Source organism: Cricetulus griseus, chromosome 3, assembly GCF_003668045.3.
Source record: "Cricetulus griseus strain 17A/GY chromosome 3, alternate assembly CriGri-PICRH-1.0, whole genome shotgun sequence".
In the NCBI taxonomy this organism is placed as follows: Eukaryota; Metazoa; Chordata; class Mammalia; order Rodentia; family Cricetidae; genus Cricetulus; species Cricetulus griseus.
The window spans coordinates 35682063-35823745 of record NC_048596.1 but is presented as its reverse complement, the minus strand read 5'-3'; the positions used below and the strand labels follow the sequence as shown (position 1 = coordinate 35823745).

At 44.8% G+C, this 141683-nt stretch overlaps 2 protein-coding genes across 2 annotated transcripts in view; both read left to right on the top strand.

Annotated features, from left to right (window-relative positions):
• Positions 1–20073: 20073 nt before the first annotated feature.
• Positions 20074–123811, top strand: Dmrt1 (doublesex and mab-3 related transcription factor 1). The gene is made up of 5 exons (XM_027406484.1): positions 20074–20421; positions 24126–24309; positions 60348–60631; positions 77033–77177; positions 122785–123811. Exons 1-5 carry the CDS (start codon positions 20074–20076, stop codon positions 122946–122948), a joined length of 1125 nt encoding a protein of 374 aa, XP_027262285.1. The 3' UTR covers positions 122949–123811.
• Positions 123812–130269: 6458 nt separating this feature from the next.
• LOC113834768 (doublesex- and mab-3-related transcription factor 3) overlaps positions 130270–141683 on the top strand; it is a 12782-nt gene continuing 1368 nt past the window's right edge. The window contains exon 1 of the mRNA XM_027406769.2: positions 130270–130732. Within this exon, the coding sequence (XP_027262570.1) occupies positions 130270–130732 (463 nt within the window). The remainder of the gene's footprint in view (positions 130733–141683) is intronic.

The following is a 141683-nucleotide window of genomic DNA, read 5'->3' as shown; positions in this document are numbered from 1 at the left end:
AGCTAGTTCCAACTAGGGCTGTTACACAGAGAAACCCTGCCTCGAATACCTCCCCCCCCCAAAAGTGTTTTTGTTTTGTTGTTTTCTTCCATGCTTATAATCTCAGCACTCAGGGGGCTGCATCAGATTGACTGCCTCAAGTGTGAGCCAGTCTATGCTATATAGTGAGTTAACAGGCTAGCCTTGGCTACAGAGTGAGAGAAACAGTCTCACAACACCACCACAAACAAAGTTTACTAAATTTCCCCTGGAATTTCTTCCTTTCTTCTCCTAGGAGCCTACATTGTAAATCCTCAGAACTAGCAGATTTCCCTCTGAACAAGGAGACTGTCTCCTTAGAGACCCCTGCCTTCCCTTCTGCCTTGGCCATTGTCCTTTGTTAGAATCTGGGTTGTGTACCCAGTTCTTCCTGTGTCTCCATTCTTGACTATTTCCTGCATGCTCTAGGGGGACCATGGTGAAAAAAAAAAACACCTAGAAACGCATGAGCTGTCCAAAGACTTCACATGAGTGTTAAAAACACACAGTACCCATTTGCAGGTAGAGAAGTTAGAGTTGGAAAAGAAGAAGACAGACGGTTGGGGTTGGGGGAGGGGAGAACGGAGGAAGAGAAGGAGGATAGGAAGGAGGGAGGGAGGAAGAGAGGGTAGAACACTTGGTGTGGAAATTTTTTGCATTTTTATTTGGTTTTGATTTCTTTTGGGTTTCTGGACAGAATCGTGTAATTACTCCCTGTCTCTGTGACTAAAGCTACTCTTCTGTTTTTTTACCTCTTCAAGTTTGTGGCAGGGTTGCCTCTGGCAGCCTTTCACTGGCCCCTTTCTTGTTTGATAAGCTGTATTCTGTTCCTATAATTTCTCTTTACCTCCTAGCACTTCAGACTTAAATATTGAAAATACTAATAAATCAAGCAAATACCAAGCATTTTTAGTTTCCTTGTTTTCATCTTCTCAGAACAAGAAACTGGGCCAGTGTCATTTTGAATCTGGCTACAAAGCAAGCAAACCTCCTGAAGTCACTGACAGGGTCCAGGTGTGGATGTCTTGCTCAACAAATCTCTAGGCAGGGAGTAAGTAGCATGTGTCACCTTTGATCTGTTGAGCAGAAGCCTTGGCTGTCACCAGTGTCCCATCTGTGCTGAGACTTTTGAGCACTGTCCAGTGATAACGTTTCAATGTGTGATGTGGCCCTGGGGTGTAGGACAAGGGGATTCTATTGACTGGAAGACAGCAAATCTTCTGGAGAGCGTGGTGTTCCTGTCCCTGCACTGTGCCTTCCTGCCCAAGTCCATGGGGACTTAAGCCTGTGGGGATGAAACATTGAGATACTAACCACGCAAACTGCAAAAGCACCTAAGTCTCCTGCAAAAACCAAACCAAACCAAAACTACCATGCTCTGTTCTTTGTTTTATCCCACCTCCGAAGCAAAGGCTTACATTTAACAAAAGCAGATAGCTAAAATAAAATTGATGAGAAGGGCAGGGGAGATGCAGGGAGCAGTTACAGGGAACATGCAAATGTAAGAGGCCATGGAGAGGAACATTTGGGATTCTGCACTTCTTATGTGCTCTGTCTCACTAAGAATAGACAGGCATGGCAGTGACAGTTGTACAACCATGTTACTAGATTAAGGTCACTGCACGGTTCACTTAAAATGGCAAAGATTAAAAAAGAAAAACAGGCATGCTTTACCACAATAAAAAATTAAACTACGTGTAGTTGAGTACAGCTTACTACCACATATTAACAGATGCTATGGAACCCTTATGAGGGAATGCTCTCTTTATCAGTAGGTAATAGAAAATAATAGAAAAAAAACCTCCATGCCTGGAGAGTACACTGTGAGTCTCCCCTCAGTTTTTCAAGCTGCTTCCTTTCCAAGGTCTGCCAATTAATGGAAGTGGACTAACACTTGACAGTCTGGGTCTCCTCATGACCCTGACCTTGTTCAAGCCTCACAGGCTGTCCTGCAAGAATGGACTTCCAGGTTGATGGAAGCTGAACAAAGACCTAGAGGTCAAGGGGAGGGCAGGATGCAGAGCAGGGCAAACGGGAGGGGAAAGGCCTAGCAAATATCTGCTGGCTGCCTATCTCTGGCTTTCCTCTGCTCCTCCCTCCTCCAGCCTAGTCAGGAGGCAAACTGTAGACTTAAGTCACCAGGAGGTACATCCCTGCTCACTTCATTTCTTTCTTTCTTTTCTAATACAACAAGGCAAAGAAAGCACACAGAGGTGAGGGGGTTTTCCCAAGGTCACAGCCTGCTGAAGGCTGAGCCAGGACAAAGATGAAGCCCTCCGAAGTCCGGTGCTGGGCCAGGCCTGCAGTTTGTGCACAGCCTTGCCCCTGCTGCTCTGGGTTTTTCTAGTCCTTCCTCCTCCTCCTGACCTTCCCACCAAAGCGTTCGATGCCCCACTTTCCCGAGGTTTAATTCACAGCCTCAGCTTCACACACTCAAAGTCTGCAGTTCAGTTAGTTTCAGCACATTGAGGGGTAAGCCACCGCATCCGTTTTAAATCTTTTCATTAGTTTTTTCTTTTTTAACTTTTAAAAATTCACTGGAGGCTGGAGAGATGGCTCAGCAGTTCAGAGTGCTTGCTGTTGTTGCAGAGGGTATGGGTTAATTCTCAACACTCACAGGGCAACTCACAACCACCTGCAACTCCAGCTCCAGATTTGACGCCTTCTTCTGGCCTGTGGGGGCATCAGACGCGTATGTGGTACACATACATGCATGCATGCATGCATACATACATACATGTAGACAAACACTCATATGTATAAGATAAAAATAATCTTTAAAAACATTGTGTGTACATGTATGTACATGTGTGGGCACATGCGTCACAAGCACATGTATAGAGGTTAGAGGACAACTTTTGGGAGTTGGTTCTCTCCTTCCACAAGGTAGGTCCTGAGAATAGAACTCTGGCTGTTGTGAGGCTGGCCTTGTTTTAAACCATTTCAGAGAGAGCCCTGTCCCTATCAGCAGTCACTGAGCCCCCTCTTCCGCCACAAAGGGACAAATGAGAAAGAACTCTGAGGGTCACAGCATGACACCGCCACCAGGTAAAACAAGGACAATTCTCTCTTGTGTTCTGCGTATTTCTGCAGTCTATGTGTATTCACTATCTCATTTAACTTAATCTCCATAGCCCAGGACAACTACTGCTCCAGTAGAGATGCCCAAGGAGTCTGCGGCTCTCCAAAGGAACGCACATGTTGTAATTTAAGAAAAGCAGCACTCCAGAGAAAGACACCATGAGACAGGTTCAAGCAGAAGGGATTTTTTAATTATGGAAAGGGATCAGAAAAAGGGGAAAGGGAAGGGGGGAGACCAACAGGAGCAGCAGGAGAGAGGAGAGAGAGGGAGAGAGGGAAGAGATGTAGAGAGAGAGGAGAGAGGGGAGAGAGAGAGGGAGGAGATGGAAAGAGGAAGGGGAGGGAAGGAAGGAGATGGGGAGGGTGGGACAGAGGTGGGGGATGGGAGGTGGGCAGGGCCCTTTTAAAAGGGAACACAGTGAATATGCACAGGTGGTGCTCTTAGTGGCTGCAGCTGAGGGCATATCCTGTCAGAGCCCCAAGGACAGGCCAGTATAGCTGCCTAAATACTAACAGCAGATATTGCTAAAATTCCTTCTCATGGAAAGACATAAACAGCAACTGCCCCTTCTCCTAAGGTCCTGACTGAGGCAGGATTCTGCCCAAATTCCTTCTGGGGAACCAATGCGTTCTTTGGGCTTCCTTACAGAGCATAGGTGAGGGCTCACTTACCGGTGTGTGGACGCTCCTCCCACAGAAGCTGCACCTGAAAACCCTTTACTCAGAAAGAATAAGGGCTTGCCAGCAGTAGTTTAGATGGAGCGCCCCTCCTGTATGCAGTCTTGCCAAGCCTTTATACTCTAGTCCCTCCCTGAGGCCAGATGCAATTAAGGCAGAAACGAACACAATAGGTGGTAGGGAGTGGCTGGGTACTCAAGCCTTGTGTCCCTCCCCAGCCCTCCAAGACAGGGTGTAAACAGTCAACAAGTCGAGCTGGGATGATCCTTTTGAAAGAGGGCACCCCTGAACTCACCTAGGTCAGAGGACTGTCACTCACAACAGTGGGTTATAAGGAACAGAATGCAAGTTTGTTGACCCCAAAGTGCAGTATCTCTCACTGGACTGGGTCACCTCTGGCAAAGGTTGTCTCAATGCACACTTGGTGGGGACATCTCTCTAATGTGAAAAAGGTAGCATCACCCATCACCATGCTTTTCTGGCCTTTTGCTTCCCTAGCCTAGATCCTCCTCACTCAGCTCCTATGTATCACACATTGTAATCCTATTTCTGGCAGCAGATGAAGAGCTCAGCCACAGGAACAAGGCTGGAAAGTGAAGAAGGTGACAGACACATCACACAGTGGATACAGCTGTGTGATGCCAGCTTCGGGTCGCAGTGACAAAATACCTGAGAAAAACAATTTTAAGAAAAGAAATGTTTCGGCTCGTTGTTTCTGAGGCTTCAGTCCAAGGTCAACTGGCTCCCTTGCTTTTTTGCCTGAGTCAAGGCAGAACTGTATGGCGGTGGATGAGCAAGAGAGGAGAAGTCAGACACACCCTTCCAGGGCATGCCTGTGAAGTGGTCCACATCCTCCCAGCAGTGCACACAGTTATGAACCCATCAATGGATTAGTCTGCTTATGAGATGAGAACCTGTAACACGAATAATATAAACCCAGACAGAGATATTGGCGTTCAAGCTGAAGATCAGAGAAGCAAAGCAGTTGGCCACTAGCTCTTACCTCTACCTCAGACCAAAATGGGTGATCCTGTCTCCAGGAATCCTCAGAGAACGATGCTTTCCACCAAACTTCAGACTGCAATCCTCACAGTTTCGGTCTCCTCCCACCTTATACTCCTCTCTCTGCCCAGCCATGTCACCCCTGTCTCCACTTTCCTAGTGCTGGGATTAAAGGCCTGTGATCCCAAGTACTGAGATTCACCTTTGTGTGAGCTGTTTCTTTTCTAGACTGGATCAATTTCATGTAGTTCAGTGTGGCCTTGAACTAACAGAGATCCATCTGCCTATGTCTCCTGAGTCCTGGGATTAAAGGTGTGTGTCACTACTGCCTGGACTCTAGGGCTGTGGCTTGATTCACATTCTGATATCCAGTGGCTTTATTAAATCATAAACAATATACCACCACAAAGACCCTCCCAATACAATCATTCCTCCAAAGCCCCGCTTCTGAACAATGCTTCTATAAGGGGCCAAGTGTTCAGTACAGGAACCTCTGCAGAGTGCCACCAAATGCAAACCAGAACAGACATTAGTAAGAGGAAGATCCTTAGAAACTGTTAGGGGGAAATCTCTCTTTATACAGTAAACACTGCACACACGCTATGTCGTAACTCATCTTAAATTGTATTTGTGGCGGTAGAGTTAAGATTTGACATACATCGGGAGGCAGAGGGAGGTGGATCTCTGTGAGTTTGAGGCCAGCCAGGTCTCCAGAGAGAGTGCCAGGATAGGCTCCAAAGCTACACAGAGAAACCCTGTCTCGAAAAAAAAAAAATTGACATACATTATGCATCTGCTCATATATGCTCATAATAACTGTGAAGAAAAAAAAAAACTCAAAAAAAAAAAAAGGTGAAACTGGCCTGAATCTAAAGAGAAGAGCTTGGTGACCAAGGACAGTGACAAGAATTTCACTCCAGCATTTTAAATCACGTTAATTTTTGAATAGTGCAAATGTATTACCTGTTTAAAGACATATATATATATATATACACATATATATATCATATGATATATATGATATATATTAGATTTGATCATGTTATGTGTGTTTTTCATGCATCTGTAACTTCTTGATGCTTGCAGAGGTCAGAGAAAGGCATGGTATCCCTGTGTCTTAGTCACTGTTCTACTGTTGTGAAGAGACACCATAATCAAGCTAACTACTATAAAAGAAGGCATTTAATTGGGGGCTTGCTTACAGTTTCAGAGTTATTCCATGGCCATCATGGTGAGGTGCATGAAGGTACACACGAAGACATGGTGCTGGAGAAGTAGCTAAGAGTTCCACATCCTGGTTCATAGGCAGCAGGGAGAGAGCCTTAGCCTGGCACGAGCTTCTGAAACCTCAAACCCACCCGCCTCAGGGGCATACTTCCTCTAACAAGGCCACACCTTCTAATCCTTCTCAAATAGTGCCATTCCCTAATATATGAGCCTATGGGGGTCATTCTTATTTAAACCACCACACCCTGGAATGGAGTTACGGTTGGCTGCAAACCACCTTGTGGCTGCTGGAACCCAGGTCCTCTACAACAGCAATAAATGCTCTTAACTATTGAGCCTTTTCTCCAGGCCCCCAAACGTGCACATATATTTAAAACCCTCCTGTACATTCAACAAATATTAATAAGATCTTGGGTATACAGGGTCCTGATTTTGATGTTGGGGGTATAGTTAGGATTAAACCAAGCAGAGGAGGTTTGTAAGATTTTTGTAGACTTTATAATTCCTGTTCCCATCACCAAAGACTGGCTTGAAGGCCAGAAGCCCCGTGACAGCAGCATCTGACCCCTGTGAGCCAGAATGTCCCTCTCCTCCCTTCTCTAATTGCTGTGGAATTTATAGTCTGCACTATACAGAACACTTAATTGCCTGCCCCGTTGTTTTGTCTGGTGTGGCTTCAAGAGTCCTCCGTGTCAAGTGTCCTAACGAAGTCCTCACCATTCTTCCTCCAGTTGTCAGATAGTCCCAGGACCCGAGACATAGCTCACTTCTCTATTTCTACTCCTTGTCTTCTGTTGCCACCATTTTTCTTGTTTGTCTTTTGAGACAGGGCTTGTTCTATAGCTGGGATGACCTACATTCATGATCCTCTTGATTCAGCCTCCAGAATGATGGGATTATAGGTCAGTGCCACTGCCTCCCGGCTTCTGCTGCCAGTGAGGGACAACAGATGAGAAATGGCATCTTTCTTGGATATGGTTAAGGATGTGAGCCTGGATCTAGCTACTATGGCTCCTCTTCTTTCAGGTTGGGAAGTCACAGAACTTTGGAGCATCCCAGATTCCCCATTTATAAAGTGGAGTAATGAATGACAGGACCTACCTAGTTATGGGCTATTACAATAATGAAATGAATCAACCTAGAAAGCATGTGTGCTGGCTCGTGGAAAGCTGGGAACTGTGTTAATTAGTCCTATTACCTCCAGTCAATCTCCAGGCCCCACACTGGCTATGCTCTGCCACTCATGCTTGGCCACATGCATTTTGTTTTCCTTTCTGGATATATATATATATATATATTATATATATTATATATATATCATCTGTATCTGTGCCCTTATATCCTCCTGCTAGGCTGAAATAGGAGTTCTTGCCTTCCAGGTCTGCCTATGAAGCTGGGCTGTATATCCCTTCCTGGCAACATTAACAGTTTCCTCCTCAGAATGCCCTTGCCCCTAACCCTTTTTCTAGAACACTGCCAGCAAGCCCATCTCCCTTGGTAATCTGATGCTTAAACCAGGGGGGTCCTGAGAGGCTGTCTGGAAGGCAGACAGGGATGTCATTTTAGAACAAATCTGTCTTCTAGAAAACACATGGTACTTAGTTCTAAAAGTGTTACCACCCTTCAATATATTTTTATTTTAATATTTCAGATTGTGAGTCTCAAAAAAGTGTGGGTAGAAGGGATTCTATAGCCGGTGTCACACACTTTTTAGGTAAAATCATTCAATATTTAAGATTTCTGGTCCCTATGGTATCTGCTTTTGTGTCTGCAAAGTAGTTATACAAGTGGTTAGTAAAGAATAGGACCTGGAGCCGGTCTTGGTGGCCCACACCTTTAATCCCAGGGTGTAGTGTTACAAGCCTTTGATCCCAGCACTCAGGAGGCAGAGGTAGGTGGATCTCCATGAGTACTAGGACAGCCTGGTCTACAAAGCAAGTTTCGGGGCTTCCAGGACTCTGTTACACAGAGAAACCCTGTCTCAAAAAAACCAAAAAGAAAAGAAACAAAAAAACCACTGGAGTCTGTGTTCCGATAGATTTGTGGGCCCTGAAATTTGAATTTCGTATCATTTTCTCGTGGCCCCAGTCTGTCTTTGATTTTTCTCTTAACCATGTAAACATGAGAAACTAGTCCTTAGCTCTCAGGCCACACCACACAGGGTCAGTGGGCTTTAGAGTAGGGGGCAGAAGACTTTTACTCCCTAGTGGTGCTGGGAACATGGCACTTCCAGAGGCTCCCCAGGTAGGGTCCACAGGGTTTCATTTTGTTTCTGTTTCATTTTGTTGTGTTTTGGAGACAGAGTCTCACTATGTAGCTTTTCCTGGCTTAGAACCCACTGTGTAAACCAAGCTGCCCAGGAACTCACAAGAGATCTACCTGCCTCTGCCTCCCAAGTGCTGGGTTTAAAGCTTCTTGAATAATCCAGTTTTCTTTGTTAATCCAAATTACTGCTCTCCTGAAGGCCTGACTCTTCAGGAAGCCTCCAGAGGATGAGCTGGCCCTTACTGCCACTTTGACCTGGCCCTGAATCCTGCCACAGCTACCCCCCCAAAACTGAAATGTTCCTGAATGTTCCCATAGTCAAGTAGTTTACCTTTCGTCTTTTGGCTTGCTTTCCCAGTGCCCAGAACATCTATCATATTGGTTTGGTTTTAATATTTTGACTCTTAAGTTCCAGCAACTAACAACAGTGACATTGCCAACCCAAGCAGGTTTTTTTGTTTGTTTTGTTTTTGTTTGTTTAAAACTATGTAAGTGAATACTAATTTTTCTTTTTTTTTGGACTAGGGTCTCATGTAGCCCAGGCTAGCCTCAGCCTGATATGATGTAGACTAGAGGATAACTTTGAAGTCTGATCCTCCTGCCTCCACCTCCCAAGTGCTGGGATTGAAGGCCTGAGCCATTATATCTGGCTAGATGAACAGACTGATTTTTTTATTATTATTTTATAGCTGCAGGTGACTTCTGAGTAGTGTGTCAAAACTGTCATAACCATTGATCTATTTCTCGGCATCAAACACCACTTCCGCCATCACATCACTGCTACTTGGCTCTTTATTCATCATTCTTTCTCACATAGGCAGAACTTGTGTTTTCATAACATATCTCTAAAATTCAGCACAGGTGTTTCTTCATGAGTTGGTACAGTAGAAACCCGATAAGGCTTTCTCGGACGAAAAAAGAAAAAAAGCTTGGTAAAATACATAATATTGGGTATCTATGTGAAAATATTCATTTTACTGTGCCCAATTCTCTACCCCATGACAGTGGAGTATGGTTAAAACAAGACAAAAATACAAAGCAAGCCAGCAAACAAACAAGCAAACAAACAAACAAAAAAACCCACAGGCATGCTTACTGTATTATTTACCCTGGCAGAATTAGCTTTGCTAACCTGTCTTGTTTCTATGTCCTTAGTGTTAACTTCTAAACCGGGACAAAAGGCTGAGGTGCCTATTTAACATATCAAAGTGGACCTGTCCTCCAGGTTCTCCCAGCATCCCTCAGTCCTTACCTGTTACTGGGTAAGGCTGGCATACTCCTCCCCCTCCCCTGGATTCTCCAGCCCAGAGGCTGGGCTGCCCTTCCCCCAAAGGCTCTTCCCTGTATAATTCAGACGTTTTGGTTACCTGCTCCTTTTGTTCCTTTGGTCTCCTGGCTCTCTCTCCCCACCCCACACGGCCCAGCTCAACCTGGTCGACCACTTTGGACTCTCCCAGATGTCCCCGTCCACGCCTCTACCTACGCTCTCCACGCCTCTACCTATGCTCTCCCTTTTATCTACAATAAACTTTCTCCTCCACCGTACCTAGGAGCAGTCATGTCCTTTCCTGGTGTTTCTTTTTTCATTCAGTTAGCAGGCAGAGAAGTCAGTAGTTTAGTTGAACGCAAAGTGTATGCACCTAAGCACTTCAGCTGACCTGCATCTTACCTCCAGGTTATTTTGAAAGTCATTTCTTTTTTAAAGATTTATTTATTTAATGTACGTGGGTACTTTGCATGTCCGTCTGCACACCAGAAGAGGGCATTGGATCCCATTATGGTCATGTGCTGCCACGTGGGTGCTGGGAATTGAACTCAGGAACCCTTGGAAGAATAGTCAGTGCTCTTCACTGCTGAGCCATCTCTTCAGCTCCTCATTTGGAAAATCTTTTTTGTTGTTGTTGTTGTTTGTTTAGATAAACATATTTTCATATACATTATTGGCACATGGTCAGATTAATTCTTTTATAAATATGTTATAAAAATATTTTTTATTCTTTAATTACTACTCGTATTTACATTTCCACACCCCCCATTTGGAAAATCTTAAACGATAAATTACTTTTCATTTTAAGACAGGGTCTCACTGAGTTACCTAGGCTGGCCTTGAACTTACGTTGACCTGGCTGTTGTAGTATTCCTACCTAGGTTTTTCTGGTAGCGTGTTTGAGCCACCACCAGGACCAGCTTAAAAATCAAGACCTTTTTTTTTTTTTTCTTTTTCAGTTTCAAACAGTTGGTGCTATGAGAAAACACAGTAGCCAAGCCTTTCTCTTTCCTTGGGCTAATGGGAATTGGTATGTCCATCATTAAAACATGATAGCCAGTCCTTTCTCTTTCCTTAGGCTATGCCAACTGTTTCAAAACAGCCCTTAATGTTAAAAAGTCACCAATAGTTAGTGCTGTAGTTTCCATTCTGTTGCTGTCACAAAACACTTTGACCAAAAGCAGTTTATGGTAGGAAAAGGTTTATTTTAGCTTACAACTCCAGGTCTCGGTCCATCACCGAGGGGAGTCAAGGCTGGAACTCAAAGCCAGGCCGGATTGCTATTTTACACAGCATTACCCCCAACCAAGGAACTCATTTCACAACCACAGAAGTTAAGCAGGGACCTTGCTAGCTAGTTAGGACAGCTAATATTCAACTAGCTTTTTGTACAGTTACCTGCCTGGGAATGGTACCACCTTCAATGTGCTGAGCCTTCCTGTACCAGTTAAAAGCCAAGATAATCCCCCATCAACATGTCATAGGACAATCTGATGTAGTCAGTTTCTCAACTGAAACTCTCCAATGACTCGAGGCTGGGTCAAGATGACAGTTAAAGCCAACCAGGACAATTATCTTTCAAAATAATAATAAAAAATACTACATTTATTTGTGTGTCATGCCTGCCAAGGTGCATGTGTGAAGGTCAGAGGACACCTTTCATGATCTGGTTTTCTCCTTCCACCTCGTGGTCTCAGGTATCAAACTCAGTTAGGGTTGGCGGCAAGTGCCTTTAACTACTATGTCATCTCCCTAATCTTATAATTATCTTTAAAATGCAATCCTTAATTTGCCTGGTGTGGACTATGATTACATTTTCCATGGATTGGTTTATTTAACCTGAGTTTTCTAGATGACAACCTTTTCTGATACATACCCAAAAACTTACCTCTTAATTTTCATTAGAAAAAGAAACCCAAGACTACTACTACTGTATTCCCTTTTTTAATTTTTGGTGTTTTAGAGACAGGCTCTTTCTATGTTGCCCTGGTTGTCCTAGAACTCATTATGCAGACCAGGCTGGCCTGGAACTCACAAAGACCTACCTGCCTTTACCTCCCAACAGATGGGATTAAAGGTGTTCACCACCATGCTTAGTAAGACCTCAGTACTCTTCTTCTCTCTCTCTCTCTCTCTCTCTCTCTCTCTCTTTCTTTCTTTCTTTCTTTCTTTCTCTGTGTTATGTATATCTGACTGTCCTAGAACTCACTTTGTAGACCAGGCTGGCCTCAAACTCACTCACAGAGATCCACCTGTCTCTGCCTCCCAAGTGCTGGGATTAAAGGTGTGTGCCACCACCACTTAGGTGATCACTACTCTTAAATGGAGAAAAACAGACTTAATTGGGTGATGGCTCCTAGGCACTGCTTATGAAGCATTCTTATGAAATAATGATGGCCTCTGCTGATCAGTGCCCAGGGCTTCCCTCCTTTTGCGGTTCTGCTGCCTCCTCCTGGAACCCTCACCCCACTGGCCAGCCAGTGTACTGCATTTGATAGGTGGGTCCCCCTTTTTGAACTCACTGTCCTCTTAAGGGCCTTAGATTGGCCTTGGATGCTCCAGTCATGTAAGGATAGTAAGCTACCTGGTCTAGAAACTTTGCCATTTGCTTCCAGGCCTTTAGCAGGCTTCCTATTTTTGATCTTCTTGGTAAAAACTGCTTGGGAAGAAGTAATAAACATGTCAGATCCTCCGGCCTACCTCCTAGCTCACCATTCTAAGCTTCAAAATCCCCTGTGGAATACAAAAACACCTCCTCTTATGCTCCTGCCCACATCCTGGTAGATGGTGCTGTTAGTGCTCAGGCATCAGCAGTTGCATCTTCACAGTGATTCCCAAGTGTTTCCAGTCTCCAGATGAGGGAAAGGAGGGTGTGTGACTATCCTGGAGACACCTAGCTAGAAAGTGGCAAAGCTGAGTGAGCATCTAACACAGTCCACGTGTGACTGCGGAACCTGTGCTCTTACTGTTATGACACTGACGCTCCGACTGCCTGTTCTCCACCTGTGCAGACACCTGTAGGAATTCAAATGTGTGGAGAAAGCGGCTGGTCACTCTGACTTGTTCCTGCTACCCCAGGCACAATCATCTTCCTGAATACGAAGGGTCACTGCCAGCGGTATCCACTTTCAAATTCCTACTGCTCCTCCATTCTGACCACAACCAGCACCAGTTAACCACAGTGATCAAACATTTCTTAGTGGCAGGCATCTTTCTCGGCATTTTACAAACATCTCTAATTCCTATGATATTATTGTCCCCACTTAAGGCCAGAAAACTCAAATACACTGAATGGTTTGTTCAAATCACACAGTGATTAGCAGAACTCACTTTCATCTCTCCAACGACTCAAGGACAAAAGCCTCCATCATCCTCCATTCGCCTAGAGGATAGACGCCAACAGGCCCACTGGCAGGCTAGGTGCCATGCTATCGGCCCAAGCTTATCTCTTGCTAGGCTTCAGCACTCCTCTGTTCCAGACTGGCATGTCTGTGCCCTCTCCCCCAACCCTTGGGCTTGCTCCCAACCCACACTTCCATCCATTGTTCCTGTGACCTAGAATGTCCTGTTTTCTCTCTATGCCTCCTCAGATCCCCTGACACTATGGGATACCTCTACCATCTCATACCAAGTGCTCACTAAATGCCTAGCCTTCCCTGGCCTATTTCTGCCTTCAGTTCGGTTGCTCACCCTACTCATGGGGCATGGCTCACACTTTCTGTGCTCAGCTCACTGGACTCAGCGGCACATTCGACACGGTGAGTTGATGGAGTATTTTCACTCATATAGTATCTCAGTTGGTATATATGGTAGAGCCAACCCTGGAGAATTTTCCCTTGACCTGTTACACCATGACCTGGAGAAAACCCAGTTCGTTTTGGACAAAATGGAAAGTAGGTAAATTTGCCATCGGTGCCTTCAAATACAGCACCTCTTCACACAGTTTCTTCCCACATGTATGGGAAGAAAGTATGTACACACATTCTGTGTTCTTTCTTTGTTTCTTTCAATGGAAATAACAACAGGTATATTACCATATATCAGATATTTTTTTCTAAATATGCCACAAAAATTGGCTACCTTAGTCTTCCTTACAGGCATCTGAAGTTGTCATTATCTCCTTGTCCTTTTCACAGTGATTGAATCACACATCAACTAGGTAGCTTGCTTAGGTCACTATATACTGCCTTGCCAGTAAACTGATGCACATTTTCCTTAGAGTAAAAGTAAATTCTTCCTGTTTAAAAAAATTGGAAGGATGAGGGGCTGGGGAGATGACTCAGCAGTTAAGAGCATCGACTGCTGTTGCAGAGGACCTAGGTTTGATTTTCAGCATCAGAATGGTGACTCACAACCATCAGTAGCTCCAGTCCCGGAGGACCCAGTGCCCTCTTCTGGTCTCTTTGGGCACTGCAGGCTCATCTTGCACAGCTATATATACAAGCAAAACAGCCAAACATAAAAATAAATAAAAAATTTAAAAAGGAATAAGAAAAGATCAGAGAACTTTAGGTTCATCTTAATGATTAGCATGTACTCAACATGCAGGAAGCCTGGTGTGTCATCCTTGGAATAACTCCACAACAAACCAACCAACCAGATGTTAAAATAGGAGACCTATCCAGGATCCTGTTATTTACAGAGAAATTTTTGAAAATTAAACCATCATGTATACCACGGGTAGTTTCTTTTAATTCAAAATTTCAAATTGCCATCTTGAGGTAGAATAGAGTATACACATACCAGAAAATTTACCTGTTTTAGTTGTATTCTAATTTTAGTAAAATTGCACAGTTCTGAAACTCTGTCACTTTAGACCATTCTTTCACTTTGTAAAAGTATTTTATACACATTTACACTCACTATCAGTTCCTACCCATGATCCTTAGTTATGGCTAGTCACTTTCCTTCCTGTATTGCTTTACTGCTCTGGACATTTATTATAAATAAATGGTTTGTAAAATCTGGTCTCTTTTACTCATAATAATGTGGGGGTTTTTTTGTGCATGAGTATAAGTGTGTCCACACATGTGGATATGATGTAGAGGCCCAAGGTTGGCACTGGGGCTCTTCCTCAATCTTTCTCTAATACACACACACACACACACACACACACACACACACACACACACACACGTAGAATCTCTCAATTCACCCCAGATCACTTGTTCAGCTTGTCTAGCCAACTTGTCTCTTGGAATCCTGTCCCTCAGGAGTTATTACAGGTGAGCTGTCATGCTTGCTTGACATTTACATGGTTTTGGGGGACCAGAACTCATCCTCACACTTGCGCTGCAAGGACTTTATCCATTGAACCAGTCCCAGACTATGTTTGTTTTGCTTTGCTTTTTTATTCTTTTCTCATACAATACATGCTGGGAGCAGATTTTCCATGGATATTAAGTGAACACAGCATAACAAATTACAAGAAGATTAGGCTCAAACCCCTGTATCAGGTCTGGGCAAGGCAACCAAGTAGGAGGAAAAGGGTCCCATGAGCAGGCGAAAGAGTCAGAGATACCCCCACTCCCACTGTTAGGAGTCCCACGAAAACACTAACTTAACAACCATGACATATTTGCAGAGGACCTAGCAAAGACCCATGTAGGCTCTGTGGTTGCTGCTCCAGTTAGAGTACCGTTCTTAAGGCTCACTCGTGCTGGGACATTTATCATTATGTCACTCTTTTGATTGCTGAGTAAATTAATATTTCATGTAGATTGCAGCAAAATTTTGCCTATAGATCATTTGAATTGTTTCAAATGAATAATAATGATGCATTTTCATGTTTTTTTAAATTTTTTTTCTGGGTCATACGGTAAAAATTTCAAAGCAGCTATACTATTTTAAATTCTTGTTAGCAGTCTCTGAGAGTTCTAAACTTCTCCACATCTGCTGTTGTCTGAGGTTTATCTCTTTTGTAGTTGTTTAATTAAAGAAAAAAAATTTTTTTACACTCACTATTTACCCCAGGCTGCCCTGAGTGCTTGGGTTTACAGGTACATGTTGCTATACCTGCTTTTTGTCTGTGTTTTTATTTTCAAGTTTTTAAAATTTTATGTGTACGAGTGTTTTGTGTGTATGTATGTATATGTATTACCTGTGTGCCTGATGCCTATGCAGGTCAGAAGAGGGCATTAGGTCTCCTGAAACTGAAACTACAGGTCGTTGTGAGCCAACATGTGAGCTAACATGTGAGCGCTGGGAACCAAATCCAGGTCCTCTGTCAGAGCAGCCAGTGCTCTTAACCACTGAGTCATCTCTCCAGCCCTTCTGTGCTTTTAAATCACAGATATCCTAGTAGGCATGTGCCTATTGGCCATTTAGGGTGTGTGTGTGTGGGGTGTATGTGTGTGTGTGTGTGTGTGTGTGTGTGTGTGTGTGTGTCTGTGTGTGTGGTGTCATGTCTATGTGCAGGTCAGAGGTTGACTTCAGGTATTTTTCTTGCTTGTCCTCATCTTCCTTTTTGAGACAAGATCTCTCACTGAACTTAGAGCCTTCTGTCTCTGCTAGACTGGCTGGAAAGTGAGCTGAGCAATCGATCTGCCTCCATATTCCTCATGCTTGGGTCCTAGTTATGGGTTGTCATCCCAAGCTTTTATGTGAGAATGAGTGTTCAGAACTCAGGTCTTTGTGGTTGTACTGCAGGAACTTTGCCCACTTATCCATGTCCCCAGTATTATCTGTGATTGTTGAAATGTCGGTTCAACGCTCGTGCCCATTTTTTCAGCTGGGTTATTTTGTGCATATATGTGTGTTCATGTGTGCGTGTGTGAGTGTGCTAAGCAGACTTTATGCCGCTGAGCCCCCACCCCCACCCCATTTAAAATTATTGATTCAAAATAGTTCTTTACATATTCCTGATGCAAGTTGTTAACCAGACATGATTTCTAAATATTTTCTTTCAGTCTGTGGCTTATCGTTTCACCCTGTAAATGGTAGTGTTTGGAGCACAAAAGTTTTAAATTTTGGTGAAGCCCAATTTATCAATTATTTTGTTCTATTTTTTAATATTTCCAAAGTAAGAAGTTTTTTTTCCCTTTTAATCTCGGTTCTGTTCTAGCTACTTTTAAAGGCACATTTTAAAACTGGCCCCACTTGTCAGTGTGTTGTGGACACAGCTCTGCATCATTATGTACAGATCTGTGACATTGCTTTGGGGCTTTGGTAGTCTGGGAAAGAAAGGAGACAACAAGGCCAGGATTTTCAGAGTATTAGTAAGAGTTTGGCCTGTGGGATTCCTGTACAGGCCTACAATCCCAGGTTTGGGAAGGCTGAGGCAGGAGGGTCAAAAATTCAAGGCTTTCTTGGGCTGCAGAGAGAGTTCAAGGTCACTGTGGGCATCTTACTGAGACTGTTTGAAAATTAAAAAAAAAATACAAGAAAGGGCTGAGGAGGTAGCACAGTGGGTAGTACACTTGCCTGGTACATGCAAGGCCCTGGGTTCCACCCCCAGGGCCACAAACAGTTTTTTTTTTTTTTTTAATGCACAAATAAATAGATCAAGTAGGACTGTTCTTACTTGAGGCCTGTTTTCTGCTCTGGGAATTGAGCCCAGAGCCTCATTTGTGCTAAGCAAGCACCCTCCTACTAGGTATATCCCAAACCTCCCCTGCTTTTGTGGATTTTTCCTACATGGCCCATTCTCTGTGCTTTACAAATAAAAACTTCATTTGCTATTAGTTTCTTCACAGCCTTCTAGGTTTCAAGGCTTAGAATTTGTAGGTTTCTATGGAAGTCATGTAGAGTTAAGTCACTCTGTCAAAGATTCTTCATAATCTGGAATTTTCACAGAAGATGCGTCTTCTCCCATCTATTTCAATGTCTAAAGCTGGACAGGGCCTTGGTAGTGATTAAGCTGCAGTGTCTCATTATATAGCCCCAGATAACCTGGAACTTGCTGTGTAGAACCTATGGCCTTGAACTCTCAGAGGTTTACTTGCCTCTGACTCCACATTAAAAAAGATTCAAGGTGTGTGCCACCACACCCAGCTGTCATTTTGCTTTTTAATTTAAGACAGATCTCACTAAATTGCTCAGTTGGCTTTGAATTCATTCTGTAGCTGAGGTTAACCCTGAACTTGAAACCTTCCTGCTTCAGTCTTCAGAGAAGTTGGGATTAGAGGCCTGTGCCATCAGGCCTGGCTGTCATGTATATTTCAGTGAGAGACTTTTACAGGACTGGCTTATCCCTGAATGACAACAATGGTCATCACTTAAGAGCTTCTAAGATGGGTGAATGGTTGTATCAGGACTCCTTTCTGAGGACAAAAAAGGCATGGCCACTGGGTAACCTTGAGAAGCCAAGTAGGCTGGCTGTGCTCCTTTGGGAAAACAGCCCTTATGTGGAAGGCAAGTGTTGATACTGGTGAAACCCAAGAGGAATGGAGGGTAATATAATGACAGTCTCCTAACAGTACAAGTGCAAGCCTAGAAATGAGAAATGTAACAGACACCTGTACAGGGTCAGTGGAGAGCTCCAAGCTGGAGGGTGTTAAAGGCTAAGAAATGCAAAGAAAACCAAGGTCTTCAATTTCTGTGTGTGTGTGTTTTTTTTTTTTTCACATAGAAAACAGTACCCAGCCACTGCTAGGGCCTCGGGGTGCTGTGTGTGTGGAATACACTGGAAGATAAAGAAATAGCTCAGATGGAGGCTCCTGCATGGACTCAAGAGTTTTGGAGAAGTTCGGGGGAGGGGGCCTTGAACTCTCAGAGGTTTACTTGCCACTGAATCCACATTTAAAAAGATTCAAGGTGTGCCACCACACCCAGCTGTCATTTTGCTGGATTTTATTTTGTATATAGCTCAGGCTGGACTGGAACTCCCACTTCTCCCATCTCAGCACCTCCCCCTGCCATCCCTGTTGCTGAGGTAACAGATATTAGCCATCATGCTAGGCTAGAGATTCAGATTTAAGGTGGTGGTGTGTGAGAGGCACAAGACTGTGGAGACCTGATGAGCAGATCTTAGGGGCAGGTTTGCTGTGCAAGTGCAGACAGAAGACAGACAGCCCTGGCAGAGAACAGACAGGAAACCTGGAAAAGGCTCCAAAAATGATGGAGCTGGGAGTTTCTTGTTTTTTGGGGTGCACATTCCCATACAATAACAGATCTTAATTATGCAAGCCAGTGGTGGTGACGCATGCATGCCTTTAATCCCAGCACTCAGGAGGCAGAAGCAGGTGGATTTCTGAGGCCAGCTTGGTCTACATGACAAGTTCCAGGACAGCCAGGACTACACAGAGAAACGCTTTCGAAAAACCACACACACATACACACACACACACACACACACACACACACACACACACACACACACCCCAACCCCAAAACTAGCAGATCTAAGCATGGAATGAGTTTTTCATAATCACTTTCCCAGATTGAGTTTTCTTTCTTTTAATTTTGGGTGCAGGAATTCTTAGCCCAGGCTGATTTCAAACTTAGGGATCCTATAGCCTCTGCCAGGGTGTGGGAATTACAAATTTGGCTCACTCTATGTGGCCCCAAATTCGGTTTGTATTTTTCATTTATCTATTTTTCTTAAGACAGGATCTCTATAGCTCTAAATGTCCAGGAACTCATTATGTGGTCTAGACTGGCCTTGAGCTCATGGTGGTTTTTCTGCCTCAGCCTTCCAGGTGCTGAGATGACTGGCCTGAGCCACCATGCTGGGCCAAATTCCCTTTGGCCAAATTCCGTTTTTAAATGTCCAAGATCCCTGTGTCTGCGAAGTTCTAAACGAAGCTGCTTCAAAGGCAGAAGCTATCTCCACCTAGGGTGAGAAGCAATGAAGGTTAGAGCTAAAAGAGCTGGTGTGACATTTATCTACTGGAGCCAGGTGGTAGAAATCCTGCGAGCAAATAAACAGGGGTGTAGGAGGCAGGTGGGGGCAAAAAGCCCGGCTTTAACTTTTGGGGTGCTTGAGCCCCATACACTGAGGCTCTTTATTTGACAAAAACATAGAGCCGGCTTTTCTTGGACTTTCAGTCCCCGCGTCTCACTCTTACTGGAGGGTGGGGGTGGGGAGGGGGGAGAAAACGGCTGCGAGTCCCCCTATCCAACGGGCCTCCCTGGGGCTAGCGGTGAGCTAGTAGACCACACAGGGTGGTCTGCACCTCCTCCAGCAATGGGCTCCACTCAGCTCAACTCCTTGGAGCAAGGAGCTCAGAGGGAGCTCGTGCTGGTGCTCTGCACACGGCTATGATTTGTAGCAATTTTGCAGCGACGCTCTTGCGTACAGCTGCTGCAAGCTTGCACACAGAAGCGCAGTGGATGGAGTTGGGGGACAGTGGGCGTGGCCACGCCGAGTAGCGCCCTCTCCCGCCCACGCAATCCTCGGAAGGTTCTGAAAAGTATCCAAGAGTCCTGCGCGAGGCGCGCCAAAAGAAAAAAAAAAAAAAAGGTACAACCCCCCACCCACTTCTCGAGCTTTTCATTTGGACTGCACGTCGGTCTGCGCTGCACCCGCCTCCTGGACTCCTTCTAGGGCGCTAAGCGGCTTGTTGGGTGGATCCGCGAGCAGGAGACGAAGCTCGATGCCTAACGACGACTCTTTCAGCAAGCCCTCTACACCGACGGAGGCCCCGCACGCTCCGGGGGCTCCGCCGCAGGGCAAAGCCGGCGGCTACAGCAAAGCGGCCGGGGCGATGGCAGGAGCGGCCGGGGGCTCCGGCGCGGGGGGTAGCGGAGGCGCCTCGGGCTCCGGGCCGTCGGGCCTGGGTTCTGGAAGCAAGAAGTCCCCGAGGCTGCCCAAGTGCGCTCGCTGCAGGAACCACGGTTACGCGTCGCCGCTCAAGGGCCACAAGCGCTTCTGCATGTGGCGGGACTGCCAGTGCAAGAAGTGCAGCCTGATTGCCGAGCGACAGCGCGTGATGGCCGCGCAGGTGAGTGCGGGGTCCCGGGAACGGGGGCGCAGCGAAGTCTCGGGGGACTACCGGCGGGCGCGCGTTAGGAGAGGGCCGCGGCTTCCAGACGCCGGGGGTGGGGGATGGTGGAGGGTCGGGGACCCCGCTGACCAGGAAAAAATGGGGGGGGGGTCTCTGTTTGAATCTCGTGGACTCCCGGGGCGATGCCGGGTTCGGGCGCGCAGATACGCACGCTCGCCCTCGGGAACCGAGTGGAATTCTGCTCAGAGTTCCCCCCATCCTGAGCCCCTCTCCAGCTGAATTTCGGGGTTCGCCACGCACTTGTGCACCAGGGTTTCTAAGGGTGCTCTGTGAGCAGAGTTGCTAGGTTCCCTGACTTAGAAGACCCCGAGACCGCGCCATCCGACCAGGGATGTTGGGGCGTCGGTGCGGACTTCCTGAGATCCGGGCATGGCTAGCAGACTGGCGCGGTTTGTTCCACTGCCGGATTTGAACTCCGACTTCAAGCTGGAAGTTGAGGGGTTCGGCCCTCTGGAAGGACTCCCATAGCCCCATCCCCCCTGGGGCCCCTGGCTTGGAGTCCCCAAGAGGCTGCCCCAGTAGGCGGAAAGGGGGCGCCTGGACCAGCTTTCACCCTAGCGGCGCGGGAATGTGCTGCTCCTGGGGCTTTCTGGAAAAGTCCTTGGGGGTGAGAGCGCAGCGTGTTCGCGCCTCTGTTGGCGCACTTTCCGGGTTCGCCCGGCGGACCCAGGCAAGCGCCTCAGCCATTTTGAGCGGTCTGAAAATGCAAATTTGTAGTCCGGACCCAAGTTCGGTCAGTTCAGATTACTTTAAAAATGTTTTACTCATGCTTAAAAAATGAAAAAAAAAATTACAGGTGCAGGGGGAAGATGCCAGTTTGAAGCTCTGTAGATTTTTTTTTTTTAAATAGCTTGAACAGCAGGCTAGTAATTTACCATCATAACGGAAATAGTTAAATGTCGGTAGCCTAAAGGATTTTTAGAAGGCAATAATATACATTCTTTCCCCCCAAATGTTGTTTCATCTTAAAGCAGGTTATTTAAAATGAAAAGATACCAAAGAAATGTTTGCTAAAGAAGAACTACTTACTTTTGGTTAAGAATGTCTTTTGAAAGTGATGCAGATGAGAAGGTTGAACAGGGCTGCACAAACCTTAAAGATTACACCCCACTATGGGCATCATATCTTTAAAAATACGTCTTAAATTACATACACTTTGGCTTCACATTGTGAAGTTAAAAATATTTTTTTTAGTTTCTTAGAAGACATTTTAGCTTAGTCTGTAATGAATTAAAAGAATATGCTCCACATGACATTGAAAGGCATCACAATGAGGTTATAAAACAAATTATGCTTGTAGCTAAAACATGGGTGGATTCTGTGTTCAGTGTGAAGACTATAATTGGAAGGAGTTTCCTCCAAGGAATAAAATATTTATTCTAATTGAGACATTAATTTTGAATCACCTTGGTTAGGGGGCTAATTTTGAGGTTCTTAAAAGCTGACTTCAAAAAAGCAATTCAAAATTTCTTACAGAATGAGTGGGGTATGAGGATTTTTGACACCAGGAATAGGGTGCTGTGCAAGACAGTTCTTAAAAATTCAGATAATTATTGGGTTTTACTCACTTGTAAATAATTTGAAATAGATATTAAACATAAGTTGAAAACAATTGCATCTTTAATCAGCTGCTACCTCCTTCCCTGTCTGAATAAGCATTTCCTAACAGAAAGTTTTTGAAAAAAGATATGGGCTCATTGCATAGCTAAGCTGTGCACTTGGGGTATTCCAGGGTTTCTTGTCCAAGTCATTGCTGTTCTGTTTTTAAGCCTCTTGAATAATGTAAAAAACCAAACAACCCCACAACAAACAAGACAAGCTTATTTAAAGTCTCCCATTCAAAGTTAAAGCTTCCTTTGACTATGAGCAAAATTTCCACATTGATCAGTTAAGTTTGGATGGTAGTTTTAAAATTACGATGATTATAGTTGTGGATTGTAAAAATTGTGGCATGGGGTGCAGGTGTTGAGGGCAGAGGACAGTTTTGTGTAGTTGGGTCCTTCTTCCCTTGAACTTGGGACTGCAGATTGACTACAAGAGCATTTACCCACTGAGTCCTGCCTCTGGCCCAGTTAGGGTGGTTTTTTTTTTTTTTTTTTTCCTTCCTTAAGTTCCATACACTGAGCCTAGTACCAAATACCAGTGAACCAAGTACTACTGAGCTACACTCCCAGCCTGTGGAATTGTGCCTTTGAGTTAGCATTTTGATTTTACCTTTGCTCTTTAGGCCTCTGAGGTCTTGGTACTTTACCTTCTTTTGTTGTATGGTCAATGGTCAGTTTCCAGAGAAAGTCTTTTGTTTTTGCTACATGTGGTAAACAGAGCGCTTCATTTTCTTTAAGCCTTTTTGGGACCCAAATTTAACAAATGTTATTTAAAAGACAAGTTGAATAAGGACCACACAGAGTTCAGTAAATGCATGTTGGGTTCTTTCTCCAGTTCTAGTTCACCTTCCTGCCGGAATCTCCTACCCCAGGGACTTCAAGCACCAGATTCCAGCCTCCTTCTCCCCTAGCTTTAACTCTGCCTTGGGAAACAGGGCTCTTCTAGGGTCCCTGAGCAGTCCCTGGCTTTCCTGTCCACTCTGCTTCTTCCAGATTGTTCTGCCCTTCCCCTGGCATTTACAAACCCTGCTCACCCCTTCTTGACAGCTCTGCTAGAATCCTTGTGGGATGCTTACACTTGAAAGGCATTTTTGTTTCTTTTTGGAGGTAGGGTCTTGCTGTGTAGCCCAGACTTGCCTCAAACTCTTGATCCTCCTGCATCAACCTTCTAAATGCTGAGATTACTGGCATATGTTGGGATTACTGGCACAATACTTACCTACATTTTAAAGATATTTTAGTTGGATTTTTTTTTTCTGTAGGCTTGCTGTGTATGTCTCACGGTGTCTAGCACATTTTTGTATTGACTTTGCATGCTTGTTCGCTTCCCTCCATTTTCTCCTAAGTGGTGAGGAACGTGCGTCTAAGCTGACCTCACTGCCTCATATTCTCAGTACAGTGGCCTTTTATGTCCATGTCAAATGAAGGAGTGATCGGTCTAATTCTCCTTTCTAACCCATCAGAGCCTTTTCTTGGTATTGAGTCCATTTTTCGGTTTTTCCAGCTCAGCATATTTTAGTTACCTACTGTCTTAGTTAGGGTTTATATGGCTGCAATGAAACACCACAACCAAAAAGCAACTTGAGGAGGAAAGGGTTTATTTGGCTTACACTCTCACATTGGCATTCACCATTGAAGGAAGGCAGGACAGGAACTCAAACAGGGCAGAAACCTGGAGGCAGGAGCTGATGCAGAGGCCATGGAGGGATTCTGCTTACTGGCTTGCTCCTCAGGGCTTGCTCAGCCTGCTTTCTTACAGAACCCAGGGCTTCCTGCTCAGGAGTGGTCCCATTCACAATGGACTGGGCCTCCCACATCAATCACTAATTAAGGAAATACCCCTCGGGCTGGCCTATAGCCCAGTCTTATTGAGACATTTCCTCAGTTGGGGCTCCCTCCTTTCCATTGACTCCAGCTTGTGCCAGCACACCAAGAAGTCAGGTCAGTGGAGAAGGCAGAATGCTGAGAACCACAGTAGTTTAGCAGAAATGTGCAGCTCAGTATGCTGGAGGGTCACTCACTGCCCTGTGCTTCCAGGTGGCCCTGAGAAGACAGCAGGCCCAGGAAGAGGAACTGGGCATCAGCCACCCAATCCCACTGCCCAGTGCCGCTGAGCTGCTTGTCAAGAGAGAGAATAATGCCAGCAACCCATGCCTGATGGCTGAGACCAGCAGCTCCGCCCAGCCTCCACCGGCCACTACCCCCACCTCTGCTGCTTCAGGTAACTAGGGGCTTGGGTTTCCATGGGACTTACATAAGGGAAGAAGGAAGGCAGCAACCAAGTAAACCGTTTCAGGACCCTCCTGAGCTCCCCATCACATTGTCTGCTTCTGTACTTTGCCTTTGGCTGCTTCCCAAGATGCCCATGGCTCCTAGAAGCAAAGTGTAAGCATCTTTGACTTGGTGTCCATCAACATCAAGAGTTGTAATCACAGAACATCTGAGAGAAGTGAGACTATTTATGTATCATCTCTGCCCACTGTGGGGGTCCTCCTGGGTGGGACCTCTGAGTCCTTGTTTCCTCTAGCATGGACTACATCCCATAGGGATGAAAAGGCAAATTCTAGATTTTACAGTTGAGTAGAGAGAGGGAACACAGGAGGCATGTTCTCCTTGTGTGACCAGTGCCTTCCAGGGGCTGTGTGAGCCACTGTGAGGTAGGGATAGTAATTCTTTGTAATGCGCTTGACAGTTGAGGTAGGAGTTAGTTGACAGGGCAAATTGATTGAACTAGGAAGTCCAAATCAGTCCATGTGCCTTCAGAGTTCAGTGTTCTCACTCAACCCCAGAAAACCCAGAAAACCCCAGAAAACCCCAGAGTGAGCGCACACTATCTGCTGTGGACGCCTCCAGCCACGTGTGGTTTAAAACTGTTTAATTGAAATACAATGAGAAAACTTTGTTTCTCTAATGCACTGGCCACAATTTAAGTCCCCAGTAGCCACAGATGGCCCAGGACTACCACAAAGAATAATGTATTTCTGTCCTCCAAAGAGTTGATAGTGGGGTTTGAAGAGCACTTGCTGCTCTTCCAGAGGACTCAAGGTCAGTTCTCAGCCAGCTCACCACTACCTGTAGCCCCAGCTCTGGAAGATCCAATGTCCCTTTCTGGTGTCCATGGGCCCCTACACATATGGCATTCACACACACACACACACACACACACACACACACACACACACACACACACACACACAGACACACTTCTCACTCACTCACCTAATAAACAAAAACCAAATCATAAAAAGTCGATGGTGGTTTGGAATACAGGGATACTTAAGAAACCTGCTAGTGTTTGAGTTCTGAACTTTCTGGCAATTAAATAAGTGCCCCATATCTGTGGGGCATAGGTTTCAAAACCCAGATGAGTGCTTGGATGAAGACAGTACAGTACCGCACATACAGGCACATGTGTACACGCATACAGACAAGGCATACAAGCACATACAAATATACATACAAATACATAGACATACAAACAAACCTATAGGTACACATGTAAAGACATACATGTACGAATACACACAAATATACACATGTACACACATACAGACACAAATACATACACATATAAGCAAATAAACAATACACAATTGTATGCCATATATACAGAAAGAGACTCATATACCCATATACTCATTCATACACACGTCCAGATATACAGTACAAATACACATTCACACACACATGCAGATACACAACACATATACACACTCACACATTCAGACATACTTTGAGATACAGATACACCTACACACATGCATACACATAAACATAATCGCACAGGTGCACACACACACATATTTACACATGCTCATTCATAGACACATGCACATACATTTGCACACATAAACACACACTATGCTTTCCTGTATCTACATACCTGTGACAGAGTTAGATTTGTCAATTAGGTATAGTAGGATATTAGTATCAGCTAATAACTGGGGTAATTATAACAACATATTTATAATAAAATTATTTCAGATTCATGGGTTATTTATTTTTGCAATTTTCCACTTAATACTTTTGGACCATTCTTGATCTCAGGTAAGTGAAACCCCAGCAAAGGAAACTAGGTAAGAGAAAGCCACTGTGCATACTGAGAGTCACAGAATATCTCTAGGGTCTGCTGTGGCTCGTGAAACCAACCTTGCATTGTGTACCATCTTAATCAAGTCTTCATGAGTCACCGGGATGACATTCTCAGCCCTGTGTAAGTAGCTGTACAACTTAAGACAAGTTGCTCAGGTACTCTGGGCTTCTTGTTTCCCCCTCTCAAAAAGTGAGAGGGTTCCTGGAGGGGAGAGGCAATGTTTTCCCATGAATCTTGGCTGTAAAGGATAAGGTAAGCGTGCCTCCAAGAAGCAGGTATGTGTGACTGTATTTCTTTCATTGTAGATTGTTGAATTAACAAAGGCACACTTTACCAATGCCCCTAATGTATGGCGATGGGACTACATCCCAAGCAATGAAGGGCATAGAAGGTACACTGATACATTTATCCCCCAGCTACTGAGGCTACAGTTTAGATTGGGTGCTGACTGCGAGCTGGGAGGTGAGGCTCTGCTTCTTCTAGAGTTATGGGATAATTACCCTGCATGTAATTAGCCTAGGAGAAGACAGTCTGACATCTGATTTCTTTAGGAAGAGTATTGTTTTCTGCCAGTTTTGGCGCCAGTATTAAAAAAATAAATAAAAAGGCACAAACACAGTACTTTCTGTTTCTCGTTGGATTCGATGCTCACAGTACATACATAGAATAGTCTCCAAACTTGACTCTTCATAGGACCAGGGAAGTTCTGGCAGGGGATGTTCAAGGGGTGCTGGTAGTTACTGAAAGGAGCCACAGGTGAGCAGAAGAGGGATCAGGGTCAAGGAGGATCCCAACCCCATTTCCTGTTTTGCCCCAGGAGCTCACAAACCTCTTGGCATCTTGAAGCATAGGGAAGGGGGTGTTTGGGCCAGTCTGTGTTGTGCTTATTTACTGGGGACCAAGTGGGAGCCAGGCTTGGCCTGGAGGCTCACTCTGCCTTCCGGAGGAGACAGGTTCCCCACCAGCCAGTTCAGCTCTGCCGAGCTTCAGTGGCCTCCTTCACAGAACTGATCTGTGAGACATCTGCCCTGCAGCTGCTAACTTCTGGACCAGGTCAGGGGATGAGCATCAGGGAGATGGAGATGGGATTAGAATTAAACTACTGCATCTAGAGGGAGGAGAGACAGTAATTAGGCAGCACATGGAAGCCAAGTTCTTAGGTAGCTTGCTACTAGCAAACACATATCATATATTATAGAGATTCATGTGAAATAACACTTAGCTCAGGCAGGCAAGTGGTAGATAGTGAGTGGTCTAGTGAGATGGCTTTAATGGTTAAAATGGCTTGTCATGCAAGCCTGATGACTCGAGTCCTAGAACCCATAGTGGAAGGAGAGAATTAATACTCTCTAACTCCACACATGACTTGTATCATGCATTCGAGAGCAGGCCCATACACACACACACACACCCACACACACACACACACACACACACACACACTTAAATTGGACACAATTTAAATGCTAAATAGTTATAGAGTGTAAAGCACTCGGAGGCAGGGAGAGGGCACAGTGGGTAAAGTACTTGCTGTGTAACCATGAGGACCTGGGTTCAGATCCCCAGCACCCGTGGAAAAGTCCTATGTGTTAGTGTGTGTGTAACCCAGTGCGGTGGAGAGAGCAGAGATGGGTGGATCACTGGAGCTTCCTGGTCAAGTTCCAAGTTCAGTAAGAGACCCCCTCTCAAAAAAAAAAAAAAAGAAAAGAAAAGAAAAGAAAGGTGAAGCACAGAGGCTGGAGAGATGGCTCAGTGGTTAGGAGTACTTGCTGGTCTTACAGAAGATGAGGGTTCAGTTTCCACTACCCTCATGGTGGCTCCCAACCCTCTGTACTTCACTGCCAGAGGATGTGATACCCACTTCTGACCTCTGTAGGCACTAGAGATAACACATGGTGTACATACATACCTGTAAGGAAAACACCCATACACATAAAAACACTCAGATGGTGCACATACATACATACATACATACATACATACATACATACATACATACATGCAAAAACATGTGTAAATGTAAAAATAAATCTTGCAAAAATAAAATGGAGAATGACAAAGGAAGACACCTGACACCAGCCTCTGGTGTGCGCGCGCGTGTGTGCGTTCGCGCGCGCGCGCGCGCGCACACACACACACACACACACACACACACACACACACACGTCTTTAGTGAAAGACCTTTGTTCTTTGAGTCCAGCCTGAAGTCCCTATGCATCATTTCAGTAAAACTTGCTGCATGTAAAAGTTTCTTACCCTTATTGTATACACGAGTATAATGCTTATACACAGCCTTTTCACTTAATACAGCTTGGAATTCTTAAAGATTTGTTTTTAATTACGTATATGCATATATATACACATACATACATATACACATAATGTATACACACATATGGATGGGGGCTGCACATGAGTGCAGAAACCCATGGAGGTATGAAAGCATCAGCTCCCACCCCCTCACACACACCCTCCCTCCGCCCCCAGAGGTGGAGTCACAGGCAGTTGTGAGCTGCCTGGTGTGGGAACTAAACTCTGACCCTCCCTTTGCAAGAGCATATGTACTCTTAATCACTGAGCCATCCCTCCAGCCCAGCTTGGAATTCTTAATGGCTTAGAGTTTCTTTATACAGATATGGGAAGACAGAGTTGGAAGTGACTTAGTAACCAACAAAAGGGGTAGGCATGGTGCTGGCATAGTAAAATCTGCCAGCCTGGCTCCCTAGGGACTTGGAAGTAAACTCTCGCTGTCTTTTCATGACTTCTCACTTGGTAAAATGAAAGGGACTTTTTTTTTTTTTGTCCTTGAATCTCAGTTATCTTCTTTTGGCTCCTTAAAATGCCAAATGTGAGTAAGAGAATTATTGTCGAGACTATTAACTGAGTTGTAAAGGATACTTCAAAGGAAATTGGTTCACCAGGCTGAGCTCTGAGGAACTGAGGCCTACAGACAGGACGGGACATGCACCGGGAGATGATCTCTGCACTTAGTCAGGGACTGGCTAACACAAACCACAGGCTGGTTGGGACCGACCTCAAGTAATGGCTATGAGTGTCTTGCTATTTTGGGTGGGGATTAGCATAAAAATAGCCTTTTGAATAAATTCCCTGTTCATTATTGGTTCTTATGCCAGCAGGTACACCACAGATTAGCAAACAGCTCCTTCCCACTTTGGGGGGCACCTAGGGAAAGAACATTTTAGGGGGTGCCACAAAGGACTTAAAATAGCAGTTCCAGCAGTTTTTCCCTATTTCATCTTTTGGATTTTAGAATAAATTGAAGTTTTTCCTAAGTTTTTAGCTAGTGTTTCTCACCGGTGTCCGTGGATACTGTTTTACCAGTGCCTTTCCCTGAGGCCTGCACAGCTCTCCTTCTGTGTCCAGGAATACTGTTTACCCGTGACATTCCCTGAGGCCTGCACAGCTCTGCTCCTCTCCTTTACTGCACAGCTGTCAGATGAAGGGTTGCATTGTAGAGCACTGGGTTTTGCATGCATGGCCTTTGTGAGGACCTGAATGTTATCTCTCCTGGGCTCTCCCTTCAGGAGCACCCTGGACTTCCATCCACACACATATCCATCCTCCCCCAGATCAAGCCCCGCCCTACTGTCTGGGGCTCTCTCAGGCAACTCCTGCTTGTGTGGAGCCCAGTGGCCTGGATTCACTCCCCTTTCCCAGTTGGGTCCCCTGGGTCTGTGTCTAACTGTAGGAAGGCCCCTTCTGCACTTCTCTTCAGTAACTGGCTTGGAGAGCACACAGCAGATCTGAACTGTAGCCCTGTGAATATGAAGTGATCCGCACACTTTTTTTTTTTTTTTTTTCAGAAAGGGCTCATGATTTAGCAAGTTAGGACAACGGATTGTTTACATTTTTCTTTCTTTAGAAAAATAGGCTTTATTTCTTAAAGGGTAGATTTAGGTTTGCCCCAAAATGGAGAGGCTAGCATAGGGATCTTCATATATCTTTGGCCCTTCACAGGCGTAGGTTTCTCCATTATAGCTAAATCCCCTGTCAAAGTAGTGGGTTTGTTAATGAGCCTGTACCATGACATCCCCATCACCCAGGATCCATGGTACACGCTCAGATCCACTCATGGTGCCATGCATTCTTTGGATTCCAACAGATAGATGTGTATCCACCACTGCACCATTTTACATGGTTTATTTTCATTGTTAACCTTCTCTCCTGGGTTATAGAAATTGAAAATAACATTTCATTTTTTTTAAATCTGCAGTTTTTTTTTTTTTTTAACTTTGTAAGGAAGGAAGCATTTCATTCAGATGGCTGTAAAAGCAACTCAAACAACCTGGATAGGGAGCTCATCTGTAAAGACTGGAGATTTGGATAAGATGAGCGTAATATGATGTAGAATGGGACACGTTAAGTAGTTAAAGGCGTTCAGATAAAAACACTCTCAAATTTTACTTTCAGAGTCAAAAAGGCCGGCGTTGGTGGCACACGCCTTTAATCCCAGCACTTGGGAGGCAGAGGCAGGCGGATCTCTGTGAGTTCGAGGCCAGCATTGTCTCCAGAGTGTGCGCCAGGATAGGCTCCAAAGCTACACAGAGAAACCCTGTCTCGAAAAACAAAACAAAAGCAAACAAACAAACAGTCAAAAATGTTTTCAAACAAAAGTTAAATGAGCTCAGTGATTGGGAGGCTGAATTGGAAGAAAACACTGGGTGGTGGTGTCCATCCCATGTCCTGTTGCTGTGAACAGGCTCAGTGGCGTTTGTTTTGGGCCAGACTGCTTCTGTGTCACATCCGACAAGTGTATTGCCCGTCTGGGAATTCTCTGGGTAGTATTTTAGTGCAGTTAGAACTATAACCTACAGAGATGGTAGCCTGTCATTCTGATTTTGCCTGGAAAGGATGTTTAAACTCATGAAACAGGTAAATACAGAATTTAAGGTCACAAGTAAATTTTATGACAGCATATAAAGCACATAAGAATTTTAACTGGTTCACACCTGCCTGTGGAAAACAAAGCCTAAGGGCACGGATTGCATCGACTCATTTTATCCTTCCCTGCATGGGACAGTATCAGGCTTTATGGTCAACCATCAGTAAGCCTTTTCAGAATGAATCAGTAAGTGGTGGTGAAGTTGTTTTAAATCATGAGTGAGCATGGACTCACCTATAGGCATGAGGGTAAAAATACTGATTTCCATATTAAACTCCTTAGAAAAAATTTGTTAAATGGTTGGAAATTTAGGGCTGGTGAGATAGCTTAGCAAGTAAAGGCAGTTTGCTGCCAGGCCTAATGACATGAGTTCAATCCCCAGAACCCATATGGGTGAAAGTGTGCGATTGTGCGTGTGTGTGCATGTGTGCGTGCGTGCGAGCATGTGCACTGGCACTCAGTTCGTGCACCTATGTGTGGAGGCCAGAGGTCTACATCAGGTGTCTTCCGCAGTCACTTTCCACCTTATGCTTTGGGACAGGGTCTCTTTACTGAACTTGAAGACCTGAAGCTTACCATTTGGCTAGATTGTCTGGTGAGAGAGCCCAGGGATCTGCCTCTTCCACCTGCCCCCAGCACTGGGTTTACAGATGTGCACCGCCACGCTCATCCTCTACATGGTTGCTGATGCTGTGAACTCAGATGCTCAGGCTTTCACAACAAACACGTTACCAATTTCTAGTCTCATTTCTGTTGCAGTGATCAAAAAAAAAAAAAAAAAAAAAAGTACCCTGACAAAAAACAACTTAAGGGAGAAAGGGTTTTTGTTTTAGCTCATAATTCCAGCTGTAGCCCATTTGTGCAAGGAAGTCACAGCATCAAGAGCTTGAGACAGATGGCTGCATCAGACCCCCAGCCAAGAACAGAGGGAACAAATGTACGAGTGCTCACTTGCTTGCACTCAGCTTAATTTCCCTACTCCCTTTGCCCATCTCTCTACGCTTATGCAGTTCAGGACTCCTTGCCTAGGGAATGGCGCTGCCCACACTGGACTGGGTTATCCCACATGGGTTAACTTAAATAATACCACTGGCCATTTTAGACAATCCTTCATTGAAACTTTTCCCAGGCAGTTCTAAGTTTGTCAAGGTGACAATGGAAGCTAAATGTCACATCAGCTGAGCTATCTTTCTAGCCCCTGATATTAATTTCTTAATAGAGTAAGAAAAAAAAGTCCTGTGCTATATAATTCACCCATTTAAAGCATAAACTACATATTTTTAATAAACTAAGGGGGTTGTGAAATGAACTATCTAATTGGGTTGCTCCCCATCTCTTCCCTTCTCCAGTTTCTGGGTATCCACTAACTTGTTTTTGTCTCCACAGATTGGCTTATTTTGGACATTTCATATACTGTCATGAAATAAGAAGTGTGACTTTTTGTGTTTGTCTTTTCCCACATGTATGCCTGGTACTTACAAGGCTCATCCATGTTGCAGCATGGATTTATTCTTACTCCTCTTCCTTTAACTAGTATTTGATATCACACTGTACAGGTATTACCCACATTTTGTTTTTCTGCGTATCAGTTCATGGACATCTGGACTGCTTACACACTTTTTAACAATTAAGAGCAATGCTGCGATAAGTATTTAGGTTCACAAGTTCTGTTTAAATGTGAGTCTCATTCTCTTTGTTGTACATTAAGGAGTAGGTTGCTGAGCCTTATGGTAACTCTGTGCTTGACATTTTGAGGTCTTGCTAGGCTTTCCTGTGGAGGTGCCCTATTATTTCCCCACCAGCAATGTATGAAGAAAATTCAAACTTCAATCTTTTTTTAAATAAAGAGGTAAACTAGGTGTACTGGCATAGGCCTACAATTTTGAAGCTGTCTGATGGACTGAGGGGCTGGTGAGGGATGATCGGGTGTTCTAGGCCAGCACTGCTAATTTAGCAAACTCCTGTTTGCAGAAAGGGACTGAGGCTGTAGCTCAGTTGGGGGGGGGGCAGGTACATCTACAAGGCCTTGGGTTTGGTTTTTCAGTCTGATGAAATAATGAAAATTATAATACTAAAGCGAAGAGATACAATGACTTTCTTATGGCAGACATGGCAGGTGCTAAAACCCAGCCTGTGTCTCTGAGAACCTGAGAGTTGGTGAAATGGACAGCTGTCCTTCATGTTATCTTTGGAAGAGGTTAGATCACAAGGACCCAGGATTTCCTGTCAGTGTTGGAGAAGTTTCTTTGGATGATGACACTAGGTACTATGCTCAGGTGGTATAGTCTTGTCGTTCTTGCGACAGGAAACCTGTGCAATCCCAGAGGCTGCTCCTCTGTCATCAGTGTCCCTCCCCCGTCCCTGGAGTCTTTGGACCACATACTTATGTTAGCCCTAGCTGAAGGCTCCTGCTCGCCCTGTCAACTTGATGATTCTCTTCTGGTCTCGTGAATGCCTCTTTGTCCTGCTTTTATTAACTAACTTAAAAAAAAAACTTTCTTTTATCACAAACTACACTGCAATTTAAGCTGTGATACTGTAATTAATTTTGATTTTTGTGTGTGTATGTGCCATGAGTCATGGTTTGCATATCCTGGTGTGTGTCAGAGGACAACTTTGGGTGCTGGTTCTCATCTTCCATCGTGTTTGAGTCAGGGCTTTTTGTTTGTCCCTGTATAGGCCAGGCTAGCTGGCCCTTTGAGCTCCCAAGGACTCTTCTGCCTTCCTTCCCTGTCATACTATGGGAACACGGGGATTACACATGTTGCTGCTGTGCCCAGTTTTATGTGTGTTCTGGGGATCCGAACCCAGGTCTTCACAGTTATGCAACAAGGACTTTATCCACTGAGCTGTCTCTCCAGTCCCATATTAACTCTTTTTTTATGCATTCAGCCATCACCACCGTCCATCTTCAGGACTTCCCACACTGAAATTTTGTTCTCATTAGACAGCAGCATCTGCTCCTCTCGTCTTTGGGAAGCCCCCTGGACCAGCTCTGCTTTCTTCCCAGCATCACAGACTTTGAAACCACCTGTAAACCGTGTGTGTTAAAACACCTTTAATCCCTTCCAGCATCCATCTTTGTTTTCTTCCCAGTGTCATTGTACTGTGTCATTGCCTTTTCTTTTTTCTCTCTGGGTCTGTTCTATTTATGTATTCCTCTGGGGTAAAGGAGACTCAGATCTCTCAAGGAGCAGGTTTGTGAACTCATGCATTGAGAAATGTCATACCTTGGTCAAACGACCTGGATTCTGAGCCTAGGCATGCAGTCAGCCACACATGAAAGAAGGGGAATCTGTGGCCCTCAGTGGCTCTAATTAGTTCTTAATTAGTCTGACACTGTTTTGTGGTTTTCACAAACTAATGGCAAGGGTGTTGCTGCATCTCTGCCTCCATCTGAGCTATCTGCCCTTCACTTGACAAAAAAATTAAATTCACGGGCCGTTTTTGACTCCCTCGTGAAAATTCACATTAATATTGATCGCTGTTGCTGAACAAATTACATTGCAAACCAAGTTGACTCTGGTCTCTTACGCCTGTGGACCGACTTCATAATTGCTAATCTGGTCTTAGTTTACAAGCCCTGAACATGCCTTCCAGAACAAAATGGGAAAGTGACTTTTAAAGTAGACTGTAAATAGCTGGCTTGTTGTCAAAAGAAAATATTGATTCAGTGTTATAGTTATAGCAGATTTTCTGATGTTCTGATAGAACCCTCAAGAGTAGGAATTCTTAGCTATTGCTTTGTCCAGCCAAATGTCAGGTCAGTTCATTGTGCACTAACACGTGACTTTCGGCATTGATTTCCACACTTATTCTCTCTTTTTGTACTTTCCCTTAATTCTGAGCTCACAGTAAGTGTTGGGGCGGGGGAGGGCTATCTCAAATACACAGATGACACTTTAAGTCAGTGGCGTGACCTGTGTTCCCGAAGCACCAGTATTTGCTAATGCAAATACTTTCCTGCTGAGTCTGCCCTCTGTAGACTTCCCTCTTCTTCTTTACCTTCTTCAGGTTTCTTCGTTTTATTTATTTAACAAATGCTCATTGAGCAGGCTGTGTTCTAAGCATGTGATACATAGCTTTGCATGAAACACGTGTCTCATTTTTTTTTTTTAGGGGTAGAGATATTGGATAAATAAGTACATAATCGAGGTATTTTCATGAATGGTTGTTACGAAGAGAACGAAATGGGATGGGTGGGATGGATGGTACCCTAGCTGCTCAGATAGTGTGGTCCAGGCAGAAAAGCCTCTCCGATAAGAATGAGTTTGAGCTAGTTCACGGTGGTAATGAGTTGTTCCAGGCAGGGTCTATGGGAAAGCATTTAAGGTTGAGGGGAGAGCAGGGCGAAACTGCTTACGGCAGGCAGATGGCCAGTGTCTGCAGTGGCTTGAACAGGGTGACATTAGTGGGCCTGCATCACCCTGGGCTGTGTAGGCCAACCGGGGTGCGGTGGGATTTTATTAGATTACCATGGAAAGTTATTGAAGTGTTGAAGCGGTGAGCATGTGGCCTGATTTACTTTCGTCTAATATTTCTGCCGCTGAGTGTGGCTGATAGGGGCCAATGGGATAGGGGTTTATGGGAAGGCTCAATGGAGAGCTGTGTGGACAGGTGGTGGCAGTAGAGACAGAAAGCATGGGACAGAAGGTTGTTTTGGCGGTAAGGTTACCTGTCACTTGGGTAGCTGTGATGGGTGGCACTCCCTCCAGACAGTGGCTGCCATAGCAGCTCTGGAATTAAGCTCTCACGGGGGCTGTACCAGATTGAATGGGGAACAGTTATATTTTAGCTTGGTCAGAGGAATGAAGGGACCTTAAAGGCTGCGTGTAGTGAAACTTTTCTCTCATCCTGGCATTGGCTGCAGCAGGAAGATCCCAAACTGGAGACTAGACATTTTCTTTAAAAAAAAAAAAAAAAGGGTGGGGTAGGGTGGGGTGGGGTGGGGGAATGTATCCTGGAGGAGGGATGAGTCAGTGATGGAAAACATGGACTGTTCGTGTAGAGGGTTGGGGTTCAGTTCCCAGCACCTATGACAGGTGTCTCATCAACCCCCCTGAACACATACACACATAGTTATTTTAAAAAGGGAAACAGTGTCCCCCCTAATCTCAGTCCAGGGAGGATGTTGACTTTGAATGCCAGCAGGGACTCGGTAGACAACATTAAGCAAAGACTTTCGTATGATCCATGGTTTTCTGGGATCTGATTACATGAACCCTCAAGAGTAGAGTGCTTTGCTGGCGACCCCAGATAATGCCAAACAGAAGATGACACACTTGATGTGTGTGGTGCCAGCTTGAAAGGTATAACCACCTCCATCCACCGCTAGAGAGGCAGGAGGCAGTGGAGGCCTGGAGCACCCCCTCAGCTGACGATATGTTTTAAGTGCTATTTGCATTGTTTTTTTAGTGAACCATCCATGCCTGCCCTTTGCCCATTTCTCTTAACGTACTGGAGTTTCCTGCTGGTTATAAAAGTTGACTGTATGTGATAAGAATTGCAGTGTCTCCTACTACTTGGTGTTCTAGACCCTGAAGGCACACTAAGACTGGCCCCATAGAGAATAGAGACAAGAGGAGTCATAGAACTGAGCATTCGGGAGGGCAGGCAAAGGACCAGAAGATGCAGCTTTTTTCTGTTTTTTAAGATTTATTTGTGTGTGTGTGTGTGTGTGTGTGTGTGTGTGTGTGTGTGTGTGTATGTGTGATTTGTGCCTGCCTGCATTATATGTATGTGTGCCATGTGCATGTAGAGTCTGCTGAGGCCAGAAGAGGGTTGTTGCATAGTTGGGAACCACCATGTGGATTCTGGGAATCAAACTTGTCCTCTGCAAGAACAGACAGTGTTCTTAACCACTGAGCAATCTCTCCAGACCACCACTTTCAGTTCTCATTGGGCCATTTTGGCCAGACCAGTGAAAATGGTCCAAACAGGCTATAGCAATGTGTTCCTTTTTTTTTTTTTTAATCCAGCTTCAACTTCTAGTTCAGTTCTAGCCACAGCAGATTAAAAGTTAAAAGTGTCAATCAATGACTGAATCATTTCACAGCCATTTGTTTCTCAACCTCCTAATGTTGCAACCCTTGAATACAGTTCCTCATGTTGTGGTGACCCCAACCATAAAATTATTTTATTGCTACTTCATAACTATAATTTTGCTACTGTTATGAATTACAATGCAAATATCGAAGTTCCAGTGCTACTGTTTGGTATGTAGTAAACTATGGTTACAGCCACATTAAGGAATAAGTAGATGCACAGCTGTGTCCTATTAGCCTAGAGGATTGGATTCACATCCCCCACCCCACATAAAATTCTAGAAGGGTCAAGTCATCTTGAATATTTGTTACCTTTCTTTTGCTGTGATAAAATATACTGACAAAGCAACTTAAGAAAGGAAGGGCTTATTTTGCCTCAGGATGAGGTTGTAGTGAGTGATGGCAGAGAATCTACAACAGCAGGAGCTTTAGGCAGCTGGTCATATTGCATTCACAGTCATGAAGCAGACATCTGTTGAGTGCCTTGCTCAACTTGCTTGCTCCTCTTTATACAGTCCAGGATCCCTGCATAGGGAATAGTGCTACCCACAGTGAGCCTGTCCTCCCATTTCAATTAACCTAATCAATATAATCAGTCATAAGTATGCCCAGAGGCCCATCATCTCCCAGGCGATTCTAGAGCTCCTTGGGTGATGTTAAGATTAACCACTGGACTCTCAAGTACCTTGAATCTTCTCTAGAGAGCTCACAATAACTGATGCTATGCAAATGCTCCATAAATAGCTGTAATAATGGCCTGAGGTGTAGCTTGAGTGCTTGCCTGTTGGCTACAAGGTCTGGGTTCAACCCCAAGTCCTGCAAGAAAGGGTTATTTTTCTATATTGTTAAAGAATAATGACAATAGCCTTGTATATATATAGTCTAGAGGCAGTGATCAGGCCATACCACATAGTCAGTGAAGGAGACACGAAACAAGTAGCCGAGTGTAGGAGAGAGCTAATATCTGCAAAGTGGAGGAAGCCCGGAACACTAATGACTTCATGTGGATTCGGCCTAATTCAAGTTAGACATTTTGGAGATTTGGGTAATTCTGAAAAATAATCTATTTCAGTTGAAGTTGGTTGGCTCAATTGCAGACCCCGAGAAGGGTCTACCTAGTCAGATAAAGGTTAATAGAGACTAACTAGTCATTGAGGTATTTTGAAGTCAATTTTTCATTAATGTGGAGTGCTTGTCATTGGTGTTGCAGTACAATACCAGATACAATGCCAGGCTCCTCTCTGAGAATAGCATATGATAGAAAATGCTTGATCAAAGGCCTTGAAGATTGAAGGTACTTAGGAAAAGAATTGTCTGTTATTTTGATAAATTTTTATCATTGGAAGAATCTGAGAGATGATTCTAACGGCCTTCTTACCTCTCTGGTCGGGAAAGGCCACTTCATTGGTTTGTGTGTTCATTTTTTCACTTGCAAAGTAAATTAAATATGCTCCATGGATTTGTTAGCACACCTATATCTTTTCACGAAATACTTAGGATATGCAATTTTCATCAAATATGATAATAGCTATGAAAAAATGAGTTTTCAGACTAGAAGTATAAAAGCAAGAATTAGAACACACATTTCGGATGAGTTCTTGCTATGGGCAACTGAACAAGCATGATTGTGGTCTACCGTGCAGCCATAAACTGTTTTTTTGTAAAAATTAAGCTGCATGACGGGGCTGGAGAGATGGCTTAGTGGTTAAGGGCATTGACCACTCTTTCAGAGGACCAGGGTTCAACCTCCAGCACCTACATGGTGGCTAACAACCATCTGTAACTCTAGTTCCAAGATGTAGTGCCCTCTTCTGGCATCCACAGGCAGTGCATACCTGTACATAGAATATAAAAACAAGTAAAAAACAAAATTGAAGACATTAAACTGCTTGAGCAGTAACCATTATATTCCCAGATAAGGAATGTAAACACACTAAGTCTCTCCATACTCCATCACATTCAACTGTACTAGAACATTAGGTCCTCACGTTAAAATGTAAGTCAGTAGCTGCTCGTTGGTGGCACACGCCTTTAATCCCAGCACTCGGGAGGCAGAGGCAGGTGGATCTCTGTGAGTTTGAGGCCAGCCTGGTCTTCAGAGCGAGTGCCAGAATAGGCTCCAAAGCTACACAGAGAAACCCTGCCTCGGAAAAAAAAATATAAGTCAGCTTCTCCCTTTTCGAGGTCATGATTTTCTTTTTGTCAATTTCGCTGATAGTGTGTGTAGTATTAGCCATATCTTATCCTTTCTAAAGGTCACAAGGAGTGTTGTACAGCCACACAACTCAGGATTCTGAGGTTTGGGGTTAGCTTCAGCATATTGGGGGAGCACCTCACAACCTTGCTGGCCTCACAGCTGAGATGGAAGGCACACATTAGAACACGCACGAGAGAGTAAGCAGCAGGGCCTCCACACAGGTGTGCTGTGGGCATGGGATAGAGACACTCTCGAGAAGAAAGGAGGAGACCCTGAACTGGGCAGGTCCCAGTGTTTCCTACTGAGAAAGGGGCTGTTTACTTGACAGCCTGGCTGTGAGTTAATTTTGTATAGTGTAAGGAGTTTTCTTTTTATCACTTACAAAACCTGGGTTTGTTTGCAAATAAACAGTGTTAGCTTGTCTTTCCATTAAGGCCAAACAAAGCAAAAGAGGGTCTCATGGATGCTATTCAGCAAATGCAGGGGTACCAAATGCAGGAGGTGGCCTGGAGTTAACAAGCAGAAGTAGTGGACAGCATGCATAATTTCTCATTAGTAGGAGGGGACCTTCCCCCAGCATCCTTCCCCAGGAGCAGCTAGCTTGCAGCACCCCGTCATCCGTGTTCCTTTATCAGTCTCTCCTGAGTTATCTTAGAGATGAAATTATGAGTTATTGGAGAAAAGGAGGCAGAGGCACATCAAAGAGTGAGTGAGTGAGTGTGTGTGTGTGTGTGTGTGTGTGTGTGTGTGTGTGTGTGTGTGTGTGGCATTGGATAAGAGGTATTGGTTGGGGCTGTTAGCAGTTAGCTTTGGTGCGCTGTCTTCACCATGAAGCACCTGGGTTTGTTTTTCTCTAAAAGATGTAGATAAACTAGGGCGAATCCAGGAGAAGGGCAACAAAAATGATGTATGACTCAGAGGGAAGGAGAATAACAGTCTATAAATATTTGAAAGGTAATATAAAAGAGGGAGAAAGATTATTTACAGCAGTGGAGGGGATTTTGACAGGGAACAAAAGCTTGCATCGAGAAGCAGTAGGAAATTGAATAGGGCTGGGAGGAAAAAAAAAAAAAACAAAGCTTAAGAAGTGTGATTAAGCAAAGAAATGTCATTCTCTTACTAGTTTTTGTCACCAGGAGCCAGGATGGCAAGATGAAGTGATGTTCTCGAACCAAGGACCCATACAGTGTGAATCTCATTTTCCTTATTTTGTTGGCTTCATTCTTTCCTTCTCTGATGTGTACTTTGTTTAATTTCCAACTCCGGTATTGGTTTCCAGAGGTATTAGTAGTAATTCTAACATGACCAGCTTTCTTTTTCACTGAGTGTCTGCCTTATGGCAGAGATTGTCTTAGCTGCTTTATTATTTATTATTTTCATTTAACTGTTACAACAACTCTGTAAAATAGGAACTATTTTTTCTGCTTACGAGGAATATTGAGATTCAATGGCTTGCTGGATTACACATGTGTATTGAGTGGCAGGGTTGGAGAACACAGCACAGTCTGGAATGCAATCATGCTAGACTCCATGGCCCCGGTCACTGTGTCTACAGTAGTAGTTGGGATCCACCAGGTAATGGTTTGTATCCAAGGGCAGGGATAAGTAAAATGCTTGGTGTTCAGAACTCTGTTTTTCTAGTCTCTAACCATTTTTATTACTATCATTTTTTACTACTGATCTTACTATCTTATGTGTATGGGCGTTTGTCTGCATGTATGTCTGTGCACCACATATGTGCCAGAGCCTGCAGAGTCTGGAAAAGGACATTGAATCCCTAAAACTGGAGTTGTAGCTGTTAGGAGAGCCATGTGGGTACTGGGAATCAAACCCAGGTCCTCTGAGAGAGCAGCCAGTGCTCTTAACCACTGAATCATCTCTCCAGCCCTCTTTTCATTTTTGAGAGATATTTTCTCAGTAAGTGACATTATGAATATATTAGTTTTCTTAATCCCATAAGTATTTAGCCATCCCTATATAGTGTTCTGGACAATCTTGTTAAGGAAAAGAATTTTGTCATATCAGGCCTTATCCTGGACCTCTCATGCTGATGGGATGGGTACCTTTTGTGGTATTCTGCCTTTCTGGTCCTGCTGCTTTCAGTTAGGGTGTCCCCATAACAAAACAAATTAGGTAGAATAAGCTACTTACAGTAAAAGTGGATTGTTGTGTGTGGGGGGCTGCGCTATAGTTCAACAGTAGGGTGCATACTTAATGCCCTCCAGTCTCTAGCTGTGAAGAAAGGAAAGATCTGGATATCTGGGTTCTTCATCATTATTGCAAGGACTTACAGAGTTGGAGTCCAGTGGCCTAGACTTTAAAGCAGACTTCCGTTAGGTGCATGTGTGCCAGGCACCTTTCTGGGTTCCATCTGGCTCCCCGTACTCTCTGATTCCAGGGGTTATTGTGCATAGCCATGGACAGAACACTTGGAACTTAGATTTTTAAATTTCAGAGTGTTATAAAGGAATGACTCAACATTAGCCCAACTTTTGTTGACAGGTTTAGGTCTGGCTCCTCTTGGTAAACACTGAGGTCCTAGGTATAGTTGGCATTTTGGAGGAGGTTGTTGATATTTAAAGGGCTTTTCCCTAGTGGAACTCACTGGCTCATCTAGAGCAAAGAAGGCATTAAAATGCAGGGGGGCAGGGAAGCAGTGTGCTGAAGGAAGTAGCTTTTCAGAAAGTGGATGGGCAAGTATGACTGAAACACATTACGTACATGTATGAAAAATGGAAGGCAGCATCTGGTCACTTGTTTTGCTTTTAAGAGATGGATTCTCTTAGAAGGCTGGCTTTAGGTTTAGGGACTCAAGCTTCCCAGGTAGCTTAGACCACAGGCATGTGTCATTATACCCGGCTCAAGCATCAGATTTGTATTAGGGAACAGTGCTATTCCATTTCAAGGATATTACTGAACCAATGCCACAATACCCTTTTCCTTACCTTTAACTGTGGTGGCATTCGGTGAAGGCCATTGCCATGGTGACATAGAAATCTAACATGTGGCTGAAGATGTTGCCATTTTTCAATGGCAGTTTCCTGTGTGCCAGTCTGGTATCTTTGTCCCTTTGGGATTGTATGCCTTTAAAAAAAAAAAAAAAAAAAGCAGCCTTTTGTTTTCTGTCCCTGTGAGTTGCCTGTGGTAGCGGTTCCTAGTGAATTTCATGCTAAAGTCACCCCTGGATTACTTTAGTTGTAATGATTCTCCCTGGCCATATTTCTCCCAAGGCCTCCTATCTCAGTTACTTGTAAGGCTACTCCTCCCCTTTCTTGTTGTCTTTGATCTTTTATAATTGGCTTAAAGCTCGCCATATTTAATCTGCAGGGACTTTGTTTCTCCTCCCTAGCTCTTCTTGCTCAGTCCCTGAGAATTTAATAATCTGTTTCTTACTGTTTTTTCATCTTGTTTTTACGGTGTCGTATTTTCTGTGGCAATGGTAATCACCTTTTTTCTTCGCGTCTGCCCATTCACGTATTTTAGCTGTTAATGCAAGTGTTCATGGTGTCAGTGATAAGCAAAGTTGTGTCCAGTCTGGAGTTGGTGGACTTGCCAACTAGGCTGGACCTAGGAACACACCTGCCTGCTGGATATGTGGTCATGTGTGTCACCGGAGCTTGTCCAGACTAGTGATTCTCTCTGGAACAAACTGTGATTACTCACATGGAAGGAAGAACAGTCTGTTACCTCCTCTGAGGAAGACTTTTGTGATTGCCTTGAGATGGCATCCATAGTGATTTTCCCACTAAGCCCTACTCTTCAGCTGTGAGGGGCTTTCAGGCACAGGCCTGAGGCCTCTGACTCTGTAGTAAGGTGTGCTGGTACTTCCCTGGTCCAGGGAAGTCACAAGGCTCTAGGACCCTGAATTTCTCATATTTTCTCTTGACTCTTTAAGCCCTTCTTCTTGGGGTCTTGTGCATGGAAGGTGATGTTCTGATGCTAGGATGTGTCATAACCTCCTTTTAAAAACTGGAGTACATGGCGGGTTTCAGTTCTCCTCTGAACTTCTTTAGTTTTTCGAGACAGGATTTCTCTGGGTAGCCCTGGTGGTCCTGAAACTGGATCATAGCCAGGCTGACCTCAAACTCACAGAGATGTGTCTGCCTCTGCCTCCTGAGCAATGGGATTAAAGGCCTGTGCCACCAAGGCCCAACACCTTCTGAACTCTATTTCTCTAAGAAGATTTGCGTTGTGTTTTCATTTGATTCTTTAAGGAGTTTGTGAAGAAATGCTATAAACTCCTGCTTTATTTTAAATCAACAACTATTTCTTTAAAAAATCAATTAAACTCAATTTCTTATATTTCCTTCATATTATTTAGGGTAACTATAAAGTAATAACAGCTTTACCTAGGCGTAAAGTATATGCCATATAAAGTTCACCCCTGAAAATATGCTAACAGAGTTGCTTATCCATCATTTAATTCTCAAACATTTCATGGGGCTTTCTGCTCCCCCAAATCCATACTCAGTCATAGTACATTTGCTCCTCCAAACAGCTTCTGGCCACCACTAGTGTTTCATTCATTCTCCATAGGTTTGCCTACTCTGGACATCTCAATGTGGTAGGTGTGTGTGTGTGTGTGTGTGTGTGTGTGTGTGTGTGTGTGTGTGTGTGTGGCCTCTTTTACTCAGCACCATGTTTTTAAGGTTTTATCCATGTGTAGTAAATATCCATACTTTCATTTATTTATTTAATTTTTCTTGCATAATTGTTTAGTATCCTATTATATGAACCCACCAGGCAGTAGAGAGCGTTCATGTGCATGTACCACCAGGAGTAGAATTGATGGCTCTCAGGTGTTTCTTACTCTGAGGAACATCTGTTCTACAAAACACTTTACATCTCCACAGCAGTGCAAGTAGAGGGCTCCTATTTCTTAACACCTCGACAGAGCATAGATCTTGAGTTTGAGGCTAGTCTGGACAGCATATTAAGGCTGTCTCCAAACAAACAAACAAACAAACAATAAAACCCCCAGCATTTTATTTGTCCCTTGGGTTATGCTGCCTGAACTACATGAAACACGCCCAAATATATGTGTTTTGTGTGTATATATACACATATGTATATATGCATATATATGTGTGTGTGTGTGTGTGTGTGTGTGTGTGTGTGTGTGTGTGTGGTTCTGTTTTAATTATGTAAACATTTATTTATTTGGACTGTTTTCCTTGTTGAGATTCTATATGTTTTGTATAGGGACACCAGGATTGTTTGAGTTCTCAAAAATCATGGACCCTGTTTCTAGTTCAGACATTAAGGTTGGATCCATTTTTATATTCAGACATGATTAGATTATGTTTTGTTTCTCCTTCAGCTCATTTCTTGTAGTGCTTTTTGATGTCTTTGTATGGGGTGTGTGTACACATGAATGTGCATGTGCCATGCATGTGTGTGCGAGCGTGTGCCCAGGAGTGCGAGCGCTTAAGCGGTAGAACCTAACCCAGGGCCTCACACATCCTAGACAATCATTGTATGTATCACTGACCTTTGTCTCTGGACAAAGTCCTTTAAGTCCTTTTCAAATTATTAGCAAACTGAATGTGGAGTGTGTGTGGCTGGCTTATCCAGTTTCCAGACATTTCTGAACATACCAAATCACATGTTCCCATTGGTGACTTCATTTATTTTTATTCTATGTGCATTGTTGTTTTTGCCTGTATGTATGTCTGTTCGATGGTGTCATATCTTGGAAATTACGGACAGTTGTGAGCGGCTATGTGGGTGCTGGGAATTAAACCTGGGTCCTCTGGAAGAGCAGTCAGTGTTCTTAAACACTGAGCCATTTCTCCAGCACCCAAATTTGGTGACTTCATAAACAACCTCCATAACACCACACTCTTAAGGAGTCTGAGCAGAATCCTTCCTTTCAAGTTCTGCTGTGCTCATCTTGATTGAAAATTTTCTCATACATTCTGAACACATGAAAGGAACTTTCTGAGATGTCTCTGTCTTAACTTCCTTTTCTTTTTTTTTCCTGGGAATTTTAATAACCTTTGAAATATTTATTTCTTTGAGACAGTCTCACTTGGTAGCCCTGGCTGGTCTGGAACTTGCTATGTTGACCAAGATTCCCTCACACTCATTGGAGATCTTCCTGCCTCTGTCTTGAGAGAGCTGGGATTAAAGGTATAATGGTATAATAAAGAGTTAAAGGTACAATCTAGCTGTGGTGTTTTTATTTTGTAATTCTTACTCACAGCCAATACCATAATTTAAAGCCTTTCTTCATAGGCATATGGACTGTTTGTCCAAGTCATGACCCTTGCTTCATTGTTCATTAAGGAAAGAAACACTGTGTTCTCCTGTCTTCCAGCAAGTATTTCTTCTGCGTAGAAGAAGCCAGTGTTGTTTCTTATCCACTAGGGACTGAAGCTTCAGTCTCCCAGGACAGTTTAGGGGTTGGTTGATGATACCAAAGTGCTGCCCACGGGCTTACAAGACTATGCCACCAGATAGGTGCCCTGCCACCAGATAGGTGCCCCTTCCTGACTGTGCCTGGTGGTGTGGAACTTTACGTCCTCTTTCCACACAGGGCATGGCCACCGAGTAGCTCCTGGTACTTCTGTGACATGGAATTTCCCAAGGCATGTTAGGTTCCCGGTGATCCAGAGGTACAAAGCCTTTATAACAGATCATTAAAGGGAAAGTAAAATTCTCATATGAAGCAGGTGACTGAGTGGCCTGTGACATGGCTTTTATCATGTTACTGGTTTTGGCACCTTAGTAGTTTATTAGACAGATCCAGTATAACTCGTGATAATCTCATGCAGTTTCTAACTTGTGATAAGCAAAACCAGGGCTAGCTAGCTAGAAATAACAGAGTCCAGTGGAAGAGCATTTTCCCGAGAGTGGTGAAACCACGGCTCCATCAAAAGAAAAGGAGAGAATAAAATATTTTTATCTAGTGTGGTGACACATACTTCATTATCATAGATACTTGGGTTGAAGTAAGAGGACCATCTGAATGTAGGAATTCAAGACCAGCCTAGAAAACTGTTGTTCCCTGTCTTACAGCAAAATGTAAGGCTGGGGGCTGGGAAAATGGCTCTGCGAGTAAAGGACCCTGGTGCAGAAGCCTGCACATACACATCACACACACACACACACACACACACACACACACTAATACGGAACCCAGAGTTATATCTTCAGCGTTGGGGTGGAGGGAGGGAAAAGTCAATAGAAAAGCAAAAAATAAGCTGGCTGTGATGACATATTTATGATCTCAGCACCCAGAGCTGAGGCAGGAGATTGAGAGGTTGATGGAACCAAGGAATGTGTGTATGTGTGTGTGTATGTATACTCATATACATGTATACACACATACACCAGATTAAACACATGTGTTCTTAGTTTCTAGAGTCTGCTCTTACTCTCCCAGTTCCTGTTTTTGAATTGCTGGCAAAACAGACAGTTCTGCCATTCTTTACTAAAACCCACAGGCTGTGATGCCAGCCAGAAGAACAATGATAGTAAGGTGCCTAAGGTGCCACATCTGATTGGCTAAGCTATGTATGTCACCTGTCTCTATGGAACTTGGTGTCCTAGCCTCTAGAGTGACATTTTCACAAGTGCCCTCTATACCTCAGTGGCTGACAATTTTAAGATGGAGCAGGTAGCTGTCAAGACATTGAGAACTTGGCACCAAGTCACTGTACGCGGTTCAGGGTCACTTAGCACACTGTTTGGGAATGGCACACAGCAGCTATGCTGGCTGCAGCTGGCTGCCAGAGGTGCTAGTGCAGCATAAAGGGAGTTGCTTTAAGGATGGACCAGAAGATCCCCAACTGAAGGCTCTGGGACAGTGCCTAGCAGCCACAGGCCAAATCACGACCCTTGGCCCCTGCTTTACTCAGCCTTTCTCAGTGAAAAGATGACCTTGACTGTACCAGCCTTGTCACAGCGTCTTGAGAATGCTTGGCCTCTGTGAACCATACCTCCAGTCTGAGTTGTTTTGTTTTCAATTTTCTTTATTTTAATTAGAAACAGGATTGATTTACATGACAATCCCAGTTCCCTTCTCCCACCCGTCCTCCCCTACTGCCCCTCCAACTAAAACCCTACCTGTCACATATCCTTTCTGTTCCCCCTGGATGGTGAGGCCTTCCATAGGGTGTCATCAGAGTCTATTGTATCCTTTGGGATAGGGCCTAGGCCCACCAGTCTGAGTTCTAATAGGAGCCATTCAGTCTCTTCAGACCATAAGGACTGTAAATGACAGACTCTCTGTCACCATCAGCAGGATCCACACACCATACTCGCCATGACTCTCTTCCTTTCCTGTGTATCGTAGAGGACAAATGCCAGGTCTCCTCCTGGGGCTCACTGTCAGTTACCTGTGTGTGTCTAGATCTGCCACTTGCACTTCAAGACGGATAAAACTGCTTGTAGGGCCTTCCTTAAAGCTCAGTCTGTAACCGTCACTAAGTTTAGTTCTCTAAACTTAGTGTTTTATATGATGTCATTTGGCAAAAATGAAGGCTGAAAGAAAGGACGAGCATCTGTTTGCAGAAGCAACTCTCATTTGAGGGGAGCTTTATTCCAAAGGAGGGGAAGAAGGAAACACAGGGGGACCATAGAGAATACCAGTTGTCTTTACTCCTTAGGGCTGTTTCCCAACACTGGTAGCATAGAGGTGTATCTTCCATTAACAGGGAACACTGGGGCTTCCAGAGAAGATGCCAGTAGAGAAGAAATACCAAGGAATGGCCAAGCTTGCAACCCACCCTCTGTTCTTTCCTGGCTAATATTGAACAGTTGTGTGAATGTAAGGGGTGTGGCCCTGGATGTCAGTTTAAAAATCATTTAAATCCCCAAATCTCATTTTCATCCCTAATTTGACCATAATTCCTCTTCCTCCATCATATAAGTGGGGGAGCAAATCTGCTCCCTGAACTTCAGAGTTTCTCTTTCTATGATTTGCTCTAGTCTACCTTTTCCTAGTCATGGGATTTAAAAAGCATGATACAGTTTGTGGAACTGAAAAGATTAGAAGGATTACGAGGTGTGGCCTTGTTGCAGGAAGTGTGTCACCGAGGGGTGGGAGTGGGTGGGCTTTAGGTTTTCGGACACCCACAGCTGGTCCAGTGTCTCTTTCTTGGCCTGTGGACCAGGATGTAGCGCTCAGCTACTGCTTCAGCATCAAGTGTGCTGCCATGCTCCCTGCCATAATGAGAATGGACTGAAACTGTAAGCCAGCACTCAGTTAAATGCTTTCTTTTATGAGTTGCCTTGGTCGTGGCGTCTCTTCACAGCCATAGAACAGGGGTTAGGACGTAATTAAATACAAAATCAAGGGGAAGGGAGTAGAAAGGGCTTGAGATAATTTCCTGTTTGGGCTATCAACTCCTCCATAATGGAGAGTTGATTATGTTATATTTTCTTTTTATTTGGGGGGGTAAAACTGTGGAGGTGAGCAAAGTCCATTGGGGTGATGTTTGAAACAGTCTAGGCTGTGGCTCAGTGTGCTTGTAATGTGCACCTGGCCCCGAATGTGGGCTTAGAGTGCAACACTACAGTCCTAAAGGTCAAAAGCTTCCTTCACAAATTTGGTAAGATGAAATGGTTTGTTATACCAGCGTGCAAAGCCTGGAGGTCACAGACAATGCTAGGAGAAATAATTATGTGCTGTAATGGGCAATTACTGATAATGGCCTTCCAGGGTGGCAGAAAATACACAGCCCCGCCTTCTTGGCTGGAACGAACATTGAATAGCACATTAACTTTATAGCAAGCTGAAAGTTCGGCCCTGAAACTGCAGCCCCCACCCCCACTCCCATAGAAATAAAATCCTGTCTTTGGGAAAGTGCTGTAACAGCAGCAGCAGCAGCAGCATTAAGTCAAAAGCAGAGAGGAAGGGGTAGGGCAGGGGGGCATATGATTTTGGAAAGAGAAGGAATGGTGAGCTGTGCCCCACCTCGTTGAATCTGTCACTCAGTAGTGGTTGTCCCTGTTCCCAAGAGTGCACAGTGAGTGGTTGTTGCTCTCCTGGCACCAGATTTCTGTTTGACATTTAAAATAGCCCTGTCATGACTGCCTGTGGGAGAAGCAGATTGTTCCCGCGCTTCCTGATTATGGCTTTAGGGAGTGATATCACACTGACTGCACTCAAGGCTACCGTCTGACCTCTGGGAAGGCCAGGAGAAGAGGTCTGTGCTCTGTTCCAAGTTAGGTTGCCTTTGGGAAGCCCTGCAGGTGCAGACCAGCCTCCTATGGTGCCCTAATGAGGAGCAGTAGACAAGGACTTTTGCCGGGAGTTGTCTGATGGCTTTGCTTTGTGGCTGCATGGCTAAGAATGCTATGACTGTGCTGTGGTCAAGATAACAGTAATAGCATTTTTCAGAACACTTGCCATGGGCTAGAGCCCACATATTAGACATGTAAGGACTTCTTAGACAATTATGCTCCTGTCAGGTATAGGTTCTGGGGTGTGGAACAGTCAAGTTGCTTGCCTGATGGACAGGTGCCTGGCCATCTGTAGTTGTCACAGTGATCTCAGGCTTAAGGACTAGGCTAAAGGTGCCTCACTGGGATTTTGTTGCTTAGAGAGCCTCCTCATAATTAGACACTGGCCTCCAATTGCTGGAAAAAGAAATGTCTAGAAGATAGAAGTTTTAAAACCTTTCTGTTGCAGAGCCCCTTAGCAGGCTTAAAGATTGTTGGTCTCAAGAACTTTTGCTTATATGGGTCATATCTGTCGATACCAAACAAAGACTGAAGTTGAGAAATATAAATTAGAGTAAGGGTCCCAGATAGCTTTCTATTACTGCAACAGAACACTATTAGTCAGGGTTTCTATCGCTGTGATGAAACACCATGACCAAGCAACTTGGGGAGGAAAGGGTTTATTTGGCTTACACTTTCACATCACTAATGATCATTGAAGGAAGTCAGGACAGTAACTCAAGCAGGGAAGGAGTCTGGAGGTGGGAGCTGATACAGAGGCCCTGGAGGTGAGCTGCTTACTGGCGTGCTCATGGTAACTTGCTCAGCCTGCTTTCTTGTAGGTCCAGGACCATTAGTCCAGAGGTGTCCTTGCCCACAATTGGTCAGGATCTTCCAACACCAATCACTAATGAGAAAATGCCCTTCGGGCTTGTTTACAGCTTTGCCTTATGGAGGCATTTTCTTAGTTGAGGTTCCAGCCTTTCAGATGACTTTAGCTTGTATCAAGTTGATGTAAAACTAGCCAGCACAGTGACAGAAAGCAACCTGGGCATGGAGGTGGGGAGCGGGCAGAGTTTATTTAGCTTACACATTCCCATAAGAGTCCATCAGTGGGGGATGTCAGTAGGAGCCCAGGCAGGAACCTGGAGGAAGGAACTAAAGCAAAGGCTATGGGCAGATGCTGTTCACTGACTTGCTCCCCATGTTTTGCTCTGCCTGCTTTCTTAATGCTACTCAGAACAACCAGACCAGGGGTGGCACTTCCCTTAGGGGGCTGAACCCTCCCATAGACTTGCTTACAGGCCAGTCTGATGGAGGTAATCCCTCAATTGAGTTTCCCTCTTTCCAGATGACTCTAGCTTGTATCAAGTTGAGAACAAATGAAACAAAACCCAACAGCGGATACAACACAGTAAGTCCGTGAATTGCTAGCATAATAACTAAAGTATTTTAATGAAAAATGTCTTCAGACATTAAGAATGAGAGCATCTCTATAATGCCTTCAGATCTCCTTTCTGTCTGGTTAAGAGGGTTCAGCCACGTTTGCATAGCTGTTACTGTGGGCTGCTGCTTTGACTGAGATAGTGAAGACAATTCAGCATCACAGAGATGAATTGCTGATGAATTGCCCAGAGAGCCTTTTCAGATAGCTGGATTATTCTTGACCCATACTTGACAAATGGTCATTTCTTGTTTATAAGAGACAGGGTTTCAAGCCAGGCGGTGGTGGTGCACGCCTTTAATCCCAGCACTTGGGAGGCAGAGGCAGAACTCACTCTCTGTGAGTTCGAGGCCAGCCTGGTCTACAAAGCTACACAGAGAAAGCCTGTCTCGAAAAACAAAACAAACAAACAAACAAACAAAAAAAACAAACAAAAAGACAGGGATTCACTATGTGGCTCAAGTTAGTCTAGAACTCACTGTGTAGCCAATATGCCTCAAACTGGCAGTCCTCCTGCCTCAGTTTCCTGAGCTCTGTGGTTACATATGGACCTGTGCACCACCACGCTGCTTTAGTCTGTGCTCTCCTTCTTTATTCCCATTCCTCCCCTCCCTGCCCCATGGAATCTGGAGTTGAACAAAAGCTATGTATGTGAGACAATAGGAAGAACAATTCAGCTTTTTCTCTCCTTACTTTTACAGAGGGGTCTTCTGCTTCACTTCAGATCCCCTTTGGGGACCAGTGTTATTTCATCTATGTAACAAAACCTTTTTCAGATGATGGGCAGGACAAGGCAACATCCTAAATCATCATTCCATAGCAAATGGTGGCCTTGGTTTCCTTGGTAACCATCAGAGTACATTGTCATCTGTTCTGAACAAGTATCAGGTGATCCTGGGGTTTTACAACTAAGATGATACTAAAGTTGGAACACAAGCAAGGTCTAATATTGCCTGGAAATGTTCCAACCATTTCCATCAATTGCTTCCTCCACAGATCAAAGTTGGGTGTAAAGCATGGATAGGAGGCACTAATTAATTTGCTCCCTGCAGTCCTCAGTCATTCTTTCTGAGGCCTCCTTACATTTCTCCACAACTAGTGACCACAGTGGGCCTGATTTAATCTGTTCAGACTTACCCAGGGCCAAAGGTGAACATGGCCTGCCCTCCCCTGATGGACTTGCTGGCTCCCTGGGTCAGAGGAGCCCTGGGTTGGCTGTAGCTGTAGCTGTTGTCTCTCTCCATACCTGACTGTTGGGGGAGTTCCTGGCTGGGACAACCATCTGAACTTCTAGCATAACCTTTTGCTGTAGGGAAGTCCTGCCTATACCTCTTCTTTCTCTACAGGGCATTCAGTTTTTTATTAGACCAGTCAGGTGCCTTAGGCAGGCCAGGTAAAATAGCAACACATCATTACATAGTTAAACAAATGCAACACATCTTTACATAGTTAAACATTTCTGCAACAGATCCCTTTTCTGCTTTACCATTTTTGTAAAAATCTCCTTTAGTTCTTTTACTTTACTGACACTCTTTACATGCGCAAGGTCTAAGTCACTGAGCTCCGACAAAGCCATTTCTAGTTTATAAAGATCTTGCCCCACCAAAGAGCTCCTCGAAACTGCTAAGGCTCCATACCAGCCTGGAAGTCCCTGTTGGATCAACCTTTGCTTAACTCCTTAACTTGCTTAACTTCTGTCTGGCTCAGTGAACTGGGGTTCAAACACATCTTTTCTTATTCCTGGTTCCCTCAATAGCATCGGCTTCTCCTCTGTAGTTTTCCATTCTCCGACATTTATGAGGATTTCAGATGGAGGCAGCCAAGTGTTCCCAATGGCTCTGATAAGTCAGCCCACCAGGGACTGAGTTCCCTCATACTGTCTCAGGTTATGTAGCCTTTGCCTAAAGGAGGGGTGGAGAGCTACATTACTCAGTTTTTCTGGCTCTGTAACATTCAGACTAACCGCATCTGCTCTCATGTCCCACAGCAACCTGAGCTGGGATGCCAGAAGGCTCTTTGATTGCTTGTTAAAAGTCTTCCCTAATTCTAGCAGTTCAGTTGCTGAGAATTTCCTGATTTCACAAGTTCCTAATAAGGGACCTTTATTAAGGCCCCTGTCTGCATGTTTGATCACAACTTTGCACACTTTTTCTACTAAAGGTCAGACATGAGGGGTGTCTTCTACTCCTCTTTCCTCCTCTCTCTTGTTCTCTTGTTTAACTTATTTGCCAAATCAGAGGCTGAGGTGGAGAGTACTGCCACACCTCCCTTTCTTGTTCCAATTGCTCATTTATACAAATAGCTTGCTACCTGGCTGCCATCTTGGCCTCATATGAGTTTCTAACTACACACAACAGAAGTCAGGCAATTTCTGCTGCTGCTTGCTGGCAGTCTCGACCGTTGTGCATAATCTCCAGGACTACAAAGTTTCCTCTAAACCTTTTAACTCTTTCTAGGGCATCTCCATATTCACATGGTGGGCCCCACTCATCAAGCAGGCCATACCACAGAGATTAAGACTGCTGTGCTGGGATTCTTCCCACAGACACACCTAATTCTGATGGCTCAGCCTTTGCTGCATGTCTTGCTACCTATAGCAATAACCATGCAACCACTGCCATAGCACAAGGGAAACAAACCACACAGGAAAGGACAGCTCTATTGGAACTTCCTCCATGAATGGTCTCCCTCCGACTTCTGAGCCTGCAATGCATGCCTTCCTGGCCACCCATAGACAGGACTGTGCATTCACTCCTCCCCAACTCATTTTTGGTTCTGTCGTGTCCCTGTTTTTGCACTAGCTATGTTGTGTGATGCCCTTTTTAGGAGAGATGCAACACACACATCTACTAATTTCAGATAGGGAACCCAGTACAGTCCAGTTTAGTGAACCAATGAGTTTTATTGGGATTTCTTATAGGAATATGGGTGAGGAGTTACAGGAGCAGAAATGACTTTAAGACAGCTGCATCAACAAGGCCCACCCCAGCATGAATGACAGCTTACAAAGCTGGGAACCTGGGGCACAGTGCACAGCCTGCGGGTAGCTCAACAGGTCGGAGGGTGCTCTTTCCAGGTGCCTCAGTTGGTTTGAGCCTCTTCTAGGCAGCTCAGATTGTTCCGGAGTCTTCCTTTCAGCTCAGCTTCAGCTTAGACTGCTTACTCTGTCAGGGAGGAGTCCAGTGAATCTGCTAAATTTCAGGGACTTCCTGAAGCTGTTGTTTACCTTCCTGCTCTTAGATGACCTTTCTGTGATGGGGAGGGCACCCTTCGATACTGCTTGGGGACTCTGCCGTGACTGTGGTTGTTACAGGTAGGAAAGGCAGACTGATCATAGGTGTGTGTACTATGGCAGTTTCTTCTCCAGCAGGAGCGCACACGGCATGAGACCTCAGCACTGGGAAGACTTGGAAGGGGAGTTGATGGCTTCCTGGTCCTGAGCTGACAAGTATAAAGGGTGTACGTTGGCTCTTTGAAGAGGCCTAGAGACTGTCAGACCAAGCTTCCTTTGGGGGACTGGTAAACAACAGCCTGTCTGTTCAGTACCCTTTATGGCTTAGATTACTCAATTCTTCCTCAGTGTGGGACATTGCAGGCTCTAATTAATCTGGATATAGAAATGCCCTATAAAAATGATTAAAAAGCAAACAAACAGGTGACTAGTTTGTTTTCTTGCTCTAGCGAAGAACACCCTAGTCTCACCTTCCAGATCCACAGAATGTCATACTCAAAGAGCAGTGTTAGCCAAACAGGGACCTCCTAGTTCTGAGTTTGTATTAGTTGGTGAAGGGTAATCTTGTGTTTCAGATTTACTCATATTTACTGATGAAGGTTTTGCCTGACTGGCAACACATAGAGCTTTGAAGCTAAGTAGCATAGATGTCCACTAAGCATGAATTATAGATACAAAAAGAAAGACACTTCTTTTCATCTTGAAAACACTTCATTGTGAGTCAAGTGAGTCTGCAGTGGTAAATTTTGGTTTCATTTGTGATCCTTTTCTTCCTTCACATTTGGGAAGTGGGTATAATTCCAAGAGAGGATTCAAAGTACAACAATGCTGGGAATCATGACACTAGGGAAGAGAGGGGAAAGCCTTCACCCACCTTAAAATGAATTACTAGTTAACTACTATTAATATGCTGCAGGCCTGGAGACCAGCATATAACACTCTAAGATCAATAAAGGTGTTTATCATGTATGGGTATTGATCTTTCATGAAGGAGTGAATCATATTTCACATTGCATATGTTAGTACAAAAAAAAGTAACAGGACTGTGAAGGCTTGTCGGAGAATGAGATGTTCAGAAGGTGCCTGTACTGAGCCATGTGTGAGCGTTAGACTGGCAGGTGGTAGTCTACAGGCCCTAGGCCTGCAGATGGATGTGTGGTGACAAGGAGCTCAGAGTGTGTGCGATGATATCCACTTCTCTGCCTTCTGGTACCCTTCCAGCTGGATCTGGTCCTGCTGATATTCTGTGCAAATTATGACTATGTGCCAGTAGTCATAACACTTGAAACATCAGATTTTCTGGGTGTGGTGCTGTGTTCCTGTGATCCTAACACTTAGAAACTGAGGCACAAGGACCACAGATTCAAAGCCAGGCTGGGTTACATAAGGGGACACTGGCTCAGAAAACAAACATGAGTGTTTGATTAAAGTGCCAGGTCTTGGGCTCAGTCCCCAGCAGTGAGGAGTAATATCTAACATTCTGTTACTGTTTGCATCATGGCAGAGGACGGCTGAGTTGATGATCCTGGGTGGAGGGTCACTAGTTAGGAAAAGCACCACCTTTGCTTGGGCTCAATGACATGGCTACCCCTTATTTTATCAACAGCATTAAACAATACTGGCCAGTTTTCATTCCAGAAAGACAGAGTGTTATCTAGTTTCAGATTTTTCAGTGCAATCATTAAGATACATCTTTTGCAGTCAATGCCTCTGGTCTTTGTATCAGTGGTGTTGGCTGTGGAGTTTATTAAAGTCCCTGACATGAAGTCGTGGGATTTCTATTGTGAAGAGACACCATGGCCATGGCAGCTGTCATAAAGGAAAGCGTTTAATTGGGGCTGGCCTATGTTTAAAGGTTTATTCCTTTATTGTCATGGGAAGCACGGCAGCGTGCAAGCAGACAATAAGCAATTTAAGCAATCTTAAGAATTCTACATCTGCATTGGCAGGCAGCAGGAAGAGAGAGTGACGCTGGGTCTGGCTTGAGCTTCTGAAACCCCAAAGCCCACTCCCAGTGACATTTCCTCCAATAAATCCACACCTACTCCAACAAGGCCACACCTCCTAATATTGCCGTTCCCTGTGAGCCTATAGGGGCCACTTTCATTCAAACCATCACACATGATATGCAAGAGGCTTGGGGACTGGCTCGAGGAATTCAGGGCGAGTCCAAGGGAGTGTGAGCGCTGGTACTCGGTGATGCTTACAGTGGCAGCTTTGCCTTCAGCTTTCCCTTCTTAACTCTTTTCCTTCCTTGATTCAGAATGAAGCCTGTTTCTTGTTATATGAAAAGCAACTTTATGAAAGTAACATGTATATGCGTAGAAATGTCGATTTGTTTTCTGGCTATTTTGAGTTGGAACTTTTAAAATTATTTTTGAATGCAGGGTTTCACCAAATAGACCCAGATGCCCTCAAACTCAGAGAGATCCGTCTGTCTGTGCCTCCCTAGTGCTGGGATCAGAGGCTGTGCCTGAGTGGAAATCTTAATTTGAAGGTTTTCACCATTTTGGGGGATACTTAGCTTCGCCTGCTTAGATGACCTTTCTGTGATGGGGAGGGCACCCTTCGATACTGCTTGGGGACTCTGCCGTGACTGTGGTTGTTACAGGTAGGAAAGGCAGACTGATCATAGGTGTGTGTACTATGGCAGTTTCTTCTCCAGCAGGAGCGCACACGGCATGAGACCTCAGCACTGGGAAGACTTGGAAGGGGAGTTGATGGCTTCCTGGTCCTGAGCTGACAAGTATAAAGGGTGTACGTTGGCTCTTTGAAGAGGCCTAGAGACTGTCAGACCAAGCTTCCTTTGGGGGACTCAGGTTCGCTTCCTTCTTCTTCCTTTTTTTTTTTTTTTTTTTTTCCTAGACAGGGTTTCTCTGTGGTTTTAGAGGCTGTCATGGAACTAGCTCTTGTAGACCAGGCTGGTCTCGAACTCATAGAGATCCACCTGCCTCCGCCTCCCAAGTGCTGGGATCAAAGGCGTGCACCACCACTGCCCGGCCATTGCTTCCTTCTTCCTCTGATGACCCTCAGTGTTACCCTTGCCAACCAGCCATGTTTATCTGCTCATTGCTTCTTTTCTCTCTTTATGACCCTTCATATTAGCCTCTTTGTGAGTGTTCTCCACCTCCCTAAGTCATTCCCATCTTAGCTCATCCTAGAAGCCTTGATAAACCTCCCCTTTCAGTACAGTCACCTGGAGAATGTGTCTCTACTATTGATAGCATACAGAAGTCTCAAAACACAATCATAAAGGCTGAGCATATCACTCAGTGGTAGAACAGCTTACATGTACAAGGCTCTGGGTTCCATCCTCAGTACCTAAGACTGTTTATTAATCTATCATCTGTTTTCTATGTCTGCAAAGGAAGAAAATGAAAATTAAACCACTGTGTTGCCATGGTTGTGAACCCTGACTAACAGTAAGTGTTCCAGGGTTATGCCATTGCCCCTGATTCAGGGATCAGATCTTGCTAAAGCACTAGACCTGCACGCTGCTCCTTGGGTGCTGATTTTTGCCAGTCCTGGGGTTTTTCTTACGGCAGCAGCATGTTTAACGCTGGAAGCCATGCAGCTGTGCTCACCATTGACCTCAGTTGGGATCATGAAATAGAGACTTCTGTGCTGGAGGTATAACTTCCTGGTGCATGTGCCAAGGACCTGGTTTAGTCTTTGGCAACACACACACACACACACACACACACACACACACACACACACACACACACAGAGAGAGAGAGAGAGAGAGAGACATACACAGACACACACGTACACACAAACACACACAGAGAGAGACACACACACACAAACACATAGAGACACACACAAACACACAGAGAGACACACATGTACACACACGTACACACACACACACACACACACACACACACACACACACACACACGTACACACCCTTTGAGTGCACACACCCTCCCTTGGATGTTTTCTCTTCCTCCTTCCACACATGTACCCAGGACCATCCCCTGAGTGCTTTTGGACCACACATCATGCTGGCTGCTTCTACATGCTTTGGTATTCTGGACCCTTCTCTGTGTAGTAACTATCAAGTAGCAAGAGCTGTGGTTCTTGGAGCTTTAGTTTTTACCTCATATTTATGCTACTTAAAACACCATTGTTGATTGCTTTCTTTCGTTAGAAACACTTACTGCTCAAGGTCTGGTATTTTATGCTAGACACAGGGGGCATGTGGCAGCCTGCAGAACTGGAGCTCCTTTCAGGATCATCTGGCTATTTGAAGCCATCATCCATCTCTGCTTGCTTGCTTGCTTCAAGCTGTTTAGCAGGCCAGATGCTATTGCTTCCTTTACATCACAACAGAAAATCCTGTCTTCCTATCTTGACCAGTTCTGGATTTGTGTGGTTGCTGAGTGTGGGCTGACACTGCAGCTGAACCCTCTGCAATCTGTGTCACTCACCTTTGGCTTTTGTGGAGTAGAAGTTGCTTTCTTCACTTTGGGCCTTAGCGCCATCCCATTCCCCAGATGTAGCCATTGCTGGGTGGTGATTCCAGATCTCAGCTTCCAGCCTCCGTGGTTCCCAGGAAGTCTCAAGCTCCTTACTTTCACTCAGTGTCCAGTGTCTGCATTAGACAGAGCACACCCAGACTCCTGCTCTCCATCTCCCCTTTGTCTTCAGTCCTGCTGTCTCATCTTCCTCTGCTTCTTTATGTTTTCATATCCCACAAGTCTCTGTGTCTGGCTACCCCGACACTTGTAACCTAACATGGTCTCTGTCTGACCTTGTGTTGTTCCCTAGTTGGTCTTTCTCATCTTTCCTTCACTTTTTCCAAGAATTTCCATCAGGTGGAGCTCCCATAGCACAACTCCGTCCACTAACCTTCCAGCTCAGAAATCTTTATTGGTTCCTATTACATCCCATCTTGAGAATTAGATAAAGACTTCCCAGGCTTGGCTCCAGTCTACCTTTCAGCCCAATCTGTCCCCGTCTTTATCCTGTCCTTTGCCTGATACCTTACCTGCCACTCTATCGTCTGCCTTTATTTCTTTGTCCATGTTCTTTTCTCCGTCTCATTTCCCACCTTATATTTTACTCACCGCCCTGCCCCCGCCTCCGCCTCTGCTAGGGATTGAACCCTGGGCCTCACCAGTCAGCCCTGCCCTCAGCTCTCGCCTTCCTTTTCCAGGGTGGGGCACAAAATTTTTTTTTCCTGCAAAGGTCAAATTCTTCTCTAAACTGCAAGTTAATCTTTCCTTCCTCTGAGTTTCCATAGTAGTGTACAGGCGTTGCTGTTATGCTGGGTGGGAGTATGATGGAAACCCCACCGCAGCTTTCACCCTGCACTGCAGGCTCCCTGTAGGTTGTACAGGGGATGCTCCTGGCCATTTCAGGGCGGTGGCTCATCTCTTAGAACATTGTTTGAGTTAATGTCCATTGGATGGAGGCCAGAGGCATTTGTCCAGTCTCTTATATGGACAGGATACAGTTGAAACCCTCTTCCATTTCAGCTGAAGAATCAGCAGATGGTTTGTCACCTGAATCTCTAGATTCTTGGCAGATCCTGATGAATGCGACAGGCTGGCTAATTTACTCTTTGGGGGCAAAACCAAATCTCTTCTCAATTGTGTGAAAAAGCTTTATTGCAGCACAGCATTGATTGGCTGGTTCATGAAAGTTCAAGTAGTGCTAACTGTTCTTTTGCAGAACAAGTTGGTCTATTCCTGGTCCAAATTCTGGTTCATACTAAAGAATACAGTGTCCACCCTGGAAGGACATAAAGGAAACAGTGTGTGTGCAAACAGCCTCTCACTAAGTTCTTGGGGTGACAGTCACTTTATCACGTGGTAAGAATTTGTAGACAGGCTAACTGGATATGATCTCGGTTTCTTGGCATTTGAGTGGGGTGTGTTGAGGTTGCACTGTCAGGCTTTATGTCATTTAGTCCACTTCCAAAATCATTTGGTATTCCCAGTGAAGACAATGTGGCCCAGGGTCTTTCGGCTGTGCCACCAGCAGGATGCCAGCCTTGGAGCGCTCGCCTTGTGGTTAAAGCAACAGCGATGATTTCTCCCTTGCATTTCCAGGTTCTTTGCTCATCTTGAGGGTGATCTTTCAGGCGTAGCCAAGGTTTAGAGGGCAAGATTTGTGGACCCCCTACATTAAATCTTACATTAAGTCTTTTTTCTCTCTCTTTTTAGAGGGACGCATGGTCATCCAGGATATTCCTGCTGTCACCAGCAGAGGGCATGCAGAGAACACACCTGACTTGGTGTCAGACCCCGCCTACTACAGCAGCTTTTACCAGCCATCTCTGTTTCCTTACTACAACAATCTGTACAACTACCCGCAGTACTCCATGGCCCTGTCTGCTGAGTCTTCCTCTGGGGATGTGGGAAATCCCCTTGGGGGATCCCCTGTGAAGAACAGCCTTCGGAGTCTGCCAGGACCTTATGTGCCTGCACAGACTGGAAACCAGTGGCAGGTATGACCCAGAGTTAATGAGATATGTGAAACCCACATGCATGCAAACATGTGCCACGCACGCGCCCAGTTCAGCACACATGTAGTCACAGTATGAAAAGCATGCTGGTTTTTCTTTCCAGCTGTTGATAATGCCATTTAACTTCAGAGTTTGATTGCAGGGACTTGGAAGGGATTGTGCATGTTATTTGGGTTGATTCTCAGTTTTAGCTTCTTTCACATTGCCATTTTGCAGAAATGCCCAGCTGGCCAGAGTGAGATATATCTGTGGCCCCACCTCCTCCAGCCTTCCCTATCTTGGGGCAGCTTAGACTATATTAGGTACAGCTTCAGGGGAGAAGTCATCTCCCCAAAAATGTTTACACTGGGAGAGAAAGTATTACCATGTATGTGTTTGCATGGCAGAAAGGTTTGAAAGGGAATTAAGTTGTGTTGCCATGGCCCAATAATATAGGTGGGTGTTTTTTAGAAACAGATATCAGGGTTGGAGAGATGGCTCAGAGGTTCAGAGCACTGGCTGCTCTTCCAGAAGCCTTGAGTTCAATTCCCAGCAACCACATGGTGGCTCACAACCATCTGTAATGAGATTTGGTGCCCTCTTCTGGCCTGCAGGAATACATGCAAACAGAATACTGTATACATAATAAATAAATCTTTTAAAAAAAGAGAAAGAAACAGATATCAGATATCAGTCTTTCAAAGCACACACACACACACACACACACACACACACACACACGCACGCGTGTGTGTATTATTAAAATAGTGTACGGTCAAGCACTTTCAACATTTGGAGTGTTTTGCTTAACTGGGGAAAGAGCTTTGTCTGGAGTGGCTCTGCTTCTGAGGGTGGAACAGTTTCCAGCAGGTCATCTACTGTGTCAGCACTAGACGCACCCCCAGGCTAGATGACGCGGTGTGTACTCCCGTCCTAAGAGTGTGTAGCTGAGAGGTTAGTACCACGTCACCAGGCCACAGAAGATGCTGTGGTTCTGCAAGAACTGTGTTCGCCATGGCTGTGTGAATATGCTGAGGCTTTCTCAGCCAGGATTCGATTTCAGTTCCGTGTAACATATATCCAGGAGTTGGTGTAGATCTTTAATGCCCTCCTTTCTCCTTATTTCCTTAGCTTTATTGAGGTATAACTGACAAATTGGGCCACTGTGCATTTCTGATCACAGTCAAGCTAATGAAGGTACCACCTGTGTGTATGTGCCTACATTCACTTAAGATTTAGTCTGCGGGGGCTGGAGAGATGGCTCAGAGGTTAAGAGTACCGACTGCTCTTCCAGAGGTCCTGAGTTCAATTCCCAGCAACCACATGGTGGCTCACAACCATCCATTATGAGATCTGGTGCCCTCTTCTGGTGTGCAGATATACATAGAAGCAGAATGTTGTATACATAATAAATAAATAAATCAGATCTTTAAAAAAAAAGATTTAGTCTGCATCTTTCAGATACCAAGCATTGTTGATTATAACTGCCACATTGTACATTAAACTTCCAGAACTTAAAATTGAAAGTAGAAACTTTGATGTGTGACTCTCCACTTCCCTAATCCCAAGCCTCTGGAAGTCAGTGTTGTAAGTTTCTGTTTCCAAGAGTTAAGGGAGTCTTGTTTGAATAGTCTTTAACTTTCTGTTTTTTTATTTTTATTAATTTATTTTTTACATTCCAATCGCAGTTCTCCCTCCCTCCTCTTGTCCCATGTCCTCCCTCACCTCCCATCTGCTCCTCGGAGAGGGTAAGGCGTCTTCTAGGAAGTCTACTAAGTCTGTCCCATCATCTCATTCAGGCAGGACCAAGCTTTCTTAAAGCCAACTTGTAAAACATTATGACCTGACATTTTTCTTTAGTCAAGTCTGTTTCATTCACCCCTTCCCCTCTTTTGAAGTCAGGGAATTATTATTATTCTAGGCATCCCACTTTGGGGAGTCTCTCACCATGCCAGGGATCTGACTAGTCCCATGAGCTACAGATTTCTCTTCAGTTATCCATACCCTTTACATTTTTGTGTGTGCATATATGTATTCATGTTTGCATCTGTGTGAGCCAGTACACATGCATATAGAGGGCATACGGAGGCCAGAGGTTGACTTGGTTGTCTTTCTTAGTCGCTCTCCACCTTATCCAGTGAGGAAAGGTCTCTCTGTTGAATGCATGCATTTGACTAGTCTTATCAGCCATTTTGCTCTGTCTCTGCTCTTCTGTGATGGGATTATGGAGAGGCCACCGTGCCCGTTTGACACTTTTTACATGGGTCTGGGAGATCTAGTCCTCCTGCTTGTGTGGCAAGCACTTTACTCCTTGTGTCATTTCCTCCGCCCCACATTTTACTGTTTGGAGGGAGACTTAAAACTTGTGGGCATTAGAATTGAGAGGTGTTGTGAGGATAATGGGAGTCTGATGGACTTCCACCTGGATCTCTTCAGCCCTTTCAAGCATAGCAGATTTTATGGTTTGGGGAAGGTTTTCAGTTGGCTTCTCTTGACAGCTCTCTTCCTGTGGTGAGAAAGAAACATCTTAAAGATTTAAACGAGCCAGGACCTGGTGGCACACGCCTTTAACCCCAGCACTCAGAAGGCAGAAGCAGACAGATCTCCCTGTTCAAGGCTAGTCTGGTCTACAGAGCAAGTTCCAGGATATTTAGGGCTACACAGAAAAACACAGAAGATTTAAACAGAGCAGACCTTCTCAATGGTCCTGCAGAGGCCCTGGGTTGTCAGTTGCCACTGGCCAGTTTTCTGGCTCTTTTTAGCCTTTGGCAATAGGGTAGTTGAGTGGATCTGTGAACCTGATAGGATAATTGATAAAGGTTGAGGGAAAGACAGCCTTCTCCATTTGAACATTAATCATATCTTTTTGTTTGTTTGTTTGTTTTTCGAGACAGGGCTTCTCTGTGGCTTTGGAGGCTGTCCTGGAACTCACTCTGTAGACCAGGCTGTCCTGGAACTCACAGAGATCTACCTGCGCTACTTTGCCTCCTGAGTGCTGGGATTAAAGGCGTGTGCCACTGTTGCCCGGCTTTAATCACATCTAAACCATTGGTCTCTTCCTTTTGTCAGAACCATTGCCATAGCTGCTAGTCCCTGACACAATGATTTTGGCCTTGCTCTTCTGCCAGGGACCAGCAAAGGCATGTGTGAGGTCATAGTTCAGTCTGGAGACTTAGCTACTCACCAGGAACATCTTGCTGGGGCCTGGGGGGCACCTCCTGTCGTGCTTTACTTAGACACACATACAAGCCAGCCAGAGTGGGAGGGGAAACTGGCAAACTCCCTTAGTTCTTCGAGAGACAGATTTGGTATTTAGAGTCTTCCCACAAGCCAAAGAGTGAGAGAGGTACCCACACCACCAAGGGAAAGAGCCAGGGTTTGAACCGGACTTTGAAGTGTTTACCCGCAGTGCCTGACAAACACTGGATCTGCCAACAAACTCAGGACTGCAGAATGTGCCTTGCCCGAGTCGTCTTCCCCTGGGCATACCTGTGAGCACACTGTCTTTGCAAGTCAACCTCAGCAGTGGGTGGATCCCCTATAACAGCTCAGGCCCTTTGTTGTTTAGGGCTAAACCCTGTGTTTTCTGTTGAAGATCTTCTTGGACTCTCGTCTGTTTTTCTTCACCCATGCTGGTTAGAAACAAGCACAAGTGTCTTGAGGAGAGCTGATGTGTGTCTGAGGTGGCTGAGGGTAGCACTTTCATGAGTTCTGGAAAGACCTAGTCTCACCGGTCACTGTCTAAAAAAAGCTGCATCTAATTTGAAGTTACTTTTGGAGTCTGCGTAACAATTTTCTGTGAATGTGATGGCAAATAAGGCATAAGGAGGGACATTCTCAATGTCTGTGTAGCAAAGAGTGATCCTAAGAGACTGATTGAATAAAGGGACTCTGATATGGCAGATCCCTCTTAAACCTGACATAACCAACTGTAAACACACTTGACTTTTAAAAAATGCCCCGCCCTCCCAAATTCTATTGGAAATAAACTCATACATTCAAACAGCCAGCATAGCTGCAATCTACCAATCTGCAAACTACCAGATGCAGATCAGCATGGTGATGAGCAGGCCTGAAGTGGGTGCTGGAGTTCTCACTCCATCCTGTTCTGCTGCAGTGATGCATGAACAGGCCTGCTGATGGGAAACTGGGCACATGGAAGAACTGGGAAGAACTGGAGTGGTAACCCTGGAAGGTCCACATCCAGTTATAACTTGCGATTTAGCCACGTCACCTTGAGCAGGTACTCTGCGCTCCAAATACCAGCTCTCTTAACCTTGCTACTTAGAGCCATTGTGTGTGTGCTGGGCAGCAGTACAGATGGTTTTCAACCAAAGACCTCCTTTGGTTCCTAGAAAATACATATTGTAGCAGAGATCATAATTTTATTTTAAAGATAGATTTCCTAAAAAAACAAACAGGACATCCATTTGTACATCAGAAAAAGACACTGACTCCTATGTGGAGTTAGGCCTGCTGCATGCCTAGACTGTAAAAGCAAGCAAGCCACAGACTGACTCAGCACCTACGGAGTAGCAAATCTGTGAGAGAGAGAGAGAGAGAGAGAGAGAGAGAGAGAGAGAGAGAGAGAGAGAGAGCGCACTCTTGCAAGCCTGCTTCCTCTCCCAGCCTCTGGGGGCAGCATCCTGGAATCCCAGAGTGTGCACCCTGTGAACACCACCGAGCATGCTGAGAACGGCTTTAATGGCTTCTGGTCTGTCTCCAGCCTGCAGAGATTTGTGGCCCAATCATAGATTCCTGTCCTGTTGTGAAACAGGAATAACATTTGTGACACTGGAACAAACTCACGATGAATGGCTGCTTCCGCTGACCAGCAGCTCAATTTCGCTTCTGCATTTAATTGCCTGCAAAAGCTGTTTATTGCCTTGTGCACTCCTCCACGGCAACATTATCTCTTAAATAAACATGTTGTACCTGGTTGACAAGGGAGAGGTGCATATCAAGTGAGCAGAAATAAATATGGGAGGACTCAGGAGCCGTGCCTGAGATCGCCTTCAGGCTCGCAGCTGGCGCTCTTTTGTTAGCTGTTTCCAAGCTGTGCCAGCCAGACGTCTGGGTTCACATTCCCACCTCAGTCAGGGTGTGGTCAGGTGACAGCCTTGGGGTTGCATTCCTCTGGTGGTTCCTTTGGTCTCAGTCTTGAGTCATCAAGTGGTAATGATTGTCCACTGACAGCTATGCATCTCACTGGAAGTCATTCAAGTATTAAATAAACACACCGGGGACTGCAACACACTGGGTTTGGCTGCCAAATGAAACACAGAAAAGCACAGTAGGGTAACAGCAGTCAACAATAGTTCATATAGTTAGAAGAGACAGTGTTGGGTAGATACGCCAAAGACCTTGATTTTGATCATTCCACAGCATGTCTGTATATGGGGAAAAAGTGAAGAGACGTTGGGAATCGCCAAATAGTCCTTGGTTTGAACTGAGATACAGGCAGGAAGAAAACAGATTCTGGCTTATGAAACAGCACCAAAAAAGACACCTAATGTGGGTGTTCCTGGATAGTGTTCCGGCACTATCATCTCACTGAGGGCATTTTAAAAAGCTGCCCATGACTACTTGTCTGCCAATCCACAGCCTGAGCAGGTCCTCGGCTTCACACTAGCTCCTCTTTTCTAGTCTAGCCTAGCTCTGGGACAGCTATGTTACAGTGTGGTGAAAGGAAGTGACTTTCCAAGCACAGACGATAGGGAGGTAGTCACCTCTGCCTTCTCCACCATGGTGCAGTGTCTGTCCCATGAGAAGTGTGTCTGTGTGAAGCCAAATCTTAGAGCCACACCAGTTCCCAGGAGAAGTTAAAATTAATATTCCTTAAATCATTTTATGTGTGTTGTCTGTTTCTATTTTACTATTTCTAACGTACTTATATATTAACATATTAATATATGTGAATAATATATTCTAATATTTTCATGTGTCAATATATTATTGCATGTAATATATTAACATAAAATTAGATATAGATATAAACAGGATCTCTCTGTCTCTCTGTGGTCCTGGCTGTCCTAGAACTGTCTATGTAGACCAGACTGGCCTTGAACTCACAGAGATATGTCTGCCTCTACCTCTGGGTGCTGGGATTAAAGGAGTGCACCACTAAGCCCAGTTGTGTTTATGTTTTCAAAGACAGAGTGTCCCTATATAGCCCAGGCTGGCCTTGAATTTAGATGCCCCCCCCCCCGTCTTAGCCGTCTAAGTGCTGGGATTACAGGTATGTACAAGTATACCTGGCTCTCAGATATTCTTAAATTTTAAAATGATAATAGCAGGAAGAAGATGGGAGAATGTAAGGTGCTTTTTATGGCCTGAAAAGGTTGGTCTGAATTCTGTGAGGAACCTGACCATGTCTTTTCTTCTCAGCCAAGCATATTTTTTTTACAGTCTTTGCTGTTTATGAGCTGCCTGTCCATCCTGTGGCCCACATTGTCACCAGCAGGTTCGACTTGTCCCAAATGGTCATTTGCCACTGTATTAATTACTTCTCTATTGCTGTGATTGGACACCATGTCCAAAGCAGCTTAGAAAAAGAAAGCATTTAATTGGCTTATCGTTCTAGAAGGTTATAGTCCATGATGGTAGGGCCAGGCATGGTCACAGGAACAGATGAGAACTCATGTCTCAAACCACAAGTAGGAGGCAGGAGGCTAAGAGTGGCATTGGCCTTTAGGAGCGCTAAAGGCACCACTGGTGACATACTTCCTCCAGAAAGGCCACACCTCCTAATCCTCTTTAAATAGCCACCAACTGGAGACCAGGTATCCAAATGCCCAAGACTTATGGGATACCTCATTGAAACCTCCACATCTACTGTCTGATGATAGGTGGACACTGGTTTTTTTGTCAAAGAGAAACTGGCAGCATTCACACACCATCAAGGAAATTTATAAAGATATGTGAAATTTTAAGTATTTTTATAGATACCTCTTTTCTCAGGCAAACAGGTATAATATCTGTTTTAGATGTAGTAGAGCTAGACACATACTTTGGTTTCTTAAAGATTAAATACAGAGGCCATAACTATATTGATGCCTGAAGGGTTTATTTTAACTCATGTTCCATTGCTATCATGTGTATTTATTTTATATATTATGTATTCATTCCAGTAATCTTTTGTTGTTGTTGTTTGTATTTTTCGAGACAGAGTTTCTCTGTGGCTTTGGAGGCTGTCCTGGAACTAGCTCTTGTAGACCAGGCTGGTCTCAAACTCACAGAGATCCGCCTGCCTCTGCCTCCCTAGTGCTGGGACTAAAGGTGTGCGCCACCAACGCCCGGCTTCATTCCAGTAATCTTACATTTGCTTTTTTAAAACCTTTCTAGTAGGCAGTCATTTTTGTGGAAAACATTGAATACTTTAAATATCTCCTTTTCTGATGTATGTCTTTAGTACATATTCAGCTTAGATGTCGAGGGTGGATAAAGATGTTACTGTTCTGTGGTTAGGGGAGAAATATGCTGAGCTCAGAGTGCCAAGTAAATATAGGGAATCCCAGGAGAAAACTGAACTGGCCTCTGGGAACCTAGGGGAGGAGGGAGCAGGTGACTCTGACTCAAGAGGACAAGGGATGGAATAAGGCCGTGGGCATCCTAAGGAATTGTTTTTTCAGCCTGGATGGAGCAATGCCAAGAGCAGTTCCAGGACATCCAGACAGCAACAGATGTGCCAAAGCCTTGGAAAGGCCTGTAGGTGCCAGGCTGGCCTGCAGAGAGGTGGTTCGGTTTGACCTGCACTGCGGTGTCACTGCTTGAGATGTTCTGGGGCACTCGAGTAACTGGCAGTGGAACCGGGGGCTGGAAGATGTCTGGCAGCACTCTGTTGCAGGGGTGTCCCGTTACTGGTGCTGTGTGGCACAGCAGCATCCGGTTAGCAAAGAATGCAGTCCTTGGGGAATCCTGTGATGTGCTTGAAAATTACATCATTGGGTCACAGGATCTGAAGGCTTTCAGATTTGATTTCATTGGGCCAGTGGCCAGAATCTCCTCTATTTACATTTGCTTTTGGCTAACCTTTTCTTCCTTGCTAATAGATATAAATCTGATATAAAGTTAGATGATTTTCAGAACATTTAAGTACTCGCATGAGTCTTACATCCCTTGAGATCCCCATTTCTGTGATGCTTACGGGTTCCTCATTATTTGAATAAAGGCTAAAGTCAAAGGACCACGTAGCAGAGATAGGTTGGTTCTGTTTTTGTTTCTTTGTTTGCTTGTTTCAGTGCAGTATTAGAAATATAAGAGAAAAGAGAGCACAGTTCCAAAGCATCTTCAAAGTATTGTAAGACTTGGATAAGAAACTTTATCTTTCATTGTCACTCTCAAGTGCCCAACTGTACAGCATACACAGAAGCAGTTAAGGAACCAGAGGGCAGCATAATTTTCAGGTTTTGAGGCCAGAGCTCAGCATCCTGGGGGAGGGAGATGCTGCACTGGTCTGCACAGGATGTGCTGTGAGGTGGGGGGAGGGGTATTTTATCACCTCTGTTGTTTAGAATTGTCAGTGTACGGTGACACTGAGAAGTAGGTAGACATAGTCTCCGTATTTTAAAATTCTCTACAGAGAATACACCACTTGGAACTGCTCCTAGGACACTTCTCCATATCCTCTTCTTGGTGTCTCTGGTCCTCTGAGGGTCACCCGTGGTCTACAGCTTCATGGTGGGGTTTAAAGAAAGAGAGGAGAAACTGTTACCTCTTTATCTCATTTTTAATACCATTTCCTGTGGTGATATATTGTTTATGATCTAATAAAGCTTGCCTGGAGATCAGAATGCAAAGCTAGCCACAGCCATAGAAGCTGGGCAGCGGTGGTACATACCTTTAATCCCAGGACTCCGGAGGCAGAGGCAGATGGATCTCTGTGAGCTCAAGGCCACCCTGGGCTATATGAAAGTGAATTGGTCTAAAAGAGAAACAGAGCTTATCCTTTAGTCCCAACATTAGAGAGGTATATCTGACAGCTCAGTGTCTCATGCTGGGCTCACTCGGCAGTTAGTCTCCAGCCACATTGAGGTCAGGATTTCCCCATCCTTGGTAGAGGTAAGAGCTCTCTGGTGGCTTGGCTGCTTCGCTTTTTTGATCTTTGGCATGAACCCCAATATCTGTCTTTGGGTTCTTATTATTTGTGTTACAATTTCCCATCACATTTCATCCCATAAATAGTCTTTTTGACTTTTCTGTTTCTTATCAGCCAATACTGGGGAAAAGAAGACAGACAGTCCAATACTGTGTCTTGTATTCGTATAAAACTAGAAAATGAGAAGCCCTGGAAACTTTAGTGAGTGAACGAGTGCATGCACATATGCTTCTCTCTCTCTCTCTCTCTCTCTGTGTGTGTGTGTCTCTCTCTCTGTGTGTGTGTGTGTGTTAGCAATGTAAAATGTTGAATGTTGAGTTTTTTAAACTTTTAAAAAATTGAAATGTAACAATAGATATTTCTTGACATATACAGTGAGATATTTAAATACTTAAATGTTTTTAAAGTGTGTGATAGGAAGGCATATTTTGTCTTAGTCTACTTGAGGTCCTTGAATGTACAGTGGCCACCACTTCTTGTCCCTTTGTTGTCTTAGCCCTCAACACAGCCTTGTCAGGTCTTGTCAGTTCCATTTAAGTGAGGAAATTGAAGCTCAGGGAAACAAACTCACTCAGGATTATCACACCACTGGTTAGTGGGTAGCTGGAATGTGAATGGGCTCTGTCTACAATGGAGGGCTCTTGCTTCCCAGAATGCTCCTGTCTTCTATGCTCATTTCTTAGTCTTTGAATCAAGCCTGAAAATTGTAGAGACACTGAATATGCTGCCTCCTAGGCTTGTTTCTGGAAACCCGTTGATATACCCTCCATACCCTTTCCCCGAGAGAGAGAGAGAGAGAGAGAGAGAGAGAGAGAGAGAGAGAGAGAGAGAGAGAGAGAGAGAGAGCGCAGGTGTGCACGCTTTAGCGAAACCTGTTTTCATTTATTCTTGAGTCATTTGATGTGATTTGCTTCCCTGATGGTCTTAGAGGGGGATGGGCCTATTCATGCCATTCATGAGTTGGGGTGCCCGCTAGGAGTCACCTGTCTGCACTGGAATCTTTCCCCATTTGGTGAAAGAGTGTGAAAATGTGCTTTTGCGTCCACTTGGAGGGATGCTCTGGACAACCTCACCTTGCCCTGCAGGCAGTCTGTCATGTTCAGTTCTCATAAGATAGCCTTCATACTGCTGATTTATGCTAAAAGTATCCTAATGTTTCTGACAGCTCATGTGTGACATGAATATAATCCATATTTCTTAAAGCAGCTAATCCAAGTGGCTTATTTCCCGATACTGCTGATAGGGCTATATCTCTTGGTATCTGCCATGGAGATTCTGATGGTAACATATTGTTTCTGGGTCACTAGCTTTGTCTAAAACAGTAGATTGGAACAGAGTAGCAAAGGTTAATTAAGTTTGTCCATCATGTTGGGAACACATATGGATGACTCCGATGCATTTTTGCTCTAAAATCAAAGTTCCTGAATGTGCGGTTGCTGGCATCTTTGCTTCTCACTTTCAAACAATCCAAAATGAAGTTTCTTAATTTGATGCAGAGCGATGGAAAGAGATGGGTTGCTGAAAGGCAGTGGCAGCAAATTGTAGCCCTTTAAATAGGCAAGTATCTCCACTGAAATTGGGAAGGGGTCTTGGGTCAGTGGAAGAAATCAGGGACTCAAGCAGTTGGCTCTCAGTCCCACCTTCTTTCCTTGGTGTCTCTGAGTAGAACCAAGGTCTGGGTTGGCAGTGTCTCCATATGTTGTTGGAGATAAAAGGACAAGTCTCTTGTATCTTTCAGTAGATGCTCACTCTCTTGCTCTGGCGTTTCCTTATTCCTGAAGTCAATAGCTGGTATTTTCTCAGGGTACCAACATGGAGTATCCTCCTAGCCCTCTGCCACAGTCTGGAGAGTTGCTGTACAGTGCCATCAGACATTTAATGTGTTAGCAACTTGGAAAGCCCTGTGTCTGGATAATTATTAGCCAGGTGTCTTAAGATACAAATTTGGCCTGTCTTCTCTTCCAGCTATTTTAGTGTTTTTTATATCTATCTATCTATCTATCTATCTATCTATCTATCTATCTATCTATCTATCTATCTATCTAATTGCTATTGTCATTTATGCCTGGCTGTGTGAGTTTGGTTGAAAAGTTAGGATTGGAATTTTATTTTGTTTTTAATACTCTCTCTCTCTCTCCCCCCCCCCTTCTCTCTGTGTGTGTGTGTGTGTGTGTGTGTGTCGCGCGCGCGCGTGCTCTCGCGTGCGGTTTGTGCCAGTGTGCTGGTGCATGTGTTCATGTGCACAAGCATGTAGACAAGGGGAAGTTGCCAGATGTCCTGTTTCATTACACTTGCCTTTATTCACTTGAAACGAAGTCTCTCACTCAGTCTGGAATGTACAACATGTCCCATCAGTCCCCCTGTCTCTGCTCTTCCCCATTCCCCTGCCAGTCCTGGGGTTACAGGTATACTGGTAACCACTCCTGCCAGCACTGGGGTTACAGGTATACTGGTAACCACTCCTGGCTGATTTGTTTGTGGGATTTAAACTCAGGTCCTGGTTGTGCAGCATGCGCCTTGACCTGAGCCACCTCCCCAGTCCTGGTTAGCTTAGATTGTGAATTATACAAACACAAGGTCTTGCCTCAAGAGCCCAGACGATTCCTTGTAGAATTTGCAAAGATGATAATGAGCCTAAAGTAGTCCTAACTAGAGATTGTTCCAGACACCCCACCCTCTCTTTCATTAACCCCCTGGAATATACCAAGACCTTCCAGTTCCCTGGGAAAGGGAACATTTTAGATTCTGCTTCACTTTTTCTAGCTAGGTTTTTGAAGGTAATTGTTCCCCTTTACCTGATTAACAGCATTGGTGTCTCGAGGTCTTTAGACTGAGGCCCCCAGTGTGCATTTGTGCACACAGATGCTCACAGCAAGTGCTTCCACCCACTGTGCATACGCTGCTCACGAAGATTTGGCATTATTTTGTTTTCCTCTGGTCTTGTTGATCTTTCTGACTCTCCTGTTTAAGCTCTCCAAATTGTGTGTGGATGGTGACTGGATTATTTCGGGGCTTGTGATGAAAACACAGTCTTAAGAAAAGTCGGTGCCAGTGATGACGATAGTGAGAACACTGAGCAACATGGCTGAAAGTGTGCATTTGGGTTTTTAAGTTAGCAATATCCACAGATTAATTGCTTTTATGGTGAAGGCAAACACCGTAGACCACCCAGGTCCACATATGATCCTAAGTCCCATATGTGGTGGAAGAAGAGGGTTTCTACCAGCTACTCAGGGCTGATGAATCAGTGTCCATGTGCTCCAGGCTTTGGAGACCTGGGGGAAGGCTTGCAGAGTGCTTCCACCGTCAGCTTTGGGTCTGTGTTTCCACATGACCTGCTTACTTTGCCCTGGTGCATACTATGGCTGTTTTTCTCATTTCTTGAATTTACTGAGATAAACTCCTTTCTTCTGCTGGAAAAGCCCCATCTACATGAGTTTTCTTGTTTTAGCATGTTTCTTTCTGTTGCTATTGCTTTGGTAAGCTTGGGCTTTATAGTCTAAGATGGCTTAGATGTATTGGTTCTTAAATTGTTTGCTTTCTGCTGGTCTCTTCCCCTTCCCCTTCCCCCACCCCCAGGAGAGGAAGAGCATCTTTTCTGTGTCTGGACAAAGACAAACAGCTTTTGCGTTCTTCAGTATCTTGAGGGCAGTCCTCATGGTGGGCATCCTCCCCCATCCTGTTCTGAAAGATCCTGAGTTCCCTCACAGGCACCTGAGTTCTGCCAAAGACCTCCCCTCCCCTCCCTTCCCCTCCCCTTCCCTCCTCCTCTCCCCAGAGTGAGGAGGGTTACAAGCTCAGAGGCTCTGGAGACTAGATGGAGACAGGCAGCAGGAAGCCTTGGGTCACAGCCAAGGGGAATGTGCCACCATCACAGGACTTGGCATTTGATCTCTGGCCTGTTTTCTCTGAGATGTGTGTGTAATAGCAGGCACTTAGCCTGTACACTAAAAAGAAGTCTTCACAAAGGGCAGCTCGCAGTGTGGGAGATGAGCAAGTGTATGTCTTGGTGGGTGAACGGGGCTCTGATGAAGAGCCCTGCCCAGATGAGGTCTTCCCTGGCTCAAGTGGATGGCTAGGTGAACCTGGGAATGGGCATCGCAAACCAATGAAATCGTTTTAAGGATGGCAGATGGTAATCCCAGCCTTTACTCTGTGTGCCCTGGAGACCTGAGGTTCCAGTCTGTGAAGAGTGTTTCTGATCAGAAAACTAAAGGTTCACCCCAGACAGAGCTTGAAAGATAGTAATCCAAGTGAGTATCAGGGTCTGGTAATTCCTGCAGTTAGTTGTGTTGTCCTGTGGAGGATTCTGGGAACACTGTTCTCTTTAACTTACCTGTGAGCTAACTTACAAACAGTCAAAGTGTGCCTCTTGAGCCTTTCCCCCGAGGAAGGTCAGCTTTCTCTAAGATCAGGCACTTCTACCTGAAGCCTCACTAGACAGGAGGCAGATAGGATTCAAGAACTTTTAGAAAGGAGGCCATGAGGTCGGGCACTCTTGAGCTGCCCTGGGATGTTACTGTTGCCAGAGACAGGGTGGGTTAGGGTGCAGGAAAGGGGGCCGTGACTCAGATTTATTGCCATGCATTTTCTCAACAGTTCAGTAAAACAAAACCCCAAGCTTCAAGGTTTCATCTGGATTGAATGCTAACAGCGCGTGCATTTGCTGCCTGTGTGGGTCACACTGCAGTTCAGAGACTGGGGTGGATAATAAGATTATAAAACATGTCTCTTGCTTGCCAGCCACCACATGCTAATAATAATAGCAGACATAATTCACTGGAATCTCGGATTTTTTAGGTTTTGCCTCATTTGTTTATTTGTTTAATATAAAGGAACAAAAAAATTTCAAGCCGGTCGTTGGTGGCGCACGCCTTTAATCCCAGCACTCGGGAGGCAGAGACAGGCGGATCTCTGAGTTAGAGGCCAGCCTGGTCTCCAGAGCGACAGGATAGGCTCCAAAGCTACACAGAGGAACCCTGTCTCGAAAAAAAAAAATTTTCAAAGAAACAAGTTAGTATTGAATAACAGAGGAGAGAGAGAGAGACAGACAGACGGACAGACAGACAGACTGGAACAGTTCCTCCATTTGCCACTATGGTTTGTCTTTCACCGAAAAGTGAGGACAGGGCCTTCAGGGTATCAGATTAGTTTGAAAGAGGTCTCCCAACCTTGGCATAGTTGTGGTGTTGGGGTGGGTGCTTGGTTGTCAGGGGAACTGCTGTGGGCCCTGTGAGAGTACAGCAGGTTGCTGACCTTTCGATGCCAGTAGCAACTCTCTTTGCTTTCAGGTATGACAACTGAACAAGTTTCCATATATCAATCTCTCCATAAGGACAAGCTTGTCCCCAAATGAAAACTGCTGCTTTACGATCAAATAAATTTCAAAGGCTTTATTATCTTGTCTAAGGCCAGAGTGGCAGGACTGTGTTGTCTGTGTATCATCAGCTGTCTATCTTGTTTATCTCAAATTAGAAGGGGACAGGAAGTGACCTGGACTTACTCCCAGGCTTTCTGGGGTGAACATCAACTCAGTTTTAACTTCGTGTTTAAGAATGCTCTGTATTCTTCCTCTTGTGCAGGTTTGCCAGTAGATGGTTACTGTAGTGGTCCTCCGTTTTCTGAGTTTAGCCCCTGATGGTTGAGCTACCACCCCAGCCCCAAATCACATTATTCTTCGATTTGGATGTAGCTGAGGTGATTGATGACCTCAGTAAACTAACATTTTAATAACCTCAAATGGAGTTTGGCCTTTTGTAACCCCCCCCTTCTTTTGCTGGAAGTCTTCTGTTGTCTCAGGGAGTCACTGGGGAAACAGTAATTGAAACAAATAACTCAATTCCAAGTTCTAGGTAATCACAGCTTTTGATGCTTTCTGGAAAGATAAATAATTAAATGGGGGCAATAAGCACATGTATGTTTTGAAACAGTGCTTATTTTCCAGTGAGCTGTTTGAAAGAATACCATTTGTTGGCATAGCTTTCTGGGCAGTGTGCATGCTGTGATGGCAGCTGTTGGCCAATCTTCTTGTCAGACTTGACCTTTTGGACTTTTTAAAATACACGAGATCTTGTTCTTCTCTGGTGTATGATACATATTGGTAATTTTAGAGTCTTGATGGCATGTTAGAATTACCTAGGGAGCTTTGGAAAGACCCAGGGTCCAGGCCACGTGCCAGACCAGTTGAATTACATTTTCAAGAGGTGGAAGCAAGGCATCAGCTTCTTCCTTTATTGCAGTGAGAATTAAGATTGACAACTCATCCACATGTTTATAAATAAAGATTTATTGGGACACAGCCATGCCCATTCATTTGCTGTTGCCTAGAGACACCATGGTAAACCCTCCATTAGTTACTATCTGGCCATTTATAGTAAAATGCTTGCTGACTATTGCTCTGAAGTCATGGTGAATATTAACTATTTCAGTATCTGTATGTATTTCCATAGCAAAAGGAAAAATGCAGCATTTTTCAGGGCTTGTGGGCTCAAGTCCTATTGCTTTGTGCACAGGAGATACCAAGAACTATTTTCCTTGAAGAACTGACTTGTAGATGTGGTCAAACCCGAGGGAGAGGTGACTAACTCAGCCCCCAGAGCGGGGAACCCATTATTCACATGGGCATCTGTGCTTAAAGTTGGCCCCTGACTGTTACGCCAGTGCTCATTTTTCAGACTGTGTAACTGGCTCTTGGGAAGCCTGCAGCATTAGTTTGAAGGGTGCTGGAGTTCTGCTGAAGCACTTACGGAATCCACAACAACCCCATTTCAATCTTAGACAGACTGAAAATACGGCTCAGTGGGTAAAGTGCTTGCCATGCAAGCGTGAGGCTCAGCGTTCAGATGCCCAGCATCTGTATAAATACGGGGCAGGCCTAGGCACCCACTTGCAGTTGTCAAGAGGTGGAGATCAGGTCCCTGGAGCAAGCTGGCCAGTTGGAGTAGCTGAATTGGTGAACTCTGGGTTTAAGTGCAAGACCCTACCTCGATATATAAGGTGCAGAGTTTCTGTGATATGCCGAAATTGAGGTATGGAGGTATTGAGGTATGGAGAGCAAAAGCAGCTCATCTTGTGTGGCCCAGGAAGAAAAGACAGACAGACACTGGAGGGGTAAAAGACAAACTGTCCTCTAAAGTCTGCCCCCCCTCCAGTAGCCTACTGCCTCCAGTTAGGTCGCATCTCCTAGTATTCCCAGATTTTCTAAAGTTAGTGTCATGAGATGGGGACCAGGCCTTGGGCATGTGATCCTGTGGGAAACACTTCATATTCAAACCATACAAAGTTGTTCTTTGATTTTTCTTAAGCAGATGAAGAGCGCAGAGAGCCGCCACCCGGTGAGCTCCCAGTACAGGATGCACTCGTACTACGGGCCTCCCTCCTACCTGGGCCAGAGCATGTCCCAGATCTTCACCTTTGAGGACGGCCCCTCCTACTCAGAAGCCAAAGCAAGCGGTAGGTTCTGTGGTGGATAGCTGGGATTGAGATGATACCTAGCAGGGGAGTAGGTTTCTGTGGGCATCGCTCATAGGAGCTCTGGAGGGTTTTTAAATTATTATTATTAATGCTCTGAGAATATCATACAGCTGCTCCCAGATCTCCCACCTTCTCCACCCAACTTCTTCCTTCCTCTCCTTCTCCCTCTCCCCATCCTCCACCATGAAACCCAATTTGTGTTATGACCTGCCCTGGAGTGTGGTTGATAAACCAGATGTCATATCTGTAAAGAAATCTGACTTTCCTTCTCCAAGCAGCAACCAATACCAATAGCTTCTTAGCTAGGGGTGGGGCTTTGTATCCACCCCTCTCCCCCATGCTGGCATTTTGATGGCTTGAGCTAGCACAGGTGTTGTGCATGCTGTCACAATTGCTGTGCGTTCATATGCATAATTGCCCCGTTATGTCTGGAAAGTGTGCTTCCTCGAGTCACTCTCCACTTCTGGCTCTTCAGCTCTCCCACATAGACCCCGAGCCTTGAGGAGAAGGGGTGTGATATAAACATCCCCTTTAGGGTTGAGCACTCTAAAATCTCTGTTGTAGGCCTCTAGTAATCACCATCTACCACAAAAAGAAGCTTCTCTGATAAAGGTTGAGAGATGCATTGATTTACAGTGTAACAATAAGTCGTTAAGAGTTGTTTTAATTATGTGTCCATTTAATAGAGTAATGTTAGGTTTTCCTCTAGAGCCCATAATTTAGCCATAAGTTCTTGGTCTAGTTGACAGTGTTGAGAATGGGTCCTGTTTTGTGGTATGGGCCCTAAATATAAGCAGAAAGTGATTGGTTACTCCTTTAACACTTGTACCACTATTCCACTAGTTGGAGCTACCTTACCAGGCAGGTCATTAATGTAGTTCCCAGGGTCTATAGCCAGATGAGATTGGTGATTGCTTTTCACCAGATGAACATTCTGTGAAGAATTTAACTGCAAATTGGTTTTACTTTATTCTTTTTTATAGATTCATTTTCCCCTTCCTTCCTTCCTTCCTTCTTTCCTTCCTTTCCTCCTCCTCCTCTGTTATTTTTTGGTTTTTCGAGACAGGGTTTCCCTGTGGCTTTGGAGGCTGTCCTGGAACTAGCTCTTGTAGACCAGGCTGGTCTTGAACTCACAGAGATCCGACTGTCTCTGCCTCCCGAGTGCTGGGATTAAAGGCGTGTCTTTTTTGTTTATTTTTCAGATTGTATTTTAATTATAACATTTCTCCCTTCCCCTTCTTCTCTCCAATCCCCCCCCATGCTTCTTTCTGCTGTCCTTCAAATTCATGGCTTCTTTTTTATCAGTTGTACTGCATGAATTTATGTATTTGTACTGGGGAAATGGAGCAATCATTGCTGAAGATGAAGGGCGGGAAGGAGGTAAAATAACAACATGGATGACTGAAAAACTACATGGAATCATACTACAAGCTATTACCTTTAAAAAATGTAATTCAGTGAATGCATAGACATATGTAGCTTTAATGAACTTTTCTCATCTGAACTGATGGCACTCCTCAAGAGCCAAGAACCACCAAACAAAAATCCCAATACCAGATATGAAAAGCCTCTTTTGAGTTGGTTTATTCTTAATGCAGTTTCCTTCCCTTCTGAATACATGTGTGACAGTAGATAGACTTCTGTCCCTACAAATGTTATTTTCTTTTATCTTTTTTAATTAAGAAAAATTCACGTGTGTTTTGCCTGCATGTACATGTGTGTGCCACATGTGTGCCTGATGCCTGAAGGCAATAAGACGGCATTGGATCCCTTGGAACTGGAGTTGTGGATGGTTTTCAACTAACATGCAGATTCTGGAAGTCCAAGCTGGGTCCTCTGGAAGAGCAGGCAGTGTTCTTAACTGATGAACCATCTCTCCAGTCTCCAAATGCTGTGTTTTTGAGGAAAAGTGTGACATACAAGGCTCATTTTTTCCCCATTGCTAGGGATCAAACCCCTGGGATCGTTGCTGATGCTGAGCAAGGGCCCAGGGAAGATAACCCAGTGCTCAGGGACACTTTAAGTGTGTTTCAAGTCCACATGTTTTTTGTTTTTGTTTTTGTTTTTGTTTTTGTTTTTTTTTATGAAGTGAAGTTCTGTATATGAAAGTTGTTTTACAACTTTGCTTTAAAAGTCAAAGTGCATTCATCTTTTTGGGGGGAAATAAAATAACACAGTAAAACATTTTTTTAATACAGTAGATCTGGGCTTCTGCAGTAGCAATGCAAATAATTCTAATATGGCTGAAATAAAAAACGACTGTTTAATGAACCGAAGCCTTTTGAAATACGCAATTCCTCAAGTTCAGTTTTAACCTTCTCCCCAACAGTTATTCTGAGTTGATGGGCAGGTCTTTCCTGGCTGCATTTCCAGAGCCCGGTTTTAAGTTCAGCATCTTTTGGTTTAGGAAAGCTGTAAGCAAACAGTGGAGCCCGGAAGTGGCAATCGAGGCAGTCCTGAGTGACATGGAAGAGATTGATCAGGGCATTCGAGATTACCTTATACTAAATGGAAGGAGACATTAATTTCCTAAATAACATGACTATAGAGGAAGAGTTTTCTTTATTTTATTTATTATATGTTTGTTGCACAAGGAAGGGAGAGGGCCTCAATGTGGGTGTGAAGGTCAGAGAGAGGACTTTGTGGAGTTGGTTGTCTTTTTTGACCTCTTCATCGACCCCAGGGACTGAGTTCGGCTCAGCAGCCTCAGGTAGGCAGGGGTAGAGCACCTTCGTACAGGCCAAAAGTTTGTTTGCAAAGCTTATGCTTAAGAAAATGAGAATCAGAACTGTGACCTGGTTTTCACATATGGAATTAAATCTTTAAAAGCTGGGCAAGTGCCCTTGTCAACAACAGCAAAAACAAACAAAAAGTCGGGACAAATGCTGCTTTATTTACTCTCCTAAAGTACAATAATAGCTTCCGTGGATACAGGACATTTAGGTCATAGAAACGAGGTGGTTTGACGTGGAGAGACTGAAATGCACAGTGAGGGCTGCACTTTCATCTTTGTTAATACTGGATCGCCATGTTTAGAGTAGACTGTGACCTCTCTGTTTCATAAATATCCATATTCTCCGAGGCGCTGCCTTTGGGATCTACATATAACCTGGCCAGTGTGCTCCTTAAGAAGAACACACGTCTCACATTCCTTTTCAGTCTGCTCTGACAGCCTCTCTTTGCTCTTTGTGGTTGAGTAAGTGAGTGAGTGAAGGAATGAAGGATTCTGCCTGTTTTAAGTGAGCTTGCCCCATCGGTCAGGATCCCAACTCTGCTGTCAGACATAGCCAGTGTACAGTTTGGAGATGAAACTGTTAAAGAGACTTATTTTCATATAGAAAATTAGAAACAAGTTCCGTGTAAGGAGGAAATCACCTAAGATTCTTACTCTAACAATAACAGAATAGCTTTAGAAGCTTGGCCTTCTTGAGATAAAGGTGTCATCGATTCAGAGAAGGCAGTAAGACAAAACAAAAAACTGTAAGGAGTGGAGAGGAATGGATTTGAGGAGGAACACTAGATGTCTGAACTTATGGTGGAGGAGGCTTGTCACTTAGAAGGAAAGAGATAAATGTCCATAGAAACGGGGTTGGTAGCACTGTGACCATAGCATAAGGCATCAGGAATTGCTTACTTTTCCTGAGGCCTCTGGCCTCATTTCCTGGAACCCTCTCCTTCCCTTATAATTAGTCAGAATTGGCTCAAGCTGTGGGAAAGAGGGAGCTGGACTTGAAGAACCACAGATAAATTATGGAATTATGGAAAAAAGAAAAAAAATGTGTTAGTAGAACATCCAAAACCTGGCTAATTGGTGGAAGGAATGTGGCTTTCTGATGTCCAGCTAGATGTCTGGAGTGCCACACATGAGGTTTTTAACAAAGCAGATGAGGAAGGTTAGGAAAATCATTGGGGAACTAGGATGCCCACAGGTCGTCTTTTGTCATATGGAGTCCCCAGCTTTAGTGTTTTGGAACAGGCTAGGCACTTTTGGATAATGGGTCTGAGGGTTTGAGACAGTGGCAGGATGGGTGCTTGGGGGTGGGGACATCATTTTAGTCACTGAGACACTGGTAGTGGTTGGCTGGTCACTAGTTCTGCCTAGCACTACAGTCATGATTGAGTTGAGTTCCTTTGGTTGATTGGTTAAATAAATAAGTTACGATTTCTACATGTTTATCAAATATTCCAAATGGTCTTCTAAGTGATTTGCAGAACAGTATTGTAAGTAGGCTTAGTGGTTTTTAAATTTTTACTTGAGTATAAATTTGCCCATTAATATATTTTTTCAATTTTTTAAATGGATAAATGTAACTTATTGACTCTCTTTGCCCAAGCTAGGCACTCGAACCCATGGATGCCTGGTAAGTGCTGTACCACTGAGCTACAGCCCTAGGCCTTTCAAAAGGGTTTTACTTTGAGATAGTTGCTCAGGCTGGACTTAAACTCACTGTGTAAATCAGGGTAGCTTCAAATTTGTGAGCCTTCTGCCACGAGAGTAGCTAGAATGACAGGTATGTGCCATTTTGCCCAGCTCACCTTAGTATCTAAAGAAATAGGTGTGAGCTTGATGTTGTTCTCTGGATTTGCAATGAATGGCAGCATAAGAAACAATGTCGTGAAAAAAGTGTGAGAGGTTCCTCCCTGTCACCTTGTTGTTCTTTGTGGAAAACGTCTGAGCAGACCCCTCTGTAACAATAAATCTTTACTCCACCTGCCCGAGCCCTGCTGCCACGTGGGTGCCCAGAATAACACACACAGTCTTACAGTAGTTTACAATGCTACTGGCCAATTGACTAGAATTTCTTATATGCTAGCTCAGTCTTAATTATCCTAAATCTATATATTTTATAAGACTTATAAATCTATATATTTTATAAGACTTATTGCGTGCCCCTTCTGTTGGCGTCCTCTTCCTGGGATCACATGTCGCTCCGTAGAGAAGAGAGCAGGAGGAAAAGGAAGAGAAAGAGCAAGAGAGCGACTTCCTGTTTGTCCTTGCTTATATGAGTCTGTCTGCGATGTCACTTCTTGCCTGTACAACAAGACTTTTATTACGTTTCCCAGAATCCTCCTTGACTCCTAGTCCCGCCTAACTTGCTTCTTCATTGGCCAACAGTATTTATTCAACAACCAATAAGATAAACATACACAGAAGAACTTGCCCCATCACCCTTCTCCATCCTGAAGTGATGGTTGGAATGTGTACAAAGGTGGAAACTGAGGTTACATATGTGTACCACCCATGCTTGATTATTTTTCTCTGTGAGGTTAGGTTCTCGGCATTAAACCCAGGATCCCACATACTAGGCAAGTGCTGTACCACTGAGGTACGTTCTCAGCCTCTGGGAGATTAATTTGAGACCAGATTTGAGCAGTCTGTGATACGTGCATGTGGGTTCTGAACAGACATTGAATGTGTGAAGTCTGAGTTGTGGGGGACACCTCTCATAGAAATAAAAATTTGAAAGTTCAGTACACAGACTGTGTAAGTCAGTCTCACGAGATCACCTGGAGAAAAGTGAATATACAGGAATGCAGAGGAGACACAAAGGGCTGAGGCCGGGGCCTGGGGACCTCTGTGTTTTGAGCACTGGTAGATAGGATGACCAGTGAAGGAGACAAGAAGCAGTGACGTGGATGAAAACTGCAAGTGGGTGGTGTTTCAGAAGTCGAGTGAAGAAAGTGCTTCCGTGAACCAAGCCAAGCAGTGTCTGACAGGCCATTGGACAAGAAAGCTTGGATTGCCCATTTGCTGTTCCCAGGGAAAAATGATGGATGACCTTGCTGCTCTGGTTGTGAGCAGGAGCCTTCTTCTTGCTCAGAGAGCTTGGGAGCCAGTTGCTGCTTGGTCTACAAGGCTGCACCTAGTCTGGTGCTGTGCTCTGAAGGATCCCTGGAGAGCCAGCCACTGGTGTTCAGTCCACGCTGGAAGTCCAAAGGGAATGTGTTTCCGTGTTAGCAAAGGGCAGGGGCAGCAGTGGCAATGGCAGCTGTAGGATAGATGCACTCGGTAGCAAGAGGTGAAGGCAGGCAGGCAAAAAGCAACAGCTTTTCTCTGGGACTTCCTTATCTCTGGGGAGGGTCTCAGTCCTGGAAAATACCCGTGCAGACCCACCTAGAGGTGTATCTCTTAGTTGCTTCCAGATCCAGCTAAGATTAACCATTCCAGCAGGACCCAGGGAGCCAGGCCAGTGGCCTCCAGAGTGACAGCTCTGGTGGGTCTGCAGATCCCTTCCCTACTGGTTGAAGAAGAGTGATATTTAAAGGAATCAAGAATTAGGAGAGACTTGATAGAGCAACTAGTTGTCTAGTGAGCTTGATGAAAAAAAACAAAAATGGAGCTTGTAGTTTTTATCTTTCATTGTTATAGTAATTCACTTGCACCTCACATAAGATAATCATGAGACATCTGAAACTGTACCCTTGGGGCGTTGTGTATGTCACAGTTCTGTCTGGTTCTGAGTCATGTTTACCCACTGAAGAAGAGAGTCATATCCATGAAGGAATTATGTCCACTCTTCCCTGGTAATCGGTTCTCTGCCTCCAGATTTCCCTATTCTCAATGTTTCCTGCCAATGGAATAGGTGACACAAGGTCCTTTGTGTTAATTTCTTTCTCTTAACCTCATAGTTTCATGGTTCATTCACACTTTAGCATAAATTAGCACTTTGTTCATTTTCATATCTGAATAATATTCTGTGGTTCGAATGTATCGTATTTTGTTCATTCATCCTTTGATGGACATTTGGCTTATTGCCATTCTTTGACTCCCATGAGTTGATAGTGCTGGCATGACACTCATACATGCCTATTCGATTGTCTGTTCTTAGTTCTGAACTTACGCCTAGAAGTATGCATTAGTCAGCATTTGTCATTATGATAAAAAAAAATGAATTAAGTCGTTTTCAAAGAGTAAAGGTTAGCTGTGGAGGTCTCCATCTATCACTGAGTGGCCCATTGCCTTGGGTTTCTGGTGGGGCGTCACAGGACAAAGGTACACAGTGGAATAAAACCATTGGCCTTGTTATCCGGGTGACAAAATGGAACAGGAAGAGGCTAGGGTCCTGCACCTTCTTCAAGGGTATGTATTTCAGTGATGCAAGCGCCTCCCACCGGGAACTGAATTTAAGGTCAGGCGCATGCTAGGTGGTAAGCACTGTACCACTGAGATGCATCCCATCCCTCTTTTATCCTTTTTGCTACAGGGTTTTGATATGTAGCCTAGGCTGGCCTCGAACTCACTCAGTAGTCCAGCCAGGCTTGGAACATGCCCGTCTTTTTGCCTCCTTAGAATTACAGACCTGTGTCATGAGGTCCTGCGAACCCATCCAGGTTCTGCCACCTCCTAAATAGTGTCATCCTGGAGACGAGGCCTTTTAGTGTAGGTCTGTCCAGAACATCCAGAGAGGAATTGCTAGGTCTTGTGGGAGTTTTATTTTTAATTTTTTGAGGCGCATTAACCTGTTCTCCCAGCAGCTGAGCTGTCTTATGTCCCCATCCGTATACGAAGGCTCCCACTTCCCCATGCCCTGACCAACACTGCCTTGTTTTCCAATTTTCTCAATTATGGCTCTCATAATTCATCTTTATTATACTATAAAAGTATCTAATCAAAGTAGATTAGAAACTCAAAGTAAATAAAGCATAGGTCCTTCCCTCTATATGCTTTGGAAATCACTGCTTTGCCCAAGAAGACTGGTGTGCGAGAAAGTGTGGCCAGTTCATAGCGACACATGCAGGGTGTTTGGGAAGTGGCTGTGGGAACATGGAGGAAACGATGCCCACTCCGGAATGGATGGCATGGAGGTGCCACAGCCATGTGTCTGTTTCTCTAGGTGTAGAATAGGTGGGTAGTGTTAGGTTTCTAGCAGTCTTAAAGGCAGTCAGCGTGTATATCCAGAAATGAACTCCACAAGGACTTTAGGAGGATTTCTGGCAGTTAGATAAAAGCCAGCATTCCTCAGGAACTTGTGAAACTGGTTCCTGTCTGCCAGAAGGAGCCCTTTCCCTCACCTGGCAGAGGGGCATATGGCTACTTGTGATTTCTGTCAGCATATCAAGCTCAGTGCTGCCTCCAGGCTCCCTTAGTATCACAAGAACATGTTAATACATTTCAGAGTCCGAGCTAGCATCCCAGCCTTTCTCACCAAACCACCCTACCCTAAGCTCCCTCCAGCTTAGGGACGTCCCTCCCCCAGAACCCCTTATAACCCAGCTATTCTCACTGTTCATATACCCCCCCCCCATTTCTTGCTATCTCACTGTCTCCAGTGTTCTTTCTCACTTCCCTAACCCTGGCCACGGCCAGTCTGTTGCTTTGTCTCTCTGCTCTCGTATCTACAATGAAAACCTTAACCACACTGTGGAGCATTCATGTTGACATTTTCTTTCCTGCGCCCCGCCACACGGGTAACATCTGTAAAGAGGTACTTTTTCCGTATGTTGCCCTCTTCAGTAAAAGTTCTTAGCAGGCAGATTAACTCCTGCAGGGAGATTTGGATCAACTGGGAAAGTGAAACACACTTAGAAGATTTGGATCAGCTTCTGTGGTGATCTCAGCACAGTCAGGAGAAATGGTGCCTTGGACCCCTGTGCGTTCACGGACGATGGATGCCGTTCCTCCGCGCTGCCAGACTGTAGGCAGAATGGTTGTGCAGTCACCTTTGACGAGTTTAGAGTTGTGTGGTGAAGTAGTGCTTCGTGGAAAGGTCTTCTGGCAGCACCTCTCGGACTCTGCAGGTGGAAGCACAGAGGCTGGGCTGCCATTTGGAAGCACCCTCAGATTTCTTTGTCATGGGTGCCTTGAGTGTGAGGTGAGTGACCTTCTGTGGTGAGTGGCTGTGTGGGGGATAGAATAGTCTGGTTAGTTAACGTGGACCCATGAATCAGAAGTGTGTAGCCTCCTTTCTCAAAGGCTGGTTTCATTTCCTGCTTTGGAGGGTGAGGGTGGGCACTGTGAGGTCATGTGGCTAGGTGGCTGTTGTGAGGTTTTGATGTCATCCAGTGTGATGAAGCTCCAGTTTTGCCGTGGAAGGTGAGGGTGGGCGCTGTGAGGTCACAATGACTGTTGTGAGGTTTTTATGCTGTCCAATGTAAAGAAGTTCTGCTATAGAAGGTATGGTGGTTTTTTTTGGGGGGGGAAGGCCTCTAAAAGGAGTGCCACTATTAGGAAGTGTGGTCTTGTTGGAAGACGTGTGTCACTGTGGAGGCAGGCTTTGAGGTCTTATATATGCTCAATTACAGTCCAGAGTCTGAGATCACTTCCTGTGACCCACTAGATATAGGACTCTCAGCCCCTTCTCCAGCACCATGTCTGCCTGCATGCCACCATGCCTCACCATAATGATCCTGGACTAAACCTCTGAAAATGTGAGCCACCCCAATAAATGTCTTCCTTTATAAGAGTTGCCGTGGTTGTGATGTCTCTTCAGTTATAGAAACCGTAAGACAAGGGGGTGAGGGTGGGCACTGTGAGGTCACATGCATGTTGTAAGGTTTTGACAGTGCCTAGTGTGAGGAAACTCCCTTCTGCTGTGGAAGGTGAAAGTGGAGGCTCTGAGAGGCTGCCTGGGAAACTGTGAGGTTCTGATGCAATTCCGTGTCAGTACGTGCAAACGCAATAAAAGGTGGCAGGCGTCATCACAGCCACGTCCTCCCTTCAAGACTAGTGCTGGTTGTGCTGGCAGTCTTTGTCGTGGAGAAGAATGTTCTAGAAATGTGCCAGTCTGGCTTAGTCCTGTGGAAAGTGGGCTCAAGACTCCAATGGTCTCTTGCCCTCCCCACCCCCTAAGAAAAGGTGACTGAGTCTCATGCAGTGTTTAGAAGATGTTGCCCTTAATTTAAACTTGGCACTGTAGGATGTAGCTTGTTTTGCCACATTTCAAAGAAAAGAGCGCTGGGCTGATAACCGTATTTTCCTTATGTGACCTTTTATTGTCAGCTCTTGCTTTGAAGAGAGGTGAGTTGAGCATTCAGTGGCACATGTCACAGAAGCTGGTGCTTGGGAGAGGCTCCAGCCCCGAGGTGGAGAGGGCTGGTTCTGGTCCTCAGCTCTGGCCCAACAGTGCAGTGCTCGGACGGTATCCTAGAGCCCCAGTTCCCTCAGCTGGGAAGCTGCATGCAATATCAGCGGTTTCCCCGAGTGGATCCGTAAAGTGCTGTGTAAAAGCATGGAACGCTATTGCCTACACTGACTCCCCATGTCACATTCCTGTTGGTTCAAAGGCCATCACCTTGCCTTTATACCTTTCTGTGTCGGCAGGTGTTGAGCAGTGGGCTGTGTAAATAAAGTATTCCTTTCATAAAGAAAGGCTTAGTTTTAGCCCAACAGGGGTCCCGATGGAACTGAGTGTATGTGTATTGTATATTGGGAGTTTCAAAATCAGTTTGGCGTCGTGGTCTGCTGAATGGGGAAGATAGACTATCCACATTTTAAGCATTTAGAAATGGTAGTCATTTTTGATTTGGGAATAAAGTATGTTGGTATTTACCAATGAATGGAAACTCGGCAGAGAGGAAGAAGCTGTGGACAACCAGCAGCTCCTAAAGAATATAGAGAATGGTCTAGGTTAGTTGATGTGCTCTGGGTGACAAACAGAGATGTTTTTATTCAGGTCTCTTTTCTTTCTCCATGAAATGCAGACCCTGCAAAGGCAATCTGGACAAGGTTGAGAGCTGGTGGCCCCCAGCATATACCATGTGTAAAATGCCAGTATTTAACACAGCCAGCCACCAGGCTATCATCCAGTAATGGCAGGTGCTTCCCAGGGAGCTCCCTTGGGGAGGTCAAACTCTCCATGTAAGGCATAGAATCAGTCATCTCAGCACCGAGCAGGGATGACCAGGGTGTATTCTCATGCCGGGGGACGGGGTTACCAGGATGCCTTGTGTTCTCTTGAATGAACAAGAAGACCACTCTTGGGTTATTTCTATTCTTATCTCACCAGGTTAGAGTTAACGTGCTCGGTGAAATGTTAGGTCCGTGTAGGTGCGGAGTACAGCCACTCAGCTGCATACATCCTGGATTGTATTACATTGGATCTTGCCTTGGGGAAACTGAGTTTTACACTCAATTCTTTACACGAGTCTGGCTTTTGATGAAGAATGTAGCCCTGCAAGAGACCCAGATGAGGCTTTACCAGTATTCCCACTTACGGAGGGGTGCTGGCAGGATGCTTCCTCCAAGCTTTGTCCGTAGTGTTTTAACAGTAGGGCTGGGGTTCATTCCCATCTTGGAGCCACTTTCCCTGGCTCTTCTCTCTCCTTCCCTTCACTTCCTGCCCTTGTGTTTCTCTTACACACAGGTGTCACTTCTGTAGCGTCTTTAAGACAGTGCCCTGTGCAACTGACTGCTGTAACGTATTCAGACGCAGGATTATCACCGTCGTGTGACAGATGAGGATAATGAGGCATGGAGAAGGTGGCTGAGGGGCCCTGGTATCCACATGCAGGCTTGGGAGCTGAGGCAGAGGTAGTCTTTCTGAAGCCTCCCTGGCCACATGGTCTGACGTGTCTGTGAAATATGTTCCAGAAAGATGATGGCTGTGGATGGGAGGTTGCTTAGATGTGGCTACAACAGTACTTCTGTTGCTGTTGTGCTGAAATGTCAAAAACATGGTCCTGTAGCACAGGCCTCATTCAGAAATGTCCCAGCTGAGATGGTAATCTTACAAGCGGGAAAGCCACTCAGTTTTACGGCTGTATTTGATTTTCTTCTTGTTTGACAGGAGAGAGTCAAGTACAGTTCATATCTGATGAGGGGCAGGTATTAGAAGGTCAGGTACCCAGTTATTATCTTAGAAACTATAAGCAATTAGAGATAGGAACACCACTTTAGTCACTTTTTCCTTTCATCCTAAGCTAAGTCAGCTTATTATTTTATATGGTATATTACTTGTTTCTTTATTTTTAACTAACATGAACAAGAGTAATCCAGTTTTTCCAGATAATTAAAAAGTTTTATTATATTTATTTGTTTTGCATGTGTATTTTTGTGTGCGTGTGCATTCGCTGTGTGTGGGGAGAGGTTAGAGGATACGATACTTCTGGGACTTTCTTTGTGAGGGACCCCAAAATAGAACTCAGCAAGTGCCTTCACCCACTGAGCCATCTCACTGGCCCTGCCAGATCATTTATTTTTATATAAAGACACCATCTTTTCAACGCTCTTAGTAGTCTTGAATGGGATAGCTCTCTACACCAAGTTTCTCCTGGAAGCTTTCCATTTAGGCCACGTCACACACCAAGTTTGCCTGTATGCTCACTTACCCAGTGACTATTGTTTTTAAAGCCATGAAGTGCTAACCTTCGTCTGGGCCTTGCATGTGGCTGTAGCCACTGAAAGTTAGAGCAACCCGATGATCACTGCTAAGACCTCCAGTCTTGACAAATCTGTTGGGCCTCGGTGCTTTGCGTCCAGCATAGTGAGGAGTAACTTAGGAGTGTATTTTTCCTTGCCCAGCTCTTTGGAGGCACGGCCCCAGGCCAAGTACAACTTGAATAACCTTCAGGAGAGCTGTGCTGTCCTTCTGTCGGCTGCTGTCTTTGAAAATTGCCTGCAGAGTTAGTGAGCAGGAACAGTTAAGATTTACAAACAATGATGAAGCTTGTCATGCATCTCTCACCATTCATCACCCGGGTGCCGTGCCTGGGCGGTGAAGTGTTCTTCATAAAAACCAGCTCAGTGTGAAATACACCTCACCGCAATGTTTACCGCTCTGCAGCCCGTCAGCGGCCCTTTATAGTAAATCCAGATTGCGATGTGACATTACAGTATATCATTGCCCGGCGCAGTGGGGTTTACACTGGGAATGAGTGCAGTGCACACCAGATGAGGTGTCCAAATTGAGTTATGTTAGAATTTGGCTGTTAGATGGGGATAGCTTTTGTTTTCTGAACACTGAAAGTTAGCTTTATATGTATTTATATTTATATATAGGCATATACTTCTCATCCTGCACATATACACAGGATAGACAGTATGTGCCGAGGTCAGCTTCCAAATGGGTTTCAGATGTAAAGAATGGTGACCGGATTTTATGTACCTTTCAAACTGCTGTTCACTGAACTTGGCATAGATGGAAACTTTGTGGGGGAGCTAGGGTCAATTCATTGAAGAACTCAGTTTGATCTTTCGGTGTGTAAAATGACTGTGTTTACCATTTTTCCAAGTACAAGCAAGGATCCTTTTCTCTTGGGACGATTACTGTCCACTGTGATGTCCCCTTTTAGCCTGAGGACCAGAAGAAGATCCTGTGGGCTGATTCCACCAGTTAAGTTGAACACCGCACTTGTCTTATGTGTGCCTGGGGAAGTCTGAAGTCACTTCCTTATTTATTACTATTTTTTAAGTGGGTATCAAAATCCTAGTGCTGCCTCTGCTATCTTGAGAGATGCTGCTTCCAAATAAGAGATTTATGTTGTTTTAGCTTAAATCTGCGAAATAAAAGACAGACAGAATTTATTGAGTGATCGGGTTTATTTACATTCACCTTAAAAGCGCCAATATTAAAAATGGGCTCCATAAAAATAATATTCAGAGATAACAGCTGCCCCTGAAGTCCCCTGATCATCTGCTTAACGCATATATTTTCAAATTCTCTGTTTTGCACAGGGGGCCGTTAGAACGATTTGTGGTCTGTACCCACTTAGTCCTGCACACCCTTTAAACAGAGAGCTAAGCAAAGCTCCTGGCCACGCCCACTGCCTTTGGGGACCGATTCCTCTATTTGTAAAGTCTTCGTGCTCAAGACTAAACTGCCCATCTTTCTGAAGAGGCCTCAGGGAAACACTGCATCCTATGATGCTGGCTTCTGGGGACCTAGAGGAGCGAGCGAGCCCTTAGTGTCCAGGGGAGGGAGAGACTGGCCTTAAATCCTCCAGTGTCACCTCTTGCCAAGGTGAGTGGGCCAACAGGTGGAATCACTTCCCGTGGATTTTGATGGAAAATGAACACCCAGTTTTAATTTCAAACAATAAAATTGTTAATTGTAATCATTTTCTAAATATTTTATTGGATCAAAAATTATTTGTTGTCTGTAAAATTTAAACATAACCTGCCGCCTCGTGCTTGTATTTCCTCCCTATGGCCACTGGTGCCTTCTGTGATCACTCTTGTCTGAACCACCCTGGGAAAGAGAGGCAAACTAAGATGACCTTTGAGTGCAGGTTAGTTCTAGCCCTGTAAGGATAGGCCAGGAGGTGGCGCTGATGCTGCTTGGGCCAATTTCCTTACTGAGCTGAAGCCATTTCAGAGGTTTCTCTTTTAAGTTTCCAGATGGTAGTTCATCCTTGAACATATAACTGTATTGTCTCTGCTGGTGCGTAGGTAATCGAAGGCACAGGAGGGTCAAGGAAATCACATTTCTTCCTACATCTTTCATAGGTTAGACCCAGACATGAAGCAGTCAATGAAACCTTGTCATTCCTGTTGGGAGTTAAAATGGGAGCCTATGCTTATGCATCTTGCTGGTCATAACAGCGGGTCTTGAAGTCACCCTGCTGAGCCAGTTCCTCAGTGTCTCTCCGTAATCCTCAGAAAATGCTGCCTTATCTCAGTGCTTAGAAGAATAAATTCAGGTTGGGTGGTAGTGCTGTATACCTTTAATCCCAGCACCCAGGAGGCAGGGGCAAGTGGATCTCTGCTGGAGGCTAGCCTGGTCTACAGAGGCAGTTCCAGGACAGCCAGGGCTACACAGAGAAACCTTATCTCAAAAAACAAGCAAACAAACAAGAAAAGGAAAATAAATTCAGTGAGCATTGACTGCATGTCTGTGCCTAGCATGTACCCCGAAGGGGCCACAGTGTTCTCTGAATGCTGACAGTCTTAAGGACATTTCTCTTCCCCTGTTGTGTGCCCAGTAGTGTTGCCTTGGTAGGGTGTGGGACTGAGTATAAACTGTGCCCTCTGGTCCTTCTCCTGCTTGGTCTCCATGAGCTCAGGATGGGTTTTCTTTACCTAGAGAAGCCAGGATACCAGCCACACTGTGCAATGTGCCGGATGTGTGGCCTTCCCCGTGTGTGCTTTGTTTCTGTTACTTGTGCGGCTATGGAGGGGGCTGGGGCTTGATTTATTAGTTTGTTTGTAAGAGCTTTACTGGGATATATTTCACATTCCATAAAGTTCACCCTCTTAAGCTGTTCAATTCAGTGGTTTTTAATATATTGGCAAAGTTGTGCAACCATCGCCACTATCTAGTTCGAAAACATTCCCACCATTCCAGAAAGAGTCCCCACAGCCATTAGCAGCCACACTCCATTTCCCTCTCCCTCCCACCCCTGTCCATAATCATTTGCCTGTTGTGGACTTCTTTTTTTCTTTTTCCTGAATTGCTAGGGAAGAAACTCAAGGCTCTTTGGTGTGTTTAACAAATGCACTATTCCTAAGCTAAATTCCTAACCTGGACATTTTATATGCATGGAACCTGATAGAGAATACTTGGCATCTGACTGCTTAGCATGATTTTAGGGTTTATCTATAATGGAGCATTTATCAAAACGTCATCCCTTTATATATGGACAAGTAACACCTAAACTGTGAAGGGCCTTGATTAAGTTTGAGATTGAAAACTGTCGCAGGACCCAGCAACACAACTATACCAGAAAGCTTTTCCAGTCACAGGTGTGCTTTATCTCAAGAAAGTTTGTAGATGCCCCTTTTGCCGAACAGCTAAGTGTGTGCAATGACCAGGGTCGGCTACGTGAAACAGGAGTGTGGTGTGTATGGACTGTAGGTGATCCAGGTTATATTGTTTCTGTCTTCTGCTCAAGATGCCATAACTAAATACCACAGATGGATGGCTGTTGGCTCAGAACTTTTTTCCCCTTTGGTGGCCAGAAGTCCAAGATAACTTGATGTTGGGGTTGGTTTCTGGCACGGTCTCTTTCCTTGGTGTGTTTGTGTGTGGGGGGGGCAGACAGACAGACAGAGGTAGTTTTTGTTTGGTTTCTTACAGAGACTTATACTGTCCTTTTTGCCACTCAGTTCCATAGAGGGTAGGGCCTCAGCAGCCTTGGGGGAGGAAAGGACACAGTCAGTTCACAGCATTGTTGGAGGGCTGTGTGTCTCCATATGCCTCTTCCTGCGGGTAAGGTTCTTGGGAAATAGACACTAAGATTTAATGTGTCCCAGGGTGGAATCTGTGCCCTGCTCTTTCTGCCTCCTGTAGGTTTTGCCCTTCCTCACATTGATGAGGCCCTTGCCTGCAGCCAGGTCCCCTGGACCAAGGGAGTTTTCTCAGGACCTGGGTCTTTTAAAGGTCACTCTTCAGTCCGGCACATTATCTTTTCCAGGTTGTTTCCTCGTTTCTGAGTTCCCATCCCTATGATTTGGATTCATTTTTAAATATCTGAATTCAGGAAAGAAATTCTGATCCTCTGCTCTAAACAGCCTCCCTGTGATGTACTGCCGCAGGTGCCAGCATTTGCCAGTCTTCCTGGCAAGTGCGTTAGGAACTCAGGCCTCGGAATGTGAATGAGAAAGTGGTGAGTTGCTTCTAGGAGTTAGGAGCCAGTACAGAATAAATAATATAATAAAAATAATATACAGTACAGATAAATATTATAATTATATAATAATAAGTAAATAAATTTAGGATTGGTGTTCATGAACTACCTGATGCCAGTTTCAGAGCCAAACATGGGAGGTAATCTCTCCCACCTTATAGCATGTAGCACAGCTCGTTTTATCTAATCCTAACAACAGTCTCACGGTTGTGAGAGGTATTTTCCTCTCACACCAGTGGTATGTTCTACGATACAGTAAAATGCAGGCACAAGTTAACTGTCTAGTCACCCAGACACCATAGGTTAAGGACTCAGCCCCCAAACATGCCCCATTCAGACTCCAGCTGTTTCTCGCTGGTGGACTACAAATTTGGGGGTTCCTACACCCTCATGTTAGGCTCAGCAGTTTTCTAGACAACTCACAGAACTTGGAAGCTGCTCTGTCTACTATGGTCTTTCTAAAAAGGATTCTACCCAGGAGTGTTGCGTCAGTGAGGGCTTCTGGCAGTGGGGTGGGAGTGGGAACAACATTTCATCTCCAAGCCTCTGAGTTCCAAGCTTGTAATGGGGGTTTGCTCTTTCTGGTAGCGAGTCACTACCCTGAAGGTGGGAGTCCACTAAGCGTCGCCTTATCAGAATGAAAAAGACTCTGGCCATAGTTCTTTCTCAGGATATCCCAATGATTTTAGCAGGTCTGTGTCAGAAACTGGGTACAAATATGTTTCTGTCACACTACAGGCAGGTAGAGTAACAATTACAGGTGAGTGGATTGCTGAAGAGAGAACATGGGACAACCTAGTGTGTGGGGCATGTTGTGGCTTGAACTCCCCTAGAAAACTCAGGTTGGCACTTCATTCCACTATAACAGAATTAAGACATGATTAGGCCACTTCTAAATCCAGTCAGGAATGGATTAGGACTCTTACTGTGGGAGAGGGTTAGTTGTCTCTGGAGTGGGCTTCAGACGGAAGAAGGAACCTGTCCCCATTGTCTGACAGTCTGGTGCAATTGCTCCTCTGTCTGCCATAGGATAGCATGGCATGAGACCCTTGCCAGATGTCTGTACCATGATCTTTGTCTTCTCAACCTCCATAAATATGAGCAGAGAGAGAGAGAGAGAGAGAGAGAGAGAGAGAGAGAGAGAGAGAGAGAGTTTCCATCTCAGGTAGTTGGTTATAGCAGTACAATGGACTCTGGGTGCTCATCTGTCAAGGGACTCCAACACTGACACCCCTGCCTTCACTTGTCCTCCTTGACCTGTTGCATCTAAGACAGTAGCTACCCAGCCACACAGGGCTCTGAAGGTCCAGTTCCTCTGTCATGCCAGCCACCTTTCAGCTGTTCACCCAGTAGCTGCACTTGGCTTGAGGCCATGGTATTGAGGAGATGTAGACTTTTTCTATCACCATGAAGTGTCCCGTTAAATAGCACTTTGGGACTTTCATATTGACAGAAAGAATAACTCAAGAGTTCAAAGCAGAGACAAAGGTGTGAACACAAGTACCATACGTTGAACAAATACCGTCTAAAAAGTCTCACTTTTGTGGGAACAGCAGCCCTTATTCAAATAGCCCGTCAGACTGAGCGGGTGTTACTGACATGCACTGAGTGGGTGCTGACAACACTGGCTGATCCTTCATCCTGAGCCGAAATGCACACCTTTCTGTGCTGCAAAATGTGGTTGATCTCAGTCCAAGAGTGAGTGCTCGCCCATGGTAGAAAACTTGCCTTGTAGCCTTGGGGCAGCACATTAGCCTTGGGGACTTGGCAAGGATTGCTGCCATTAAAGCCAAGGTTGGGAAATGGCATTCATCATAATCTGATACATGACTGACGTGTGTTCTCCTGTTCTGTGGGTTGCTGCTACACTCTTGTTGTTTGTGTCTCGATTTGAAAGAAAGGTTTTTGCCTTCTGATAAGATCCCGCTTGTTGCCTGTGCTTTTGATGCCACCACTGGGAATTGCACAATCCAGCAGCAGGAAACTTTCTCTGTTCTTTCAGTAAGTGTTTTCTAGTCTTGGCCCTTCTGTTTACAGCAGGTATTTGATCCACTTTGAGTTAATATTGGCTTACGGTATCTAGGTAACCGTCCACCTCCATTCTTTACTGTGTGGATAACCGGCATTCCCAGCATCATTGTGGACAGGACTGTCCTTTCCCTCTCTGCACCAAAAGATGAAAGTAGCCAGCTTTAGAGCAAGATGCCAGGTCCTCCTCCTGTGGCCTTCAGAGAACCATCCTTGCTGGGTTATCTTCTTGGTGGTCTGTTCCTTTTGTCTGCTGGTCCTTGTCAGCTACCCAGGTTGTCGTGTGTTGTCCCCCCCCCCTTTACAGTTTTGAGGCAAAGGAAACAGATGACTCCTTCCCTTCAGGATGTGTGGCAGACCAGTAAAATGCTGGTTTTCAGATTTTCTAATTGGAAGCATATTTTTCTGTTTGAAAGTGGCAGATAGTTATATGTTTAAAACCCCATTTTTAAGAGTCCTCTGAAGCCACAAGGTGCAAGGTATCGAGCCGCCCCTGTAGGTGAGCTACAGTGGCAGAGCAGGCTTTCCTCCCTGTCCCGCAGGAATGCTGCTGAGGAAATAGAACAGATAAGCCAAGAGGGGTGGCATTAAAGGCAGTCTGGTTGCAGGCTGATGTCGTCGTCGTCAATCACCCTTTAATGTTTACAGAAGCAAAGAGTCAATGCGTAGTTGTTTTAATTTGCCACACTCAGGACTGAGAGAGTGATCGCCAGAGGGGACAGTTAAGCGGCTTGTGCTTCTTGTCAGCCCCGTGTCTGATTCCACGCTAAGCATTTTCTGATGAGCAATAGATTAGGTTAAATACTGCTCTAATTGCACCTTCCGCATACCACTGTCACCGTGCCTTGTACGACATTTCTATCAGCACTTGCCTGAGGCTGTGAGGGTTTGCGCTGCCGAGAGTCCTGAGTGCTCATTTTCATGAATCAATGTCCGGTTTGGAAAAGCAGTTGCTACAGCATTAACTGGTCCATAATAAATTACACCTTCTCCAGACCTAGTGGAGTAGATCAGGACTGTTATATTCATTCAAGTGAGCTTTTGAGTATAAGCCACTTGTTCTGTTTACCAAACCCAAAGCTTGTCTCCAGGGAATGGAGGCAAATGATTTGTTTTTAAATCCTGTTAATAGTACTTTGCTGATGTTAGAGAGGGAATTCCATACAGTGAGCTGGAGAAGTTGTTCCCCTGAAGTTATCACAAAGTAATTTTCAAGACTAGAGACACAGTTGTAGTCATACTACGTCTAGATTCAAGCCTGTCTGAAAACTACTACTTAACTATGTGTTCACCAATGTCCTGGGCTCTAACAAGGGAACTATGTAGTTCTGAGTGGCACTAGAATTGGGGCAGAGAAACCAAGTTTTGGAAATGTGTTTCTATTTGGATTGCTTGGCTGAAATCACGGCCTTTGGAAAGGGTGGGCGCTGCCTGGTGTGTTTTTAGAAAACTCTGAGGGCTAGAGAGATGGCTCAGCAGTTGAGAGCATAGGCTGCTCTTCCAGAGGTCCCGAGTTCAATTCCCAACAACTCACAGCCATCTCTAGTGGGATCTGATGCCCTCTTTTGGCATAAAGGCATACATTCATATAGAGCACTCATGTATATAAAATAAATAGAAAACTCTTGAAATAGCTGCATTTGATTAACCAGGCATTTTTGTTCTTGATGATAAGACAGAGTTAGATGTGCTGGCTCTGGTCTGAAGTAGCCAGCTCACATTTAATGTTCTAGGAGACTCGATGGTGGCTTTCTTTTCTTTTGTGCCTCTTTCTTTCTGTGAGCTGAGCCATTGTCTTCTGCTGATATTTTTAAGGCTTGCTCTGCTGTATTGGTGCTTCTTTCAATGCAACACTAGTGTGTGTGTGTCTGTGTGTGTGTGTTTGTGTGTGTGTGTGTGTCTGTGTGTGTGTGTCTCTCTGTGTGTGTGTCTCTCTGTGTGTGTGTGTGTGTGTCTGTGTGTGTGTGTGTGTGTCTGTGTGTGTGTGTGTGTCTGTGTGTGTGTGTGGGCCTGGCTGGCTGGCTGGCTGGCTGGCTGGCTTTTGAACCCAAGACCTTATGCACACCAGACAAGCACTCTACCACTGAGCCAGATCCCTAGCTCCTAAAAAGCTTTTTTTTTTTAAGTGATTTTTTTCATATGTGCTAAGTACACAGAAAATTGGCCATTTGAACTATTTATGCCTGTTCAGTTTCTGGATGTTAAGTACAAAATGTTGAATCATCACACTATGTTTTGGCAGGATTTTTTCATCACCGTCTTGAATGCATTTTAAAATTCTTTTGTTAGTGAGGTGAAGAATCCAAAAGAGACCCCAAGTTTCTCCGGTAGCAATCCCAAACAGGAAATTACCTTTAAAGCACTAACTCCTCATTTTGCACTTTTATCAGTCCCTGGACATTCTCTGTTCTGCATTTTTTTCAGTGCTTCCAATTGAACTGAGAGCCTCATGCACGCTAGGCAAGATCTCTGTGACTATGCTGTCTCCCTGTCCTCTTTACTCCACATTCTGTCTGTGTGGATTTACAGGAGTCTAGAAACTCATATGGCTGGAATCTGGGCACAATCTACCCTTTTACCACTGGTTTACTTCATCTAAAATGCTTTCAGGGCTCATCCATGACATAGAGCTGCCTCACGAGAGTATCTTTTGATGTGCAGATTTAAACTTTTTCACGAAATTCAATTTTATGTTAACATACCTTTGTGTTACATACAAGAAGTCACTGTCAAATCCTATGTCGTGAAACTTTTCCCCACAGTTTTTTCTAAGATTTCTAGAACTGTGCTACACACTGTTTCTGATCCATCCAGAGTTATATAGAGTTAGATAAAAGCCTAACCATTTTTTATGTGTGTGTTGGGCTTTCTCAGAACCACTTCCTTAATAGTCTCCTTTGCAGGTTCCTGGCACGCTTGTCAAAGTTTACCTGACTGTATATGCCAGAGTAGGAGTTACTGTGTTCTCTATTGTGCTCCAATTTGGTTCCATGTCTATCGTTAGGCCAGCATACTGAACTTTCTTGTAGATATTAACAGGGATTATAACATAGACAGTAGAAGGAGAAGAAACAACAGGTGTAATAGCCCCATGAGAGAAACTATAAACTATCAAACTTAACAGCATTTATTCATTGTATTTTTACCTTGCAACGAGTTGGTACAGACATTGTTTAAAATGACTGTAAGAGTCACGTATAGGACATGGACATGGGAGGTACAGAGAATAACACAAAGCCCCTCCCCCAGGCAGTCTCAGGCCACATGAGCTTCCAATAAAGAAACCAAGTGACTCAGACAAACTACTGTCAGCACATGGACAAAGGAAGCTGTAAGACCAACCAAGGAAATTTAGCCCAACCTTTTCACTCATTTTTGAGGTTTTTTTTGGGGGGGGTATGTTTGTTTTGATTTGTTTGCTTTTTTCCAGACAGTTTCTCTGTGTAGTCCTAGCTGTCCTAGAACTTGCTTTGTGGCCTCAAACTCAGAGATCTGCCTGCCTCTCCCTCCTATGTGCTGAGATTATAGCTGGCTCTACCACAGCTAGTTTAAAAATACTAAATAAACACACCACACACACACACACACACACACACACACACACACACACACACACACACTTTATCATTAATGAATTCTGTGAGGTTGCAGGATACAAAACAATACACAAAAATCAGCTGTATGTGTACAATCTAGCAATAAACAACCTGAAAAGAAAATTAAGAAGACAATTATATTTATAATGGCATTGAAAAGAGTAAAATATTTAGAAATAAGTTTAATTATAATTGTGTGTTTATGAGGTTCACAATGATGCTCACTGTAAAATTCACATAGAACAGTCAACGATATTCTTTTTGTTTTGTTTTGGGGTTTTTTTGTTTTCTGTTTTTTGTTTTTGTTTTTGTTTTGTTTGTTTGTTTGTTTGTTTGTTTTGGTTTTTTGAGACAGGGTTTCTCTGTGTAGCTTTGGAGCCTATCCTGGCACTCGCTCTGGAGACCAAGCTGGCCTCGAACTCACAGAGATTCTCCTGCCTCTGCCTCCCGAGTGCTGGTATTAAAGGCATGTGCCACCAACGATATTCTTAAGTTTGTGCAAAAGCATCCCTCCACAACAGATAACAATCTGACAGTTCCACAAAAAATTAGAAATGGACTTTCCATATAACAGCACAATTCCATTTCTGGATATATTCCAGAAAGATATATTCAGAAAGAACTGCGATCAGCATCCTGAGCAAGCATCTACTAACATGTAAAGTAGCTACATTACTCCACAACAGTCAAAAGGTGGGGAAAGTGCACATGCTGTCAAGAGAACTTGTTTTGAGACAGGGTTTCTCTGTGTAGCCCTGGCTATCCTGGAACTCACTCTGTAGACCTGGCTGGCCTCAAACTCACAGAATCTGCCTGCCTCTGCCTCCTGAGTGCTGGGATCAAAGGCATGCATCACCACCACTTGGCAGACGAACTGATTTTTTTAAAAAGGCTATATATCCATAAAGTAGGCTATTATGCAGCCATAAAAGTGAGTGAGTAAAATTCTGATAGGATAATATACAGAGTGTACAGAGAGATAACTGCCAGCACTCCACAACCAAGCAAACAAGTTTAAAAATGGGTGAAGGATTTGAATGGGTATTTCCCAAAGTAGACATGCAAATGTATGGCGAACACATGAAAAGACACTCAGTATCGCTAACAGGGAAATGTAAATGAACTCCCTACCCAGCATTCCCAAGGAAACATCAGCTTGCTTTCTTAAACATCATAGGATGCATCTGCCCAGGGGTGACACTGCCCACAATGATTTGGGCCCTCCCCTCGATTCCTCCCTCCTTCCGTCCTCTCTCTCTCTCTCTCTCTCTCTCTCTTCTCTCTCTCTCTCTCTCTCTCTCTCACACACACACACACACACACACACACACACATACACACCACACACTGTCCTGCAGACTTGCCTACCAGCCAATCTTACAGAGGCATTTTCTCAGTTAAGATTCCCTCTTCCCAAACAGGTCTAGGTTTGTATCAAGTTGACAAAAACCAACCAACCAGCACACAACCTAAAGGGGATTAAAAGCAACAACTTAAAGATGATGCTTTTATACTTGTAACTTTCATGTCCATAGCAGCATTGTTTACAGAAGCTGAAGTGGCTGAAAAGATGGCTTATCAGTTAAGAGCAATCAGAGCATATCCTCTGTTCTTCCAGAAAACCCAAGTTTAATTCCTAGCACCAGTATAGTGACTCAATTTCTGTAACTTCAGTCCCAGGAGAGCTGATGCCCTCTTCTGGCCTTTTTGGTCACTGCAGGCACATGGTGCATAGACACACATGCAGGCAAAACACCCAAATACATAAAATAAAATGAAAAATTTTTTAAAATCTGAAAGTGGGAAACCACCCAAGTGTCATCCTGAAAACGAGGTAATAAATCAAATGAGTTACACATAAATAGTGACTTTTACTCAACCTTAAAGGAAGGACATTCTGATACATGAGACAACATGGATGAACTTCAAGCGCATTGTGCTAAGAGAAAAAGCTAATCACAAAAGGCAAGCACTGCTCGATTGTAGTTAGATAGGCTCCTTAATCAGAGACCACAGACACTAAAAGTAAAATGGCCTCCAAAGACCAAGGCCAAGAGAGAGTGGAGAGTCCCTCGGTGACTGTAGTTTCAGGATGGAAAGATGGAGGAGTCCGGAAACTGGAAGGAGGTGGTGGCACAGTAAAAATGGTTTGGGCACCTGGCTCTTAAAACAGTAAAGATAGTAAACTTTTTCCAGCATTTTTCCCACATTGAGAAATTGGGGAAAGTGTGGACATTGTAATGTTGTGTGACAAAACCTTCCTGGGGAAATGCAACACACACAGATAGGGAACCCACAATAAACCAAAGTATAGAAACCACCAAAGTCCAGTTTGGTGAATTGGTGAGTTTTGTTGGGGTTGCTTATAGTATATGGATGATGGGTTGCTTAGAGGAGCAGAAATTACTCACATGTAGTTACATCGCCAAAGCACATCACACCTTACAAAGCTGGGAACCTGGGGCACACTGCACAGCTTAGAGGCGGCTCAACAGGTTAGAGGGTGTCCTTTCCAGATGTCTTAGTTGGCTGAGCCTTTTCCAGGCAGTGGGTCTGTTCTCAGAGTCTTCTTTTCAGCATGACTTGTGTGCAAGTCATCTTTGCAGCTCAACTTCAGTTTGTCTGAGAGAGACTCTCAGCTTTTGTTGTTTATTGTGTCTGGGAGGAGTCTAGTGAATCTAGTCAGTTTCTGGAACTTCCTGAAGCTATTGGGAGTTGTCCATCTTCCTGATTAAGGAGCTTCCCATAGGATAGAATATTTTTGATCTTGGAGGAAGATGTTATACAACAGTGCTATACTATCAAAATGATGATATTATTTTCTCTTATCAGTGTACTGAATAACACCAATGTGTTTCCTAATGCGGAATCATTTTTAGAATCCTGTGACAAATTGTGCCTTGTCAAGAGGTATTGCTCTTTTAATGCATCTCTGGGTTCAGTTTGCTTGTATTTATTTAGTACCCTTTATATCCACAAGGGACTTTGAACTTGATTTTCCATTCTGATTTGTGGTATCCTTGTCATATTTTTATATAGTCTCAGCTTACAAATGATAGGCTATTAGGATAAAATTGAAGCCAGTCTCCAGCATTTTCAAGTGACAGAGCATGGGCTGCATCTTTTGTTTGAATATTGTTACCTACAAAGCCATCCAGGCTGGGCCTTTTTGGAACTAGAGAGTAATCTTTTGCTTAACTTTCCTATTTCCTTTGTGGCAATCTTTTAAAAATGAGTTTCTTTATATTTTAGTTTTAGTACTTTGTCTTTCTCCCAAGAGAAATAACCTGGTCAGACAGTGGTGGTACACATCTTTAATCCCAGCACTCGGGAGACAGAGGCAGGTGGAGTTCTGGATTTGATGCCAGCCTGAGTTCCAGGATAGCCAGGGCTACACAGCAAAACCCAGTCAAGAGAGAGAAAGAGAGAGGGAGGGAGGGAAGGAGGGAGAAAATGATCTCTTAGGTTTTTAAAAATTTACTTTCATTTTATGTGTCTGGGTGTTTGCCATTGATGTCTGTGTACCATGTGTGCAGTGCCCACAGAGGCCAGAAGACGGTCTCGGATCCCCTGGAGCTGGAGTTACAGATGGATGTGAGCCACCATATGGGTGCTGGGAATAGATCCCGGGTCCTCTGGAAAAGCAGCCATCTTAACCACTGAGGTCTCATAAATTCTTGGAAACAATATACCCTACGTTATGGAACTATACATTTTCTGTGTTACTTTGTTTTCTTCCCTGAAGTTAATTTTCTTGTGCTCATAGTCATATGTATTAGTTACTTCCTTGTTGCTGTGACAGAATAGCTGAGGATGGAAAGTTCATTTTTAGATCACAGTGTGAGTCTCCAGTCCATAATGGTGGCAGAGATGTGACAGGAGGAGTGTGGGGTGGCTCGTCACATCGCATCCGAAGTCAGTAACAGAGATGAGCGCTGGCTCTTTGTTGGCTTTTCCTTGTTTAGAAGGGTGGCATCTGAACCCCAGGCTGTGTGATGGTACCATTTTCATGATGAGCCTTCCTCCTGAGCTAAACCCCATCATAAGCACTCAGGTTTCTTTCCTGGGTGATCCGTCAAGTTGGCAATAATGATTTAGGGTCACATTGTATTTCATAGCATCATTGGACTTCATTTGTTCTTGTGTTTGCTTCTTAGACAGGGAGACAGAGTATCTGTGCATTAGCCTGGGTTTCACTAGACACAGAGCCAAAGACAAACATCTGCAAGCTAATAATGTGTTTGATGTGAAGGGTGGTGAGCCTCAGGACCGAGAGTGGGGACGGGGAAGGAAAGCATGCCAGCCTGAAGGTGAAGGGTAGCAGCGGTCGGGTGTGGAGACTTCTGCAGAGTCCTTAAAAATCTTCCCAGACTCTCTTGCCTGAGGGTGGCAGAACTGTTCGATGACCAGGGGCTCCTGTGTCTTAGTGCTGAGGTCATAAACCTCTCACCTTTGAGGTGTCTGTGTGTGCTTGAAGAAAAGAAGCTGCAAGGCAAGAAATAAGCCACTTGTGGTCTGCCATTGATTCAGGACACTGTCACAGTCAGACACTTGCATGGAGATGTCACAAGGATAAGGTTAGGCATCTAGTGAGTATGATTATGAGTGCCTGAATGCAAACCTGACAGACAGCTATGCACTTGTTTTCTGTGCAGATGAGACAGGCTGGCCTAACAACTAACGTCTTGATTTTGTGTGGCATGAATTTACAATTCTCTGAAGCCACTGAGATGTGAATTATACAGTCTGCTGTCAGCTGGACTTCCTTTGCCACTGTGACCGTCAGTTAGAGGTGACAAGGACTGATTGGAGAGGTCTGCCAGCATATTCCAATGTGATGACCAAGCACGGTATTTTAGGAGGATTTGTTCCGATAAGGAAGACAGAGTGGGCACCGTGAGAAAAGGAGTTACCTTTACCTTTCTTGATCAAATCTATCTACTTGAGGGAAAGATGAATTTAAAGGCACTTGTGACCCCCTTGGGGACTGTGAATGCCTCATGGACATAAGCACTGATTCATGACCAGCTCTCTTCATGTTTGTGGGAGGTAGCCTTGCATCCTGATTGAGAGCACTGAGTTAGAGTCTCCTCATACCTGGCTATCAGTGGTTTCATGGCCTTGAGTGGTTGCTTGCCCTCTCCGAGCCCTGGTTTTCCTGGCTACAGATTGAAGCTGATAGTATGGCTTCATTTCATCTCTGTGGGTCAAGGAAATCATGCATGCAGAGGGCTTCTCTAGGTGCTCAGCTCATTTTGGTTACTTTCATTGATTGTAAGAATCCATGGTCTCCTAGAATACGCAGACTTGAGCTTGACCTGCCAAATTCATTAAAAGATTACAGTTGAAAGTGCTCCAGTCAAGACTGTTTCCAGGAAAGAAACTGAGTGATTAGTGAAGTTAGCCTCCTGCGGTTTTCTGTCCAGAGTCCCACACAATCAGTACACATTTGCATGTATACAGGTGTGTGCATGTGAACGTCTCTCTCTCTCCCTCCACCTTCCCTCCCCCCTCTCTCTCATGAACGTCTCTCTCATGTGAACGTCTCCCTCTCTCTCATACACACACACACACACACACACACACACACACACACACACTCACTTACTTTTTCTGACTTCTAGCAGCCCCACTCCTCTTCTGCATCTGAGAGAAAACAATTTGATAAATAACATGGTGAAGTAACATTGATTTTGTGCCTGAGTCTTCTTGATTATTTACATTTTAACAGGAGGCTGATTTCATTCTGAAGAATTGAATGTTTAATGATGGAATTACTGATATTCTGGTCCTTGGGTAGCAGACATGTTCTGAGGATAGAATGGTGCCTCTAACCTTAAATTACCCTTTTATAAGTCCCCACCTCTTTGGTATGCTTGGAGCAAACCCTGATCCTTGGTTTTGGCAATCCTTTTAATTCTGCTTTATTACGCCTCCTGTTTCTGTGCTCTGTGATAATTGCAGGTGCTTATGGACCTAGGTGACATGTCTGAAGTACCCTTCCTCTTTCATGGCATTCTGAGCGCACATTTGTGTGGTGTACTTTGATTCTGGTTGCCCGTCACTTGCCTTGGAGGGTTTGTGACCACTTAGTAGGGTCACAGGGTAGCCTAGCAAATTGAAATTGTCGAGTAAAACACAGATGCCCAAAGGGCAACTACTAATAAATTGTCCAGGCCTTTGTTGTATAAAGAGGGGCTGCATTAAAACAAACTCACTTCAAGTTTTGAGCTGGAAAGAGTATCGTTTTTTTCTCATCTTGAAGATTCATGCTGATTCATCTTAACAGTATAAGTGCTAGCTAGTGACTTTTCCTTTAACAGTTTGCATCAGCTGGTTCACTTCAAGGAAAACTTGCTACATAGCTTTCATAATTCATTTTTAAAAGGCCTTTTAGGAGCCAGAGAGATGGCTCAGCAGTTAAGAGCCCTTGTTCTTGCAGAGGACTGGAGTTCACTTTCCAGCACCCACATGGTAGTTCACAGTCAACCATAGTCCTATTTCTTGAGGTTCTGATACTCTCTTCTGACCCCTTTAAGCAGGAAACAAGTATGTGATACACATATATGCATGCATAAAAATGCACATAAAATAAAATGAATATCTAGTTAAAAACATTTTTAAAGTACTTTAAAATAAAATTTAAAGGAGAATAAAGTAATTCTTGGGCTGGTAAGGGCTCATCGGGTAAAGACACTTGCCACCAGCCTGATGACAGTCTAACTTTGATGCCTGATTGCATGTAGTGTGAACTGACTGTTCAGGTTGTCCTCTGACTTTCTTTCACAAACCTTGGTGCAGGCACACACAGGTAAATAAATAAATTAATTTAAAAATTTGAAATTAATTCTTGGAAGCTGTGTGCTAGGAACATATTTCTGAATGCATAGATCTGTTTTTTCTTGCCTTGCAAAAGAAAACCACTTCATTTTCACCAGCTATAATCTTGGTGTAATAATACATTGTGTTCTCTTTCTCCCCACTTTATTGACGCTGAGCTCTTGGTTTATCCCATTTGAGACTTCCCGACTTTATGCTATGAAGCTGCACACAGGCTGGTGTTTCTGCAGAAGTTTGGAATTTTTTTTAAACAAAGTCATGTTATAGGTCATGTTGTTTCTTTACTTTTTTCTTTCTAGTCCAAAGTTGATCTTAGAGATTCTTCGTGCTAGTGTAAGTAGGATGTCTCTTTTTTTTTCTTTTCAGCTGTAATATTAATTACCAATAAATGGTTCAGTTTGGATGAATCATTGTTTATTGCTTGATGTCCTCTGCCCTCTTGTTTCTTTTTGTTTGTTTGTTTGTTTGATACTGCAACCAAATGCTAAGCTCGTCCTTGTATAGATTTGCTAGTGTTTCCTGTGGAGGTGTGAAAAGGGGACATTCAGAGAATGCCTGCATTTCAGACTGGGTTGAATGCTGCTAAGTTAACCTCAAGACCCGCTTGCATTTGTGGCAGTGGCATGTTCCTAGCAAGGGTGTGCTTCCCAACATCTACCTTCTTGTCTGGGTGAAATGTAGATTCTGTGATTTTCATCACCATCAGTCACAGATGTGGTGAGGGGGCTCTCACCCAGCAGTGCACCCTGAGGTGTTGGATAACTGGACCAGTTTCTCCACCACTGCTCCTGCTCACCCTGAAAGAAAAGTATAAGAGTGGTCACAGGTGACAAACCAAGCCCCCTCCAGCTTAGTCCCTCTCTACCTGACAGCCACCTTGTACTGAATCCCTATCCATCTCTGCATAAAATCACCAGCTCTGAGCACTGTGGAGATAGCTTCATCACTACAGTGCTTGCTGTGCAAGTCTGAGGACATGAGTTCAAGCCCCAGAACCCCAGCGGGAAAGCCAACTTGATAGTCTGTGTTTGTATTCCTAGCACTGGGAAGGCAGAGACATGTGGATCCCTGAGACTCATTGACCAACCAGCTGAGCCTGTGTGGGAGCTTCAGGCCAGAGATACAGACCTGCTTTAGAAAAAAATTACAGTGGGCAATGCCAGAGAAATATGACTAGAGGCTGTCCCCTGGCCTTCACATGCGTGTCCTCACATACTCGTACACACAAAGGAGAATTACTCTGATCTCTTGCTGATGTGATATGGTAATAGCTGTGTCTAAAATACATGGTTGGTATGTCCTTTGTAGGAAGATGGAAGATACGTCCTTTCCGTGCTGATGGGAGTTTTTACTGTGTCTGTTAAGGTTACACTGCACAACCACTGAGCCTCACAAAAGAGCAGCCATTGATGTCCTTGCAGGGACTGGATTCAGACTGAAGCATCAAGGTCCTGAAAAACCACTCATGTTAGAAAATTCACAGCCCAGGCTGCTACTGATTGGATTTCAATCGAACAGTTACATGATTGGCACCTGGTTGTGAAAGCAGAGGCTCTCATTGTGTCACTGGTAGTAAGTCATCTACTCCAGCCCAAAGGTGGAGGAATTGAGCCTCATCCCATTTAGCAGCAGTGTCCCAGCCATTGGAATGAGCTTGGTCTGTTATTGACGGGAAATGTTAATGTCTGTTAGGAATGGGAAGGTCTTAATTTCTTGCTTCGGAAGTAATCACTTGATGCTAAATTACCCAACTCTTGTTTTGTATACTCCATTAATTCTGACTTTGAGCAAGTGCTTATGCCACTAGAGCTGAGCAGAAATGGAGACCTGAGAAATCATAGCATAGTGATGGGATCTCAGTTCTAGAAGAGAGAGAAGATAAGGTCACTGAGCTCAATACCTCCCCTTTACAGATCTGAAAACTGAGGCCCCAAAGAAGGGGGTCAGTATCATTCTCAGAGACAGTCGGAATCCAAGAGCTTATTACTGTGCTGTTAACCATTTCCTTTCACTCAGGTTTTTCAAGTTGCAGCCTGAGTTGGACTGTGTTAGCTTCATTGATTGATAGATCGGTCCCCACAGTGGACCTGGCAGCCAGCAAACGTTTCTGTTAGATGTATCAGGAGCCGATACTGCTGACCGGGGGTGCTGAAGCCTGCTGGGGTGAATTGGTTCATTTTTCATTGTCTCCACCCTGGCTTCATGGCAGGTCACAGGAGGTGGAGTTGGGTAATTACTTACCTACCTCTGTGCAGCCGGGCCTGTCTTCCACTCTGTGCTTTGGGTGCTTGGTGAGGTGCAAGACCTACGGGGATAGTCCTGCCAGGGCCCACCCAGCCCCTGCATTCTGACTGACTCCTCTCCATTCTGCCTGTGCGCTTTCCTCCATCCAGTAGGAGTCTGTTGAAGGGAGCTGTTGTGTGACAAAACTTTCCATGGGGAGACAATGCTGTCACATCTACTTACCCCTGAAACGGAGCCCATGACAAACCAAAGTTAGGGACACCACCAGAGTTGGACTTGCTGAGCCAGTGAGTTTTATTGGAGTTACATACAGGAATATGGGTGCAGGGTTATTATTACGGGAGCAGAAATGACTCCAAGACAGCTGCATCACCAAGGCCCACCCCAGCATGGGTGACAGCTCACAAAAGCAGGGAAACCTGGAGCACACTTCACAGTCTGCAGGTAGCTCAACAGGTTGGAGAGTGACTTTTCTAAGTGACTCTGGCCAGAACCTCCTCCAGGCAGCTTCACTGGTTTCTGCTTCTCCCACGAAGCTGCTCTGGTCTCAGTCTTTGCAGCTTGGGCTTGTCTGAGAGGGACTGCCAGCTTTTATTGCTTACCGTGTCAGGGAGGGGCCTAGTGAATCTGGTCCTTTTCAGGGACTTCCTGAAGCTATTTTGAGTAATCTCCCTTCCTGCTTAGGGAGCTCCCTGCAGGATGGAATGTTTCAACTTGGAAGGAAACAATTATACAACAGGAGGCACAGCTCTCTACATTGTAGAAAGGTGGGGGTTTGTTTTGCCCTTTGTTCCCTTCTCTTCTGCCAAGGAAAATACATTTCCTTGAACTCATGTTGCTGTCACCTCTGTGACTCTCAAATCCCCACACCTTATAGTTTCATTGAAGCTTCTGGCATCAGGTGCTTGCTGTCTCCATGGTCATTGTTGGCATTTTCATGGATGTCATTGGCTTCTCTGGTGCCTATGGGTAATGCCCCTTCTGCCCTGGTCAGATAGCACCACACTTCCTCTGTGCCCTACCATTTAGGACTCTGAATTCTATTTACTTCAGATATGACTCTGAAAAAAGTGGTTAACTTTGCTATAATTTCTAGTTCGTTTTCTCCAACACTGGGATCTGTCCAGCTGCACATTGTCTCCGTGCTTCGTGCCACCTGTCACAGGATGGACCCCCGAAATCTCTCATAAAGCAGCCAACTGATGCACAGTTAGTACCAGAAACCGCATCTATGTAGCAAACGACTTGGTGTGTTTGGAGACCGTTGCCACAGTTAGGGACAAACCCCTCTGCCCTCTGTTGTTTTATTTGTGTTTACTGTATTTCTTGCTCCTTGACATGGAAGGTAACTGTAGGTGCCATATAGCAGATCTCAGGATTTACTCACATGCATGAATGAAACTTGGAAGCCTGTAAACCTGTCTGCATATCTCTGTTTCTGTGAGTGAGAGTTTTCTGGATGCTCTACGAGTCTGGCATCGGCAACGCTTGGCTTTCTGTGCCTGGCTTATTTTGGTTGGCATGAGCTTCAGCTTCACCTGTGCTACTGCTAATAGCAAGAGTCCCTTTTTGAAGGCTGAGTAATATGCAGATGTGTATAGCATGCCTTCTCTACTTCTCTGTCCGTGGACATCAAGTTGCTTCCATATTAATGGCCACTGTGAGATTTACAACAGGGATCATGATCATGACCCTGTTTTCCCTTCCTCCGGCTACATCCCTGGAATGGCTTTTGCTGGATCAGATGAGAACTGGGAATTAGGATCCCTGATTGCTGTCTACTGGTTTCATTTTTTAGAAGGGAAACACTCAGCCGGATGGTGGTGGCGGCTCACACCTTTAATCCCAGCACTTGGGAGACAGAGGCAGGTGGGTCTCTGTGAGTTCAAGGCCAGCCTGGTCTACATCGCAAACTCCAGGACAGCCAAGAACAGCTAAAGCTTTACAGAGAAACCCTGTCTTGAAAAACAGAGGGGGGGAGGGGAGAGGGAGGAGAAACATACAATAATGTGCAACTCCCCTCAGAGCTGCCTTTTCTGCAGTGCTGTAACTGCTTGGGCAGGTACTCAGGCCCCTGACTTTTTGAACTGAAGAAGAGGAGTGCTGATTGCAAAGGACTGGACTCCTGAGTAGGCAGGTGTGGGTAAAACCAGCCAACCTGCCTCACTGGCTTCTTGTAGACTGTCCAGGTTGGAGTCCTGACACTCAGCAGGTGTGTCCTTGGGCATGTTTGTCATCTTCTCTGAGTCTGATGTTTCAAACCTGTCAGAGGAGGCTATTAATGAGCACCTCCAGGGAAGGTTTTGGTAAAGATGAGAGACATTTAAAGCACAATGCCCAGAACACAATAGGAGCCATTACGTTGGATAATTATGCTAATAAATAATGTGGGCTGCTCCTCATCTGCAAGCCTGCTTACCTAAGTCAGCACTTGCTGCTCCTGCCTTGCTGGAGTCCAGCCTTTCCAAGGCTCGGTGTCAAGTCCCTGGTGCTAGCTCACCAGCTGTGCTCATTAAAGAAGTGGTTCACTCCCACAGTTCCAGTGAGGCACTTGGATCCAGGAGCGTGGTGCCTGCAGGTTCCTTTGCTAGCTATCTTTTTGAATATTGCTTTTTAATTACTAAAATACAAATAATAAGAATACTCTATTCTTTGTTATTTGTTTTGGCATAAAAAGTACTGGGTACTTTTTAAATAGATTGTATTTATGTAAAATCATTACTTAAATACTTTCTATTTTAAAAGTTATTTTATTTAAGTATATATGTTGGTTTTATCGGTACCTGTTTACTTTGTCTGAAATCTTTTGCAATCAGCTTTCCTCTTTACCTTCAGAAATGATTATTTTAAATTAACTAAGTTTAACATTAAAAAATTCCCCCCATAACTTCTTTTGTTAAGGCTTTTTTAAAATTTTTTTTATTAGTTCAAATTAGGAACAAGCTTGCTTCACATGTCAATCCCGTCTCCCTCCCCCTCCCCCATAACTTCTAAGTGCATTAGTTAGATACTACCAATATCTATGTCTTTTCCTTCTTAATTTTATCTGGTTCAGTGTTATAACTGTTTCATAACAGAAATAATGGAATAGTCATTTCTCTAACAAGTACCAAGTTGAACCTTAAAACCTCAGTAATGGACTGGGCAACATGAGAGTTCCCTGTAAGCAGAAAAATAAAACTATCTCTATGTCTGCTTTTTAAATGCTAGCCCACTTGTGGCCACAAGGGCTGCATCTATCTAACTAACTCATTTCCTGGAAGGCAGAGTGAAGGGAAACTGATTGCCATGTGTCAGCTGGAATGATCTCGGGGCTCGTCACATGAGCAAGCTGATGCTGTCCCAGCATGCAGACAGACTGAGCACTGGCTACAAACTCACTCTGCTAGAGAGTGTCAGTAGATCATGGCAATCTGATGGCTGGGTGTCGTGGTGCACACTTGCAGTCTCAGCTCTTAGGAGGGAGAGGCAGGAGGATTGCTGTGATTTCGGGGCCATCATGGTTTATATCGTTAGTTCCAGACCAGCCAAGGCTACATAGTGAGGACCTGTCTCAAACAGAACCCAGCCCTTATGTAGGAAAAATGAAAGGTAAAGATTTGCCCACTGATAAGTGTGTTCTGTGTGGTAAGTGATGCCCAGGACACTTTAGAAGTTTACCCTGGGGCTGAGAGATGGCTCACAGGCTCACTGGCTGCTCTTCCAGAGGTCCTGAGTTCAAGTCCCAGCACCCACACGGTGGCTCACAACCATCTATAATGAGATCTGGTGCCCTCTTCTGGTGTGCAGGCAGGAAGAATGTATACACAATAAATAAATCAAATTTTAAAAAAAAATTTACCCTGCTGCAGAGTTTTGACATCTCTTCGTGTCTAGAACTCCCTGTGCAACTTGTCATCAAGAAATTGAGCAGCATTGGGCTTGTGTTTTGGGTGAGTTAGTTTAGCTGGATGCTTTTCATCAAAAAGCTCCATGTCAAGTCTTCAGAACAGTTTCTAGAGCTGCCTGAATGGAGGCGGGGCTGTAATTTGGCAGAGGGAAGACACTGGGAGAGGACCAGGAGACTGGGGATGTCTGAGATCAGAACACCAGGCACGAGGTGTTCTGAAACAGGCCATCATAGTTAGCTTTGTCTTGTTCCTGAGTCTGTTTCAGGGGTCATGAGTGGGGAAAACTTTCTGATGCTCTGCCTTCTTAAGGGAACAAGCAAGAGTTCAGGATCTCTGTTAATGGAATTCATGTTTTTAGCAAACAGGCATCACATTTAACTCTTGTTTTCCTTAGGGATGAGGAGTTTCTAAGAGCTGCCCTGTGATTGTCTGGGGGTATGTCTCTACTAAGTCACCAGGCTGGCTTTTGATTCCAAGTGTATCTGATCATAGGCTTTGCCTTATGAGTTGAAACATTTTATTCACAGGTATTTCTTTTGTACCCAGAGCAGTGCTAGGCACAGAACTTAATTCAGAGAGTAGGAAATACTCTCTGAATTAAGTGACCAGCTTGTACATTTTTAGGGAGAGTTTTAGCTTCTTCTGGAAGCAGGTTAGAAACAGGAACTGGGTTCACTCTGCGTGGCCCAGCATTCTGCCCCCTAATGGAACACTCTGTGTTCAGCATCTCAGATGTGGCCAGAAAACAGCCTCAAATGCTTTAGCAATTATGGTATCATCAAATGCCAATATGTAGGCCTGACAGTTTGTGCCATTTGACATTTCTGATTGCTAGGAAGCTTGCAGCATTTCCTTATGTAAGTCTGTCTCTTTGGAGATGAGCCGGTACTTTTCAGAATGAAGAGAACTCTATCTTGGAGGAGCTGAGGTGGCTGTTACATGCTTGTTCCCCGCCTTTTGCTTTGGGGGGCAAGGTCTGAAGGCTGGACTTTTTATTCTTGTTTTCAAATTACAAATTTAATTATAGTCTTCACTGAAGATGAACCAAGTGTGAAAATACCTGCTCTCCTCAGAATGTGGGACCAGGAAGGTGTGTGGGAGTTGCAGTCAATGCCTGGGCATTTAAATACTTTTCAACAGTAGCATTAAGGGGGAAATTCATTATATTGTGATCAAATGCCAGCCTTATAATTACACAGAGGCAGTGGAATTTATATTTGTGGTGTTGATCTTTTTTTTTTTTTAAATTGAACTTCCTCCCCATTTTAGAAGATGTTCTGATAGTAAGAGTAGAGACTTCACTCTCCAAGATTGAAAGGTTTGGAAAGATAAACATGTTTGTCACTTGTGTGGAATTATTTTGTGGGCTGATACACTGCCATTTTACACAATCATTTTGCATATGAAGAATATGTGTTTGCTCCATCATTGGACACAATGCTGGGTGTGTCTGTTGATCAAGCTCATTTTTCCAATTGCCTACAGCTTTAGGCAGTCAATCCATAAGAAAAGTAATCTATATAAAACCTAGTCTGATGACTATAGTAGCTATTTTCCCAATAGACTTCCTTTATCTTGAAGAGGATGTATCATGGGCCAGAATTCCAATGGAGTAAGAATTCCAAGAGGAGGAGGGGGCATGTGGTTATCAGGAGGGCAGGACTCAGTAGTTACTTAGGTATGGAAGGGAGGAGGGTGAGCATAGAATACCAGGTGAGAGCCTGGGCATGCAGATAACAGAGCATCAAGGATCTGGGTGGTTGTTGGAGAAAATGGAAGGGTCTCTTAGGCTGAATATGCTAGCTGGAAGCCCATTTGGGTTGAGAGGGTAGCAGTATCATTCAGAAACAAATGTAGCTTTCTGTGGGAAGTCAAGACATGAAGCCACGTTTGTGGGAATGCTTAGAACTAAAGCCATGTGTGACAAGAAGGGGCAAGTCCAGCAGTGTGGAGGAGGTCTGTGCTCAGGGCTGGGTGGGAGAAGAAGGAAGAGCTTGTGGAGACACGATAACCTTGTGGCCTAAGGTCAAGGGACAGGACATGATGCCCTTCTCCTGCATGGGGAGAAGGAGATGGAGTTTGGATGAGCAGCAGATCATGAATGGGTTCTGGGAAACTTTGCTTAGGCACTTGGCAGTTCCAGTTTCCCATGCTTTGGGGAGGGACTGTGAGGTGAAGGTGACTCTTCAATTGAATTGGGGGATAAAGAAAAGAGGCAGGAGAGAGAGTCCGGTCTGGGTTGGGGAGATGGGAAGAAGTGGAGAAAAGCAGAGGGGTACCAGAAGATGGAAACCCAATCCTTAGCTGCACGCAAGTGTCAGCAGGACACAGAAGCAGAAGTGATACTATATGGGAATGGAGGAATCGGTGGGCAGAGGGAGGAGAAGCGAGCCAGGGCAGTGGAGGTGTGAATGGAGAAGTATACTAGGCATGTGGCTGTAAAGTGGTGCGGTGGAACCCATGTTCTATACAAGGAATATGTGAGTCCAGTGACACAGACCGTGGGTAAAACTGTATGGCAATGCTTTTAAAATTAAGTAAATTACTGTAAGACCCATCATTTCCACTTCTGCCCAAAAGAATGGCAACCAGAGCCTTGAGCTGTTTGTAAACCCCTGTTTACAGCTTATTCACAACAGCCCAACTGTACACCCAACACAAATGGCCATTGGTGGATGACTGTGTAAACAAAACTTTCTGCACACTAAGCAGTGGGATATTCCTCACCCTTTAATAGAAAGGAAGTTGGGGCACATGCTCTAACATGGATGAGCCTTGAAGACATTGTGTCCCAGACAGGCTCTCCCTAGCCCTGGGCTGGCTTAGGATTTACCATGAAAACGAAGCTGGCCTTGACTCATGCCTCCTGAGTGCTAAAGAAATGCACCACCATGTTAGGCAAGTGGCCCATGGAGCTTCTCTTTTGTTCGGTTGACCATAGTTGCTGTGATAGTCATAGGTCTGTTTTCAAACACAACTGCACATGTGTGGTCATCCCTGCCATGGCATCTTTAAGTGGACTTGAGCTCTTGTTTGTATGGCAGAGTTCCTAAGGTGTGCTCACCCCTGCCACTCACATTAAGAGGCTTACTCTAAAATTTTTGCATAGAGACTTTAATGCTACTGCAAATACAAAAATAAATACTTGCACTTAAAATTCTTAAAACTGGTGTTAAGTTAGACTTCGGGCTCTTTTTGCCAGTGTGTGACTTTGCCCTGTTTTGTAGTTGTGTTATGCCCACATACTGTCCCCCTTATGTGTACGTCCATTGTTAGACTGCTCTGTTCTCTCGGATAGTCTTAGTTTAGAAACCCCAGGGTTTGTCTCTCCTCTTGTAAGCTGCTAGTTCTGCTATGAGGTGTTGCTGTGGCTCTCTGCCATGACTGCTTCAGTTAAGTCTTCCTGTAGGTTGGCCCAGCTTCAGAAACTGTTATATGTAATTGAAGTCCAACACACAATGCTGCAAAAAGCACAAATAGTAGGCTCAGATTTCAGTTTGGAATTCACGGTAACTCTCAGGTCTTTCTGTTATGTTGAAGAAAGCTGAAGGAAATCAATGCCACCTTTCTCTGAACATTACACATGAAGCAGACTTGCCTGAGAAGTTTGGGGGATATTTGAGCTGTGGTGTGGCTGAGACTTATTTTTCTTTCCAAACCACTGCTGAATAAGAATCTATTAATGTCTTGGTTCTGCCTTAGACATGGACTCCCAAGTGCTGTGGAGAAGACTGCACTCCTGGGCCTCCAGAGAGGAGTAAATGACCACCCTTTTAGACCTTAAAGTTTATGGGAGATCTGTCTCCTTGTCTGTCTGAGCAGCACTGTCAGATGAATAGCTACAGAAATCTCAGTGTTCTCAGGGTCTGGCTGTGAGTTATAAAGTCAGGTGTTCAGATCCCTTCCATAAAATGGTGTCCTAGGCCAAGTGTAGTAGTGTACTCCTGGAGTTCCAGGTGCACTTGGGTCACCAGAGCAAGGTCAGCATGACCTATGTGAAGCTGTCTCAAACAATTTTAAAAATTAATAAAGTCAACCAGGCAATGGTGGTACATGCCTTTAATCTCAGCAGGCAGATCTGCCCAGAGGCCAGCCTGGTCTACAAGTTGAGTTCCAGGACAGCTGGAGCTACACAGTGAAACCCTGTCTCAAAACAAAACAAAACAAAATAAATGGTGTCCTACTTGTCCATAATAGAAATGAATGCTCCATATACCCTTAATTAATATTGACTACTTAAGTTATTTAATATGAGCCTGGCAGTGGTGGTGTACACCTTTAACCCCAATACTCAGGAGGCAGAGGCAAGACAATCTCTAGGACAGCCAGGGCTATACAGAGAAACTGTCTCAAATCTGTAAATACTGTTTAAACAGATGTTATAAAACAAACAAGAAAAGTACAGTTTCTTTTTTGTTGTTTGTTTTTTTTCTCTCCCAGTACAGACAAATGTTTTTTTACTCCGGCATTGTCAGTAAGGATGGTTGGATCTGCACATGCACACCTTTGGATTTTGAGGCTTGCCTATCTTGCAATCCTTTTCTAGTTAAGGAAACTGAGTCAGAAGGGGCCACTGAGGTGTCAGCATCTGGAGGCAGAGCTCCTGGTTCAGTGCCCAGTGCCAACGTGGTGTGGGGGCAGACAGTGAGAGATGGTGAGCCTTCATGAGGACCGAGATGCCCGTGTTGAACAATTTGTTTACTCAAAGGCTTTGAGACTAAGGTCAATCATGGTGACCCACAAGCAGGTGATGCCACGCTGTGGTCCTTTGTGGGTCCCAGGTGAAGTGAAACACTCAGACACCTGTCTCCGTTTCCCCCCTTTAAATAATACTTTTTAAAAATCATGTAGTGTGTGTGTGTGTGTGTGTGTGTGTGTGTGTGTGTGTGTGTGTGTGTTTACCAAGATGTGCACAGGGAGTTCAAAGGACAGCTTTGTAGGGTTGGTTCTCTCCTTCCACCTATATGTGAGTTCTGGCTTGCCACACATGGTCAGGAAGCTCCTTGACCTGCTGAACCATCTCGCAGCTAGCTCTAGTGATCAGGTGTCTGAATTACTTTTCTTATTGCTGTGATAAAATACCTTGACGGAAACAAATTTGGAGAGAAGGGGTTTATTCCGGCTCACGGTTCAGATTACTGTCCATCATGTTGGGGGGGCGTCACAGCAGGAGGAGCTTAAGACAGCTGGGTTATGTCACATCAGCATCTGTCCCCAGAAGCAGAAAGCAGTGAATGAGGCTCTTTTTGCTTAGACACTCCATGATCCCAACTAGGGAATGCAGCCGCCCTCAGTGGGCGGGGCTTCCCATCTCAGTTATTGTAATTAAAATAGTCTCCCACAGACAATCCCTCACAGGTGTGCCCAGAGGTCTGCCTTCCAGGTGATCCTAGATTCTGTCAAGGTGACAGTTAACACTAAATGGGACAACAGGGGAGGTGTGTTAGCCCTGGCCTCCAGCAGCAAACAGGCCAGTCCCAGCAGAGCAAGATGGGCAGACTCCCAGAACAGGGCTCTCCTGGCTTGTAGCAGAAGGGCATTTGATAGGCTTGTGGGTTTTTGAGAATTAAAACATTCTGTCACTTTGTGAATTGTGTGTGGATGTTCAAGGAAAGAAATATGGCCACTGTTCCATAGACTTGTATTTCCTGGTGTCAGCTCCCCTCATTTTTCACCCATGTTCCCCAGCGCTTGAAAGGGCTGGAATAATCCCTTGAGGAGGAGGAGGAAGTTCGGCAAGTTCTGGACCCATCCTTTTGCCATGGCGGGGCAGCTGCATGTCAACACACTTAAGGCAGAGCTGGCCCCTTCTGAAGCTGGCTCCAGATTTTGGACCTGACAAGTAAGACACAGTTTTAAGGAACGAGTTACCCAATACATCCCTTCCAGCTCTTGTCGTTAGCCTTTAATTCCACTTAGGGGGAAAACATGCTTAATTGTTTCAAAGATTATTACTTTTTTTTAAGTAAATTTCTAGTAAATGGGGAGATTAATAATGGGCTATTTTTTTCTCAGCTTGTGGTTTCTAATTACATCAGTTACAGCTCAGCCTTCCTCTTAACTGGAGCGCAGGCATGAACTGGAAAAGAATGAGCTAATCCTGATAGATCAGGTGGAAGAAAGCCCTCCATTCAGATCTTTACCTTTCATCCCTTGTTCTGAGTGCCAAGAATTAATGCTGTTTGAAAGTACAAACTGATCCTGCCAAGCTCCGGCAGCTGAGATAATCCTAATTATTTTCAATGTTAGTGAGAAGGGCCGCAGTCCCACTCTGGAAGAGGGTTCTATTGTGAAACATTAAATATCTGCTAAGTGGTATTGATTGGACACGATTTTATTTCCAAACACTATGGTTATCTCGAAGCAGAAGGATTTGTTGTTGAGGACATTTTCACAGCTTTTCATCAGATTCCTTTAAGCCTACAGACCAGCAAGAGGCAAGCACTTTAGTACCCCTTGGCAGGGGCACACAGGTAAAGAGCCCATAGCCCCAGGGAAGGCCATTTGCATTTTATTTTCGAAGGGTTTCTTAGTAAGGCTTTGCTAGTGTTTAACCTACAGAGGAAAAACGGTTTTTTTTTTCTTCAGGCATGAATATCGTGTGTTTTCTCACATCACCAACAGAGAATTATTCGTTCCAGGCCATCAATTTCATTCCAACAGATCATTCAAGTTAAAAGTCAGGGGTCTTTGCAATGTGGAAAGACAGAGTGGCTTTGAGTGCGTTTATTATTTTTTAGGTTTTTTTCTTACTTAGCTTTTTTGCAGTATGTACTGTGTCTCAGAAAGAACGCTTTGTTTAGATAGCATCACTGAAACCATCTCAACTGTTTTCTCAATGCTGGTGAGAGCCCTGATGTGTGTAAGATGTGTTTGTTTTTAGCCCTTAGATGCTGTAAGCCTAATTGGTGGCTTGAGAGGAAGCAGGTCCCAGACCTGCTGGTTCACACAAGGGCCAGCCTCCTTGGCTTAGGACCCCTGACTGTGACAGAAGGACAGTCGAGAAGGGCAGGTTTTCCTTTTCCCTCTGCAGTCTACACTTTAATTCATTTCTTCTGTTTCTGGGAAGGCCCAGTGCTCATGGGGAAGGAGAACCCTTAATTGATGTTTGCTACTAATGCTTCCTGCCCCTTCCACCCCTTCCTATGCAGTTGCCCTCTCCCACACGCACAAGAGCGAAACCATAACATTATCAGTGAAGATTATGTGGGTTGAGCATCTCTGGACCAATTACTCTTTCTTTAGGTTATTCCCCAGAGTAGAATTACCAGGTCAGAGGGGATGAACAGTTTTACGGTTCCTTATCACATGTCACTATACTGCTGTTCAGAATGATTGAACCAATTTCTCCTCCTAGCAGTGCTGCCTGTGTCCCTTCGGTGGGGAGGACACCAGGAGTTAGCAGCATGCTTGCCAAATGACACAGACAAGCTTTTTGAGTTGAAACTAAGCCCTCTGCAGGGCCCATTAGGGTCAACTTAAAAGGCAAAAAGGATCCTGTCCAGTTTTTTGAATTGTCTAATTGATACCAAATCATTTATGACCACAGTTGCTACTATGGCCTCCAGAAAAGTTAAATAAAGTTTGTTTAAATGGACGGGTACCCCAAAGGACAATGTTTAAGGATGCTAATAAGATAGATTTTGTGCATTTGTCACTAACAACACCCAAGTCTTTGTGGGCACTTGGGAAGTGCTATCCAAAATGAGTTAAACAGATTGTGACATTAACTTCAACAACTTCTTACTTTTTTTCCCAGAGAATCTAGACTATGTGACTGACTGAATAATGTAGGGACAAATATTTACTATTCTCCCAGCCCTTTTACTAACAACCCTGACTCTACCATATATTTCTTAGTGAAGCCACAGTATTAGTATATGAAATAACACTAATTGATCAATGCTAAACTCCTTTGGAATAACTACTCTGAGACATATATTCTTACTACTATTACCTTCTTTCTGCTAGAAACATGTTTTCCCTAGATTCAGTGTCTTCTTTCTATTTATTTATTTGAACTATACACTTTCCCCCATTCCCCTTCCACCCGTCCCCTGCCCCCCTTCACCCAAGCTCCCAATTTACTCAGGAGATCTTGTCTTTTCCCCCTTCCTAGGAAGATCCATGTATGTCCCTCTTAGGATCATCTTTGTTACCTAGGTTCTCTGGGGAAACAACAATCTCTTATTTAAAGGTAGTCCTAGCCCTTGAACAAATGTGAAATTAACATGGCTTTAAGTTGGGACTGGAGAAACTTAATAGAGGTGCTTTCCCAGACAGATTGAGTTCATTCTTTGCCTCCTCCCTGGAACTCAGTTCCATGCACCTACAGCCTCAGTGGTGGCATATTTGTGGTCCCAATTCACAGATATAAAGGGCAACTGAGACACAAGGGGCCGTCCCAAATTCTTCTCTTGCAAAATCCCCACTCTTCCCTTTCTTAGGGCTAAATTGTCTGAATGAGAAGGGACCAGGATACCTCCTTCAGATTCTCCCCAAGTGCCAATGACAGTTCACTGGGGAGGGGGTGAGTAGCCAGTTTCTAGGTGTGATAATCCCAAATAAGCTGGTATAGGGGCAAGAGCATGCCAGAGACTTGGGGTCCTCTTATAAAACAGGGAGCAGAATTCTCTTAGTGAATGGCTTGAAGGTGAAACACTACAGTAAGGGGCCTCTGAAGCATACTCAATAAACATTCCCTCCCCCACCCCCTTGGCTTGGAGACAGAAAACTCCCTGGTTTGGTGTTGGTGTGAGAATATGTGGTCTTCAGATCTGCCTGCTAAGATGATCTCTGAGCAAAAGTCTAGTGTTTGGACAGCATCTCTTTATAGATGTATTTGATGAGGGGCATATGCATATGACTTGCAAAGAATTTGAAGTTCCTGGAACGACTGGAATTTAGTAAGAAGCCATTGTGTACTGCAATAATGTAAGGGTTTTGGGGACCCCCGTCTGTGTGTGTGTGTCTGTGTGTGTGTGTGTGTGCATGTGCGAGCTGTTTTTGCTGTATTTATATATGTTCACACTTACTCTTTGACACCTATAAAATACTATTTAATGATTTTTTTAGTTTACAAACTCACACCTTCTCTTAAAGAAAATTAAACAAGTACCTTCAATACAAAAATGAATTGTCAGAAAATTGCTTCTCAAATCTATACACTGAGTTTTCAGATGATCTCTTTCCTTGTTGGATGCTGAAGTGTCTATGTCGATGTCACATTGGAGCTTTGGGGTGTAATGTGGTTGGGCAGATTGGTGACAGGCCCACTTTCTGATCTTGGTTCTGTTATTTCTGTGTGGCACCGAAGTGTGCCATCCATTTCCAAACCCATAACAAGTGTAAATAGTGTTCTCTTGTAAAAAGGTCTCTTTTTGGCATGGTAATATACCTTATTAAATTCCAAACCTAATAAGTATTGATGGCAAACACATCAGGACCCAGTTCAGCTTCCACTATGATTTAGTTCTCTACAAATGACTTCAGCACTCAACTCCCAGTGCATTTTGCTAATTACATCATAGATTTCCCTATTGATGAACACAAGCTGAATTAACACAGGAGCACTAATGTACCCTTTCACCATTATTGTTGTACAAGAAGCCGTGGCAGATGCTGGCAGTTAGTTACACAAACATTAGTATTAACGATTGGCCATTTGGAATTGGTGACAAACTACTGCCCGGCAGAATCCTGAGGCCGAAACCAATCAGGAAGTTAATGAGGAGAGAAATTACCGAGGCAGCTTCCCCTTAATTACATTCACACTAGTTCTGGGGGTGGATCTAAACTCTGCTAAGGTTAAGAAGGTCAGAGACCCTTTTGCTTAAATTTTGTATCTACTGTGGCTTCTCAGGTTTCAAAAAAAAATGTTGGGCCCATTATTATTTTTGTATCCTTTATATTTTCCCAGTGGAATTTTCATGTTGGTAGACTAGTTCCTTAAATCTCATATTTTAGTGTGATACAATTTATCTTTTTCTATTAAAAAATCCCTTTTGCTTATCACCTTTTACTTCTTCACAGTTATGCAAGCTATCTACCTCCTTCTCCACTTTATTGCCCAGTGGTAGTCAAGAGAAATATCAAGAAAGTTGACAGGTTGCTCAAATCACCTGCTGGATCTTGCCTTTTTCCTTGGGTGGAAGTGTACGAGGCAGAGTCCTGCTTAGGGATCTCTCCTCCGGTGTGGATCTTTCTAGGAGAGGAGTTTCCTCAGCATCCTTTACATAAAGGGGAGGGGTGGAAAGTCTTCCAAAGGATGGTGTGTTGGTGGTTGCTTCTCAGTGAACCATAAGTCTGGGATTCTGCTACCTCACTTTCCTCTCAGTTAATAAGCAGATGTGCTGTAAATATGACGACTTTTATCCTAAGGAAGTGAAGGAGGGGTTCTGAGGGGCCATAAAAACACAGAGTTTTTGTTGGAACCTAATTGAATACTGAAGAAAGACTGTTTTTAACGTACTTTCTCTCCCCTAGTGTTCTCACCGCCCAGCAGTCAAGATTCTGGCTTGGTTTCCCTCTCCAGCAGCTCTCCGATGAGCAACGAGAGCACCAAGGGAGTTCTGGAATGCGAGTCTGCACCTTCTGAGCCCAGCAGCTACACTGTCAACCAGGTCCTGGAAGAGGATGAGGACGAGTGAGCCGCCGGTCGGTCGACTCGGTGTCCACAGGGTAGTAGAAGGCTTGTTCTGTTATCGGCAGGGTTTGTTATTTGTCTTTTTCCGTTCAGAAGTTTTGGTTCATATTCCTTAGAGTTAGATTAAAACACTTGTAACAGTGTAGGGTTCCTGACTACCAACTGCAAGAATTAAGTGCCTGGCTCACCAAGTTTAAACTATAGTTGAATCTCTCCCCTTACCCACTCCCCCCCACATACAACTAATTGACTATTGGCCCAAGTTAGTCATAATTGCTTGCTACTTTTGGAGTTAAAATGAAATCTTAAGTGCCTTCGATTATTACAAAGTTTTCAGGATTTTAACAAAACCAAGAAATATAAATTTAGCCAAGTACTTGACCAGAGAGAAGAGCAGGCAAAATTACTTAAGAAATATGCAGGAAGTAAATGGGAACGACACTGTTTCTGTGTTGCTGTTGGAAATAGCTGTATCACACACTCCAAATCTAAACATAACTGAAATACAGTGAGAGAAAACTGTTACTATTTTCCCCAGTAAAGGGTAACTTAAAAGCAATACAACATGAAGTAACCTGGAGAGGTATTTCCTGGGTGGTGTTCCTAGAATGAGTTTAATATGTACATTTTCTTTACTACAGGGGAAAAGTGGATGCAATCTAGATGATTTTGTAACCTTAGGTTGTAATCTGAGTTGAAAATAAGTACATCTTTAAAAGTTACCACTGAAATTTGAGTTCATTATTTTGTTAAAAATTGCTTTTGGAGTACTTCCTTATGTAACAGAAGCCATCCTGAAATGAAACTAGTCTAAAAAAATTAATTGTGGTGTGTGGTTGCAGCTGTACCTGAAATAAAAACGTTATTGATGACTGCATTTTCTTGTGTGTATATTTGGGGAGCCGCATTAAACAGGAAAAAAAAGAAATTACTTGTATTTTTTTCGCTCTGTGCTTTGAAAACATCTATTTGATTTCACCCCCATCTGTTGTAATCAATAACCTGACCATCTTGTTTTTTATTAAATGCACTTACTCTTAATTTCATCCACCAGTGGTTTTAGAGAGAATAATGTGGAGTTACCTATATAGGTTTGACATTATAAATCACTTCTTGGGGCTGAATCGTATAGCGGTATCGATTGATCCTGATATATCACAGAAATTTACTGTCACTTCTGTTTTCAATTAAAGATACAATCAGTCAGATAATGACTTAATTGGATTTTACAGAAGATTGAGTTTTATTGCCCAGTGCTTTACGAGTTTAGTTAAGGAAGATCATTTTATCACTCTTGTCAGGCCTCTGCTACTGCAGCCTCTGCCCTTCTGCAGCTGTAGCTACTGTGGCGACAACGACATCGGAGACTGCCGGTGCGGGGAAGGGGAGCGGGTCCTACTGGCTTTCCCTGTCCCCGCTAGGCCTGGCGTTGGCCCGAGGCGGTGCCCATCGTTGGGGTCCCCTCCCTTCTCAATCTTCGTAGCTTGTGAGGGGCTTTAAGTCTTGAGGTTCTGTAGAGAGATTAGACTGGGGGCCTGACCCCTCATCGAGTCTCTCAGTCGCCCCCGCCCAGAGACTGTCAGCGCTGGTCCGGCGGGAAAATGCCTTGATAATACACCTGCTCGCTCGAAAACGAGTGCGAGCAGCATCCAGGACTACACTGGCTACACACCCCAGTGGTAGCAGCTGGGTGACAGCGGCTGGCCACGCCGGGCTACAGGCTGGCAGGTCTTTGCGGAATATCTGCTTTAGGAAGGGACTTGGGCCTTGTCGGTAGAGCAGCATAGAGGCGACCTGTGCAGTTATTCTTGATTGCTAAGGAGGAGGCGGCCAGTTCAGAGCAGGGCAGAACCAGTTGAGAATAAATCTAGCAGCCACAAGCTGCGGGATTTTTTTGCCAATGCACTCAAGAGGCATTGCCCAGACTCTAGCAGCAAAGCCACTTTGTCCTGTGGTTCTGTAGTGTGTGTGTGTGGTGGGGGAGAGAGTGTAAACATATGTGTGCAAGTGGGGGTGCGGGGTCGTTCCCGGGGAGTGGTTGCCTTATCTAGTCTGCAAACCCCGCGGGGGAAACTGAGGTAGGCTGACCTTCCTATGGAGAGACCAGTCAAGCTCCTACATCCGGGCTAGTACTGAGGGTTAAGAGGGAGCTGTCGCTGAGGCTGGGGGTCGCAGGGTACCCCCGCCCGATCATTTCACCGCGATCCACCGTGCAGACGCCACTGGGTTCCTACACCACGAGCTACGTGTAGATTGCGCACGGAACCCGGCCTACAGCCACCCCAGCAACGCACTTAAAACGCAGAGTGGCCCCAGTGGGCCAGCCTCGCCGGCAGAGCGTGGGTCTCCCACACCGCGGTTCTGCAGGTCGGCTAGAAGACGCCTGCCCACGCGGGAAGTCGAGCGCCTCCGCTCTGCTGACTCGGCAGTGCCCGGCCACTTCCCCACGCGGCCTTTGGACGTGAAGGGCCGCTAGTCCAGGGCGTGCACACGGCCTGGAGAGAAACGTGTCCGGGACACAGGCGTCTCCCACTCAGCCACCGGGAAGTTCCTTCCCGCCCACACTCGGAAAAGAAGCACAAACTTCCACCCACCAGCGCCTGGGTGGAGTCTAGCCACGGTCAGGGGGCGGGGCGAAGGTGGTGGGAGGAGCCAAGGTGTGCGGGGGCGGGGACGCTCGCCGGAAGTCGCCCCTTCAGGCTGCGCTGTAGCGGGGGAAGGAGGAGAGCTGTAGGTCTACCGTGGTCCTGTGTAAGGCGCTGTACCCCAGGTCCTGGTAGTTCTAGTGTCCTCTAATTTCGAACTCAAGGAGTGGAGCTCGCACCCACTCTTCCAAGGTGCTGGCAGCGCGCCTCTTCCTGCTGATTGGCTGCTGGCCCTGGCGCCCTACTGGGGAAGTTTCAGCACCACCTAGGCTTTCCTCGCAGCTGTGTTCTCTGCTAGAAGGCAAGAGTGGGGAGGGGGAAGGGTGAGAGTTTTCTGGAAAAAAAAAAAGTCACGGAGAAGTCCACCTAGCGCTCCGAGCTAATGACCCCGGGAAGGGAAACGTTTACTTTGTTCCCTGAACGTTACTCAAATTACCTAGCTCGTTTCTTTCTTTTTCTTTTTTTTTTTTTCAATCTTTGGTTTTTAAAACTGCACAGAAAGGCTGTGTATTTGAGCTGTTAAAAAGTCGACGTCGATCATTTTACCTAGCAGCCTAGCAGCAGATCCGGTTCGCCCCCTAGACGCACACTTAAGCAAAAGGGGGTTGTCTCCCTTCCGAAACAGTTTGAGGACTTGCCCCCTCTCCCCTGCCCAGGACTGTCTCCGCAAGAGGGGGGCGGCTCAGCGAGGGTGTGGCCGGTCTTTAGAAGACCCTTAGAAATCTTGGAGTGAGCTAACACAGGAGAGATACACTCTACTCTCCCCAAAAGCCGGAGCCAGGCAGTCTGGTCCAGGCTGAGTGTGAGGAGTGTGTCCCCAAGCTAGAGCCGCTGGAAAGTTCTAGAACCTGAAGGACTGGGCAGCACTTGCACACAGCCAGCCCCCTCTATCCTGGTACTGAGCGCGTCTTTTAATCCAAAGGCAGCCAGCTCCTTCATCGCTATTTCCCCCACTGAGACGGTGGAGAACCTTTCTCCACTGCTCAAGGCATCCCTCAGGCCTACTGGATGCATGCGAGTCAGTAGTCCTTAACCGGTCAGGTCGCCAGAGAGTCTTGGGGATACCATAAGTCTTGAGGCTCTTCCCAACCAGTTGGGGGCTAATCAAGTGCATTACCTCCTCCTTAAAACCCCAATCACCCCCATTTCCTTTAACTTAAAGCTGGCTAAAGAGAGATGCCAAGAGACACTGACCTAGCAAGGGCGGAACAGCTCCTGCTAGGTTCCTGCGTAGGCAGAGGGGTGACTTTTTTTTTTTTTTTTTTCTGTCTGTACAGGGGTTTTTACAAGTCCCCACCCCCCACCCGCATCTGTCAACACCAAAGTAACATCGCCAACAAAATAGGAACTCCGGCTTTCCCCAGCGTGAGAATACAGAACAGATGTCTCCGTGTGTCTCACAACCAGCACAGTACGCAACTGTCCTTTGATTAATGTTGCTGGGCGGGGTGTGGACAACACCTATCAGGACCCCCAGACTTGGAATCAGACACCAGCACTTTCTCAGCAAGAGCACCGGCCTTCAACAGTGACCTTCGGAGCTTCAGATAGTCACTCACCGAGTCACTGAGTGTACGCTAGAAGGAGTAAGCGCATCGTCGTCGTGTTTTTCACCCACTTAAGTATTAATATCTGCCATAGCTTACACAGTTAATTGTGGTTTGAAAACACTAGTACACCACCCAGAGGAGCCGGGAGTGGGTGTAGTCTAGTGAGGTTACTTTCGCTTGTAATCCTCCCCTCGCCGTCCAATTTCTTTGATGATTTTTCCCATAAGTGCATAAGCTGCAGGGTCTTAGTAGAAGCAGGCCGCTCCTCCTAAATGTGATTCGGACCATATGCTTTCCACATTCATTCCCGCATGGGCTTTTTTCTCTGAACTAACTGCTAACACGTTATAGTCACCTTGAAATTTCCTCTGCTATTTTCCAATTAAAAGCTTAATAGCCCTGGAAACGGAGTTCATGTGGTGAAGTTTACCATAGCCCCTTGTTCTGAAAGGCTTTTTGCTGGGATCCCATTATGTGCTTGAATAAACCCTTTCTGCAAACAGAAATGGGACTCGGGGTTGTCAGGTGTTGGGTTACAATAGACTTTGAGGCAGGGGACATTTTACCAACATAAATACAAACCTGTCCCTATAGGGAGATGTTGTCAAATACTGGGATATGGAAAACATTCCCATCAAATATGAGAAAAGGATTACCGCGCTATATCAAATGAGTATTTAGATCTCAGCCCTCGATGTGCACTGGAGTGAAACGGGCCCAGTACCAAATAATACCAGAATGTGTGAGTGGCACTGGGATAGGGTGGCTAGGTGACCCAGGAAGGAGAGGGGATTGCCTTGAGAATGAGAATGTCCCCCCAAAACCTGGTGCAGAGCTCCCCTGCTTTCCTTCCTTAGAGAAACTAGTTACTCTCATTTTCCGCATCCGTTTCACTGACCATTTAGGAGAAAATCAGCTTTTAGAAAAGTCCATGGTCCTTGTGTTTCTGAGAGACACAGATTCAGAGCGAAACAGTGCACGTTCCCAGGTTCGTGTCCTTCACAGTTCATGAGACATGACTCCCTCCGGTAGGCAGCCACTTTTGAGGCCCTACGATCCACGGGTGACCTCTGTCTCCGGTCCCCACAGTTTACGAAATTCCTTCCCGTTGTAGTGTTAGGAACTTGTTTTCCTGGCGCAGGAGGGAAAGGGCGAGATTAGGAAAGGGCAAGAGATAGGGGTATCGGTCCGATTCAGCTTTAGGGATAGTCTCTCTCGGTAGCATTCGTGTGCAAGGACTTTCTCCCCGAGCCCCAGCAGGTCAGTCACCAACAAACACCAATTCTCCAACCCGGGTGGCTAAGGACTTGGGGGGCGGAAAAGGCACGCAACTATATTTACATTCCTCGTTCAAAGTTTTCTTTCCAAATCCCTCTTCCAGGCCGAGAGCTTGCTGCTTGAACTCGCAGCGGTATGGCTAGAATTCACACAAGCCCAGAAGGCCAGACGCGCTCTCCTCCTTGGCTGGTTGTAGGGTCGGGCCCTGGAACCTCCAGCAAACGACTGTGGCCTCTGTGCAGTCCAGGGTTCAGGCACGGCAACCGGCCTGTTAACTTTCATCCACACCTCAAAGAGCAGAGCTTAATGCAGGACTCAGGAGCCGCTAACACACATCGTCCAAGACTTCCATCGTTCCCTTCCAACCGAGCTGATAACTGGTCCTGAGTCTACGATGTACCTTGTGTTTTGTTTGGTTGTTTTCTTGGTGGGGTGGGAGAAGGCAGCTTTCTCTGTACGAATGTAGTGGTAGCCGGTATTAGACAAACTTTAAACAAGCAAAGAATAGTAAACAAAGTTGATGCTATCAAGAAGAAAAAGGTTTATGCGGCCATCTTATACACGAGCCTCTTCCCACTCTCAAAGAATTTTTTTTTTTTTTTAATGAGTAGGATCCATCCCTTATCCGAAAATAAATCACAGTGCCTGTGGGGATTTGAACTGGGCAATTCCGGAGCTTGGTTGTTGATTCAGTGACCGTTGCGGGAACAAGTAGATCATGCTGGGTAACTTGGGGGCCACTAATGTGTCTTCTACCTCCGCTCCCGGAAAGTTAAACCATGTTTAAGGGAAACATCCGAGAGAGCACTTCCAGGCCTTCCAAGGCAGAGGTCTTTTAGGGCAGAGGTGGTTGTTTATTTTAAAGACAGAATGAGGTGGTAGGAAATTAAAATTACCCAATCAAACGAGTTGTCTTCCTTAAGCTTGACAGATTTTTTTAAAAATTAATTTTCTTCTGCAGCAACGAAAGAGAAACCAGATTGCAAAACGAAATGAAGAAAAGAGTCCCCCAAATTTCCGAACCATCACTACTCCTCTCACTCCTCTTGTCGGGTACTTGAAACCTGGTCCGCCTGGGGCCGACCTGCCGTGCACCCTCAATTCCCTTGCAAGCTCCGAATTGCTGAGGCCAAGTGTGGGTCTAGGACTCCGTGCTTCCAGACCAGGCCTGGAGCTCGGTGAGTCGGTAGCGGAGAGGCCTGCCTGCCTGCTTACAAGTACCCACCCCTCCCGCTATCCCCCCCCCAACCCCTCCCCCGTCCAGCAAGCCGGGTGTGCCGCTGCGGCTCAGTCCCTCCCGCCTCGGGAAAGGGTAGTGGTGGGCATGGAGGAGGGGGGCTGTGAGCGCCCCCGCCAGAGAGGCCCGGTTGGCTGCAGGTGGCGAAGAAGGTGAGGTGCAGGAACCCGAGGGGTGCTAGGGAGGAGGAAAGAGTGTGTGGGGAGTGTTTGGAGGCTGGGACCCCGGGGGTGGGGGTGGCGATGGGAGGGAGGAGGGACAGGGTGGGGGAGGGCGACGGAGGAGGTGCGGGCTCCTGCCAGAGAGGAAGGGAACAGCAGAGGAGCTGGCTCAGACCTTAATCAGAGCTCTCACCGGCTCCTTGCAGCGGCTGGAGAGTCTGGGCTAAGGAGGACCAGCGGGTGGAGCTTGCGCCCTCAGGGGCAGCAGACAGAGACGCGGCCCGCGTGCCACCAGCCAGGCGGTTCAGGCTGCGAGCGCCTCCGGGGCCGGGGAGACCGCTGCGGTACCTCCGGCTGCCGCCGATCTTCCGAGACCCCCGGGAGCAGGCCTCCCAGCTCTGCGGTCCAGCTACTGCCTCCCTGCTCCTGCCGCCGGCCGGGGGGAGCCCCGGGCATGAACGGCTACGGCTCCCCCTACCTGTACATGGGCGGCCCGGTGTCGCAGCCACCGCGGGCGCCCCTGCAGCGCACGCCTAAGTGCGCGCGCTGCCGGAACCACGGGGTGCTGTCCTGGCTCAAGGGCCACAAGCGCTACTGTCGCTTCAAGGACTGCACCTGCGAGAAATGCATCCTGATCATCGAGCGGCAGCGGGTGATGGCGGCTCAGGTGGCCCTTCGCCGGCAACAGGCCAACGAGAGCCTGGAGAGCCTCATCCCGGACTCGCTGCGGGCTCTGCCGGGGCCCCCGCCGCCGGGGGACGCCGCTGCCGCCGCCTCGCAGTCGTCGCCAGCCTCCCAGCCGTCCCAGCCGCCGGCGCCGCCTCGTCCCGCCGCCGAGTTGGCTGCAGCTGCCGCGCTGCGCTGGACCACCGCGGAGCCCCAGCCCGGAACGCTGCCCGCGCAGCTCGCCAAGCCAGGTGAGAGCGTCTGCTAGGCTGGGGTCAGCCTCGAAGGAGGAAACTTCGAGTGCCCTTGGGGATCCGTTTGGAAGGCGAGGGCACGTTTGTAGGAAGTTGACCTGATTGGGCCTACATCCCCAGCAGACACTGACTCTTACTCTCCGGGAAAAGTGAGTCTCTTACAGAGTCTGAACCCGATGCAGGTGGAACCCAGGAGCCGGCCAAATATCCAGGCTGTATGTCCCTGTCTCCTGGTGCCTTCTCTGGGCTGAAGGGGAAACTTAACGTCAATTCTACAAACTATTTGTAAAACGAAATCTGGGGAGGGACCGCTTTTAAATGCACCATGATGAGGCGGGTTTTAGGGGGGCTCTCATTTAGGGGTAGGGATAAATAGGTGAGGGTTAGCAGTTAGGGCCCAAGTGCTTTGCTGTTTCTAGGTGAATCTTGGCTTGGCCCGGGACACGGGAGCAAAAAGGCGACATCTTTAACTTAAAGGAGCTCGGACATTGTAGCTGGGTTGAAGACTTGACTTAAAATTCGGTAAAAAAACAAACAAACAAACAAAAAAAACAAAAAGAAAAAGAAAAAAAGTCGCCTTTTAAGAACTGTAGAAACTGTAGATAAAAGGTTCCTGAAGTCGTCAAAGCGAGACCAGCTAACTCTTTTTGTTGAATTACCTCTTTGGTCCTTTAATTCCTTTCCCCAAGTTGCTGTGATTTGAAGAAATTAAAAATAAAACTTGGCCTACCTTGGGGAAAACTTAACAAGTACTTTTCCAGGTTTAGGCAGGCTCGGCCTGCTGTGAAACAAGGGAAAGCTTTTTGGGCCTTCTTGCTTCCCTCTGTTCTCTTTTACTCTCAGAAATGCTTTTATTTGGGGCGTGGTGGTGGTGGTGGTGGTCTGAGCCCTGAAAGTACGCAGACCCCAGTTTCTACCTAATTCTGTCACCCTGGCTCCTTCCTGAGTCTGGCTGCCCCCAGTTTAAGCCTCTTCCCCACTTTCCTCAGAAGGGAACCGCTGGCTTCTCTGCGTGCCCCTCTCAGCAGTGGGAATTCAGTGGACTTGAGTCTGGTGTTTCCCCTCACTGGGTAAACGTACAAAGGCAACAAGCCCATCTCCTCTGAACCGGTGTACTGAAATTAAAAGTGAAAGGCCCACAGTTTTTCTGTTGATAGAGCTGCTGCTACCACTTCCTCAGCTCCTCAAAGACAGCTAGATCTTCTTCAGAAAGGTTTTCTAGAGCCCCAGAGTGCTGAGCTCAACTGCTGAAGATATACACTCCCTGATGTGTGGTGAAATGGTAGGCCAGTCCCGCCTTCTGGCTCAGTTAGGGTATTTAGGCCTGAAGTTCGGAAAGCAGGTTGCTGACCGGGTTTTGTGGATATTTAACTATAAGGGGAATATAAGCATTTCTCTGTAGCACCGCCCCCTCATCGCCTCTTATTTGTGGATTTGCCTTGGAGAGTCTAGAAGGATTCCTTCAGGTGAGAACAAGTAGGAGAGTTTGACCTCAGTTCTAGAAGTGACTCCATGCTACTATCTTTTAATTTTCCATTCCAGTTTCCCTGGCTCTAGGACTAGAGTCTTCCAGGGTAGAGCAGAAGGATGAGTTACAATTCAATTCTGCATTTTGCAATGCCCATCTGCCCACCAGTGCCTCCTGTAGTGCAGGAACCTTGAGTTCCATGGTCTTTGTTCAAGAGGGGTTCCTTCAGCATCGTATGGTCCTCCTCAGATTGGTCTCCAAAATGTATAGTCACAAAACCTAAAACAAGCTGAGAAAGAATTGGGCAAAGGCACTAGGGGGCCAAGCTGAAGCAACAGCGGGGTTCAAGCTTTAGGAGAATAAAAGGGGGCAAAGAATTTCAACTGCACAAACCAGACTTGGGGCTTGTTTTCTCTCCCTCTGCTTCCACCAAATACTCAGGGATAGCTGGAGCCTTCCAAATTGAGAACAATTAATTGGGAGGGGGAAAAGGTAGAAGAATGACTTCCAGAGACTAAGCTGTGAGGGACCAAGGGTTCAGTTCCCAGCTGGCCACAACTATGTACCTTGAACATTCACTAACTTTTGTTTTCGTTTATCAATTGCAGTCCCTTAAGAAAAAAAGCTTGGGAGAGGTTTATAAACTGATTATAATTTTCCACTACAAACACAAATAAATAAGTGGGCTGGTTCTATGCAACACATATAAAAAGCAACTCTGTCGGGAGCCAACACTAAAATTAATTAAAGTAACATTAAAATGGGGCAGTCAAATTAAAACTCCTGGCTAAGACCGCCTGTTGCTGTGTTCCCGTACTTTTGTGCAGAGTATTTGTGTGTGACATGCCATGCATTTTTAGAGGTAGATTAGACCTTCCTGGATAAGTTTGTCCATGCCACGTAGAGAGTATGTGCATCCCCGTGATTGGGATGGAAGGGCTTTGAGTCAGGGCCCAGCTGCAGTCTCATCTGTCGGCTTACACACGGTTCAGGTCTGCTCCTTTGTGAACTGGAGTTTGAGAACCTGTTTGGACTTTTTGCAGGGCAGAGGGTAGCAAAGAGACAGGTTGTTCTTGAAGACCAGCACGGGTGCACTGGCACACCAAGTTCCATTTTTCCTCTGGATCTGTAAGCACAGGCCTTAAGAAGGATGTTGGCTTGGCATCATGAGAGAAAACCCCACACAGTTCAAGGAGAGTAGTGTGAACGGCAAAACTCGGTTTTCTGACTGGAAGAAATCTTTCCTTAATCTCTCCTTCAGTTGCCTTAGTTTGGGCACTGCTTTTTAATGTGAATTTAAGAAGGTTCTTCTGACTATTCTGGCTATGGATTGAAATATCTTTTTAAATTGCAGTCTTTTTCTGCCTGTCAATCTCTGCTACCAGTTCTGACTGACCTGTAATTAATTAGATTTTGATTGCAGGCCCTGTTTCTAACTTAACCCTCTCTATAAATACAATGGAACTCACCTGTTTTGCTCCCTTTCTATCACCTCCATCCCCTCCCCCAAGAAAATAGCATGGGAAGACTAATCTCCCAGGCTGGCTGGGCTTCTGATTCAGCAGTCTCATCCAGACAAGCCAGCCTTTCCAGACCCTGGGCTCTGGGCTCTGGGCTCTGGATATGAGGGAGTTTAAGGGTCATGGCCAAGGTGAGAAGCTGCAGTCAAGGTCCCTTGTGACTGGCTTCTTCCTCACCCCAAACTTTTCCTTTAGAGGAGGATCCTGGGTGGCCATAGGCTGTGGTGCCTGGGAAGGACAGATCTATGGCTGTAGAATGCTCCTTGTTGTGTTTCTGCAATATATTTTGTGTGTGTGTGTGTGTGTGTGTGTGTGTGTGTGTGTGTGTGTTATATAATGATGTTATGTTCATTATATCTATATAATCAGTTCTTTTAAATGCTCTTGAAGGGGAAAGACAGGGAGGCATTTGCTTAGGAATTAAGAGGAGAGTAGGATAGGAAGGTGAGGTGTCTTTTATTATGAAAAAAGCAAACATGGCAGCTGGAGAGAGGTTGATTTTGGGAAACTGACTCTATTTTGTCTCCTGCTGAAGCACCTTGATGATTGCTGTGGGCTTCCAGCTCCAGTGGGATTGGACTACCAGGTCTGCTTCCTTGGTTTTCTTTTTTTTTTTTCTTTTTTTTTTTTTTTCCTTTTAATTTCCCAGAGAGATACTTAGCCATGTGTGTTAAGGGAGAGTTCATGGAAGCCAGATAAGGAGATCCTGTCTGGCTGTGCACTCAGAGCCAGGAAGAAGCTGGGAGCAATTAAAGTCACCTGGGTCATACAGCTACAGATTGCAAAGCTTATCTGGCTTTAAGATGGCTTGATTTGAACCCAGGGGCCTTAAGAAAAGCCAGATAAAAAGAAATTTGGGGACAGCATGACTGTCCCTTAGAAACTTTCCTTCAGAGCTGGCTCTGGGGGTAAAGGAAAGTGGGGGCAATGACTGGCCAAGGACAGGAAGCTGGCCTCTCTGGTGGCCTTGTCCCTGGATGAAGTGGCAGGGAACTCAGGAGTGGCAGCATGGGCATGTGGCTTCTCTGTGACAAATCTGAAGGTTGTCTGCTTACTGCCACAGCTCACTCCTTCCTCACCTAAGGACTCAAACAAGTCTCCTGAGCCCTTCCTTCTCATTGGGCCTCAGCTCCCTTCCCTGCTTCCTTCTGGTTTGGCCTACCCTGAGGGGCATTGGAATGCTAGTGTCTGTCTGGTGGAGACTAGGACACACTTAAAGGAAAAATGAGGGTGCTTCTGCAGGAACCAGAGTCTGTGCCAGGCAGACTGGGATTATAAATCTGGAGGATGGCAGTACTCTCCACTTACAACCAACTTTTCCTTTCCCTGATGGATGAACTCCCGGTTTAAAAGATTACAGTAATCACAGGAGGACAGTGTAAATCGAATCTGATAGCAATAACTTTTGGAGAAGGTCAGGCTCAAGTGAAATGTTACCAAGCAACAGGCATTTTGTTTGCAAAATACAATCAAAGAGCATTGATGAGAAATTCTTTTTCTGCAGCCAGTCAGCACTTTCTGTTAACAGCTTTACAGAGGGAAGGGGGGTAAATCTTCATAAATCAAAGGCCCTGCAGGACTTGGAACCTTTTCTGGTGGAACTGTTGCATTTCTTCCTGACAGGGAGGAGGAGTGCCCAGTGAAAACCCATGTGCCTGCCTGCTTTCTTCCTCTACTCTGCCTTCCTTCTTTCCTTCCTCCCTTCCTATCTTTCTTCTTTCACCTTCTAACCTGTTGCAGCCCCCTTTAGCCATTAGCCTCTCAGGTCCTTGGAGTCCCTTAATCTTGTGTAGCTCTGAGGACATTTGGCCATCACAGGACCACCACTCTGTCCCACCCACAGCACCAGGCCTAAACAACACGCTCTATTTTTCTGAGGAGGAGGATTAAAGAGAGCTAGGTGACAGTTTGTTTCTATTCTGTTTTTTTGGTTAATTTTTTAAAAAGCAAACTTATCCTCCAAATAATGGTACATTATGAAAAACCCACAACATTAACTGTTTCCGGACTCCTCACTCTCTTGATTACAGTTCCTAGTCAGGCTTGAATTTCAAGCTGCCATCAATGTTCTATTGTTTTCCGCCGATTATTGCTTTACTTAGCTCAGTGTCTCCATGTGTGAGTGTTTATAATATTCCCCCTATGTGAAGATACCACAGCCTGCCCTGCTCCTGGCCTCTGCATGACTTGCTGTGTTGTACTATAAAACCCCACCAACTCATCAGACACACTTTAGGGTTTTTGCAAAAGGTTAGTTACCTGGAAGCCCCAGTGGCCGAGGCAATGGTGTGGTCACCTGTGTATAATCTTTCCTAGCCCTGTACCTAGGGGTATAAGGGACTTAAGGGGATTTGTTAAGTAGATGGATAAACAAGTCACCGGCTACATTTTGTAAATAGCAGGTGGACAGGTAGATTTGTAGATTTCTCCTCTGCTTTTTGAAAGTTTCTGCCTTCTAAGAAAGAGATCAGGCACACGATGTTTACAATTGCAAACTATACTTCCCTGAGCCCACCATCCCTTTCCAAGCAATGCCCCACCCCGATCTTCACGTTCCAGAATCTCAGACATAGGATCCTCCTGTCTTAGCCTCTTGAGTGCTAGCTAGGATTGCAAGTGTGTTCTACCAGGCCAGGTTAAGGAAATAATCTTGAAGCCTTTTTTTATACAGTGTTAAATCAGTGCTGATTTTTTTTTTTTTACAAAGCAAAGCACGAATGTTTTCATGTACACACACACACTCGAAAACTTTTTAGAACAAGATTTATTGTTATTCCCACTTAATTCAAATTTCTGCTCATCCAGTTTTTAATGAGTCCCCAGGAAGCCTCTGCCTGGCTCCTGTGTAGATTGGTACCCTTTGAAAGTGACCCACTATGGATCCACCTAGAGGTCTGTGTCCCCCAAATCACAGGAACAGATGATATACGACAATCTACATTTTCAATGCATGGCACCCTTGTGGGGAGGGCGGAGTCCAGTGATCTCTGAGTTATGAGAATCCTGCCAGCGCTTTTGCTTCATTCTGGATGTTAGGTGGATTTAGGTTTAGTGCACTAATTGGCTAGAATGTATAAAACCAATGAGAGTGAAGTCAGAACAATTTTCCATATTTTGAGCAGAATGTTTGTTTCACACATATGGCAGCCTTTTTTGAAATATTTGATTTTTTTAAAGTTGTGTTTTTATATGAAGAAATTCAAAGAAAGTTAGATTGTTCAAATTGTCATTTTCAGACCGGAAGACATTTTAAATGTGCTCCTTTTTTTTTTTCTCCTTAAATTTTATAGCTAAAAAGAAAGTATAGTTGTCATCATATGGCATATTTGCTTAGAGGGTGGCAACATTGTTTTCCAAAGAAAACGTGTCCTCCCTAATTGAATCTCTCATAAACCAATTGAAAAGTTTCTTTTCCAAGTGGAATGTATTTCTGCTTCATGGGCTATGAAATGAAAGCTTGAATATTTGGTAATATTTAAAATTTTTTTCGATGTTTAAAAAGCATGCCCTCACTTGTAGTGACTGGCCTGTCATGACAGAAAAATCGTGTTATGATTTCATCTACTTTTTGACAGGTGGTTTTGCCTTCCTGTGCCACATACAGAGTTAAAACTGTCAGTTGAAATACGCCTCCACTACTTGTGTTCTGATTAGAGTCTCGGTTTTAATACAGTGGAAGGCAGAGGGTGGTGGGAATATTTCCTGTTTCATTTTCTCAGCTGAAGTTCCATGTTTCTGTGTCTACAAAGGCCTTTGTGCTTCAGACCAACTTGAATGATCTCTACAGTTCATTCAGGGGGAAAAACCTGGAAATGTAAAGAAACACCTATTATTAAATTATCCTTTATCGCTGAGCTTAAATGTCACTCTCTATAATGACTTGTGAAAATCTGTGTTTATAGTAGTTTTCAGTGCTTTTAGTTTAGGTACAATAGTAGACATCATAGTGCCCCAAATTGCAGGGGCGCAATGTCTATTCTGCTTTTCAGGAATTATTTTTGGGTGAGGAGTTTGTCTTGGGGTTTTGAGGTCTGTCAACCTTAGCTTTGTTTGTTTTTGTTTTGTTTTGGTTTGTTGTTGTTGTTGTTTTTTCGAGACAGGGTTTCTCTGTGTAGCCCTGGCTGTTCTGGAACTCCCTCTGTAAACCAGGCTGGCCTTGAACTCAGAGAGTTTCGAAACCTAGGTGTTAGTGGACATTTACCTCTCACAAGACTTTGTGTTCCCTCTGGTATGTGAGCCTGCTTCTCTCACTGGCTTGTGCCTCCCTTGGGAAGACACTGGAAGCAGGGCCGAGCTCAGTTGATTAGAAAGCCCTTAATTCATGTATTGGATCCCTATGATATCCTGACAGCTTTCCTCACATTTAGTCATAGCCTGGACACTGAGATTGGGAGGCTGATGAGCCCAGAATTCTAAGGGTGTGGATGACTCAGCATAGGCTTCCACCACTCCTCAAGAAATACCCCAAAGTATACAGTACACTGGCATGTCTCAGTAGAGGGGCAAAGGACAGCAAACACAAAGAGGGGAGAATGGTTGGAGCCTCCGGTTACAGAAGAAGCAGGCAGCCAAGTAAGATTACATGAAGTGTGTTTTGCAGAACTCGGGAGAACAGACATAAATGTAGAATTGTGTCTCGTCTGATTTAGAATCTTGCCCTCCAGTGTCTAGTGGATTGTCTGTTGCCACCTTGAGGAAAATACGTTTTCATGATGTGGGTGTGTTTGAGTAGCCCGAGCATCCATCCTAGCTTTCCCTCACTGACCTTCTGTACCTGCAGTTACCTGGAGCCTGAAGTGACTGTGGAAGAGTGAACCACCGAGCTGATGAAACTGTTTTCCTGAGTTCATTCAGGGCAGGTGAAATTCATGAAATTGAAAATGTGAAAACACGAAGCTGCTTTTAGCTTTCCATGTTTCTGTTGAGGACAGCAAAACTGTGGGCTTTTCCAGGTGTGTAGATTACTCCCAAAGGTGTGCCCTTTGCTCCCATTTCTCTCCAGAACAAAACAAACAACAAACAGAAACAAACTTTACCATCAGCATATTGTTGTGATACTCTGTCATGTTTTTCTTGCTTGGTGATAAAATATACATAACAAATTTCACCGTTTTTAGGTGCACACCTTGGTGGTACTAAAGACAATTATGATGCCTTAAAACTCTTTTTTTTGAGTTTTTGATTTCTTTTTTTTTCAACTTTTTTTATTTGAATTAGGAACAGGATTGTTTTACATGACAATCTCATTTCCCTTCTCCCACCCGTCCTCCTCTACCCGCCCCCCCTGATGCCTTAAAACTCTTACCAGAACTTTTTTTCCTTACGCTTGACTGAAACTCCATACTCATTAAATAGTAACCCCCTGTCTCCACTCCCCTGGAACTACCTCTACTGTGTCTATACTTTAGCCATCTTAAGCATCTTGAGGAAGTGAAATTACATCATTTCTTTTGTGGCCTCTTATTTTAGACTATTGTTAAGGTTCTTCAATGTAGCAGATACCAGAATTTCATTCCTTTTTGAGTTGGAATAATATTTCATTTTATTTATTCCTTCATCTATTATTGGTGAACATGTGGTTTGCTCCAACTTTAGGAGTCCAGCGAATAATGTATTTGATGCTTCTCAAACTATGCCCGGCCATGTTTGCTCTCTCTCCAGCACATGCATCTTTCCCCAAGGTAATAGGTTTGATAAGCTTATGCTTCTTGCTATTTTCTGTCTTTTTAATTCTGTTTCCTTCTCTTGGCCTATTGCAGGTCAGTAAATACTTGATGCTAATGATAGATAATATAAGCTGAATTTAGGAGCCCAGAGCAGGATGGCACTTTAAACATCATATCTGTATTACATGGGGGAAAGTATTGAACTTGTTTTCCAAAGCACCATTGACCAGGGGTCAAAATCCAATCTTGTGCTTATTTCAAAGTTAACACACTGTCACTGGCCACTCCTTCTCAAGGGTTTAGGAATAGAGCGATAGCTGAGTTATGTATGGGGTCATGAGTCAGGGGAATACATGGATGCAGGCTGGTTAGAATATAAATCTCCATGAGCCCTTTTGTTTGTTTGGTTTTTGTCTTGTGTGTCAAGGATATGGAATTCAAGTAGCTCAATAATTAGATAAAAGCTGGGCCTGTTGTCCTGGGAAGCAGCAGGAGAGAAGATGTTAAATTTCTCTTCTAAAGCTATGTCTTTGGTGAATCCCAGAGTCACCATTGGAAGCAAGGGGCAGGACGGAGGGTGGGGGAGTAGGGGGTGGGGGGTGGAATTTATTGTGTGGACTACAAATGAATCCCACTATAGAAACCTAAAGGTTTTTACTGAAAATAAAAGCAATGTAGTGAAAGTAAATTGGGATAAGTATGAATTTGTATTAGATGTGGTTAAAAGTTATGTGATTTATTATAATTTCAGAAAGTTTTAAAACACACATTTGGCCATGGACTTTCATTGGCTTTTCTTGCATTTAAGATACATGTGGTGTTAGAAAAATGTCTATCAATGGGTCTTTGTTTAAGGCTCTTAAAGTAAACAACAACAAGTAGGAGGGGTGCCTTCTAGAAGCTTCTTTGATGAAATTTCACCTCTGGCTATCTGCACACAATCAGGTTTGCCCACAGAGAGGCCTACAATGAGACTATTCAGGCCGGAAGAGAAAACACAGAGCCACAGTTTACAACCTGACTAGTGCCTACTGGGAGTGGTTTCTTCTCTTTTCTTTTTCAGATCAGTTACTCTGGATTAAGCACCCACAGCTAGCCTATTATTTCTTTAAAGGCTAAAAATCTATTTGTATGTAGTTTGCTAATAAAAAAAACTATGTTCTTTAATTTAGAGTTTCTGTTAGAATTTACTATGAAACCCAAAGTACTGTCACCCACTCCCTTTTGCCTATTTAGCACTGCAAAGCTTGCTCTCCTGGGTGCCGTCTTCAGGTTGTTAAAATGTCAAATTGGCAACTGATCTGTTTCATAAAAGGTTGTGAGATAGATGCAGCCAGAACAGAAGGCTTTGTGTGCCAGGATAATGTTTGCTGTTGTAAATCTGTAGGCTGCGCTTAACAACCCCTCTTGCTAGAATTAGCTCTGTTAAGGAAGTTCTTTGTCATCCTTCCCCCTTCAAATGGAATTTGGAATGTTGCATATAGGTCCTTTCCCGGGACTTTACTGGCACACTGGCTCACACATGGGCATCCAGGTACCCCTTGCCACACAAGGTGGGTAGACAGGGCTCCCTCTTCTGCTCCGAAACCTTCCAGCCATTTCTTTCTCCTCTCCATCTGTCCTGCCGTCCAGAATTAGAACTGGCTTTGTTTGGCCTTGAGTGCAAGGCCCAGGCAGCTGAGTTTGCCTGGCTCTTCAGTAGCTTTCTTTCTTTCTTTCTTCCTTCCTTTCTTTCTTTTTTTTTTTTCAAGTGATTTCAAGGGTTGTATTTTTCTTTGGCTTAGAAACTCTATCAACTTATCTACTCACTCATATGTGTATTTTAGACATAGAGTAAAGGATTACCAGCCTACAATCCACACTGCCAGAGATGCTAGTAAACAAGGAGGACCCTAAGAGAGACACACATGGTCCCCTGGAGAAGGGGAAAGGGACAAGATCGCCTGAGCAAATTGAGAGCTTGGGAAGAGGGGGGAGGGAGCTACGAGAATGAAAGGGAAGAAGAGGAAGGATGCAGAGGTCATGAGGGAGCAGAAAGGTTGAGTCAGGGGAAGAATAGAAGAAAGGGTAAGTGATAGGTAGGGGGCGTGTTAGGGGAGGATGAGAGGGAGAAGGGAACTGGGATTGTCATGTAAAACAATCTTGTTTCTAATTCAAATATAAAATGGTGAAAAACTCTATCAACTAGTATCAACATGGTAACCCGGTTAAAAGAAGAACTGTCAGAATTACAAGCCCTATTTATATTATATTATATATAAGTATATAATATAACATAAAACCAGCCCCGTGGG

Bases quoted from the DNA above. Each gene is read 5' to 3' on its own strand.
- Dmrt1 (XM_027406484.1), top strand. From the start codon at position 20,074: ATGCCTAACGACGACTCTTTCAGCAAGCCCTCTACACCGACGGAGGCC. The intron at 20,422-24,125 runs GTGAGTGCGGGG...CTGTGCTTCCAG, and splicing joins AGCGCGTGATGGCCGCGCAG to GTGGCCCTGAGAAGACAGCA. The intron at 24,310-60,347 runs GTAACTAGGGGC...CTCTCTTTTTAG, and splicing joins CCCCACCTCTGCTGCTTCAG to AGGGACGCATGGTCATCCAG.